We start from the raw sequence: 144179 nt of genomic DNA, 5'->3' as shown, positions 1-144179 counted from the left end.
ATTTTAATTGGCCATATACACCTGGGTTTATTTTTGGACTGTCTATTCTATTGCATTAATCTATGTGTTTTTATGGCAGTACCATGCTGTTTTGTTACTGTAGCTTTTTAGTATAGTTTGAAATCAGGGAGTGTGACACCTCTGGCTTTGTTTTTTCTCAAGACAGTTTTGGCTATTCAGGGTCTTTTATAGTTCCACTTAAATTTTAGAATTATTTGTTCTAGTTTTGTGGATAATGTCATTTTGATAGGAATTTTGATGAAAATTGCATTGAATCTGTAGATTACTTTGGGTAGTATTATGGACATTTTAACAATATTAGTTCTTCCAGTCTATGAGCATGGGCTATCTTTCCATTTATTTGTATCTTCTTAAATTTCTTTCATCAGTGTCTTAGAAATTTTGAGTGTACAGGTCTTTCAACTTGTGTAAATTTATTCTTTTAGATGCTGCTGAAAATGGGATTGTTTTTCTTGATTTCTCTTTCTAGTTCATTATTAGTGATATTTTTTGTATATTAATTTTGTATCTTGCAATTTCGTTTAATTCACTTATTAGTTTTTTGGTGGACTCCGTGGGGTTTTTTACATATAACATCATCTGTAAAAAGTGACAGCTTACTAATTTACTTCCCAATTTGTATGCTTCCCCCCCACCCTTTTTTTTGCCTAATTGCTGTGGCTACTACTTCCAATACTGTGTTGAATTAAAGGGGTAATAGTGGGCATCTTTTTGTTCTTAATAGAGAAAGGATTGAGCTTTTTCACCATTGAATATAATATTAGCTGGGGGTTTGTTGTATGTGGCCCTATTATGTTGAGGTTTTCTCTACATCTACTTTGTTGAGAATTTTTATTATAAATGAATGTTGAATTTTCTCAAATGCTTTTTGTGCATCTGTTGAGATAATAATTTTTGTCCTTCATTTTGTTAATGTAGTGTGTCACATTGATTTTTTGAATGTGGAGTCATCCTTGTATCAATGGAATAACTCCCATGTGATTATGCTGTATAATTCTTTTATATATTGTCAAGTTCAGTTTGCTAATATTTTGTTGAGGATTTTGCATCTTTGTTCATCAGGGATTGGCCAGTAATTTTATTGACTCATTGATTGATTGGTGCTGTCTTAGTCTAATTTTCCTTATCAGGGTAATGCTGGCCTCATGAAATGGGTTTGGAAGTGTTCCTTCCTCTTCTATATTTTAAAAGAGTTTGAGAAGAATAGGTATTAAATCTTCTTTGGTTGTTTGGTAGAATTTTCCAGCAAAGCCATCTGGTCCTGAACTTTTATTGTTCAGAGGCTTTTGATTACTGAATCAATGTCTTTACTAGTAATAGTAATCAGTCTATTCAGATTTTGTATTTATTAATGATTCAGTCTTGGAAGATTATGTTTATAGGAATTTATCCGTTTCTTCTAGGTTGTCCCATTTGTTGGTGTAAAATTGTTCATATCAGTGTCTTAGGATCCTTTGTATTTCTGTGGTATCATTTGGACTCTCCTTTTTTATTACTGATTTTTATTTGAGCCCTCTCATTTTTTTTTCTTGGTGAGTCTAGTTAAAAGTTGGTCAGTATTGTTTTCTTTTCAAAGAACTAACTCTTAGTTTCATTGATATTTATCATCATTTTATTCTCTATTACTGCTCTGATCTTTATTATTTTCTTCCTTTTAGTAACTTTTGGTTTAGTCTGCTTTTTTCCAATTTGTTTAGGTGTAAGATTATATTGTTTAAGATTTCTCTTGTTTCTTGAGATAGCATTCCATTGCTGTGAATTTCCTTCTTAGAACCACTTTTGTTGCATCTCAGATTTTGGCATGTTGTAATTGTTTTCATTTCTAGGTATTTTTTAATTTCTCTGATTTTCTCTGTGACTCATTAGTTTTTAGTAACATGTCATTTAATCTCCACATATTTGTAGTTTTTCCAGTTTCTTCTTCTAATTTCTTTTTCATCTTGTTATGATATCAGAAAATATATTTCACGTGATATTAATCTCTTGACTCTATTGAGACTTGTTTTATGGTCTAACCTGTTTGTAATCTATCCTGGAAAACTTTCATGTGCACTCGAGGTGAAGGTATTCTACTTTTGAATGGAATGTTCTGTATATGTCTGTTAAGTCCACGTGGTCTATACATTTTGTGTTAAGGTCATTGTTCACTTATGGATTTTCTGTCTGGATGTTTTCTTCATTCATAGAAGTGGGGTGTTGAAATCCTTTACTGTTATCATATTGCTGTCAGTTTCTTCCTTTAATACTGTTAATACTTGCTTTATGTAGCATTTAGTGAAGACCTAATACCCATCCTCCTTAAAGTTTTCCAAAAGTAGAAGAGGGAATACTTCCAAAGTCATTCTATGAGGCCAGCATCACTCTAATATCAAACCAGGCAAAGACACCAAAGAAAACTACAGACCAATATCCCTGATGAACACAGATGCAAGAATACTCAACAAAATATTAGCAAACCGAATTCAAAAATACATCAAAAAGATCATCCATTATGATCAATTAGCATTTATTCCAGTGATGCAAGACTGGTACAACATTCGAAAATCCATCAACATCATCCACCACATCAATAAAAAGGACAAAAAGCACATGATCATCTCCATAGATGCTGAAAAAGCATTTGACAAAATTCAACATCCATTCATGATAAAAGCTCTCAAAAAAATAGGTATAGAGGGCAAATACCTCAACATAATAAAGCCATATATGACAAACCCACAGCCAATATCATACTTAACAGCGAGAAGCTGAAAGCTTTTCCTTTAAGATCGGGAACAAGACAAGGATGCCCACTTTCCCCACTTCTATTCAACATAGTGCTGGAGTCCTAGCCATGGCAATCAGACAACACAAAGAATTAAAAGCCATCCAGATTGGCAAGGAAGAAGTTAAACTGTCCCTGTTTGCAGATGACATGATATTATTGTACATAAAAAACCCAAAAGAATCCACCCATAAACTACTAGATCTAATATCTGAATACAGCAGAGTTGCAGGATACAAAATTAATACACAGAAATCTGTGGCATTCCTATACACTAACAATGAACTAACAGAGAGAGAAATCAGGAAAACAATTCCATTCAGAATTGCATCAAAAAGAATAAAATACCTAGGAATAAACCTAACCAGGAAGTGAAAGACCTGTACCCTGAAAACTACAAGATACTCTTAAGAGAAATTAAAGAAGATACCAATAAATGGAAACACATCCCTTGCTCATGGATAGGAAGAATTAATATTGTCAAAATGGCCATCTTGCCTAAAGAATCTGTAGATTCAATGCAATTCCTATGAAAATCCCAACAGCATTCTTCAATGAACTAGAGAAAATCGTTTTAAAATTCATATGGAACCACAAAAGACCTTGGATAGCCAAAGCAATTCTGAGAAGGAAGAATAAAGCTGGGGGCATTATGCCCCCCAACTTCAAGCTCTACTACAAAGCCACAGTAATCAAGACAATTTGGTACTGGCACAAGAACAGACCCACAGACCAATGGAACAGACTAGAGAGCCCAGATATAAACCCAACCATATATGGTCAATTAATATACGATAAAGGAGCAATGGATATACAATGGGGAAATGACAGCCTCTTCAACAGCCCATGTTGGCAAAACTGGACAGCTACATGTAAGAGAATGAAACTGGATTATTGTCTATCCCCATACACAAAAGTAAACTCAAAATGTATCAAAGACCTGAATGTAAGCCATGAAACCATAAAACTCTTAGAAAAAAACATAGGCAAAAATCCCTTGGACATAAACATAAGCGACTTCTTCATGAACATATCTTCCTGTGCAATGGAAACAAAAGCAAGAATGAACAAGTGGGACTGTATCAAACTGAAAAGCTTCTGTACAGCAAAGGTCACCACCTGTAAATTGCTTTTGGCTTATGGCCATTTTGACAATATTTATTCTTTGTGTCCATGAGCATGGGATAGCTTTCCTTTTATTTGTGTCTTCCAATTTCCTTTATCAGTGTCATAGTTTTCAGAATACAGGTGTTTTACTTCCTTGGTTAGGTTTTCTTTTTTATTAATCTTTGTTTTAAAGTCTATTTTGTCTGATTTAAGTATAGCTACAACAGTTTTCATTTCTACTAGCATGAAACATCTTTTTCTGTCCTTTAGCTTTCTATATGTGTGTGTCCTTACTTCAGAAGTGAGTTTTTTGTAGGCAGTATATAAGTGTCTTGGTTTTCTTTTTAAATTTTTATTTTGGTATCATTAATCTACAATTACAGGAGGAACATTATGTTCACTAAACTCCCCCCATCAAGTTCCCCCCACATACCCCATTGCAGTCACTGTCCATCAGTGCAGTAAGATCCCGTAGAATCACTATTTGTCTTCTCTTGCGCCATCCAGCAGTGCGCGGGTTAGGACAAAAGGCAGGCTGGGACTGATAGTTTACTCAAGCTCTTTCTTTATTCAGCATTACAGCATAAGCAAGCAAGCTAGCTCTAATCTATCTCTAACTTTTCTCTGCCTCTACTTCTACCCTTCTCTCCCCTCTCGCCTCTTTTCATACCTTTCTTATACCCTCTAGTCTCTCCGGGGGCAAGATTCTACATCAAAGCCTAAGGAAGCTCTGTCAGGTGGATTCCAGGCACACTTGCACAACACAGGACTTTTCTGGGAATCGAGGAACGGCCTTGAGTGTGGTTGCAGCTGGTCAGAGATGACTCACTGCTCTGGCTGGTTGGGCACGGCTCCCAACATTCTCTGTGTTATACAGCCCTCCCTGTGCCCCCCCACATTATGCATGCTAATTGTAATGCCCCCTTTCTTCCCCCCAAACCCCCCTTATTACTCCCTTCCAACCCATCCTCCCCTGTCTCTTTCCCTTTGGTAACTGTTAATCAATTTTAGGGTTCTGTGAATCTGCTGCTGTTTTGCTCCTTCAGTTTTTTCTTTGTTCTTATACTCCACAGATGAGTGAAATCATTTGATACTTGTCTTTCTCTGCCTGGCTTATTTCAGTGAGCATAATACTCTCTAGCTCCATCCATGTTGTTGCAAATGGTAGGATTTGTTTTCTTCTTTTGGCTGAATGATATTCCATTGTGTTTATGTACCACTTCTTCTTTATCCATTCATCTACTGATGGACACTTAGGTTGCTTCCATTTCTTGGCTATTGTAAGTAGTGCTGCGATAAACATAGGTGTGCATCTGTCTTTTTCACACTGGGCTGCTGCATTCTTAGGGTAAATTCCTAGGAGTGGAATTCCTGGGTCAAATAGTATTTGAGGAATTTCCATACTGCTTTCCACAGTGGTTGAACTAATTTACATTCCCACCAGCAGTGTAGGAGGGTTCCCCTTTTCCACATCCTCGCCAACATTTGTTGTTGTTTGTCTTTTGGATGGTGGCGATCCTTACTGGTGTGAGGTGGTATCTCATTGTGGTTTTAATTTGCATTTCTCTGATGACAAGCGATGTGGAGCATCTTTTAATATGTCTGTTGGCCATCTGAATTTCTTTGGAGAACCATCTGTTCAGCTCCTCTGCCCATTTTTTAATTGGATTGTTTGCTTTTTGTTTGTTGAGGTGCATGAGCTCTTTTATTTTGGATGTCAACCCTTTATCGGATCTGTCATTTATGAATATATTCTCCCATACTGTAGGATATCTTTTTGTTCTATTGATGGTGTTTTTTGCTGTATAGAAGCTTTTCAGCTTGATATAGTCCCACTTGTTCATTTTTGCTTTTGTTTCCCTTGCCCGGGGAGATATGTTCATGAAGAAGTCACTCATGTTTATATCTAAGAGATTTTTGCCTGGTAAGAGTTTTATGGTTTCATGGCTTACATTCAGGTCTTTGATACATTTTGAGTTTACTTTTGTGTGTGGGGATAGACAATAATCCAGTTTCATTCTCTTGCATGTAGCTGTCCAGTTTTGCCAACATGGGCTATTGAAAAGGCTGTAATTTCCTGTTGTACGTCCATAGCTCCTTTATCATATATTAGTTGACCGTATATGTTTGGGTTAATATCTGGACTCTCTATTCTATTCCACTGGTCTGTGGGTCTGTTCCTTTGCCAGTACCAAATTGTTCTGATTACTGTGGCTTTGTAGTAGAGCTTGAAGTTGGGAGCGAGATCCCCTCTGCTTTATTCTTCCTTCTCAGGATTGCTTTTGCTATTCAGGGTCTTTGGTGTTTCCATATGAATTTTAAAACTATTTGTTCCAGTTAATTGAAGAATGCTGTTGGTATTTTGATAGGCATTGCATTGAATCTGTAGATTGCTTTAGGCAAGATGGCCATTTTGACAATATTAATTCTTCCTAGCCAAGAGCATGGGATGACTTTCCATTTGTTAGTGTCCTCTTTAATTTCTCTTAACAGTGTCTTGTAGTTTTCAGGGTATACATCTTTCATTTTGTTGGTTTGGTTTATTCCTAGGTATTTTATTTTTTTTGATGCAATTGTGAATGGAATTGTTTTCCTGATTTCTCTTTCTGTTAGCTCATCATTAGTGTATAGGAAAGCACAGATTTCTGTGTTTAATTTTGTATCCTGCAACTTTGCTGTATTCTGGTATCAGTTCTAGTAGTTTTGGAGTGGAGTCTTTAGGGATTTTTATGTACAATATCATGTCATCTGCAAATAGTGACAGCTTGACTTCTTTACCAGTCTGGATTCCTTGTATTTCTTTGTTTTGTCTAATTGCCGAGGCTAGGACCTCCAGTACTATGTTAAATAACAGTGGGGAGAGCGGGCATCCCTGTGTTGTTCCCGATCTCAGAGAAACAGCTTTCAGCTTCTCGCTGTTCAGTATGATGTTAGCTGAGGGTTTATCATATATGGCCTTTGTTATGTTGAGGTACTTGCCCTGTATACCCATTTTGTTGAGAGTTTTTATCATGAATGAATGTTGAATTTTGTTGAATGCCTTTTCAGCATCCATGGAAATGATCATGTGGTTTTTGTCCTTTTTGTTGATGTGATGGATGATGTTGATGGATTTTTTAATGTTGTACCATCCTTGCATCTCTGAGATGAATCCCACTTGATCATGGTGTATGATCCTATTGAAGTTTTTTGAATTTGGTTTGCTAATATTTTGAGTATTTTTGTATCTGTGTTCATCAAGGATATTGGTTTGTAATTTTCTTTTTTGGTGGGGTCTTTGCCTGGTTTTGGTGTTAGAGTGATGCTGGCTTCATAGAATGAGTTTTGAAGTATTCCCTCTTCTTCTATTTTTTGGAAAACTTTAAGGAGAATGGGTATTATGTCTTCTCTATATGTGTGATAAAATTCAGCAGTGAATCCTTATGGCCTTGGTTCTTGAGTAGTTTTTAATTACCAATTCAATTTCATTGCTGGTAATTGGTCTATTTAGATTTTCCTTTTCTTCCTTGGTCCATCTTGGAAGGTTGTATTTTTCTAGGAAGTGGTCTATTTCTTATAGGTTTTCCAGCTTGTTAGCATATAGATTCTCATAGTATTCTTTAATAATGCTTTGTATTTCTGTGGGGTCTGTCGTGATTTTTCCTTTTTCATTTCTGATTCTGTTGATGTGTGTAGATTCTCTTTTTCTCTTAATAAGTCTGGCTAGGGGCTTCTCTATTTTGTTTATTGTCTCAAAAAACCAGCTCTTGGTTTCACTGACTATTTATTCTTCTCAATTTTATTTATTTCTTCTCTGATCTTAATTATGTCCCTCCTTCTGCTGACTTTGGGCCTCATTTGTTCTTCCTTTTCCAGTTTCAATAATTGTGACTTTAGACTGTTCATTTGGGATTGTTCTTACTTCTTTAAATAGGTCTGGATTGCTATATACTTTCCTCTTAGGACTGCCTTTGCTGTGTCCCACAGAAGTTGGGGCTCTGTGCTGTTGTCATTTGTCTCCATACATTGCTTGATCTCTATTTTAATTTGCTCATTGAGCCATTGAATATGTAGGAGCATGTTGTTACACCTCCATGTGTTTGTCCGCCTTTTTGTTTTGTATAATTTATTTCTAGTTTTATACCTTTGTGTTCTGAGAAGTTGGTAGAATTTCAATCTTTGGAATTACTTTGGATGTTTTTGTGGCCTAGTATGTGCTCTATTCTGGAGATTGTTCCATGTGCACTTGAGAAGAATGTGCAGTCTGCTGCTTTTGGGTGTAGAGTTCTGTAGATGTCTGTTAGGTCCATCTGTTCTAGTGTGCCTCTGTGTCCTTACTTATTTTCTGTCTGGTGTATCTGTCCTTTGGAGTGAGTGGTGTGTTGAAGTGTCCTAGAACAAATGCATTGCATTGTATGTCCTCCTTTAATTCTGTTAGTATTTGTTTCACATATGTTGGTGCTCCTATATTGGGTGCATATATATTTACAATGGTTATATCCTCTTGTTGGACTGACCCCTTTACCATTATGTAATGTCCTTCTTTATCTCTTGTTACTTTCTTTGTTTTGAAGTCTATTTTGTCTGATACAAGTACTGCAACACCTGCTGTTTTCTCCCTATTGTTTGCATGAAATATCTTTTCCACCCCTTTACTTTTAGTCTGTATGTCTTTGGGTTTGAGGTGAGTCTCTTGTAAGCAGCATATAGATGGGTCTTGTTTTTTTATCCATTCTGTCACTCTATGTCTTTTGATTGGTGCATTCAGTCCATTTACATTTAGGGTGATTATTGAAAGATATGTACTTATTGCCATTGCAGGCTTTAGATTTGTGGTTACCAAAGGTTCAAGGGTAGCTTCTTTACTATCTAACCATCTAACTTCACTCTCTTACTAAGCTATTATAAACACAGTTCTGATGATTCTTTATTTCTCTCCATTCTTATTCCTTCTCCTCCATTCTTTATATGTTAGGCATTTTATTCTGTACTCTTTTGTGTTTCATTTGACTGCTTTTGTGAGTCATTGAATTTATTTTTTGCCTTTACTTAGTATTTGGTTGGTCTGCTTTCTTTGGTGTGATTTTATTTTCTCTGTTGACATCTATTTAGTCTTAGGAGTACTTCCATCTAGAGCAGTCCCTTTAAAATACCCTGTAGAGGTGGTTTGTGGGAGGCACATTCCCTCAACTTTTGCTTTTCTGGGAATTGTTTAATCCTTCCTTCATATTTAAATGATAATCGTGCTGCATACAGAATTCTTGGTTCAAGGCCCTTCTGTTCCATTGCATTAAATATATCATGCTATTCTCTTCTGGCCTTTAAGGTTTCTGTTGAGACGTCTGATGATAGCCTGATGGGTTTTCCTTTGTAGGTGACCTTTTCTCTCTCTTTGGCTGATTTTAATACTCTGTTGTTGTTTTTGATCTTTGCCATTTTAATTATTATATGTCTTGGTGTTGTCCTCCTTGAGTCTCTTGTGTTGGGAGTTCTGTTGGCTTCTGTGGTCTGAGAGACTATTTCCTCCCCCAGTTTGGGGAATTTTTCAGGAATTATTTTTTCAAAGATACTTTCTATCCATTTTTCTCTCTCTTCTTCTTCTGGTGCTCTTATAATGTGAATATTGTTCCATTTGGATTGGTCACACAGTTCTCTTAATGTTCTTTCATTCCTGGAGATCCTTTTTTCTCTCTCTGCCTCAGCTTCTCTCTATTCTTGTTTTCTGATTTCTATTCCATTAACGGCCTCTTGCACCTCATCCGGTCTGCTCTTAAGTCCTTCTAGAGATTGTTTTATTTCTGTATTCTCCCTCCCTACTTGCTCCTTTAGCTCTTGCATATTTCTCTGCAGGTCTATCAGCATGGTTATGACCTTTATTTTGTGTTCTTTTTCAGGAAGATTGGTTACATCTATCTCCCCAGGCCCTCTCTCGGGGGTTGTCTGGATAATTCTGGACTGAACCAAATTCTTCTACCTTTTCATGGCAATACTGGTAGCTGTAGGCAGGTAGCGCTTGTGTCAGCTGGGAGAAGAAAGTCCTTTCCTGTTTGCTGGTCACCTTCCCTTCTCCGCTGCCTATGTCGGTTAACTGCACTCCTGGAGCAGTGTCCAGATTAATTCCCTAAGCTGCTGTGGGCAGGGTCACCATCAGGATAGCCCAGAGCCCTGTGGGGAGTGGCAGGCGCGCCAGGTGTGCTCTCCTGCAAGAGCGGTGCCCCTTCGCTCCTTGTCCCGTTTTCCTCTGCCTGCACTGGGCAGCTGTACGCTGGCGGCGGCCTTTGAGTCTGGCCTGGGCGGCTGTGCTCCGGGAGGAGATTCTGGGTGGTGCTGCAGGGTGGGGGACGTGGCCGCTCCCTGGCAACTCCACTGCTGCAGTGGGCGTGTGTGTCCAGTCTGCAGCTACTGGGCCGCTGTGTCGGGGGCCGCAGTGGCTGGGGGCATGACTGGCAGGTTGCTTATCACTGTGAGGGGCTTCACGGCTGCGTTCCCACCCAGGGGGCTGGGGTGCGTGAATTTCCTCAGGATTCTCAGCCTGCTGGGCTGAGTGTGCTGGGATGCTTCCTTCCAGCTGTGAGGCCCTTGTCCCTTTAAGACTTTCAAAAAAGCACTTGCTTTTCTTTTGTCCCAGAGGAGCCGGTTGTGGGGACCTGCTTGCAGATTTTGCTTTTCCTTTTCTCTAATATCCAGCACATCATGCAATGTGTGTCTGCGCTTCTGGTGTGGATTACTAGAGCCAGTTGATTAGCTGTCCTGGGCTTCCACTCCCTCTCCGCTCCAACTGCATTTCTCCTGCTGGGCAGATGCGGTCTGGGGAGTGCTCGGGTCCTCCCGGGCTGTGGCTTGTATGTTACCCCTTTTGTGCTATGCTGAATTCTCGCAGATGTAGATGTGGCCTGGCTGTTGTATTGTATCTACTGGTCTCTCTTTTAGGAATAGTTGTATTTGTTGTATTTTCAAAAATGTATATGGTTTTGTGAGGAGATTTCCGCTGCCCTACTCATGCTGCCATCTTGGCTCCTCCTCTCGGTTTTTTTGTTTTTGTCCTTTCAGCCACTCTATATTTTTTGATTGGATAATTTATTCCATTTGAATTTAAAGTTATTATTGGTAGGAATGTAATTGTTCCCATTTTGTTAATTGTTTTCTCACTTTTTTTGCTCCTCTCTGTTACTTTCTTCTTCACTTGCTCTCTTTTCTCTTATGGTTTGCTTACTGTCTTTGTTGAGCTTGTTATGCTTTCAGTGTTATGCTTAGATTTCTTTCTCATTTTCTTTTGCATACTTTAAGTTTTTGCTTTGTGATAACCTTGAAGTTCACATGTATTCTCCTATGTTTATTACAATGTATTTTAAGTTGATGATTACTTAAATTTGGACATATTCCAAAACTACACTTTTTACTCCTTCCCCAAGTTTTATGTTTTTGATGTCACTTTTTACATCTTTTTGTTTTGTGTATCCATTAACTGGTTATTTTAATTATATTTATTTCTTACTAGTTTTTTCTTTTATCTTATTAGCTCTGTAACTGATTAATGCACTATGTTTACTATATATTTACCTTTGCCAGTGAGAATTAATACTTTCTTATTTTTCCTTGTTACTAATTAACACCTTTCTTTTTCAGCTTATGTAAGTCTCTATTATTTCTTATAAGGCTGGTGATGAACTCCTTTAAAGTTTTCTTGTCTAGATAACTCTTTCTCCTTCATATGTGAATGATATCATTGCCAGATAAGGGTATTCTTGGCTGGAAGTTTTTTCCTTTCAGCCATTTGAATATATCATGCCACTTGCTTCTGGCTTGCAAAGTTTCTGCTACAAAATCTGCTGTTAGACTTAACAGGCTTTCCTCTGCAGGTAACAATTTGTTTTTGTCTTTTTGCTTTTCAGATTCTTTGTTTTTAACTTGTGATGTTTTAAATATAACATACCTTGGTGCGGCTCTTATAAATTTGAATTCATGTTATTTGGAACTCTCTTAGCTTCTTGGACCTCACTGTTTTTTTCCTTCCCCAATTTCATGAAGTTTTCAACTGTTGTATCTGTACATAACTTTCTGCCTTTTTCTTTTTTCTCCTTCTGGGAATGTTATTCCACTTGATGTTGACTAAAGGTCCCTTAAGTTACTCCACCTTTTCATTCTTTTTTCTTTTTGTTTCTCTGGTATGTTCCATTGCTTTGTTTTTCAGCTCCACTGATCCTTTCTTCTGTCTCATCTAGTCTGCAGTTGAACCCCTCTTACTGTATTTTCAATTCAGTGTTGTTTAGCTCTGTGACTTCTGCTTGGCTCTCTTAGGTTTTCTATATGTTGAAATTCTCATTGTGTTCATCCATTTTTCTCTTTGCCTCAGTGAATAAATAAATAAAATAAAATAAAAGCACTATGATTTGAATAACATGCTCATTACACTATTTTCGCATTTGATGCCTTCAGAATTCTATAGATTTAGGGTTAAATGGTTAACCTAGAGTCCCAGATATCCTTTTCCCCTATACCAGCAACTTAAGTATTGCTTTGAAAAAGATTTCTTCAACAGTAAAAATCCTTGGAAACCTTTATTGACCTGTGTTTGTTTTGGGGGCCTGGAAGAAGTAGTATTCCCACATCCTTTTGCCCCCTGCCATGGGAGTTAGCATCCAGTTACTTGTAGTGGGAGGAAATGGGTTTCGAGTTCAGGAGATGGCAGAAGTGGGAGTCTTGTTTCATTGTAGGGGGAAGTGTAGGGCTCTGACAGGGTTTTCCTGGGGAAGAGAGAGAGAGTTTTTTCCATAGGAGTTTCTTTACCATAGTTCCTTTTCATTCTACTCATTCAGCACATTAGAGATGTTATGGACCAAATAATCTGTTGTGAACGTACAAGGATCAAACTACCAAAATATTATTTTACCCATTCATTTAACAAATATTTGTTTAGAATCTACTGTGTACCAGACATTTACTAGACTAGTGGGTAGCATAGCAGCAAAGGAGATAGACTGTGGAGCCTTTCAAAGAAAATTTTGTTTGGGCTTACTGTCAGACTTCTGGAAATAACCTTTTCTGAATTGAAGTGTACCTGTGCTTTGCTAAAAAAAAAAAAAGTAACATACAGAAAAAAGCAAGCTTTTTATGGATACATGAAGGTATTATTATTTTGAGAAAGATAATAAGGAATCAGGAAGGCAATTCTGAGTTTTAGTTTTAATACTTATTGAAAAGATAGTGATTGTGATACCGAGCAGTATATTTAGTAGGTATTTACTGTGTGCTTCCTAGGTAACGAGCATTGCTCTACCCCTGGGATATATCAGGAAACAGACCTTGTCCACATGAATGTCTTAGCAGGTTAATTTTATAATCCTTTTGTTTGGGGATATTATATGAAAATCGCAATGTTAACTAAAAAATTCCTATAGCTTTTTGAAAAAGATTTTCCAAAACCTAATTTTCATTCTTAGACTACTATTGTTGTGCTTTTCTTCCTTGGCCACAGTGCCACAAAATTAATATTCATTCAAATGATGTTTCTCAATTTTTAATTCCACATATAATTTTCAAATGCTAAAATTATGGAGTGGGAGTGGAGGAAAAATAAACAAAAAATTTTATGCCAAGATCTTTTAGTTTTCTACTTCATGATTCATCCTAAAGAAACTTGTTTTTAAAACTTACATTTCTTAAAACTCAGTATCATGTGTTAGTTTAAAAACAGTTTTAAACTTTGTCTTCAGTAGCATTGCAAATTAAAAAAACTATTTTAAGTGTGGCAATCTGGCTCCCCGACTTCAAGCTCTACTACAAAGCCACAGTAATCAAGACACTTTGGTACTGGCACAAGAACAGACCCATAGACCAATGGAACAGACCAGAGAGCCCAGATATAAACCCAAGCATATATGGTCAGTTAATATACAATAAAGGAGCCATGGATGTACAATAGGGAAATGACAGCCTCTTCAACAGCTGGTGTTGGCAAAACTGGACAGCTACATGCAAGAGAATGAAACTGGATCACTGTCTAACCCCATACACAACAGTAAACTTGAAATGAATCAAAGACCTGAATATGTCATGAAACTATAAAACTCTTAGAAGAAAACATAGGCAAAAATCTCTTTAATAGAAACATGAGCAACTTTTTCCTGAACGCATCTCCTCAGGCAAGGGAAACAAAAGCAAAAATGAACAAATGGGACTACATCAAACTAAAAAGCTTCTGTACAGCAAAGGACACCCATCAGCAGAACAAAAGGCATCCAACAGTATGGAAGAATATATTTTTAAACAACATATCTGACAAGGGTTAACATCCAAAATATAGAAAGAACTCACAAGCCTCAACAACCAAAAAGCAAATGACCCGATTAAAAAATGGGTGGAGGATATGAACAGACAATTCTCCAAAGAAGAAATTCAGATGGCCAACAGACACATGAAAAGATGCTCCACATTACTAATCATCAGGGAAATGCAAATTAAAACCACAGTGAGGTATCACCTCATACCAGTAAGGATGGCCAGCATCAAAAAAGACTAAGAACAATAAATGCTGGCGAGGTTGCAGAGAAAGGGGAACCCTCCTACACTGCCAGTGGGAATGTAAACTGGTCCAACCATTGTGCAAAGCAGTATGGAGGTTCCTCAAAAAACTCAAAATAGAAATACCTTTTGACCCAGGAATTCCACTCCTATGAATTTACCCTAAGAATGCAGGATCCCAGTTTCAAAAAGACATATGCATCCCTATGTTTATTGCAGCACTATTTACAATATCCAAGAAATGGAAGCAACCTAAGTGTCCATCAGTAGATGAATGTATAAAGAAGATGTGGTACATATACACAATGGAATATTATTCAGCCAAAAGAAGAAAACAAATCCTACCATTTGCAACAACATGGATGGAGCTAGAGGGCATTATGCTCAGTGAAATAAGCCAGATGGAGAAGGAGAAGTATCAGATGATTTCACTCATCTGTGGAGTATAAGAACAAAGAAAAAACTGAAGGAACAAAACAGCAGCAGAGTCACAGAACCCAAGAATGGATTAACAGTCACCAAAGGGAAAGGGACTGGGGAGCATGGGTGGGAAGGGAGGGATAAGGGGAAAAAGGGGCATTATGATTACCTGGGGGGGGCATGGGGAAGGCAGTATAACACAGAGAAGACAAGTAGTGTTTCTGTAGCATCTCACTATGCTGATGGACAGTGACTAATGGGGGGAGTCTACTAACCATAATGTTGTTCATGTAATTGTATATGAATGATACCAAAAAAAAAAAAAATAATTCCCCTGTTACAAAAAAAACACAAAAAACCTAAGCCTGGAAATTGATTGTCCTAATGGAAATAATTATTTATTATAATTACAGTAATAATAATATTCTTTAACAGTTTACACATTAAACAATTATTATAAGAAATATTTATTAAAATCATAGAAATAATTATTTATTATATAATGCCTTCAATTTGGAATTTAGTTATTTTTCAAGTACCAGAAGTTGATGTGCATGACTCATCTGTGGGATACCATTTATAGAAAGTATACATGTTGATCCTGGATTTTGGCACCAAAAAGAAAAAAAAGGAAATATATGATAGAAAACTGTAGAACTAATACAAAACTGTGATATAATTGACAGAAACATGAAAACAAAGCTGTTATCTACTATTACGTCAGAGTTTTGAAAAAGGAAGGATCATATAGAAATCTGAGCTGTTAACTGAAACAGAGAAAGTAGTATGGTTACTGGTAAGAGAAAACTAATCTCTAAGAATAATATCCAGTTTAAGTTACATAAATTTTATAGTTTTTAAAATAACCATTTGACTTAATCATCTATTGAAAGTTGATAAACGATTCTGAATTTTTAGACCTAGGCTAGATACACCTGTATTGCAGATTAAAACTTATATAACCCACAGTATAGATTAAAATGTAACATATTTTAGAATAAATGTGACATTATTTAAAAGTATAGCTAGGGTTATTTTCAATATTCTACACTCTATATTCTTTGTAAATAATTAATGGTTAAGAAAACATACCATTCTCTAAAAACAAAACATCAAAAGCAATTAATCTGAAACTAAAGATTGGCTTTCCATTTCTTGTCAGGATCCAGGTTACCAACTGTGGAAAGAAAATTAGAGAGTAAAAATTTAAGAACAAATAACCAATTTCACTGTATTTTAAGTTACCACATGGCTAGAAAAAGCATTCATTCCTAAAATATTTCTGTTGCTCAATATAAAGTTGGTATTTGTTTTTGTACATATAAAAGCATTCCTGAAGCTTCTTTGTAAAATTCAAGCTTTGAACCTTTTGATCTTCAGAATTAAATTCTATAAAGGTTATTAATTTGATGCATTAATGTAACACTAGTAAACAATTAAAGAAGTATTGCTTGAATATCTGTCAGTTTACCTTCAGTACTGCTAAAACTTATGGCTGTTCCAAAATCAACTACAATTGGCTGTTCTAAAATGCTTTATGGTCTTGTAGCTTGGGAGAAGAGAAGCTATCTTCCCAACACATATCTTTTATTGTCATTCTGATAGGTGAGGACTGGAAACCCTAAATGAGATTCTAATACCTGTGGCAGCTTTTGGTTCCAATTTGTGGTCAATTCACTGGCTCTTTGCTACTAAACCCTTCCTAGGGCTAATCTCTCTAATTTACAGTGACATTCAAGGGAAGACTCTGCTGGTCGTTATTTTTCCTAAAAGGGAACTAGTTTGTTTGTAAAAAAGAATTTTTAATGCTAGTAATAAATAATTAAAATTTGGAAATATACTTACATATTTTTCCTTCTTTTTCTAATTTTTCCAAATGAAGCAAGAGATTATGTTCAGCCATTTTATGTAAATGCTCAGGAATATCCTAAAAGAAAAATGAGAGTTAAAGAAAACTTTATGTTTTAAAAGTGTTAATCCTTTTGACACTTAGAGAAAAATGCAACACAAAAAGAAAATTTTAATTTAAATACATTTTAATATGGTACTAACCAAAACAATTTCACCTTGTACATGTCTTGCTTTTGGCCACTAGATTCTTATACATATTCTTATAGATAAAATAGAATATAAGTTCCATAAAGACATACAGCTGTATCTGTTTTGTTCACTACTGAATAACCAGTGCTCAGTATATAGGCACATAGTGGGAACTCAACTTTCTTACAAATGAATGAATAAATGTAAAAACTATTCTAAATAGTTTTGATGATGCTACAGACAGTTGGCCCTATGATTTATTTATTAGAATACATAATATCTGCCCACTTCCCTTTGTTATCTTTCTTATCATTTAGTTTTCACCTTGGATACTTTTCCTTGAACTTCTCTTAAACACTGATGTTTACAATGAGTTGTAACATTGACTCTCCCCTTTTTACTCAACCAACTTGCTACAGTAATGTCACGTTAGTGATTCCCAAATATAAATCTCCAACCCCAAACTCTCCCTTAAGCTTCAATACCGTATACTGTAGCCACCAATGTGATCTTTCACGTTGCATTTTGTGACTCTCCTGCCTAAGATCTGTAAGTGATCATTTCTGGGTTATTGGCTAAGGCCCAAAGTTTTTAGCATTGCAATCATGGCTTCCATGATCTGATTACGCCTGTCTTTCTGACCTCATTTCCTGGGACACCCTTCCTGCTCATCCACATATGCATTCTGTACTCCAGTCATATGTAGTTTCTTTGGGGGTTTTCAGACACACAAAATGCTCTTTTATTACCCCTAGCGTCCTGTAGTGTTTGAACACATCTTTCCTTCTGTCTAGAATGGCTTCCTTTCCCTTGTACTCTGGTCTGGGAAATGCTACTTCTTCAAGAACCAACTAAATAATTAAGTTTCTTGAGTTTTTGCAGACATACCTCATTATCCTGAATCTTCGTCAGGAAGAATTCATTCCTTTATCCCCTGATATATTGTGGATAGCCTTGGAGGAAGCTTGGTGTGAGAGACAAAACAAGATTTGTGTACCTGTCATCTCACATTTGAGTATGTAGTATCTGGTAGTTGTGTGCCCTTGGAGAAGTTACTTAGCTCACACTTTCTGAGTCAGTTTTAATAGTATCTTCATGTAGTGAAAATTCAAGGTATTTTAATTAAATACCTCAAATTACATTTGTAAACGTAAAGTAGTACAGTTTCCAGCACATAATACCATGATAAAAAAAGGGGAGCTTTTATGACAGAAAGCATTTTATGTGTTGAATGTATCTGTCTTCACTCAGTCATGAGTCCTTTGAGGGCAGGGATCTGTAGTCATCTTTGTATCTCTGCTCCAGTTCAGTGTGTGACAGATGAAAGGTACTCAGTAAATGTTTCCTGAATGAATACATCCCTTTATAATACCTAATTCCAATTGATAACGTACCAGATTCTTCACACTTACATACACTGAATATACCTCGATGCAGAATCAGTATATTTTAGGCACGGGCAGTTGCTTGATGACTTATCTGTGACAGTTACCAGAGAGCTCTGTTGTCTGTTCTTAGATTGGGAAAAAACCCACCAGTGTACCAGTGTATAGTCTAGAGTGGATATACTTGAGTATTATGAGGGAATGAACTCTTTCACAGAATTTAAATATTTATCATTTTGTCAATGGCACTTTTTATCTTCAGATATTTTAACCATTCATCCCTCCCTTTTAAAACAAAGCACATTGAATATGATATGACTTTTTGATAACTTAGGCCTATGAGACATTATGGTCATTAATTATAACTCAACATCAGGTACCTTTTCAAGTTCATATTTAGTTACAATTTCATGTATCTGACGGCTGTACAAGTTGTGGTAATGGGAACTTTTAAGCCTGTGTAATCTTATTCCAAAGCCTACATTCTTAATCTCTAAGTTGTACTGCCTACACAGAAGATACCTAATAAACATTTACTGAAAACCTGAATTATATCAATTGATTGCCACACAGTGCTATCTCACTGTGATGTGCTCAGAGACCGCTGAGGTGAGTGGTTCTTTTTCTATATACTAAATCACTCTACTCATGTTCTTTCACATGTACATTCTCCTTTTCCTCCATTGTTTGGCATCATTATTATTTCTTACTGCTATTATGCCATTATCTGTCTCTAGTAGATCATCCCTTCTCAACTGCTACATGGTTGGACACCAGATAATCAAGATGGCTAAACTAATACATAAATCATTACAAAACTTCACCACCAGGCCATTGGTAGTGATCTCTCCTACAGAATGAGGTATGTAAGTTTGACTGATGGCTCAGAATGGTTATTTTTGTTCTCTGGGCCAGTTTTTGTTCAGCTTCTGTGTTCTAGAATAGTTGAGATTGCTGGTCTCAAATCTATACTAAAGTGACGTTACTTAAAAAGTAACATTTATTTTGTTCTGTGGCATGAAAAGTTTGCCATATGTACAGTCTATCAAACATACTATCTAATAAAGTTGTAGCTATGTACAAATAACAATAAGATAAGTGAAACTTACCTTGTAAATAATTTTTACAAGCTCCATTACTGTAAATGACTTCTCAAAATTATCACGAAATATTGTAAGAACTTGCTGTTCTCGGATATTTCTGTGAGCAATGTATTGTAGAATTTTAGCTTCAGCATTATGGATTACTGGGCCATGTCCTAAATTAGAATGAATATAAAAATTATTTCAAACAGATAAAAAATATTAAGTCCAACTGAATTCATTCTATTTAAAAATAATCCATATGATGCATTGAAAAAAATACTAAATATATAACAAACATGAATTATTTGGAAAACTATACAGATATAAGATTTAAAAATTATGTACAATGTCAAACAACTGTATCAAATAAAATCACATACAATGTTATAGTGTACATTAAAAAAATTAATAAAAATATACTAATGAAAACATCAACCACAATAGTAATGCTAGGTAATATTTATAGAGTGCTCATTATTTGCCAGGCACTGCTCTAAATGCTTAATATATATTATTCATACAAGAATCCCACAAAGTAAATATCATTATTAATCCCTTTTTTATAGCTGAAACTGAGGCACAGAGAAGGTAAATAACCTGTCCACAGTTACACAGCTAAGAAGGAGTATAGCTGGGGTTCTGACTTTCCTGCTTTTAATCACTTTATGCTTTTAACCACTATGTGCTCCACTTACTTAAAAAAGATTGAAAAGGGGAATGTAAAAAGTAGCTTCAAGATGTGACTAGGATCTAAAAAATTTACAAGAACCACACAGAACTTCAAGAAATTCAGAAATGTTGACAACCCAGACTAAGTTATACTGAAATTTACTTGCTGTTTAAGACGGCAAATTAGTATATTACACAAGTCTGCAAAAGGGATGTTTAAAATATGTGAGAAAAAAATATCTAGAAGCAGACTAACCTATTATCATGTAAAGAGCATGGGCTTTGATTAAAATATCTACTATGATTTACTAGCTTGCGGCCATGAAAGTTTTCTGAATCTCTGAGGTTGTTTCTTCAGCCGTACAATGAGGACACCACTATCTACTTCATTGGGTTTTTGTGAGGACACCACCACAAGATCCCTGCATGGTACCTGATGGGTAGCAGGCTTTTAAAGGTAGCTATGGCTACAGAACAAAATTTACATATAAGCTCTTGCTGTGCTAATAAACCAATTCACTGGATTCACTAAAGCAAATGCTCTAAGAACCTTTGAGAGGGAGCGTCATTAGCTTTGCTTGAATGTGGGTGCATTAAATATCTACTCTCTTCTTTTTAAAAATAGCTGTCAGCTTCCACTCCTTTTATGTATAATATTAACCCAAATGCCCAGTTCCACTGTATGTTTCTACCCCCTCTGCAGTAGAAACTCATGAGAGAATATAAGGGTACTGAAGACACTGTATTTACAGAACTTTCCATGGCTTTTTGGTTAGGACCAAGTTAGAAGGACTTAAAAAATTAAATACCCTAGTCTCTTTTTCCTTCTTGGCCCTCATGGTGGGTACTGTATCTTTCTAAGCTTTTAGGAGAGAGGGGAGATTTATACTGTAGAGCAGTGCAGTGTAGTATGTCAGTGACAGCTGACATACTAATAACAGGTTTCTTTCTCTGGAGAATTAAAATAAATATACAGTTCTAGTTGATATGGAAGTTATTGATATCTCAATGTCTGAAGTTATAACAATAAAGTTCAGAGGTTAAATACTGCCGAAGATTACATGGCTAAAATGTGGTCCACAATAGGTATCAAGTTAGCAAAACTGAAAATAGCTTATGGAATGAAAACATTTTCTTGTTCCAGTGTAAATCTACTTCTTTTGTTTAACAGTTCTGTTAATGGCTGTGTAGATGTTAAAAAATTACCCTAATCTTTTTCTAAAAATTTATTAATATAACTCTTGGCCACCTTTCCAATTGGATGGCTAGAAAATACTTAAGGGTATAATTTAAAGAAGCAGCTTATGTATATTGCTTCAAGGCCAGAACACAAAGCACACACAGAAAAACCAAAATGAGCCTTCTTCATCATTTGACACAAATCATTAGGTAGACTTAAAAAATTAAAAAAAGAAAAAACAAAAAGCAAACAACAAAAAAAGATAAAAAACTTAAAAAATATTTAAAAACTACCTACCTGGATATATAACATTAGCTTTGATTTTCAATAACTTTTTTAGGGAGTTCATATAATTATAGAGGTCTTCAAATACAGTTGTTCCTTCACCTAGAATGCAATCTCCAGAAAAGAGAGCATTTTCCTCTTCTAAAAGTAGAGCCATATGATCATCAGTGTGGCCAGGTGTGTATATAACTCTGATTAAAGAAGAAAGTAATAGTAACAATTACAAACACTTAGAAGAAATTTTGAGGAGTCAATTCTCTATCTTTATCTTTGGATAAGACACAAATAAATGATGTGAATAAATTAAAATGTTCCTTTTCTTTTGTGGCTCACTGAAAATTACCAGAAAATTCTCTCCTTTAACTAAATAAGATTTCTCTGAAGTGCAAATTTAATAGTTTTCCCATGTTTTCTCTGCATTTTATAAGTAGTAAACACTGATTACAACAAATTTGGAAAATACAAAAGGAAAGAACTTGAAGTAAAAATCACTAATTATTCCACTATTGAAAGATAGTGCTTTTATTATTTAAGAACATAATTTTTTTTTTCAGTTTTCTTTGCATACATACTCACCCACCCACACACTTTATGGAAAGTAAATGAGAAAGCAGAGGTTCTATTCTTACTTAAAGGGCAAAAGAGACAAAATAAGCCTTGATTGGATCCTGAACCAATAAAAGAAATGAAAACAGGAATAAAAGATATGCTTAGGAAAAACTGGAATAATTTAAATATAGACTGTATATTGTTATATACTAAAGAACTTCATTTTCTTACATGTGATAATAGTAGTGTAAGTGTTGAGCACCCTCTTTCTTAGGAAATGCAAACTGAAGAATTTAGGGGTGAGATGTCATAATGTCTGCAATTTATTTTCCACAGCTGAATTAAAAAAAAAATTTTATGCAACTTATTTTTTTATGCTTTTTTTCCAGTTTCTTTGAGATACATTTGACACATAACACTGTACTAGTTTAAGGTGTACAACATGATTTGATATATGTCTATATTGTGAAGTGATTACCACAATAAGTTTCATTAACATCCATCACCTCACAGCTATAATTTTCTTCTTGTCATTAGAACTTTCAGGATTCACTCTTAGAAACTTTGAAATATACAATACAGTACTGCTAACTATAGCCACCATGCTGTATATTATATTGCCAGAACTTAGATAACTGGAAGTTTGTACCTTCTGACCACCTTCCCCCAGCCTGTACCTCTGGCCTCTAACAAACACAAATCTGTTCTCTGTTTATGAATTCAGTTTTTTAGATTCCACATAAAAGTGAGATCATACAGTACTTGTCTTACTCTGACTTACTTCATTTAGCATAATGCCCTCAAGGTCCACCAATGTCGGTATAAATGGCAGGATTTCCTTCTTTTTTATGGCTGAGTAATACTGCACTGTACACCACATTTTGTTTATTCATCTGTTGACATACATTTATGTTGTTTCCATGTCTTGGCTATTGTGAATAATGCTGCAGTGAACGCGAGGGTGCAGATACCCTTTTGAAATAGTGATTTCACTTCTTTGGATAAATACCTTGAGGTGGAATTGCTGAATCAAGTATTAAAATTAGAGGACAATCTAGGAGTTCTAACAAAATAATAGGCGTTTTGGTGAATGAAACAAAAGAGATGAGAGAAAATAATCAAGAAAAATTGTGACATTGGATAGGGATGGTGCCCATGGACAGAAGTGGAAAAGTTGATGCTAATTTTTTCAGTCAGAAATTAACAAATATCTAAAACGGGAAAGTCAAGCAAGAAATCAAACAGTCTTCCAAGATTTGTTAGTTACTGCTCCCACCCTCTTGAATTTTCTCTCCCTAAAGGCAACTACTTTTCACTTCTTTAGCTAATTATTTATGTCATTTGCGTGTATGTTTCTGCACAATAAACTCATATGATCAAAAGTAATTCTGTTTGTCTCTTTTCCTCAAGACCTTGATGAATTTAGCTAATAAAATCTAAATATGTTTTCAAGTGTAGTTTTTAGATTATGGAAGTCATAATAATAAGTGAACCTTCTTTTAACAAAGTAATCTGACTGTAGTGACTTAGATCACACAACATCTTTAGTCTGATTGTGTATTAAAAATTGAATCCATAACAAGAAGTACACAGAAATAAAATCACTTGCGTTAAGCTAAACTTACAGGACCATGTTATTAGTAAGCACCAATGAAGTTCCACTAAAAGGATGTGTAATTGTTCTTAGCAACTAAAGGCTCAGTATTTTCAGAGGATAACTCTACCAAAAATTTAGGTCAGATAATTTCACTACTACTTAACCTATCCCAGAGCATAGAAAGAGAAGGAAAGCTTATGAATCCCAAACCTGACAAAGGTTACAAAAAAAGAAAAACTACCACCAATCTCACCAATGAGTGTTGTTATAAAAATCTTAACTAAAATGTTAATAAATAGAATACAAAAGCATACTTAAAATTAATAATATGACCAAATAAAGTTTAATTAATAAAATGTAAAGGTGTTTCAATACTGTAAGATCCCTGAAAATAATAATAAAGCTATGGAGAAAACTAGTAAGACCATTTCACTAGATATTGCAAAGACATTAGACAAAATTCAACTCTTAAATAACAGTATTTAAGATGACTAAAATGACTATAACTTAGAAGAATTTCTCCTTTGGAAAAAAAATCAATCAAATCCTTAATATTAAATATTGAAACCGTGAAGCCTTTAAAAAAATCCACTAGAAGTTTAATATATGTAAGGTACAACAACATGAAATACTAGTATAATGGGAGCAATTATTTTTGAAAGGCATTAAGAACTGACATTAAGAACTATTATGCTTTTATGGTTTCCCAGTGTATAGTTTATATATTGTAAACAATTACTATATTATAGTTGCACCCATGGTGAGCTATTAAAGAGATGTTAGAAATCATCTCTTTTGCCTAATTATACCTGTTGCAACCTGTTAATGAAGGTATTCAATGTTACATGAAAATAATTCCAGGAGGTATATTTTCAGCAATTATAAAAATATGTGGGTGTGGGTGTGTATCATACCTTACGAACAATCTTAAGTATAATACACATAGAATACCTTTGCAAACAGAACCCCCAATTTTTTTAACCTACAGAAACTCCTTTAGAGAACCATTCTTTTCAGAGTCTGCAAGCTGTCTTATTGGTCAATGTGCTTGCCATGTCTCCTTTATTATTTCCTCCCATGCCAGAACTCAATAATGGCTTTCTTTGGTATTTTCTAGGCTAAAGGCATTAAGATTTCTTAAAGTAGAGGATCAGAAATTCTAATTCCAGTCACCTGGGTGGCTAATGCTTTAATTTGCATAAGAAGTATGTTAAAATTCACAGAGGCAGGAGTAGAAAAGGAAATGACATGGGGTGCTTTGCTAAAGATGAGAGGATTGCAGTTGTGACCTTCCCATTCATCAGGTAGACATTTATCTCATTCTGCCACTTCTGTGATAGAGCAGACTTTATGAGGATAGTTCTCAGAAAATTTAAAACAGTCAACAAAAGCTGTCACATTGAGTTTTCTTCGAGAAATTACACTTGGAGAAATTACACTTGATGCGCAGAAAATTCCTGAAGGTTACATCCAAAATCAAATCCTTACTGAAAAACCTGCTAACCTCTTTCTTTTTTATTCAAGGGTTCTTGCTGGGTGTTATCTTCTCTACTGTATTGTTTTTTGTTTTCAAAATAAGCAGACAAGCCTAGTTCGACAGCAGACACTTGGGGACTTAAGTAGGTTTTAACCTTCTGTTTATGGAATTTTCACTAAGTAAGTCTTAATATTTTAAATGATTGGGTTTTACTGACTTCATAAAAATGGAAATTGGAACCCAGGGTCATCAGTAAATTGAATGTTTTGTTCAGATTTTCACATAATTAGAATTTATATTTTCAGAAAAGACTATTTACTAAGTCATTTTAAAGGTATGCTTGCTTTCTGATTCTTTGGGTAATTTTTTTCCCCCAAATCTTCAAATAAATTCTCATACTTAATCAGAGTGCAATAAAATAAAAATTAAACATAATTCAATAATATTGAGATCCTTGGCATCAATTCATTCCATGAATCTAAGATAGTATTCAACTGAGTTGTGGGAGTAGTGCCAGGAAGCAAGCACGTGGGAGGCTTTGGGGCACTGATGTTGGTTGGAGTCCTGCTCATACAGTTAATTAGTTCAATTTGTACAGTTCACCATGTTGCACATTTCTGTTTGTATACTTTTCATAAAAAGCTTAAATATGAGGTCTGTTTGTGGCAGATGGGTGGTAGTTAACTTCCAAGTGCTGAATATTCTTCATCTGCAAATTACCTTAGGCATAGATCTGATTTCCATGATTCAGTGACAACTGATAAACCAGTACTGTGATTCCCAAACCTCTGAGACACAAGACTCAGGCAACACCTCCTGTCTCTACCCCTTTCATTAACTTTGTCTAGGGCTTGTGTGTGTTGGGGGAAATTCAGTATTGTCAAGAATACTTTTTGAGAAGTAGTAATGTAATGTTTTCCTTTAGTGTCATAAGCAAATTATATGAGCTACTAACACATTTTAAACAAGAGCATTTAAAGAAAATTGCCCCAAATTTAGTTGGCTTACAAATTAAATTTTGCAAATCCTTGGCATAATGCAAAAAAGGGAACACTGGTTTGAAAAGGGGCATGAGTATTCATTACTTCATTTTCTCTTTCTCATTCATGTGTTGACCTACTCACCTTTGCCGTTATTTACTACATGTACGATACATATTCAGTGCCTTCTATGTGCCAGGGTCTGAGGATATGAAGATGAGTCTGATATAGCTACCTGAATCAGAGAATGGCTAACTTATCATCAAACCTGTTTTTTCTTTTTCCTGGGCACTAAGTTAAACTATCGTTCTGAGCTTCCCCACAGTCAGAGAAGACATATGACTGAATTTACAGCCAATGCAACAGAAGGTCTGGTCCATGAAACCCCCCCTCCCCCCATGCAGGATCCCTTCCATCCACTAGAATAACTGAAGTGAGCATGGCAACCTAGAAAGCCAGTATGGAGGATAGTGGATTCACAAGACAGAAGGAGCCTGAAATGTTACCTGCAGGACAGCGACTCACTAATCATGAACTTCTGGGGACTTAATGAGACTGAGAAGTAAACTTATTTCATGTTTGAGCTTGTGGGTAAAATTGCAGTATTTTCAGAATCTCTCACCTGGCTTTCGTGCATCTCCCTTATCAACAGGCATTTCTAAGGAACCTAGAGAAATAGTTCATCTCCATATCAATGAGTAGTTAACCTGGGTGACCAAAGGCTTATCTGAACCTGAGAGGTTGGGAGAAGAATTTGATTGCCTCTGCTGCTTCAGTAGAGAGATAGACACTGGATGGCTTTTTTTTTTGGTAAGCAATAAACAGGTTTAAAACTTTACTTCTCCCTTTCCTCTGCTGCTTCAGTAGAGAGATAGACACTGGATGGCTTTTTTTTTTGGTAAGCAATAAACAGGTTTAAAACTTTATTTCTCCCTTTGACTGATCTTGGTTTCAGCTAGGTATTTTGTCCTGGGATTTCTTCTCCCTGGGGTTACATCCGTTGGTAGTCAGCAGGAACTCTGAACCCACAATCTGTCTGAATGGGTGTGACCTTTCAGCAGGCTGCTTCTCGAGATGATGGGGAGATGCCCTGTGGATAGTGGGGAGGCCCCAGTGGATGCAGCTGCAGAGGGTGCAGCTTCACTTGGGAGCCCCCCATCTGTGGGGCTTCCAATTTTGGAGCCCCTAGTGGGGAACTGGTCTAGGGTAAAGCACCTGCTAGAGGGGTTGGGCCTTCCCCAGAACTGGGGAAGAATGGAGACACCAGAAGCTGAAGAATTAGCCCTCCGTGAGATAGAAGACTGCTTAGAGGCTCTGAGTGGCCATGTAGCAGTGGGCATTATAAGGTCTCTTTTCCGCTCGATAGTGGAATAGTTATCAAGGAGAGACAGAGGGCTATCAAGGAGAAAGAGGGCTACTGAAGAGGGTTATCAAGGAGAGAGAGAGGGACTTTGGCAGGAGAAACACTTCAGCATCACTCAGAGAAGCTGGGCGATGACTTATGGGAGGCTCTTAAGAAGAGGGAAAATGGATTGAGCTCCTGGAAGATTCTTTAAGAGCAGTGATGGGGGAGGTGGCAGGAGAAGCTGCGTTCCAGGGGACTGTGGGAAGGGGGAGGAAAGAGTGGTGCCTTCAGCCCTGGACATGGTGGAGGAGCCGGGGGGAGTAGATGAGGATGTGGGGCCATGGGCCGATCTTCCCAGGCCACTGCCCCAGGTACCAGCCTCTACTGCATTAAAGGCCCACCTGGCTCTAATTAAAAAAATAAAAATGAAACAACCATGGGCTCGTCAGGGCAAGGAGCCACCCCTACCCCAGGTTGTGGAGCACTCCATGCTCTGCTCCTATGCCCAGGATGAGCTGGTGGACATAAGCGTCCGGTACAGGCAGAAGCCATCGGAATCTCTGCCTACATGGCTTTTACCTCTCTGGGATATGGGGGTGGAAAACATTGTTATGTCGGGTACTGAGATGAGTAGACTGGCTTCCCTGACGACTCACCTTTCCCTCTGGCAGTGGTTGAAAAGTGCCCGTCATGCCTCAGGGAATCAGGCACTTCTGGAATGGCTGTCAGCTGCAGTCAGGGCATTTAGGCCTAATCAAGGTGATATACCATATTTACCCATTAGCTGGAAAATGTATGTAGAGCTCCAACAGTTACTATAGGAATTGGGCATGAAAAAGATCATCTATAATATGGACCCCTAGAGCCCCAATGAGTTGTCGTTCACTGTAGGAATGATAAATCTGGTATTTCATACAGCTCCCACATCTGTCTTTAGGTCCCTAGTGACTACCCTTGGCCCCCACATAGGGCAACCCATAAGTGAGGCTACTTGTACTTTAGCAGATCTGGGGATGGTTGAACCAATAAGGGCATGAAAGGCATGGGCTATTGACAGAAAGGAGAGGTGCAAAGGCCCCGTGAAGGTCTTGAGGACCCAGATGTGGGTTGATTTGAAAAAGGCCGGGGTAGTGAAAGAAAAATCTTGATGGGCAGCCCAGTAGAATCTTGTTAGAACTGTGGCACCAATTAAAGCCAGAGCAGCAGTTCTAGCTGCTGAGGTCCAGGATATGGAAACTGGAGTCAAGGCCTCATGCCTGGCCTTTGTCCCTGCAAAACTTCTTGGCGGAAAGTACTCAGGATTTGCCTGAGTCCTCACCCCCACAGGAGAATGACTGGGCATTGCGGTTTGACAGGGGGCATCAAGGTCCCCACATTGGGGGATGTGGAGGGGCCCAGAGGCCACATATAGAATTAGCAATTCACTGGTCCCCTGTGAATGTACAATAGGTCCTGATGCTGGTGAACACAGGAGCTGAGTGTTCTCTGATTTATGTCAACCCTGAGTGTTTTCCCGGGACCTCTGCTATGATGGATGGCTATGAGGGTAAGGCAATTAGAGTGAAGAAAGCCCAAATCCCATTGGGGATAGGGTGTTTACCCCAAAGGACTATACTGTGTACATTTCTCCCATCCCTGAATATATTTTAGGGGTAGATATCCTGCAGGGCCTGTGGTCACAGACCACTGCAGGTGAGTTCAGACTGAGGGTACGTGTGGTAAAGGCAGTTCTGAGGGGACATGCTAAGCACCTACCTGTAGTTCTGCCTATACCTCGGCGGGTGACAAATACTAAGCAGTATAAATTGCTTCGGGGGCACAAGGAAAATAGAGGAACTACAGGAGTTGGAAGAGGTAGGCATCATAAAGACCATTTATAGTCCTTTTAATTTCCCAGTGTCGCCACTGAGAAAGCTAGACGGCTCCTGGCATATGACCACGGACTACAGGGAATTGAATAAAGTCATACCCCACCCCCCCTTTGCATGCTGCTGTCCCCTCTGTAGCAGCCACTCTGGACACACTGAGTCATAAGCTGGGCATGTACCATTATGGGCACGGACATTCACTGTCCTTCCACAGGGATACTTCCACAGTCCCACCATCTGTCATGGACTTGTAGCTGAGGACTTGGCCACATGGAAGAAACCACAAACTGTGCAGTTTTATCACTACATTAATGATATTATGCTCACGTCTGATTCTCTTTTAGATTTAGAAGGGGCAGTTCCTAGATTGCTGCAACATCTACAGGAGAAAGGATGGGCTGTGAACAGCACCAAGGTTCAGGGACCTGGTTTGTCTGTAAAGTTCCTGGGGGTTGTCTGGTTGGGTAAAACTAAATTTATTACTGAACAAGTCATAGACAAGGTCCAGGCTTTCCCTACCCCTACCATTTTGGCAATATTACAAGAGTTTTTGGGTCTTTTGGGCTACTGGAGAGTGTTTATCCCACACTGGGCACAAATTCTGAAGCCCTTATACTGGTTGGTACGAAAGGGCATCAGGTGGGACTGGGACGAGACGTGCAGTTGGTTTTACTGCTAAGTGAGCAATCAAGGCCGTGCAGGCCTTGAATGTAATGGACTCATCAAGGCCCTGTGAGCTAGGTGTTCATGTAACTGAAGATGGTTATGGATGGGGTGTTTGGCAGAGACTTGAACAGACACGCCAACCTATTGGATTCTGGTTACAACTATGGAAAGGAGCAGAGGTCCAGTACACCTTGATAGAGAAGCAACTGGCTGCTGTGTACCATGCCTTGCTGGTATGGAGCCCATCACCGGAACAACTCAGACCAAGGTAATAACCACCTATCCCATTGTGGGGTCGGTACGAGACTGGACCCAAAGTCCATGGAGTGGCATGGCACAGATGCCTACACTGGACAAAGGGGCACATGTTTACAGGAGCATAGTGCCCTCTCTGCTAGATCCTTAAGTGGAGAACTCCAATGCTTATTGGGCCAGTGACCTATACTGGAGGAAAGCAGGAAGAACTTGCTTTTGAGCCATTGGTAGCCAAGAGTCCTTTTCAGGAGGGAAAAGCCCCTATACCTGAAGATGCTTGGTACACAGACGGCTCCAGTCATGGGCAATGGCAAAGTGGAGGGTGGTGCCTTTCCATCCTAAGACTGAGACAATATGGATGGAGGATGGAGAGGGGCAGAGCAGCCAATGGGCTGAGTTGCAGGCAGTATGAGTTGTGATCATCAAGGAGCCTTCCCTTATAGTTGTCTGCACTGACTGCTGGGCCATCTATTGGGGATTGACCCTGTGGCTACCGACATGGTACCATGCCAACTGGATGGTTGGTCACTGGCCCTTTTGGGGGTAAGAGCTGTGGCAAGACCTATGGGCCTCTGGTCAGACTAAGACTTTTACCCTATATCATGTGACTGGGCATTTGCCTTTGGTATCCCTAGGGAATGATGAAGCAGACACATTGGCCCAGGTGTGCTGGCTAGAAGGAAAGCCTGCCTCTGATGTGGCCCAATGGTTACATCAGTGTTTGTTGCACGTGGGGCAAAGGACAATGTGGGCTGTAGCCCATCGGTGGAGCTTGTTAATTGACCTTTGAAGAAGTCAGCCAAGCCTGGAAGGAGTGTCTTGTGTGCTCTAACAGGGACTTAAACCGAGTCCCGCAGCAACATGGGACAATAGTAAAGGGGCTGATACCCCTTGTCAGGTGGCAGATAGACTCTATATTGGGCCTCTGCCCATATCAGAAGGATATCGGTATGCCATGAATTGTGTGGATATGGCTACTGGAATAATGGTTGCTTTTCCTGCACGTTGTGCAAATCAGCAAACCACAAAGAGGGACCTAGAGCATTACTTTGCAGCCTATGGCTGGCCACATGTGATTGAGAGTGATCAAGGCACCCAATTTCCTGGACATGCGTTACAAGGATGGGTGCAGCAATTAGGAATAAAGTGGAAATTTCATGTACCATATAACCCTACCAGGGCAGGCATGATAGAGACGTACAACGGTTTGTTGAAATCGGCCCTGAAGTTGGACACCAATACTCTACGGGGCTGGTCAGTTTGCTTATGGACAGTGCTATGGCATTTGAATGAGAAGCCCTGAAAAGGAGTCTTGAGCCCTGTTGATATGGTAATACACCTTGCTGCCTCTCCTATACAACTGTATGTGCAAACCAAAGAGGAGTTATTGAAGCCAGGATATGGTCAGCAGAGCAACATCCTGCTTCCAGCTCCTACTGCATTAAACCATGGAGACACTGGTAAGTGGATGTGGCACTGGACATTTTGACTCATGGAACAGCAATGGCTGGCCCTTCTGGCACCTTGGGGAAAAGGCCTGGAAGCTGGCCTTGTATGTATTCCTGGAGTAATAGCAGAGTGGCCCCCAAAGATCATGGTAGTATACCCAAAATGTTGAGGAGGTAAGAGCATCTTATGGGAAGTTTTGTTTTATCTTTATGGCCAGTGCATGTACCTCCCCTAGCTGTATATATTGACCCATATTGACCCACTTGTAACTCCCACCGGGAGAGAGGTGAATGTTTGGTATACTAGACCAGGATGAGATCTCATTCCACCCACTGTTCTATCATAGGACCACTCTCTTCATGTATCCATCTGATGGAGAAGATTTGCCTATGCTGGTGTCATTAAAACACGTATCTTATCATCCTTAAGGTTATTTTCTTCTATAGTCCTTGTGGCCTATATGTGCTCCCTGGCTGCAGCTGCTGAATGATGATTGTTCTGAACTCTACCTCTTCAGCTACTGCCTGACTGTGTAATGGGTGAGCTATGGACTTAATCTGCATAGGACTTTGAATCCTCTAGCTTGAGGATTATCATGATTTTATTACTGTTGCTATTGTATGTCATTAGTCTGGTTACAATGCTCCAGTTTTCTTGCTCAGGGACCACTGCTGAAGAGGGGGGATAAGTAGATAGTAAGGCGGGATTTCTGGAGGGGTGCCCTCTGGGTAAACTTGCAGTATTTCCAGAATCTCTTGCCTGGCTTTAGTGCATCTCTGTATCAACAGGTGTTTCTAAGGCAGGGAGAGAAGTAGTTTATCTCCATATCAATGGGTATTTATGGAGGGCTTCTCTGAATCTGAGAGGATCTGAGAGGTTGAGGGGAGGATTCTCTGGCTTCTGCCACTTCAGGAGAGAGACAGACACTGGATGGCTTTTTTTTTTTGTAAGCAATAAATGGGTTTTCAACTGTATTTCTCTCTTTGACTGATTTTGGTTTCAGCTAGGGTTCTGTCCTGGGATTTCATCTCCCCAGAGTTACAGAGCTATTTTACATTTGTGGGTTGGTTTGCTAAAGGCACGGGCATTAAGTAATAATGTGAACCCAAGGAGTTGACTAACTTTTAAGGAGATACCTATTTACAAACAAAAAGTTACAATATAATTTAATAAGTGTTACAGTAAAATGTTATATCAAAGTTAAAGAAGGGAACAGTTAACTCTGCCTCAAAAGGGTTCTTGAAATTAAGTCACATGTAAAGAGAAGTTTGAAGGATGAATAGATGAAGAATTTATCAGGAAGAAAAGGGATGATGCCTAGTAAAGGGGATGTATGAAGCAGCAGCATGAACACACTTACTGTACCCATGAATATTTGGTGGTTATTTGTATTTGTGAGGGGAATGGTAGAAGGTAAGACCAGAAAAGTAGGATGGGGTCAGATGTGACATGATAAGGAGAATAAACATTATCTTGTATGCAATGAGTCAAGGTTAAAAGTGACATGGGGTTAGAAGGGTAGATTGGAAAGGGGAGAGCTTGGAGACAGGAATATAAAGCAAGAGGTGGCAGTGGACATGAAGAAAAGACAGAATTGATAAGTATTTTTAAGGTAAAAGCTAATCTGGATAGATATGGTGGGTGGCAGGAGGGGGAGTGATAAAGCTGAAGGGGAGACAGCTTCTATCCTAAAATATTAAGTACTGAGAAAAGTAGATGTTCTGAAATCAGAAAGCAAGTATGGACTATTGGGGAGAGAGAGGTACTATAATTAGTTCAATTTTAAAATTACTTAATTTGAAACACTTTTCTGAATCCCTCAAATAGGTCACGGGGAATTATGGGTCTGGCCTACAGTATATTTACTTTAGTGTATGGGTCATCTTTTGCAAGTGAGGGTATGAGAAAGCCCTGAATTTAACTCATGAGTAGATCCCTAAACCACCCTAGCAGGAAATGCTAATCTATTTTTTAAACTTAAATTTTATTTATAAAGAAAAGGTAATCATATAACTCCAACAAATAATTTTAAAAGTGTAGATAAAGTCTTTTCTCCTCTTTCTCAAGCAACTCATTTCTCTTCGAGAGTAATCAATGTTATCAGATTTTTTTATATTCTTGGTATAGTCTTTACTCATACAAGCAAATATGCAGGAATCTTCCTTTCCCGCCTTATCATAACGTGTATATATATATAGACCGCTCTCCCCCCACAATCCCTGCCTTCCCTGGATCAAGGCCATTTACTTACCTTAGAGTGGCACCCTCAGTCTTAATTACATCTCCATCTTTCAGATAAACATATTGTTGCTCTCCATCTCCTATAATTTCTTCTCTCTGAGGATTCCGTGGAAGTTTTTTAATGCAATATGTAGTGTCTAGTCACAAAACATGTAAAAATATATTAAGTCACTCTTTAAATGACAATTCAGCCTTTTAAGAGATCAACTTTCATAGAGCTAACACTTGTGAATGGCTGCAAAAATACTAACATTAAGAGACAATATAAAATGGGATGAATTGTAGCAGCGTATCTTTGGGATGGTAACTATTTCTTCTATCTCAACAAAAAGCTCATCCCCATTAGGTCTACATAAAAGCCTTTGTGTTTTTCTAGTCACTCTTATTTTAGACAAATATTTGAAAGTAGTTTTTTATAATCTCAACTAGCTTTGATATTAAGATGGGTTCTGAAGAGGCAGTAATAAAGAACCTGGCAACTTTTCTCTATGTAGGTGCCTAACACAAAGTAAAAGAAGCCATGGCATCACGGCATCATGGAAGTAGTTATTAAAAGGATGATAGCATAAAGTTCTTTCTGTGAGTGCTGAAAGGAACCCCCAGATCTGGAGCTAAGATATTAAACCATTAAAATAAATTTAATGCATACTACCCCTCATTGACACAAAGAAAATCAATCAACTAACCAATCCATAGCTTCGTGCCAATTTTCTAACCAGTATACCATGTGTAGTGAATACAAGCACCATGACACCAAAGTGCTTAAAAAATCTGCCAGAGTTGGGGAAACAAAACTGACAAACAGGAAATAAAGAACTATACTCAGTACCATTTACAAATACTAAATGAACAATTCTGCTAATAAAAGCAAACAGGAGTTTAGAGACAGGAAAAACAATTAGCAAAGGATTCATAAATGTGATAGACATTGAGGCTGACTAATAGGAAGAATAGGGTGGGAAAAGGTATAGAGACAGACTTGTAGGTAAGGGGAACAGCATTAGTATAGGCATAGAAACAAGAATAAGCATGGCTTATGAGCAATAATGTAATGCTACCTGTTTGTCCAATACAAAGTACTGGCTAGGAAGATAAAGTGGGTTAAGTAAGATGAGCTCAGATCGCAGAGGGCCTTAAATTGCCTTTCACAGACTAGAGGAATTTAAACTTTTCTGATATGGCCACTGTATGCTCCTTAGTTAAGAAACTAAATAGGGTTAACAGGTTGATCAAGATAGCAATGGTAGGTGCAGAGACTGGAGGAGGAGAGAGAAAAAAAAACAAGAGGGGATGATTATAATAACCCAGCAGGAAGGAAATGAATATTACAGCCAGGATGGTGGCAATGGAAATATGGAGGGAGAAAAAGACATTCACAGAAAAATTGACAAGGCAGAGAAATATGGCCAGTATAGAAGATAAAGGAGATAGAACTATTGCCAATGTAATAGACCTTCTTTCTCTAGCCCCAAATTCCATTATTTTGTAATTTAGAGGCTGAAGCAAAAAATAACATTCTGTTCTGGGAACTGACATTATATAATAAGGTTGTCTTCATTATATAGTGAGATGGTGAGTTTTTTTGTTTTATATTTTTAATCTGTGTAATTTGCTTTTTAGTGTAATATGTTTTTAGTAATGAAACTTTTGACAATCTTCCTAAAATACTTAAAATTATCTCAAAATTACAATGTAAACGTCATACTATAAAACAACTGTGTCAGCTTAAAAAATTACGTGCAAATATGAAAACATCATATTCACAGTAACAGTCTATATAGGCAGGATGGAGAAGGGCAGGCTGAAAGCAATCATATAATAATAGTTATTTTTAATAAAAGCTTATTGATATATAATTCACATACTATGAAATTCACTCTTTAAAAGTAGAGAATTCAGTGGTTTTGTAGTACATTCAAAGAACTCTACAATCATCACCACTATGTACTTTTTAGAACATTTTTGAAACCCCTCAAAGAAACCTGTACCAATGGTAGTCACTCCCAATTTTCTACTTCTCCCAGCCCCTGGAAACACTTACCTACTTTCTGTCTCTATCATATGATCATTTTAACAAGAGGAAACCCTCAATCATTTGTTAAGGTTTGAATAGTGGGTTGTAATATCACTGAAAGTGCTAATTATTAAAGCTGATATAAACATATGGTATTGTTTATATATAATACTTTCTAACAAAAACACATTGAAATTGAGTAACATAGAAATAAACATTTGACTCCTAGGACTTGGATGTGTAATACATGGCAAAGACCCAAATTCAACTGCAAAATAATAATCAGATAATAAAATATGTACTATACTACAAGATTTACTCAAAATAAACCAAACCAAAACATTCAAGCAGGCTGGGCCTACATAGTCCTCATGTTTAGTAAAATTCTGTCTGTCTCCCTGTAAGCCTCTACCAATTCCCTAATTGTACACTGATTGTATTTTAAAATTCTGTAAACAAAACTTATCTTCCATAGAACTCTTATAAACGGCACTCATACTTTTGCTGTGGCCTATAAAAACACAGGTTGTTAGCACTGTAGTTGAAAATTTTCTGACATACTAATAATTAAAACAAAATAGTAAGATAATATGGAATAAGGAAAACAATAATAGAATGAAATGGAACGAGAAAGCAGGTGATTAAAGGTTTGGAGAATGAAGAAATACATGGAATTTTTTTGAGAGATTATGGAAGGTACCTTTGTATAATTCCAGTGTTGAACTACTCAAGGTCTGTGTATGCAGCTGGTCTAGCTGCAATAAAGTACATCACAGAAGATAACAAGCCACTTCTCAGGTAAAGTATTGAAATTTTAGTGGCTGTAAAGGAGTGTCAAAATTTTCCTTGATTTTCTTTAAATCGATCTAACAGGTAATCTATTATACAAATACTCATTACTTTGTATGGAACTCAAAACTATTTTGAATTTTAAAAAAGTGGGTCAACTATCCATTAAGAGGTGAATGGATAAACAAATCATGGTATATTCTTACCATGGATTACCACTTAAGAAGGAACAAATTACTGATACTTGAAACATGGGTGAATCTCAGAAACATGATGCTGTGTGAGTGAAGCCAAGTAGAAAGCAATTCATGTACTTTCTATGTGAAATTTTAGAACAGGCAAGACTAATCTATAGTGCAATAAAGCCTATCAATGGTTGCTGGATATGGAGGGGAGTCACTATAGAGGGGCAAGAGGAGATCTCTTTTTGGGGTGGTGGGAGTGTTCTTAATCTTGGTTGGAGTGGTCACATGTTTACCAAACTATACACTTAAAATGAGCACATTTTATGTATGTAAATTCAAGCTCAATAAAATGGGTTGGGCTGTAAACATTAAAAATTTTCAAACTGACCCTAATGCTAAGAGTTGACTAAAGCTAATTAAGGACACTCAACATGTTTTTTAATTCACAAAATTTAATAGCCAGATAGACAAGTGAAATAAGGGTGAGGAAAAGACAGACTGACCAAGAGTGACATCCTGTGGCATTCAGTCCCCTTGGATTGGAAGCAAGTAGGTTAAAGGGTAAGAATGTGAAGCTAGACAGCTTTTTATAATGGGCAGCCTGGTGGTACTGGGTGCTGTAGCTGAGAATATCTTTGTGTCCCAACTGTAGTCTTAAGGCCTAAAAAGAAGACACTTAAAAAAAATGTAGAAATATTAGTTGAATGTATATGCACATTCATTCTGTGAATCTATGTTTTTGACCTTGTTCTTCCTGTGCCTTAAACATGCCGGGTACACCCCCATTCCTGGAGTATCTCTGGTCCTGCAATGTCCTCTGCCTGGTATGCCCTTATCTGATATCTGTATAGTTTATTCTTTATCACTGTCCACCTTGATATAATAGCCACTGCCATCTTTATTTTCTCTCCCCTTTTTCTTTGCTTAGCTTTTTCTTCATAGCACCTGTTACCAGCTGGCCTATTATTTATTTACCATTTACCTTCCCTACAAGAATGAAAGCTCTATGAGAGTAGTCTCTTTGTTTTATTTGCTGCTATATCCCTGTGCCAAGAACAGTGCCTACAGATAGCAGTCACTTGAATTATTTGTAAAAACAAAGAATAAATCTGTGAGTGGTGATGAGGGAATAGGAGAGAGATGGTAAAGTTTCAGAACTAAATAAAAATAGAAAAACAGGGCTTTTCCTTTCCTCTCTTCAAATTGGGGGCCATATTCAAGTTACATTAATTTCTAGAAATACCATTTAGATATGTATGGTATTCAGTAAGTGGCTTACTAGCTTGCCTAGCTCTGTAACTAAAATAAATTATTTTGAAACACAAGTGTTCCTCAATGGGCTTAAAGAATGTTTTCTGTTTACCATTGCTGATGCTTTTACAAATATCTCCTATGCCTCCAGTATGATCACGGTGCCAATGGGTCACTATGATTTCCTGGATTGCTGTGTTAAATTCAGTCAGAGCTTGCTTTAAACAGCTGATATATTCTGGAACTGCCGGTTCTCCAGTGTCAATGAGGATTCTCCTGAAAATTAGATGGGAGATAATCACACACTGGAACTTAGAGTTAATACTAGCACATTTGTCATACAGATAATTCACATTACTTAATTTAAGAAACTACATAAATTGCTTGTTTTCAACATGCTTGAAAACTAGATGTTACTTTAGCTTAACTATAGTATTCTCACCTTAAGAAAGTTCTTTGAAAAAACTTTTAGCTAAATGAAAGTCTGAACAATAGCAATAATGAGCATCACATAGCATTTAAATATGGCACTATTCCAAGGACTTTACATGTTTAAATGATTGTTTTCCTCATGACAACTGTTTAAGGTAGGTATTTCATTATTATATGCAGAAATTAAGCAACTTGTCCAAAGTTACTCTGAATAAAGCAGAACCAGAATTCAAACCCAGGGTTCTGGTATCAGAATATGTGCTTTTATTCACTCTTCCTTCAAGATCCTTTACGACATCCTCAAATGTCTTATAGATATGAAAGAATTTAATTCAATGGTATCCTTAAAGAAATCTAGTCTTCTGCACTGCATATTCAACTTATGGCTGAAGTTTTACATTGGCTTCCTGAAACATGCAAAGGAAGGTAGCAGGGAAGTCCCGGGGAAATGCCTGAGCTGTTTTATTTCTTTACTTAGACTATCTTATCTTACTTGGCTCGTGGTTGTCGACCTTCCTTATACTTTGTCCTTCCTCACTGTTTTATGGGATGAGTCTTTCTCTATGAAGTTTTTCTGAACTAAAGAAATAAGGGTGACATTTTCCTCCTTAAGAACCAATTCACAAACTTCTTGATTCATGCTGTTTCACAGTAATACCTCCCTAATTCAGGAAGGGGGAGAAAAGATTAGTCTCTCTGAGAGACTTTTTCTGAGTCATTCATTCATTAATTCATCACTAACTGTTTCCCAGTTACATACTGTGGGCCACACCTTTTTTGCAAGACAAAAAGCCCTAAGAAACATTTGGAGCTTTCATATTTCTCTCTTTGATCCTCAGATCAACTGTAGGGAGGTTTTATTACTTTATTTTACAGAAGAGGAAACTGGTCTTCAGAAAGGCTAAGTGATTTGCTCCAGGCCCCCCAGCAAGTAGTGCTGGGAAAGATGAGATATTCAGACACAAGGTCCAGTGACTTCTCCATTCAAGACAGTGCCACTCTGGTGGAAGGCGACTGCTGAAGCAAGCACCAAGAATCATTCTTCATGTGGCATAAATAAAACTTTAGCTGTAAACTAGAAAAAAAAGTTCTCAATTTCCTCCTTAGCAAATATCAATGTCTGTGAATAGTTACTGCAGAGGATTAGATGGTGTCACCTCTGTGTGGGCATGCTGATTTTGTTCTTCATGGCCACAGACAATGCCCCATGTCAGGAGGTCATTTTGCAAATCCGAGTTCGTATAATTAAGGGGAAAAGAGAAAAGTTCAGAAGAATCTGTACAGGTCTGTGACCAATTTTCAAGTGGCTGTGGTTCACTCAAGTGGAGACTGAAGAAAGCCATTGGCTGCACTAGTCTGAAGATCAAATTTGGATTTTGTCTTAACTGGAGCTATAAATTTGGGAGTTATTAATAGGTAACAAGGAATCCAAGGAGGTAGACAAAATCACTTAAAGAGAGAATACAGCACAAGAAGAGAAGACTAGGACTGCACCTTGAGGAACTCACACACTTAACAGATCTGGTAAAGAGGATGATTCTGTAAAGGAGACTGCAAAAAAGCAGCTGAAGAGGTAAGAGGAGACCTGAACACATGGTGTTAGCAAATCTAAGAGGGAGTCAACAGTATCAAAAGATACTTTAGTTCAAATAACACTGTAATGGACAAATGGGTTTCATGATATATACCTACCTGTGATTTTAGAACTGTTGTGCAGGAACATGTGGATGCTAATATCAGAACCTCTTGCTGGGACCCAATTAATAATCATTTCTAGCAACTTGACTAGTATTTTATACAGCAGAAATGTATCATCTTTATGTTAACTTACTCAAGCTCAAATATGTGGACTCATCATCTCTCCCTCATATGGGTGATTTCACTGGCCATTCCACTCCTTGAGTTTATGTGAGCAGTGGTGTAAGATGAGAGACCATGAGTCTGTTCTTTTCTCAGTTTCAGGTTCAAGTCTCTTTTAGCACAAGCACTTTGCTACGCTGACTGTGACTGTAGTGTTTAAAGATACACGTATGTATTTTTCATACAACATGGCCTTTAAATGTAAGTCAATTTTTTCATCTGGTTTTCAAACTGAACCAGCCATCTGATTCATCACTGGGAGAAGAGCAGGCTGTGTTGAACTTACTGAGACGGTACATTGATCTCCAACATAGTGTTCTCCTAAAAGATTGTCTAGGGTAATTTTGACTATACGCGATTTTCATCTTAGGTGCTGACTGTAAAACTAATCTAAGAAAACACACTGTAGAGAGTAGGGAAATCCCATGAACTTCCTGGGGTGAAGAAGTCCCAGCCAAGACATTCTACCCTAGATATCAAGTATTTTTTTCTGCTTAATTCTGTTTTCCTAGATTTTGGAGGCAGTACAAAGCTCTTATACCCACCTGACCCTGCCTTGTTTGTTCTGGACTTAACTTGCTTGCCTCCCTGACTTGCAATACTTACAGTTCCTCCATTCTGCTGCTTCTCAATTTCTGATTTACTGGAAAAACGCAAAAACAGCAGATACTTCAAATGGAACTTGACCAACTATACTTATTAAACTGTTTTTACTCATCAACTTTATTAATTGTAACATCTGAGCTGCACAGTTAAATTCTATGTTTAATGGGAACTATATTTTATTTTTATTTAGTATTACCTAGGGTATACTAAAGACTATACAAAACTTGATGTACTTATTGGGCAGTAAACAGTATCTCCCCATTTCTGCATAATTCCTCTAAAACAATGCAGCTGAAGAAAAAAAGTCTTAGAAATACAGGTAGGTTATTCCATTTACAAGATAAATAAGGCCACACAGAAGTGACAAAAAACAAAATTAGCTCCTCTTCCCCAAGGGCTAGGGTGATTGTCTCTTTCAGGTTTCACAGAATTGAGCCATTTGGGAGCAATGAAATCCTGCCCTCTGCTGCAGAGTTAAGGAAAAGGCCTTAGCACAATTAACCACTTTTCTGAAGGGAGGTTATACTATGGGCAAAACAGGGAAAAAAGGTGAGCCAAGGGCTTGCCTGGATTCTTAACAACCGTAGGCGAGCCGAATTTCTCAGCAGCTTAAACAACGCTTACCCTGGATTCGACATTAAGCAAAGTAAACAAGGTTTCAAAAACAGTAAGCACCCCGGCGCCTTAACCCCCACCGTTCACCCTTATTAGCGGTTGTTAAGTTAGAATACGCGGGGTAGTCGTGATTTAGAGGAGGCCCTAAGCGGAGTGTCTGAGAACGGTCCCGGTTAAGACTGCTCGGGTGCGGGCAGGATGACTTGCTACCGGCTGCGGGCGCACTGCCTCTCCAACCGCGGCGCGCAGTCGTCGCAGCCCCAGCTCGCTGAGTCGCGCGGGGCCGTGTGTTAAGTTGCGGGGATAGAGGGACGTTTACCTGGGGCCGATCCCAACCAAATAGGTGTTGGTGCCCTGCAGGGTCATGGGACCTGGATTACAGCCCAGGACGCGTACCACCCGCCCGGACAACTGCTCGATGAGCCGCAGAGTAGCAGCCATCTCTGCGTCAGCTCCCAACAGTCTCCTCCCGTATCCGGTGACCAACAGCGGAACTCAGCAACTAGGCCCGGGGAGGGGCGGGGCAGCAGTCACGTGACACCACGCCAGCGGAGCGGGGGAGGAATGGTGCCTCCCGGGGCCGGGGCACAGATCACGTGATGCCGCGCGGGCTTCGCCCTCGGTAGTAGGGAGGGAGATCTCGAGCGCGTGGCGTGAGACGGCTGAGGCGAGGCTGGATTTCTGCCTGCGCGGCGCTACCGCCTGTCGCAGAGGCTGGTACCTTCACAAGAGTTTGTATCCAAGCAGGCGAGTTTACCCAGGTGGAAGAGAACCTGTGTCGTCTTGTACTGAAGTAAAGGTTAGGTTTAGGGTTAGTCACTGCTAAGCCCCGGGAAGGATTGCCCCTCAGACTTGTGGGCAGTGGGCGGGGTATGTGTGTGGGGTAATCTGTTTATCTTTACAATAAATTGTGGTAAACAATGTTTACTTAGCACTGATATGCTAATTGCTTTTGGTAAACATCTCATTTCATCTTCACAACAATATTAAGAGGAAAGGCATTTTTATGTCTAGTTTGCAAATGAAAAGTGGAAGTTTGCGGAGGCAGTAGAGTTGTATGAACCCAGCTCAAAGTCTGAAACCCCGTTTCTAGAGGCCTTGCCACCAACTGGGCAGACTCTAGGAGCTTGCCCATCCGTCATGCTACTCACCTGCCCAGAGGACAATGTCTGTGAGGAATTTTGTGCCTGAGATACACAGGATTTATTTTATTAGAGGGAGTCCTTTTCTCATTTGCTAACCATTAACTACCCCAGTATTAATTACTGTTCCTTGTTAAAAAACAATCGAGTTACAATTTACCTAAAAAAAAAAAAAGCACTGATCCTATAATCAGTTTCATCAAGTTAAGACCATTGCATATAACCACTACCACAGAAGAGACACATCAGAGTATATCCACTATCCCAGCCCACCCCTTTTCAAAACAAGGAAGAAATTGACACATTAGATAATTGTGTGCTTGTTTTTAAATTTAGAATATACCTTTCTAGCATTCTTTTTTTTGCAGGTTGTTTTTTACACAGTTTTACTTTTTAAAATTTTTTATTGAGGTATTATTGGTATACACTCTTATGAAGGTTTCACATGAAAAAAACAATGTGGTTACTATATTTTACCCATATTATCAAGTCCTCACACTTACCCCATTGCAGTCACTGTCCATCAGTGTAGTAAGATGCCACAGATTGACTATGTGCCTTCTCTGTGCTATACTGTCTTCCCCAGGACCCATCACACCATGTGTACTAAACACAATACCCCCTCATCCTCTTCTCCCTCTCTCCCAACCCACACTCCCCTTTGGTAACCACGAGTCACTTCTTGAAGACTGTGAGTTGGCTGCTGTTTTGTTCCTTCAGTTTTGCTTTGTTGTTATACTCCACAAATGAGGGAAATCATTTGGTACTTGTCTTTCTCTGCCTGGCTTATTCCACTGAGCATAATATCCTCCAGCTCCATCCATGTTGTTGCAAATGGTAGGATTTGTTTCATTCTTATGGCGGAATAATATTCCATTGTGTATATGTACCACATCTTCTTTATCCATTCATCTACTGATGGACACTTAGGTTGCTTCCCTTTCTTGGCTATTGTAAATAGTGCTGCAATAAACATAGGGGTGCATATGTTTTTTTGAAACTGAGAAGTTTTATGCTTTGGGTAAATTCCAAGGAGTGGGATTCCCGGGTCAAATGGTATTTCTATTTGTAGTTTTTTGAGGAACCTCCATATTGCTTTCCACAATGGTTGAACTAGCTTACATTCCCACCAGCAGTGTAAGGAGGGTTCCCCTTTCTCCACATCCTTGCCAGCATTTGTTGTTCTTTTTTTGATGCTGGCCATCCTTACTGGTGTGAGGTGATATCTCATTGTGGTTTTAATTTGCATTTCCTTGATGATTAGCGATGTAGAGCATCTTTTCATGTGTCTATTGGCCATCTGAATTTCTTCTTTGGAGAATTGTCTCTTCATATACTCTGCCCATTTTTTAATTGTGTTATTTGCTTTTTGGTTGATGAGGCATGTGAGTTCGTTATATATTTTGGATGTGAACCTGTTGTCGGATATGTCATTTACAAATATATTCTCCAATACTCTAAGATGCCTTTTTGTTCTGTTGATGGTGTCCTTTGCCACACAGAAGCTTTTTAGTTTGATGTAGTAGCATGTATTCATTTTTGCTATTTTTCCCTTGCTAGAGGAGATGCGTTCAGGAAGAAGTTGCTCATGTTTATATTCAGGAGATTTTTGCCTATGTTTTCTTCTAAGAGTTTTATGGTTTCATGACTTACATTCAGGTCTTTGATCCATTTCGAGTTTACTTTTGTGTATGGGGTTTAACAATAATCCAGTTTCATTTGCTTACATGTAGCTGTCCAGTTTTGTCAACACCAGTTGTTGAAGAGGCTGTCATTTCCCCCATTGTATGCCCATAGCTCCTTTATTGTATATTAATTGACCATATATGGTTGGGTTTATATCTGGGCTCTCTAGTCTGGTCCATTAGTCTAATATTCTGTGCTTGTGCCAGTACCAAATTGTCTTGATTACTGTGGCTTTGTAGTAGAGCTTGAAGTCGGGGAGCATAATCCCCTCAGTTTTATTCTTCCTTCTCATGATTGCTTTGGCTATTCAGAGTCTTCTCTGGTTCCATATGAATTTTAGAATGATTTACTCTAGTTCATTGAAGAATGCTGTTGGTATTTTGATAGGAATTGCACTGAATCTGTAGATTGCTTTAGGCAGGATGGCCATTTTAACAATATTAATTCTTCCTATCCATGAGCATGGGACATGTTTCCATTTATTGGTATCTTCTTTAATTTCTCTCATGAGTGTCTTGTAGTTTTCAGAGTATATGTCTTTCACTTCCTTGGTTAGGTTTATTCCTAGGTATTTTATTCTTTTTGATGCAATTGTGAATGGAATTGTTTTTCTAATTTCTCCCTCTGCTAGTTCATTGTTAGTGTATAGGAATGCAACAGATTTCTGTGTATTAATTTTGTATCCTGCAACTTTGCTGAATTCAGATATTAGTTCTAGTAGTTTTGGAGTGGATTCTTTACAGTTTTTTATGTACAATATCATGTCATCTGCAACAGTGACAGTTTAACTTGTTCCTTACCAATCTGGATGCCCTTTATTTCTTTGTGTTGTCTAATTGCTGCGGTGATGATCTCCAGAACTATGTTGAATAAAAGTGGAGAGAGTGGGCATCCTTGTTTTGTTCTCGATCTTAAAGGAAAGGGTTTCAGCTTCTCGCTGTTAAGTATCATGTTGGCTATGGGTTTGTCATATATGGCTTTATGTATTTGCCCTCTATATCCATTTTGTTGAGAGTTTTTATCATGAATGGATGTTGAATTTTTTCAAATGCTTTTTCGGCATCTATGGAGATGATCATGTGGTTTTTGTCCTTCTTTTTGTTGATGTGGTGGATGATGTTGATGGATTTTCTAGTATTGTACCATCCTTGCATCCCTGGAATAAATCCTACTTGACCATGATGGATGATCTTTTTGATGTATTTTTGAATTTGGTTTGCTAATATTTTGTTGAGTATTTTTGCATCTATGTTAATCAGGGATATTGGTCTGTAATTTTCTTTTTTTTGTGGTGTCTTTGCCTGGTTTTGGTATTAGAGAGATGCTAGCCTCATAGAATGAGTTTGGAAGTATTTCCTTCTCTTCTGCTTCTTAGAAAACTCTAAAGAGGATAGGTATTAAGTCTCCACTAAATGTTTCATAAAATTCAGCAGTGAAGCCATCTGGTCCAGGCATTTTGTTGTCAGGTAGTTTTTTGATTACCAATTCAATTTCATTGCTGATAATTGGTCTGTTCAGATTTCCTATTTCTTTCTGGGTAAGACTTGGAGAGTTGTATTTTTCTAGAAAGTTGTCCATTTCTTCTAGGTTATCTAGTTTGTTTGCATATAATTTTTCATAGTATTCTCTAATAATTCTTTGTATTTATATGGTGCCTGTAGTGATTTTTTCTTTCTATTTTCTGATTCTGGTTATTTGTGTAGACTCTCTTTTTTTCTTGTACAGCTGGCTAGGGGTTTATCTATTTTGTTTATTTTCTCAAAGAACCAGCTCCTGCTTTCATTGATTCTTTCTATTGCTTTATTCTTCTCGATTTTATTTATTTCTGCTCTAATCTTTATTATGTCCCTCCTTCTACTGACTTTGGGCCTCATTTATTCTTCTTGTAATTTTGTTAATTGTGAGTTTATACTGTTCATATGGGATTGTTGTTGTTTCCTGAGGTAGGCCTATATTGCAATATACTTTCCTCTTTGCACCGCCTTTGCTGCGTCCCACAGATTTTGTGGTGTTGAATTATTGTTGTCATTTGTCTCCATATATTGCTTGGTCTCTGTTTTTATTTGTTCATTGATCCATTGGTTATTTAGGAGCATGTTGTGAAGCCTCCATGTGTTTGTGGGATATTTCATTTTCTTTGCACACTTTAGTTCTAGTTTCATACCTTTGTGGTCTGAAAAACTGGTTCGTACAATTTCAATCTTTTTGAATTTGCCAAGGCTCTTTTTGTGGCCTACTGTATGATCTATTCTTGAAAATGTTCTGTGTGCTCTTGAGAAGAATGTGTATTCTGCTGCTTTTGGGTGTAGAGTTCTGTAGATGTCTTTTAGAGCCATCTGTTCTAATGTGTTTTTCAGTGCCTCTGTCTCTTTGCTTATTTTGTCTCTGATCTGTCCTTTGGAGTGAGTGGAGTGTTGAAGTCTCTTAGAATGAATACATTGCATTCTATTTCCCCTTTTAATTCTGTTAGTATTTGTTTCACATATGTAGGTGCTCCTGTGTTGGGTGCATAGATATTTATAATGGTTATATCTTCTTGTTGTGTTGTCCCCTTTATCATTATGTAATGTCCTTTATCTCTTGTGACTTCCTTGTTTTGAAGTCTATCTTGTCTGATACAAGTACTGCAACTCCTGCTTTTCTTCTCTCTATTAGTTGCATGAAATATCTTTTTCCATCCCTTCACTGTAGTCTGTGTATGTCTTTGGTTTTAAAGTGGGTCTCTTATAGGCAGCATATAGCTGGGTCTTGTTTTTTTATCCATTCAGTGACTCTATGTCTTTTGATTGGTGCATTCAGTCCATTTACATTTAGGGTGATTATCAATAGGTATGTACTTATTGCCATTGCAGGCTTTAGATTCATGATTACCAAGTGTTCAAGGTTAACTTCCTAACTATCTGAGAGCCTAACTTAACTCACTTAGTATGCTAATACAAACACTATCTAAAGATTCTTTTTTTCTCCTCCTTTTTCTTCCTCCTCTATTCTTTATATATTAGGTGTCATATTCTGTACTCTTTGTCTATCCCTTGATTGACTTTGGGGATAGTTGATTTAGTTTTCCATTTGCTTAGTAATTAACTGTTTTACTTCCTTTATTGTGGTTTTATTACCTCTGGTTACAGTTATTAAACCTTAGGAGCACTTCCATCTATAGCAGTCCCTCCAAAATACACTATAGAGTTCATTGGTGGAGGTAATTTCTCTCAGCTTTTTGCTTATCTGGAAATTGCTTTATCCCTCCTTCAAATTTAAATGATAATCTTGCCAGATAAAGTAATCTTGGTTCCAGGCCCTTCTGCTTCATTGCATTAAATATATCATACCACTCCCTTCTGACCTGTAAGGTTTCTGCTGAGAAGTCTAATGATAGCCTGATGGGCTTTCTTTTGTATATGATCTTATTTCTCTCTCTGGCTGCTTTTAATAATCTGTCCTTATTCTTGATCTTTGACATTTTAATTATTATATGTCTTGGTGTTGCCTTCCTTGGGTCATATCTGCACCTCCATAGCCTGAGAGACTATCTCCTTCCCCAAATTGGGGAAGTTTTCAGCAATTACATCCTCCAAGACACATTGTATCCCTGTTTCTCTCTGTTCTTTTTCTGGTATCCCTAAAATACTAATATTGTTTCATTTGGATTGGTCACACAGTTCTCTCAATATTCTTTAATTATTAGAGATCCTTTTTTTTCTCTGTGCCTCAGCTTCTTTGTATTCCTCTTCTCTAACTTCTGTTTCATTTATTGTCTCCTCCACCATATCTAATATGCTCTTAAAACCTTCCGTTGTATGTTTCATTTCTGATACTGTGTTCCATAATGATTGGATCTCCAACTGGAATTCATTCCTGAATTCTGGAATATATTTCTGTACCTCCATGAGCATGTTTATGATTTTTATTTTGCAGTCTCTTTCAGGAAGATTCTTGAGGTCTATTTCATTTAACTCTCTCTCTGGTGTATTTATAATTTTGCTTCCAACCAGGTTCTTTGACATTTCATATTTGTATGTGGTGTCCTCCACTGCCCAGTAGCTCTACTTTCTGGAGCTGCTCAGCCCCTGGAGCAATGTTGGGGTTGCAGTGCAGCAGTGCGGGTGCCTGGAGGGAGGACAGAGCTGTTTCCTGCTTTCTGGCTGCTATGCCTGTCTCCTCTGCCAGAACCAGTGGGCTGAACACACAGGTATAAGCCTCTATGCTTTGCATTTGTAGCTGCTGTAGGTGGGGTTTCCTCTGGCTGGCTGAACACCAGGAGAGGGTTTGCTGGTTTGCGATTCAGGTGCAGGCTGTCCATAAGGAAGGTGCAACAGACTGCATATCATGGAGGGGGGCCTTGGAACTGTGTAGCCAGCCAGGGGGCTGGAGCACCTGAAGATCATGCAAGTTCCCAACCTGCTGGGCAGAGTGCATGTGGACAATTTTGTGTACCTGTCCATTCTCCTGAGCAGTAAGCTCTGTGCAATCCTTGCCCCTTTAGCAGCCCTCTTGCTAAGGGCTTACTTGTTAGGAAATCTCTCAGACTGCCTGCCTTTCTTTTGTCCCAGAACAGCTGGATATGGATCACTGTTTTCCACAGCAGCTGGAATCTTAGTCTCTCCAGGTGTTCTGCCTGTCTTAGCTTTCCAAACCCCTTATCATGAGAGCACCATGAAATATAGGTTTGTTCTCCCAGAGCAGATCTCTAGAGCTAGGTATTCAGCAGTCCCAGACCTCCACTCACTCCCCTCTCCATTTCTCTTCCTCCCGCTGGTGAGCTGGGGTTGGGGAAGGGCTTGGGTCCTGCTGCGCCATGGTTTTTGCATGTTATCCTGTTCCATGAGATTTATTCTTTTCTCCAGGTGTATGAAGTCTGGCGCAGCCCTCTTTCCTGTTGCTCTTTCAGGATTTGTATTTTTGTATTATATGTGGTCTTAGGAGGAAGCCTCTCTCTTACCTCTCATGCCACCATCTTTAACCCCCCCACTCCTTTTTAGCTGGTATTTATGAAGAAAAGGCTTGTCTATTAGCTTATACAAAATCTTTTTTACAAATGATCAGCTTAATATTCCAGGTTTCTTGAAGGACACATATTTTATGTGTATGTGTAGGGAAGTTGCAGTTCCTATGGCCAGGATCCTCACTGAACTTAAACCACCTGATGATTTAATTGGCCTCCTGCTCCTAGGCTACAGCTCTCACACCTTTAGGTAATAAGGTATTATTGCACTATATAGAGCGCTCATCCCAGTACTCTGGGCAGAGGCAGAGACGCTAGTGCTCGACCTACTGCCCAGAGAACAAGCTGGGTAATAAACCCTTTCACCCCAAAGAACGTTTTGCTGTCAATTTCTTTGGTCTCATTGAATCCAGAGCAAACTTTCCCATGACTGAGACCCATTGGCAAGACAATTGGTGAAGAATGGCTGCTCTTATGGGAGGGATGCTTCAGCAGACTGCAGCTGTGAGTGGGGAGACAGTGAATCATCCCCCAGTGGGTATGTGGTCCGAGGTGGCTTGCCTCCTAGAGGACTGGGCCCCACTCCAGGACTGGAGGTAAGTGGAGGTGATAACTGAGGCAGTAGGGGTGGCCCTTGGTATAGTAAGTAGGTCTTTTGAGAGACAGAGTGCCCGTGAGGCTGCAGGGACTGTAGGTTGGCTGCTTCTCACAGTATTAAAAAAGTCTACCGAAGAGGAGGAACTGTTCCTGAAAATGACCCTAGAAATGGAGGCACAAGAGCAGGAGCTGCAAATCTCTGTGGATTTGCTGAAGATGGAAATGGCATTGATGCTAGAGGAGGCAGCACGAGAACACCAGCAGCAAGGTGCCATTGAAGAGGTAAAATATTCCTTGCAGAAGGAGATGGCAGTCCTGCCAGGTTCTCTTAAGGAGGAAAAGGCCATCAATGAACTGGATGAACTCCTGAGGGAAGCACAGGCAGAGGTGGCATGAGAACACCAGCTGTGAAGCATTGAGGTGAAGGTAAGAGAGCTGCTGAAGAATGAGCTAGCATTGCTGTGAGGCACAGCAGAAAAGGTAAACTTTGTAGCCAAGGATCACTCACGGGAGGGGAGAAAAAGTGCCATCAACCCCTGAAATGGACGACCTGGGGAAAGATGAAGGGGTGGTGCTGGAGGCACAGAACCCTCTTGTACTGAAAGGACACCAAGTAGTTGTAAATTAAATAAAGACCCAGGAGCTGAAAGTTCCCCAAAGAGAGGAGCAGCCTCCTCCCCAGGTCATGGAGCACTCTATGGTTCACCCCTATACTCAGACTGAGCTGGTGGATTTGGGCTCCTGGTTTAGGCAGAAGCCCTCAGAGTCAATATCAGCTTGGCTCCTGCGTCTGTGGGACTTAGGGGTGAATGGAATTGTTCTGTCAGGATGAGAGATGGGAAAGCTGGCTTCCCTGACAGTGCAGCCTGCCTTGAGGCAGTGATTACAAAATGCACATCAGACCCCAGGGAATCACTTGCTCCTCAATTGGCTTATGGGTGCACTTCATGCTGTGTGGTCCAATTCGGGTGATCTGTGATCCTCCCTGTTAGATGGCAGATGTATGCTGAGCTCCAACAGGTGTTACGAGAGCTAGGCATAAGAAATGTCATTGATAGTCCAGAGAATTATGGCCCAGATGAAGATATTTTCCAAACTGGGGTGAGAAATATTGTGCTTCAAATGGCTCCCACATCCCTCCTTGGGTGTCTAGTGGCCATTCTTTAACCTTACTTAAGGCATCCCATAAGCAAAGTGACATGTACAGTAGCGGACTTAGAAGAGACTGAAGCAATGGGCTTCCGGAGAGAAATGAGGTCTGCTACTCACAAGAAGAATTTAAAGGGCCCCATGAAGGTTACGCAGACCCAGATGTGGGTTGACTTAATATGGGCAGGAGAAGATGGAAGGAAATTAGATGGAAAGTCAAAATGGATTTTACCAGAGCTATGGCAACAACTGAAACCCGAGCATCAGTTCCAGCCATTATGATCAAAGAGGCAGAGATCAGAGACAGGCACACAAATCTTGCCTGTGTGTTTGCAAGACTTCCTGCTGGAGAGTGAGCTAACCTCATTGGATCCCATAGAGGAAGATGACTGAGAAACACGATTTGACTGAGGGGAAGGTTAAGATATCTGCCGTGAGGGAACGGGGAGAACAGAGGCCACGTGTTGAAATAGCTGTCCATTAGCCCCCAGTGAACGTACAATGTTTCCTGGGCTTGGTGGACACAGGGGCTGAATGTTCACTGATTCAAGGTAAACCTGAGCGGTTCCCTGGGACCCCCACTATCATAGATGGATACGGGCATAAGGATGTCAGAGTGAAACAAGCTCAAATCCCTTTGGGAATAGTGCATCTACCCACAAAAGAGTATACTGTGTATATATCTCCTATCCCTGAGAAAATTTTGGGGATTGATATCCTGCAGGGTCTATGGTTGCAGACCACTGCAGGTGAGTTCAGACTGAGAGTACGTGTGGTGAAGACAGTTCTGAGGGGACATGCTAGGCACTCAGCCATAGCTTTGCCTGTGCCTCGGCAGGTGATTAATACAAACAATACAAACTGCCTGGATGGCATAAGGAGATTGGAGAAACTCAAGGAGCTGGAAAAGGTGGGTATTATAAAGCCCACCCATAGTCCTTTCAAGTCCCCAGTGTGGCCAGTAAAAAAGCCAGGTGGCTCCTGGTGTATGACTGGATTACAGAGAAATGAATAAAGTCAGACCCCCTATGCATTCTCCTGTCCCCTCTATTGCAGGCCTGATGGATACCGTCAGCCATGAATTAAGAACATACCATTACACGGTAGATTTTGCTAATGCCTTCTTTTCCATTGCTGGTTTGGGCAGAATTGTGGGCCACGTGGTTTGTGATCAGCCAGGAGCCCTCCCGTATAGTTGTCTGCACTGACAGCTGGGCTGCCTTTCAGGGCTGGACCCTATGGCTACCAACCTGGTACCATGCTAACTGGCTCACCGACCCCTTTGGGGGCAAGAATTGTAGCAAGACTTATGGGCCTGTGGTCAGACTAAAATAATTACAGTATACCCTGTGACAGGTCATTTGACACAGGCATTCTCAGGAAATGATGAAGCAGATAAATTCGTCCAGATACGGTGGTAAGAAGGAAAGCCTGCCTCTGATGTAGCCCAATGGTTCCATCAGTGTTTGTTGCATGCAGGACAAAAGACAATGTGGGCTGTAGTCTGTTGGTGGGGCTTGCCTTTCACCTTTGAAGAAGTTAGTAGAGCCCAGCAGGTGTGTGTCATGTGCTCCAAAAGGGACTTACACCGAGTTCCACAGCAACATGGGACAATAGCTAAGGGGCCTATACCCCTCGTCAGGTGTCAGATAAACTATATTGGGCCTCTACCTGTGTCAGAAGGATATCAGTATGCTATGAGTTGTGTGGACACAGATACTGGTCTTCTGGTTGCTTTCCTACCTGTTGTGCTGACCAGCAGATGACCAAAAGAGGCCTGGAGAATCTCTTTGCTGCCTATGGTCAACGACAGGTAATTGAGACTGATCAGGGCACCCATTTTACTGGTCATACACTGCAAGAATAGGTGCGACAGCTCGGAATCAAATGGAAGTTTCATGTGCCATACAATCCTACCACAGCAGGCACAATAGAGAGGCACAATGGCTTGTTAAAATCTGGACTAAAGTCAGATATCAGTAGTCTGCGAGGATGGTCAGTCCGCTTATGGACCGTGCTATGGAGTTTGAATGAGAGACCTCGAAAGGGAGCCCTGAGCCCTGTAAGCATGTTAATACATATGGCTGCCTCCCCTGTATGACTGCAAGTACAAACCAAGGAAGAATCACTGAAGCCAAGGTTCGGCCACCAGAATAATATCTTGCTGCCAGCACCAACTGCACTGAACCCCGGGGACTCCACTGAGTGGACGTGGCCTTGGAACTTTTGACACATGGATTAATGATGACTGGCTCTCCTGGCACCTTGGGGACAAGGCCTGGAAGCTGGCCTCCTGTGTAGTCCTGGAATAACAGCAGACCAGCCCCCAAAGGTCACAGTAGTATATCTTGAACAGCCAGAAGGTAGGAGCATCTTATTGGCAAGTTTGTTTTACCATTATGGCCAGTGCATGCACCTCCAATAGCACTATATATAGACCCTTCAGTAACCCCCACGGGGAAAGGAGGAAAAGTGTGGTATACTAGACCTGGAAGGGACCCGCCTTCCTGCTACAATCCTATCACAGTACCACTCTCTTGCATGTATCCCATCTGATGGAAAAGATTTGCCTATGTTGGTGTCATTAAAACATGTGTCTTTTCACCCCTAAGGTCTTTGTGGACTGGGAACTTCCTCTGGCTTGAGGATTATTATAATTTTTGTTATTAGCAACTTCCTTTGGCTTGAGGATTATTATAATTTTTGTTACCTATATCAAAATCTTGTATCTTAATTGTTGTTATTATCTCTAAGTTGTTATCCACTGTTGTTGTTTAGGAATCTGTTCATGGTGCTCCATCTTTCTCGCACAAGGACCATTCTGGAAGATTGGAAGCATGTAGATTGTAAGGCAAGAATCCTGGAGGGGTGGAGTGTTGGGAAGTTGGGGTTCCTATGGCCAGGATCCTCACTGAACTTAAACCACCTGGTGATGTAACTGGCCTGTTGCTAGGCTACCACTCCACACCTTTAGGCAATAAGCTATTATTGCGCTATATAGAGAGCTTGGCCCAGTGCTCTGGGCGGAGGCAGAGACACTAGTGTTCGACCTACCACTGGGTGAACGAGCTGGGTAATAAACCCTTTCACCCCAAAGAATGTTTTGCTGTCAATTTCTTTGGTAACATTGAATCCATAGCGAACTTGGCTGGGGCTGAAACCCATTGGCAAGACAGTGTGACAAATGTCTTTGCTTTTGTCTCAAAGTGGTACTTCTAATTGAAAACTTGTTTTTAAAACCTTTGCTTAAATAATCATGTAGCTTATCCCCTTTGCAACGGGATGGCAAGCAATATACCCTTTAAAAAAATGCTTGGAGTAAGTATCAAAATTCCCAATGTCAAAAGTTTTCAACTCACCAGTATTATTAGTGGCCATTAATTAATGCCTTTCCAAGCAGGAATCTACCTTCATTTTCCTTTTTAAAAATTCTCTACTGGAAACAGTGAACCTGTGAGAAGAGGGTTGAACAGTAATTTATGGGACTTGTGTACAACTCCCACTCCCAGAGACTGTTATCCTTTAGCTTTGCCTTTTGAATTAGAATTTCCCTTGTGCCTTCCATCTCAATTTCATTTAATCCATTGCCAAGCTATTCATTTAGTAAATGAAGGAATGGGACCAACGAAAACCAAATGGGCCCACCTAAAATTTAAGTGGCTTGAGTGGGGTCATACAGTGAGACATGAAACACTAGAAGAGCAGTAATAGAGGGTGGGTAGTGAACTTGGTTTAGATTAGTTGAAATTGAGGTAATTGTGGGATATTTTGATAAAGTAATCTATAGACAGCTGGATATATGGATTGAGCTCAAAAGAGAGAGCCAGGATACAGATGCAAAATTGAGTCCTTGTGAATATGTTTTAGCATGCAACTTGAAGTTTAAATTCTTCTCCTAGAAGTAAGACCAAAGATTTTTACATTCTGTTCAGTTACATTTACAACCATTTATCATCTACCTACAACATGCAAAGTATTGTTGCAGACATGTGAGGGGGGGGTGTTAAAAATGATAGTTGGCTTTCTAGAGGCTTATAACCAGCAAGGAGACCTTCACGATCTTAATTTAAAGCACATGTGGTAAATCCTGGACGAGAAGTACAGCTAAAGTGATGGGATTGCAAGGAGGAACGGGGTAATCAAATTGATTGGAACTGTATGGGAAAGGATATAGGTGGTGGGTTTTGAGTTGATTTCTTAAAGGGTTGATAGAACTTCATTGGGTAGATGTAGGTAGAAGGGCATTCTAGACAGTAAATAACCTCAGCAAAGGCTTGGAAATGAAGAAATATAGTATTTATATTGGGAACAGAAACCCAACAATCATATGTTCTTGGGGCATGGTTTTTAGAAGGTATACAGTTTGAAAGAGTAGGTAGGGCTCAGTTAATGATACTTTGTAAATATTTTGTATCAGAGTATTTAGAATTCAGGAATACCCCCTTTCAAACATGATGTTGCCCACTTGAATACGCTGTGATGTGAATTGTATTTCTTAACAATTTAATTGATAATTACAGTAGAAACTTATAACCCACCCTGTCTATGAAAGGAGCCTTCTTCCAATGTGATAGTTACAAAAGAATGTACTACAGTCACAATTATATAGACTGTGTAATCAGTAGGTTAGAAAATACCTCATATGACTAACAGGTGATTTCAGTTTCATATTAGTATTCGATCTTAAAGGTTTACACGCCCTTTAACTATACTTGCTTTGAGTGAAGAAGAAATAAAAGATTCCCGGGATGGAGATTTTCCAGAAGGGACTTTGAGTCAAATAAGGCTTTTTGTATATGACAGGTAAGTCTGTATTTTATGTTTGTTAAATTTGTTGACAAGTGAAAGTTTGCTAGATTTTACTTCAAATGTCTGCAAATAGATCATGTACAGTGGGCAAAGGTTATGTATTTTGGCTGGCAGCCAGGTAGCCACAATGCAGGGTTGACCTCTGAACAAATTGGATTAAAACTGTCCTATTAGGTAGGTGGCACAAATTCTCTATGAAGCCAAATTTTGTAGGCATCATTGTTTCTCCTAAGGTGGAGAAATAATGGATCACTGTTGGAACAGTGATGACTCTAGGATAGAGGTAAACTATCCTTCACAGATGTTTTACAACGACGTGGTTACTGAAAGAGCTGCAGGCCTTCTTTATGAGAATAGCTATATATATTACCTTGCTGTGTAGTTTTCTTTCTTGTTGGCATTGTGTTCTGCCTGATTAAATTATGAATACAGTTGACATATGAGATTACTCTATTGAGCCTGATGTTCTGCCAATAATGCAGTTTCTAAGTTTCTTAGGAATTGTTTTTCTCATTTTGTAAAACCTGACCCAAAACTGCTACTGTTTTCCTTATCCACTCCAGGTAAAGGAGGCTCTCTTTGTGAGGAGAGCAATTAAGAAATGCACGCACAGAGTGTGGTTAGATATTAGAGTAATTTTAAGGACATTATCTACATTAAAATCAGTTTTCTCACTAGAGATACCTTATACAGCCAACATCTCTAAGCTTCAGTTTTCTGATATGTAAGTTTGGCCAATAATACCCTTCTCATAGGGATCTGTGAGGATTTAATGAAATAATGTATATAAAACACTAGACACACAGTACACACAATAGCAGCTATTATTACTATCTATTCTTCCAGTATATATACAGTTTTTTCTCCTTAGATATTAAAGCTTAAGAAATTACATTTTTTTTGAATGATATTAGAATAGGACCTGGATATACATTAAACACATCCAATATAATCATGCTAGGAATCTCCCAATATTTGTGAAACTTTTGTTTCTGGAGAACATACTTAAAACATAGTACATTAGACTTTCAAACTAGCTCTTCCTTCCATCTGGAAAGCTTTTTGATAGGATATCCACGTGGCTAATTTTGTACTTAAATGCCACCTTCTCAGGCCTGCCCTGTTTAATTAAAATTTTAGCCCCTGATGTGTCTGCGTCTACTCCAAATCCTCATCTCCCTTAATGTGCTTTGTTTTCCCCACAGCACTATCACCTTCTAATATAAAGTTAATTTGCTTATTACTTTATTGGTAATTGACTGTCTCTGCTCGGATGTTTCACAAGGGCGGAGATTTTTGCCTCTTTTATCATTTAATATATCCCAAGAGCCTAAAACAACAGATGGTAGGTTCTAAATAAATATTTAATTAGTTCAACTGAACAGAACCTTCTGATTAAACCTCATCCTCTTGAACTCCATGCTTATGTTGTACATGATATCTTCCATTTTAAGCTTAGAAGCTTACTGCAGGGAAATTCATGGCCTGTTAGGTTGGAAGTTTCAGATTTAAAATTACTTTTTCGATCATGTTGCCTGCAACATTCTTGGCAGGAAAAGTATTTATAATGAATTTTTTCTCTTTTTGTTTGTTTTTTTTTTAAAAGAGCAAAATACGTTCTAATATTCTGAAGTCTTTTAAACAAAATACTTGTAAGTGGTAAAATGATTAAGAACACTAGAAGTATTAGTTTGTGTGTGATTTTAGTAACACTTTCCCTTCATGGTTTTTAAAGTAATAGATGCTCCTTATAGAACATATAGGGTGTTAGTTAGTCTACTGGGGTCACCATAACAGAATACAACAGACTGGGTGGCTTGAACAACAGAAGTCCATTTTCTCACAGTTCTGGAGATGGGAAGTTCAATATCAAGGTGCCAACAGGGTTGGTTTCTGGTGAGTCATCTCTTTGGGCTGCAGATGGCTGCTTTCTCACTGTATCCTCACATAGATTTTCCTTTGTGTGTGGGGGGATTGGATGTCAGGGAGACAGATCTCCGGTGTCTCTTCCTCTCATAAGGACACCAGTCCTATGGGATTAGGGCCCAACCTTATGACTTCTTTGGCCTTAATTGCCTCTTTAAAGGCCTATCTCTAAATACAGTTACATTATGAATAAGTACTTTAGCATTTGAATTTGGGGTTGGGGAACAATTCAGTTCATACATATAGAAAAGATACAAGAAGGAAAAAAATTCATTTGTAATGCTATTAATTCCCTATATGAAGTCACTATTAAAATTTTTGTATTTCTTCAGTCACATTTCCTTTGAATTTTCAAAGCATTAAGATGATACTATAGTATTTTTTCACTTAATATTCTTTAAACAAAAGTCAAAGATTGCAAACTCAGATGCTTACAGGGATCAGGCAGCCAGGCAAGGTTAAATAATGATAACTAATATTTATTGACCCCAGTGTGCCAAGTATTTTATTCTAGAGGTTTATATATATTATATATATTATCTTTTTGACCTTCACAGCAACCCTATGAGGTATATTCCATTATTATCTCCATGTTTCAGGTGAATAAAATAAGTCATAGGTAGGTAAAAGAACATACGTAAAGATGTCTTGCCAATGGGTTACAGCCTGGGCAAGTTCACTATGGATTCAATGTGACCAAAGAAATTGACAGCAAAGCATTCTTTGGGGTGAAAGGGTTTATTACCCAGCTCATTCACCCAGTGGTAGGTCGAACACTAGTGTCTCTGCCTCCACCCAGAGCACTGGGCCAAGCTCTCTATATAGTGCAATAATAGCTTATTGCCTAAAGGTGTGGAGTGGTAGCCTGGCAACAAGCCAGTTACATCATCAGGTGGTTTAAGTTCAGTGAGGATCCTGGCCATAGGAACCCCAACTTCTCAACACTCCACCCCTCCAGGATTCTTGCCTTACAATCTACATGCTTCCAATCTTCTGTGATGGTCCCCATGTGAAAAAGCTGGAGTATCATAAACAGATTCCTAAACAACAACAGTGGATAACAACTTAGAGAGAATAACAACAATTAAGATACAACAAGATTTTGATATAGGTAACAAAAATTATTGTAATCCTAAAGCCAAAGGAGGTTGCTAATAACAAAAATTATAATAATCCTCAAGCCAGAGAAAGTTCTCAGTCCACAAAGACCTTAGGGGTGAAAAGACACATGTTTTAGTGACACCAAGATAGGCAAATCTTCTCCATCAGATAGGATACATGCAAGAGAGTGATACTGTGATAGGACTGTAGCAGGAAGGGGGGGTCCCTTCCAGGTCTAGTATACCACACTTTTCCTCCTTTCCCCGTGGGGGTTACTGAAGGGTCTATATATAGTGCTATTGGAGGTGCATGCACTGGCCATAATGGTAAAACAAACTTGCCGATAAGATGCTCCTACCTTCTGGCCGTTCAAGATATACTACTGTGAACTTTGGGGGCTGGTCTGCTGTTATTCCAGGACTACACAGGAGGCCAGCTTCCAGGCCTTGTCCCCAAGGTGCCAGGAGAGCCAGTCATCATTAATCCATGTGTCAAAAGTTCCAAGGCCACATCCACTCAGTGGAGTCCCCGGGGTTCAGCGCAGTTGGTGCTGGCAGCAAGATATTATTCTGGTGGCCGAACCTCGGCTTCAGTGATTCTTCCTTGGTTTGTACTTGCACTTGTACAGGGGAGGCAGCCATATGTGTTAACATGTTTACAGGGCTCAGGGCTCCCTTTCAAGGTCTCTCATTTAAACTGCATAGCACAGTCCATAAGCAGGCTGACCATCCTCGCAGACTATTGGTTCTGACTTTAGTCCAGATTTTAACAAGCCATTGTGCCTCTCTATTGTGCCTGCTGTGGTAGGATTGTATGGCACATGAAACTTCCATTTGGTTCCGAGCTGTCGCACCTACTCTTGCAGTGTATGACCAGTAAAATGGGTGCCCTGATCAGTCTCAATTACCTGTCGTTGACCATAGGCAGCAAAGAGATTCTCCAGGCCTCTTTTGATCATCTGCTGGTCTGCACAACAGGTAGGAAAGCAACCAGAAGACCAGTATCTGTGTCCACACAACTCATAGCATACTGATATCCTTCTGACACAGGTAGAGGCCCAATGTAGTTTATCTGACACCTGATGAGGGGTATAGGCCCCTTAGGTATTGTCCCATGTTGCTGTGGAACTCGGTGTAAGTCCCTTTTGGAGCACACGACACACTCCTGCCGGGCTCTACTAACTTTTTCAAAGGTCAAAGGCAAGCCCCACTGACAGACTATAGCCCACATTGTCTTTTGCCCCACATGCAACAAATGCTGATGTAACCATTGGGCTACATCAAAGGCAGGCTTTCTTCTTACCACCGTATCTGGGCCAATTTATCTGCTACATCATTTCCTGGGGATGCCAGTGTCAAATGACCTGTCACAGGGTATACTGTAATTATTTTAGTCTGACCACAGGTCCATAAGTCTTATGACAATTCTTGTCCCCGAAGGGGTTGGTGAGCCAGTTGGCATGGTACTTGATTGGTAGCCATAGGGTCCAGCCCTGAAAGGCACCTAGCTGTCAGTGCAGACAAGTATAGGGGAGGTCTCCTGGCTGATCACAAGCCATATGGCCCACAACTCTGCCCATTGGCTGCTCTTCCCCTCACCATCTTCCATTCAGATTGTCTCAGTCTTAGGATGGAAAGGTATGGCCCTCCATTTTGGGGGCTGGCCACAACTGGAGTCACCTGTGTACCGTGCATTTTTGTGTATAGGGGCTCTTTCCTCCCATTAGGGACTCTCCTCTACTAATGGTTAATAGGCAAGTTCTTCCTGCTTTTCACTAGTATATGTCACCAGCCCCAATAAGCACTGCAGTTCTTCAATCAAGGGGCTAAAAGAGAGGGCACTGCTCTGCTGTAGGTAAGCACCCCACTTGGCTAGTGTGGATGTTTGTGCCACACCACCCCTTGGCTTTTGGGTCCAGTCTTGTACCCACCCCAAGATGGGATAGGTGGTTATTACCTTATTGGGGCCATTTCAGTGATGCGTTCTGTAGCCTGGAAGGCGTGATACACAGCAGCCAGTTGTTTTTCTATCAAAGTGTATCATGCTTCTACCCCTTTCCAGAGCTGTGACCAGAATCCAATAGGCTGGCGAGTTTGTTCAAGTCGCTGCCAGAGACCCCGGCCATAACTGTGTTCAGTCACATGAACATCCAGCATACAGGGCTTGCACAGCCTTGACTGCCGTTTTGCTGTCTCATTCCAGTCCCACCTGACACCCTTTTGTACCAACCGGTATAAGGGCTTCAGAATTTCTGCCAAGTATGGGATAAACACTGTCCAGTAGCCTAGAAGACCCAGAAACTCTTGTAGCAATGCTACAGTTGTAGGGGTAGGATAGGCCTGGACTTTATCTATAACTGCTTCTGGTATAACTTTGGTTTTACCCAACAATATGACCTCCAATAATTTGACAGATGCAGCAGGTCCCTGAACCTTGGTACTGTTCACAGCCCATCCTTTCCCCTATAAACGTTGCAGCAGTCTGCGTGCTGCACCATCTAACTCTGAAAGAGAATCAAACGAGAATGACATCGTCAATATAATGGTACAGTGCACCAGTGGCGGTTTCTCCCGTATAGCCAAGCCCTTGGGCTGAAGTCCATGACGGATGGTGGGGCTGTGGACGTATCCCTGTGGGAGGACGGTGAAAGCCCATTTGCCATCCTTTCCACATGAAGGCAAACTGTTCCTGACTTTCCTGCTCAATGTCAATGGAAAAGAAGCCATTAGCAAGATCTACCATGTAACGGTATGTTCCTAGTTCATGGCTGACAGTATCCATCAGGCCTGCAATACAGGGGACAGCAGCATGAATAGGGGGTATGACTTTATTCATTTCTCTGTAATCCAGTCATACGCCAGAAGCCATGTGGCTTTTTTACTGGCCACACTGGGGACTTGAAAGGACTATGGGTGGGCTTTATAATACCCACCTTTTCCAGCTCCTTGAGTTTCTGCAATCTCCTTATGCCATCCAGGCAGTTTGTATTGTTTGTATTAGTCACCTGCCGAGGCACAGGCAAAGCTATGGCTGAGTGCCTAGCATGTCCCCTCAGAACTGTCTTCACCACACGTACTCTCAGTCTGAACTCACCTGCAGTGGTCTGCAACCATAGATCCTGCAGGATATCAATCCCCAAAATATACTCAGGGATAGGAGATATATACACAGTATACTCTTTTGTGGGTAGATGCACTATTCCCAAAGGGATTTGGGCTTGTTTCACTTCGATAGCCTTACGCCCATATCCATCTATGATAGTGGGGGTCCCAGGGAACTGCTCAGCGTTACCTTGAATCAGTGAACATTCAGCCTCTGTGTCCACCAAGCCCAGGACATGTTGTATGTTCACTGGGGACCAATGGACAGCTATTTCAACATGTGGCCTCCAGTTCCCCCCTAGTCCCTCAGGGCAGATACCTTGACTTTCTCCTCAGTCAAACCATGTTTCCCAGTCATCTTCCTGTGTGGGTTCAAGTGAGATTGGCTTGCTCTTCAGCAGGAAGTCTTGCAAACACACAGACCAGACTTGTGGCTCTGTCTCTGACCTCTCCCTCTTTGGTCTTAATGGCTGAAACTGCTGCTCTGGTTTCAGCTGTTGCCATAGCTCTAGTGAGATCTTATTTGACTTCCCATCTAATTTCCTTCCATCTTCTTCTGCCTGTATTAAATCAAACCACATTGGGGTCCTCATAACTTTCATGGGGCCCTTTAAATTCTTCTTGTGAGTAGCAGATCTTATTTTTTCTGAGTTCTCATTACTTCAGCCTTTCCTAAGTCTGCTACTGTATGTGTCACCTCACTTATGGGATGCCCTAGGTGAGGGTAAAGAATGGCCACTAGACACCCAAAGAGGAATGTGGGAGCTATTTGAAGCACAATATTTCTCATCCTAGTATTGAAAATATCTTCATCTGTGCCATAATTCTCTGGACTATAGATGGCATTTCTTATGCCTAGCTCTCGTAACACCTGTTGGAGCTCAGCATATGTCTGCTATCTAACAGGAGAGGATGGTAGATCACCTGGATTGGGTCATCCAGTGCAAAGTGCAGCCATAAGGCAATCGAGGAGGGAGTAACTCCTTGGGGTCTGATGTGCATTTTGTAAATGCTGCCTCAAAGTGGGCTGCACTGTCAGGGAAGCCAGCTTTCCCATCTGTGATCCCAGCAGAACAATTTCATCCTCTCTTAAGTCCCACAGATGCAGGAGCCACGCTGATATTGACTCCAAGGGCTTCTGCCTAAACCAGGAGCCCAAATCCACCAGCTCAGTCTGAGTATAGAGGCAGAGCATAGAGTACTCCACGACCTGGGGAGGGGGCTGCTCCTCTCCTTGGGGAATTTTCAGCTGCTGTGTCTTCATTTTCTTTACAACCACCGGGCATGCTTTCAATACAGCAGGGGCCAGTGCCTCCTGCACTACCCCTTTATCCTTCTGCAGCTCCTCCATTTCTGGGGCTGTTGGCTTCTTTCTCTCCCCTTCCCCAAGTGCCTCCTCTGCAGCAACCTTTACCTTTTCCAGTTTGCCTCACAGCAATGGTAGCTCAGTCTTCTGAAGCTCTCTTACCTTCATCTCAATGCTTCACAGCTGGAGTACTCATGCCACCTCCACCTGTGCTTCCCTCAGGAGTTTGCCTTTTTCCTTGATGGCCTTTTCCTCTTTCAGAGTACCTGGCAGCGCTGCCCTCTCATTCTGTAAGGAATATTTTATGTCTTCAGTGGCACCTTGCTGCAAGTGTTCTCGTGCTGCCTCCTCTTCATCAATGCCATTTCCTTTCAGGGAATCCACAGAAGTTTGCAGCTCACATTCTCATGCTGCCATTTCTTGTGTCTTTTTCAGGAGCATGTCCTTCTCTTCTGTAGACTTTTTTAATACTGTGAGACCCGCCAACCCACAGTCCCCACTACCTCACGGGCACTCTGTCTCTCAAAAGACCTACTTTCTATACCAAGGGCTATCCCTTCTGCCTCAGGTGTCACCTCCACTTGCCTCCAGTCTTGGGGTGGGGCCTAGTCCTCTAGGAGGCAAGCCACCTCAGACCATATACCCATTGGGGGATGATCCATTGTCTCCCATTCACAGGGACAGCCTGCTGAAGGACCCCTCCCATAAGGGCAGCCTGTCTTTTTCCTTGGTCAACAATGATCCTGGCTCGGTGTGCCAATTGTCTTGCCAATGGGTTTTAGCCCCTGGCAAGTTCACTATGGATTCAATGTGACCAAAGAAATCGACAGCAAAACGTTCTTTGGGGTGAAAGGGTTTATTACCTGGCTTGTTCTCCCAGTGGTAGGTCGAGCACTAGCGTCTCTGCCTCCACCCAGAGCACTGGGCTGAGCTCGCTATATAGCGCAATAATAGCTTATTGCCTAAAGGTGTGGAAGCGGTAGCCTAGCAACAGGCTAGTTACATCATCAGGTGGTTTGAGTTCAGTGAGGATCCTGGCCATAGGAACCCCAACTTCCCCACAAAGGATTTGCAGCTAGTAAGTAGCTCCATTGACACTGAGGTCCATCTTTTGAAATGAGTCAGTGGAGTGGCTGACTACTGTGGTAAACCTGAAAGGCATGCCCCATCTAGAGGGAATATGCTGCTCATGAAGGAGTGATAGTCAAGTGTAGCATATCTTTCGGTTTTTTGATAACAGTGAAAAATCTGGATTTTTATATGAGATGTTTGCAATTAGGAAAATTAAAAAAAACTGTTGAATCAGACAAATCTTGTCTGAATATTGCATTCAGCCACATTTATAAAATAGGGATGATAATAGTATATAATGTAAGTTTGATATAAGAATTAACTGGGAGCCTTTTATATATAACATGTAGTTCAATGTCTGTCATGTAGTGTTAAGTAAATGCCAGCTATCATTAGTAGCATAAAATTTTTTTCCAGTCATTGCAATTCTCTGTATGATTTACTATTTCATTTATTTATTTATCATTTTGAAATCATTAATATACAATCACATGAGCAACATTGTGGTTACTAGATTCCCCCCTTTATCAAGTCCCCACCATATACCCCATTACAGTCACTGTTCATCAGCATAGGATTTACTATTATTTTTATTTTCAGAAATTATGTATTGAATGAATACAGGTCTGATATAAAAAACAACATAAAAGCATGTTTAATTAAAGGATTGAAGTTGCATTTGCCTCTTACTATCAACCCCCTTCCCTTCTCCATAATTAAAAAACATAAATGCTATATTTATCCTTCTAGCACCTGCTTTTTTCCCTGAACATGTCTTGGTGATGTTCCAAAGTCAGTTTATACAAAGCTACACCATTCTCTTTAAAAATTGCAGTATGTATTCTTTAGTATTGATGTACCATAATTTATTGAACTAGGTCTCTTAATTGTCATTTAGGTAGTTTTCAGTTTTTTGCTGTTATAAGAAAGGTTCTGCAAAGAGCATATATCTGTGTATATGTGTATTTGTGAATGTTGCCTTAGGCTTGATTCTTAGATGGAATTACTGAATTAAAAACATATTAAAAATTTTCACAGCTATTGCCCTTTTTTAAACTATATTTTTTGTATCTTTGTAACATTCCTTTTTATGAATCTATCATTATTTGCCAATTATATATATTCATGCATTTAGACTGTTTCCAGTTTTTTGCCATTATAAATGGGCCTGTGATAAATATCTTTCTGAGTAGCGTGTATTTTTTAAGAGGTACAAAATAGTCTCAGAGGACGTTGTCAGTAGTAAATCTATTTGAGACTTTATTTTCTTAAAACTATTATAAGAACTATATTTAGTGGTAATATATTATGTTTAGAAAAAATGGAGCTTTGGTAAAGTCATAGCCTAGCTTTTTAAATATTATACTCAAGATTTTTAGAATCCTTTATGTATGTTTTATTTTAGGTGTTGTCATCTTTAATGAAGATCGTTGTGAAATAGAAGATTGAATAAAACCTTTTAACATAGGGCCAGGATTAGACATTAAGAAAAGAAAGTTAAAATTAGTTACTTAGGTTTTAGTGTTCCATTTTCCTAATATTATTCTTTCTCAAAATAAATTTAGGGAGTAAAAATTAAAATTTAGTGCTATACTAAAGTATAGCACTAATATTTGTCCTAGTTACTTTTTTTCTTTTTGTAGGAGAGAAGGTAGATAACCAAAGTCTATAGTGATTCATAATGAAATATAGTAAGTTGAATTTTATGATGTCAGTTCTTGGCATTATAATCTATATAACTGATTTAATTGTGGACATCTGGGTATCTGTCAGGTTTTTCCATGAGGGACAGTACGTTTTTGGTGTTTTAACAGTAAGCTTTATGCTCTTTGGAACGCTTGTGGTCCAGTGTTTTAGTTATTCTTGGTTTAAGGCTGATTTAAAGAAAGCAGGCCAAGAAAGTCAGCATTGTTTCCTTCTACTTCATTGCTTGCAAGGAGGAGTTTTTACCAGGTGAGCATACATTTTTTATCATTAACACTGTTTTTCTTTAATCCAAACAGAAAGTACCTTTCTGAATCTGGGTAGTCAAATGTACAAAGGTCCTCTTATTTTTCACATAGAGCAAAGGTTACTCTCCTCTCACTATCAGTGCTTACATGAGTCATTGCTGTACTGTCAGAATTTTCTAGGCTTTATAATAGAATGCTTTAATTTATCAAATTAAGTTACTTTTCCTGATATGTACTCTTTGTGGGTGGAAAAAGACTCACTTCTTTGTCTTCTGACTCTTATTTCCTATTTTATATTTGAAGCCTGATTATGTAAATGTAGTCCATCACTTGTATCAGAGCACTTGTTTAAGTTACTTATAGCACTTATTTAATGGTATTTATAGTCAAATTTATAAATTTGAAAATAAAATCATTTATAAATCAAATTTTTGCTGCAATAATGCAGTAGCCATGTGGTTGCTAAGTACAGAACTAAAAACAACCTTAAGAATCATGCTGTTTAAAACCTTATTTTATAGTTAAAAGAACTAGGATCTAACTAGGCCCTGAGAATTCTATGATTCTCCATATACCTGATTTCATATGATCTTTTCATTATTACCTTAAGTGATTTAATTCTATGAAAAACTATATATATATTAGAAGTAAAGAGAAAAGTTAAAGACAAATATTAAGAGTGTAGCATACCATTTTGTTGGATTTTGAATTTGGGCTCTTTCAGCAGCCATCTTTCTTGAGAGATATTTTAATGGCTATAGAATTCTAGATGAGTGGTTATTTTCTCTTTGCATGTTACATTCTTTCATCTTTTGTTCCACTGATGCTCTTGAAGAGTTAGATGCCAGTTTTACTGCTCTTTTAAAGGTATTTTGTCTTTTTTCCTTCTTGTGGCTCTTACGGTTTTTCTCCTTATCTTTGTGTTTCTATAGTTTGTAATGTATCTAGGTGTAGATTTATTTTTATTTCTCTTGCTTGGGGTTTGCTGGTCCTCTTAATTCTGTGACTATCTTCAAACAGTTCTGCACAATTCTCAGCCATTGTCTTTTCTAATATTTTCTTTACCCCATTTCTGGGACTCCAAGCAAATGTAAGTTAGATCTTCTCATTGTATCTAGCATGAAATGTTAATGTGTTAGATATTTAAAGTTTTTATTTTTTGACTCTCTGTGGTACATTTGGTGTAATTTTTTCACAAGTCCTTATTTCACTAGTACTTTCTTTTGCCGTGGCCAAAATGTTATTACATCCAACCACTGAGTTTAAAAAATTTTGACTATTAATCCTTTTATTTTTAGAAGCTCTATTTGGTTCTTTTCATGTCTGGTATGTCACTTTTTACAGTTTCTTATTTACTGCAGGTAGCTTCAAATTGCCATTTATATCTTTAATCATAGTAAGTAGAGTTGTCTTGTTTGTAATTCCAGTATCTGAAGCCTTTTCAGGTTTCTTCTAACTGGCTATGCTTCTCCTATTGAGTACTCATATGCCTTGTTTTCCTGTTTGCCTGGTACCCGTGATTATGTTCTGGTCATTGCCCTTGTAAAAATTATCAGTGAGAACTTCACCAAGCCCTTTCTAGAGACTTTCTTTTATTCCTAGAAGATGTATAGAGGTTCTTTCAGGTGGAGTCTATACTTAAATTCATGGCTTGAGGTTACCTGGCCTACATAGGTTATGCATATCTGGGATGTAACTCTGTTCAAGGGAAGTCTGTGTCAACAATATACCAATTTTAAACAAATTAACTTAGAGATATAATTTTACATGAAATAAAATGCACATATTTTAAGTATACCATACTAAATGGCATCTTGATCATTTTGAGTCACTGAGTCTTTCAATTCATGAACAGGTTTTTCTATTTATTTAGACTTCCTTTAATTTCCTTCAGCAATGTTTTGTAGTTTTCAATGCATGTGTATTTTTATTTTTATTTTTTATTTTTTATTACTTTTTATTTTGTTATCATTAATCTAATATTACATGAGCAACATTATGGTTACTAGACTCCTCCCATCACCAAGTCCCCACCATGTGTGTGTATTTTTAATTTCAATTTCTAATTTTCATTTCTGGTATATAGAATTATAGTTGGTTTTTCGTTTATCCTATGATTTTACTAGGCTCACTTATTCTAGGAGCTTTTTTTGTAGACTCCTTAGGGTTTTTTACATAGATAATTACATCATTTGCAGATAAAGAAACCATAATGTCTGTAGCACGAAGACAATTAATGACTCTGTAGCGTCTTACTGTGCTGATAGACAGTGACCACAATAGAGGGGGTGAGGACTTGACAATATGGGTGAGTGTTGAAACCACTGTGTTGTTTATGTGAAACCATCAGAGGATTGTATATCAGTGATACTTTAATTAAAAAAAAGGAAAGAAACCATACTGTCTTGATTACTATAGCTTTATAATACTTCATAAAGTCAAGTATGTTTTCCCCATTTAACATAAATTTCATTTTGAGAACAGTTCCAGTTTTACAGCAAAATTGAGCATCAAGTACAGAGCTCTCACAGAGTGAGGTGTTTATCAGGTGTTTTGCCCAAAAATCCTCTGGGCTTTATCTATTCATCCCTCTTGATTACTATAGCTTTATAATACTTCATGAAGTCAAGTATGTTTTCCCCATTTAATGTAAATTTCATTTTTAGAGCAGTTCCAGTTTTACAGAAAAATTGAGCATTAAGTACAGACCTCTCACATATCACCAAGTCCCCATTCCCACACCCTGCCCTTCTAGTACTTTCCTAATCAGAATGGTGCATTTATTACAGTTGATGAACTTAACATTGACACATCATCATCACCCAAAGTCCATAGTTTATATTAGAGTTAACTCTTGGTGGTGTACATTCTGTGAGTTTTGACAAATGTTTCATGACATGTATCCACCATAAAGTGTCATTTAGAATAGTTTCACTGCCCTAAAAATCCTCTGGGCTTTATCTATTCATCCCTCTCTCCTACTTAACTCCTGGCAACCGCTAATCTTTTTACTATCTCCAAAGTCTAGCCTTTCCCAGAATGTTATATAGTTGAAATCATAGAGTATTTAGCCTTTTCAGATTGACCTCTTTCACATAGTAATATACATTTAAGCTTCTTCTATCTTTTCATGGTAATGATAATTTATTTTAGCACTAAATAATATTCCATTGTCTGGATGTGCTACAGGTTATCCTTTTATCTACTGAAAGACATCTTGATAGTGTCCAAGTTTTGGCAGTTATGAATAAAGCCACTGTAAATATCCATGTGTAGATTTTTGTGTAGACCTAAGTCTTCACTCATTTGCATAAATAACAAAAAGTGTATTGTCTGGATCATAAGGTAAGACTATATCTAATTTGTAAGAAAATTCCAAACTGTTTTCCAAAGTTGCCATACCATTTTGCACTCTCACCAGCAGTGATTGAGGGTTCCTATTTCTCTGCATTCCTGTCACAATTTGATATGTCAGTATGCTGGATTTTGGTCATTCTACTAGGTGCATGTAGTATCTTTGTTTTAATTTGCATTTCCCTAATGACATATAATGTGGAGCATCTTTTCATATGCTTGCATGTTAATCCACATATCTTCTTTGGTGAGGTATTTATCAGGTGTTTTGCCCATTTTTTCATTGGATTGTTAATTTTTTTATTATTGAATTTTAAGAGTTCTTATATATTTTGAATAACAGTCTTTATCAGATATATCTTTTATAAGTATTTTCTCCCAATCTGTAGCTTGTCTTCTCATTATGTTAACATATCTTTACTTTTAATCTCTATGTGTCTTTATATTTAAACTGGATTTCTCCTAGACAATATATAGTTGGGTCTTATTTTTTTAATTGAAATGTAGTTGATATACATTTTACAATATTACATTGGTTTCAGGTTTACAACATAACAATTCAACAATTATGCACATTACCAAACACTTAGCACAATAAGTGTAGTCACCGTCTATCAACAGAGATGTTACAGTATTATTCACTATATTCCCCATGCTGTACTTTCAACCCTGTGGTTAATTTATTTTCTAATTGGAAATTTGCACCTCTTTATCCCCTTCACCTACTTTTTCCATCCACCTGCCCACCTCCCCTGTGGAAGCTACTAATTTGTTCTCTGTGGTTATGAGTCTATTTCTATTTTGCTTGTTATATTTCTTAGATTCCACATATAAGTGAAATCATACATTTTTTGTCTTTGTCTGACTTATTTCCCTTAGCGTAAAGCCAAGTAGGTCCATCCATGTTGCTGCAAATGGCAAGATTTCATTCTTTCTTATAGCTGAGTAATATACTATTGTATATATGTTCCACATCTTCTTTAACCATTCATTTACTGATAGACACTTAGTTTGCTTCCATATTTTGACTATAGTAAATAATGCTATGATAGCATAGGGGTGCATATATCTTTTTGAATTAGTGATTTTGTTTTCTTCAGGTAAATTCCCAGAAGTTGAATTATTAGGTTGTATGGTATTTCTATTTTTAATTTATTGAAAAACTTCCATAGTGCTTTCCATGGTGAGTGTAACAATTTACATTCCCACTAACAGCATATGAGGGTTCTCTTTTCTACACACCCTAATAAACAGTTGTTATTTCCTGGGTTGTTTTTTGTTTTATTTTGTTTTTTTGATATTAGCCCTTCTTACTGGTGTGACCTGATGAGTCATTGTGGTTTTGATTTGCATTTCCCTGAAGATTAGTGATGTTGAGCATCTTTTCATATTTGTATTGGCCAGCTGTCTATTCACTTTGGAGAATATCTATTCAGGTCCTCTGCCCATTTTTAATCAGATTATTTGTTTTTTTTTTTTTTTTTTTTTTTGAGTTTCTGCTTAAGTTCTTTTTTTTTTTTTTTTTTTTTTTTTTTTTTTTAGATAATTATTTTTTATTGAAGGGTAGTTGACACACAGTATTACATTACATTAGTTTCAGGTGTACAACACAGTGATTCAACATTTATATACATGATAATTCTAAGTACCAGCTATCACCATACCAAGTTGTTACAATATTTTGACTATATTCCTTATGCTATACATTACATCCCGGTTGCTTATTTATTTTACAATTGGAAGTGTGTACTTTTTCTTGGTTGTTGTTGTTAGGGCATCTCTCATTTTTATTGATCAAATGGTTGTTAACAACAATAAAATTCTGTATAGGGGAGTCAATGCTCAATGCACAATCATTAATCCACCCCAAGCCTAATTTTCGTCAGTCTCCAATCTTCTGAAGCATAACGAACAAGTTCTTACATGGAGAACAAATTCTTACATAGTGAATAAGTTACATGGTGAACAGTACAAGGGCAGTCATCACAGAAACTTTTGGTTTTGCTCATGCATTATGAACTATAAACAGTCAGTTCAAATATGAATACACATTTGATTTTTATACTTGATTTATATGTGGATACCACATTTCTCTCTTTATTATTTTTAATAAGATGCTGAAGTGGTAGGTAGATACAACATAAAGGTAGAAAACATAGTTTAGTGTTGTAAGAGAGCAAATGTATATGATCAGGTGTGTGCCTGTAGACTATGTGTTAATCCAAGCTAGACAAGGGCAATAAAACATCCACATATGCAGAAGATTTCTCTCAGAACAGGGGGGGTGAGGTTCTAAGCCTCACCTCTGTTGATCCCCAATTTCTCACCTGATGACCCCCCAGCGACTGTGCCTGTCTTAGGTTGTTCCTCCCTTGAGGAATCTTACCCATCTCTGGCTAACCAGTCATCTTCCGGGGCCACACAGGGAAATGTTAAGTGGGTAAGTGAGAGAGAAGCCTTATTGTTTGAAATGGTTAGCTTTTTATTTCTTTGCATATTTATGCCCTGTGGCTTCTATGCCCAGCATTTGTCTTGAGGTATCTTTACCACTTGGAGGAGTTATGATACTCGGTAAATTTGATATGAGGCACGAATTCTATTTAAGAATTCGTTGTAATTAGGAAGGAAGAAGAAAAGCTATAGAAGTAGCAGGCGGGAGAAAACATGGGAAGATTGATTATTTCTTTGACATATCTTCTTGTAGAGTAACTTCAGCATGTATATATTTTAAGCTACTACTTAAATTGCGCACACACATTAACATAATAGGAGTATAGTTACATAACCAAAGCATACCTGTAATTACCAGCCATCTCCAGTGAAACCAAGAAAACCAGTTAGGCACCCTAGGCATTTGTGAAAACTTATCAATGATATGATGGTTATTATCTAACTGAATTTGAATAGTTTGAGAAAAATCAGACAAATTAAAACAACCCATTCCTGGGCACTGTTCACATCCCATATGTTCTTTTAACAGTAAATAGTCTGTAGTTGTAAGATTTTGGAGCGCTACAATTTGCACTTCTCCTAATTCTTGGTTGAGTTCCAACAGTATAGATCCAGTCAAATTTGTTGTTTTACTGTATGCACAGGCCAGCTTAGATATCTCCTTCATTCCCATGGCAAGTCCAGGAGCTGGTGGGATGAGTGCATCTACAGCTGTAGCAGTGCGTGGATCTTTGTTGGGGTTTTTTGATGATCATCTTCTGGCATGAGTCTTCCCGAGAGTGCTGATGTTGGAAGTTCTCTTTCATATCGTTTCTTAGTTCATTTTCGGGGTAGCCAAATTAGGCTTTGATCCTCTGTATAAACACAAACAGACCCTTTGCCTACACTTTTATATGTCCTTTATATTATTGTGTAGAACTCATTAGAGGTCACCACATAGGAACTGCATTTTTTTTTTTTTTTTAATCATTAATCTACACTTACATGACGAATACTTACGAATACTTTGTTTACTAGGCTCTCCCCTATACCAGGTCCCCCCTATATACTCCTTTACAGTCACTGTCCATCAGCGTAGCAACCTGTTGTAGAATCACTACTTGTCTTCTCTGTGTTGTACAGCCCTCCCCTTTCTCCCACCCCGCTATGGATGCTAATCTTAATACCCCCCTACTTCTCCCCCCCTTATCCCTCCCTACCCACCCATCCTCCCCAGTCCCTTTCCCTTTGGTACCTGTTAGTCCATTCTTGAGTTCTGTGATTCTGCTGCTGTTTTGTTCCTTCAGTTTTTCCTTTGTTCTTATATTCCACAGATGAGTGAAATCATTTGGTATTTCTCTTTCTCTGCTTGGCTTGTTTCACTGAGCAAAATACCCTCCAGCTCCATCCATGTTGCTGCAAATGGTTGGATTTGCCCTTTTCTTATGGCTGAGTAGTATTCCATTGTGTATATGTACCACATCTTCTTTATCCATTCATCTATCGATGGACATTTAGGTTGCTTCCAATTCTTGGCTATTGTAAATAGTGCTGCGATAAACATAGGGGTGCACTGATCTTTCTCATACTTGATTGCTGCATTCTTAGGGTAAATTCCTAGGAGTGCAATTCCTGGGTCAAATGGTAAATCTGTTTTGAGCATTTTGATGTACCTCCATACTGCTTTCCACAATGGTTGAACAAGTTTACATTCCCACCAGCAGTGTAGGAGGGTTCCCCTTTCTCCACAGCCTCGCCAACATTTGTTGTTGTTTGTCTTTTGGATGGCAGCCATCCTTACTGGTGTGAGGTGATACCTCATTGTAGTTTTAATTTGCATTTCTCTGATAATTAGCGATGTGGAGCATCTTTTCATGTGTCTGTTGGCCATCTGTATTTCTTTTTTGGAGAACCGTCTGTTCAGTTCCTTTGCCCATTTTTTAATTGGGTTATTTGTTTTTTGTTTGTTGAGGCGTGTGAGCTCTTTATATATTCTGGACGTCAAGCCTTTATCGGATGTGTCATTTTCAAAGATATTCTCCCATACTGTAGGGTTTCTTTTTGTTCTATTGATGGTGTCTTTTGCTGTACAGAAGCTTTTCAGCTTAATATAGTCCCACTTGTTCATTTTTGCTGTTGTTTTCCTTGCCCGGGGAGATATGTTCAAGAAGAGGTCACTCATGTTTATGTCTAAGAGGTTTGTGCCTATGTTTTCTTCCAAGAGTTTAATGGTTTCATGACTTACATTCAGGTCTTTGATCCATTTTGAGTTTACTTTTGTATATGGGGTTAGACGATGGTCCAGTTTCATTCTCCTACATGTAGCTGTCCAGTTTTGCCAGCACCATCTGTTGAAGAGACTGTCATTTCGCCATTGTATGTCCATGGCTCCTTTATCAAATATTAATTGACCATATATGTCTGAGTTAATGTCTGGATTCTCTAGTCTGTTCCATTGGTCTGTGGCTCTGTTCTTGTGCCAGTACCAAATTGTCTTGATTACTATGGCTTTATAATAGAGCTTGAAGTTGGGGAGTGAGATCCCCCCTACTTTATTCTTCTTTCTCAGGATTGCTTTGGCTATTCGGGGTCTTTGGTGGTTCCATATGAATTTTTGAATTATTTGATCCAGTTCATTGAAGAATGTTGCTGGTAGTTTCATAGGGATTGCATCAAATCTGTATATTGCTTTGGGCAGGATGGCCATTTTGACGATATTAATTCTTCCTAGCCATGAGCATGGGATGCGTTTCCATCTGTTAGTGTCCCCTTTAATTTCTTTTAAGAGTGACTTGTAGTTTTCAGAATATAAGTCTTTCACTTCTTTGGTTAGGTTTATTCCTAGGTATTTTATTTTTTTTGATGCAATTGTGAATGGAGTTGTTTTCCTGATTTCTCTTTCTGTTGGTTCATTGTTGGTATATAGGAAAGCCACAGATTTCTGTGTGTTGATTTTGTATCCTGCAACTTTGCTGTATTCCGATATCAGTTCTAGTAGTTCTGGGGTGGAGTCTTTAGGGTTTTTTATGTACAGTATCATGTCATCTGCAAATAGTGACAGTTTGACTTCTTCTTTGCCAATCTGGATTCCTTGTATTTTTTTGTTTTGTCTGATTGCCGTGGCTAGGACCTCTAGTACAATGTTAAATAACAGTGGGGAGAGTGGGCATCCCTGTCTAGTTCCCGATCTCAGCGGAAATGCTTTCAGCTTCTCGCTATTCAATAAAATGTTGGCTGTGGGTTTTTCATAGATGGCCTTTATTATGTTGAGGTACTTGCCCTCTATTCCCATTTTGCTGAGAGTTTTTATCATGAATGGATGTTGAACTTTGTCAAATGCTTTTTCAGCATCTATGGAGATGATCATGTGGTTTTTGTCTTTCTTTTTGTTGATGTGGTGGATGATATTGATGGACTTTCGAATGTTGTGCCATCCTTGCATCCCTGGGATGAATCCCACTTGGTCATGGTGTACGAAGGTTTTGATGTATTTTTGAATTCGGTTTGCTAAAATTTTGTTGAGTATTTTTGCGTCTACGTTCATCAGGGATATTGGTCTATAGTTTTCTTTTTTGGTGGTGTCTTTGCCTGGTTTTGGTATTAGGGTGATGTTAGCTTCATAGAATGAGTTTGGGAGTATCCCCTCCTCTTCTATTTCTTGGAAAACTTTAAGGAGAATGGGTATTATGTCTTCCCTGTATGTCTGATAAAATTCCGAGGTAAATCCATCTGGCCCGGGGGTTTTGTTCTTTGGTAGTTTTTTGATTACCGCTTCAATTTCGTTGCTGGTAATTGGTCTGTTTAGATTTTCTGTTTCTTTTTGGGTCAGTCTTGGAAGGTTGTATTTTTCTAGGAAGTTGTCCATTTCTCCTAGGTTTCCCAGCTTGTTAGCATATAGGTTTTCATAGTAGTCTCTAATAATTCTTTGTATTTCTGCGGGATCTGTTGTGATTTTTCCTTTCTCATTTCTGATACTGTTGATTTGTGTTGACTCTCTTTTCCTCTTAATAAGTCTGGCTAGAGGCTTATCTATTTTGTTTATTTTCTCGAAGAACCAGCTCTTGGTTTCATTGATTTTTGCTATTGTTTTATTCTTCTCAATTTTATTTATTTCTTCTCTGATCTTTATTATGTCCCTCCTTCTGCTGACCTTAGGCCTCATTTGTTCTTCTTTTTCCAATTTTGATAGTTGTGACATTAGACCGTTCATTTGGGATTGCTCTTCCTTTTTTAAATATGCTTGGAGTGCTATATACTTTCCTCTTAAGACTGCTTTTGCTGCGTCCCACAAAAGTTGGGGCTTAGTGTTGTTGTTGTCATTTGTTTCCATATATTGCTGGATCTCCATTTTGATTTGGTCATTGATCCATTGATTATTTAGGAGCGTGTTGTTTAGCCTCCATGTGTTTGTGAGCCTTTTTGCTTTCTTTGAACAGTTTATTTCTAGTTTAATGCCTTTGTGGTCTGAAAAGTTGGTTGGTAGGATTTCAATCTTTTGGAATTTACTGAGGCTCTTTTTGTGTCCTAGTATGTGGTCTATTCTGGAGAATGTTCCATGTGCACTTGAGAAGAACGTGTATCCTGTTGCTTTTGGATGTAGAGTTCTGTAGATGTCTATTAGGTCCATCTGTTCTAGTGTGTTGTTCAGTGCCTCTGTGTCCTTACTTATTTTCTGTCTGGTGGATCTGTCCTTTGGAGTGAGTGGTGTGTTGAAGTCTCCTAGAATGAATGCATTGCATTCTATTTCCTCCTTTAGTTCTGTTAATATTTGTTTCAGGTATGTTGGTGCTCCTGTATTGGGTGCATATATATTTATAATGGTTATATCCTCTTGATGGACTGAGCCCTTTATCATTATGTAATGTCCTTCTTTGTCTTTTTTTACTTTCTTTATTTTGAAGTCTGTTTTGTCTGATACCAGAATTGCAACACCTGCTTTCTTCTCTCTGTTGTTTGCTTGAAATATCTTTTTCCATCCCTTGACTTTAAGTCTGTGCGCATCTTTGGGTTTGAGGTGAGTCTCTTGTAAGCAGCATATGGATGGATCTTGCTTTTTTATCCATTCTATTACTCTGTGTCTTTTGATTGGTGCATTCAGTCCATTTACATTTAGGGTGATTATTGAAAGGTATGAATTTATTGCCATTGCAGGCTTTAAGTTTGTGGTTACTTACCAAAGGTTTAGGGTTAGCTTCTTTACTGTCTTACTGTCTAACTTAACTCGCTTGTTGAGCTATTATAAACACAATCTGATGATTCTTTATTTCTCTCCCTTCTTATTCCTCCTCCTCCCTTCTTCATATGTTGGGTGTTTTGTTGTGTGCTCTTTTTAGGAGTGCTCCCATCTAGAGCAGTCCCTGTAGGATGCCCTGTAGAGGTGGTTTGTGGGAGGCAAATTCCCTCAACTTTTGCTTGTCTGGGAATTGTTTAATCCCTCCTTCATATTTAAATGATATTCGTGCTGGATACAGTAGTCTTGGTTCGAGGCCCTTCTGTTTCATTGCATTAAGTATATCATGCCATTCTCTTCTGGCCTGTAGGGTTTCTGTTGAGAAGTCTGATGATAGCCTGATGGGTTTTCCTTTGTAGGTAACCTTTTTTTTCTCTCTGGCTGCTTGTAATACTTTGTCCTTGTCTTTGATCTTTGCCATTTTAATTATTATGTGTCTTGGTGTTGCCCTCCTTGGATCCCTTGTCATGGGAGTTCTGTGTACCTCTGTGGTCTGAGAGGCCATTTCTTCCCCTAGTTTGGGGAAATTTTCAGCAATTATTTCTTCAAAGACATTTTCTATCCCCTTTTCTCTCTCTACTTCTTCTGGAATGCCTATGATTCTTAAATTATTTCTTTTATATTGATCACTCAGCTCTCTTAAAATTCTTTCATTCCTGGAGATCCTTTTATCTCTCTCTGCATCAGCTTCTCTGCGTTCCTGTTCTCTGTTTTCTAGTCCATTAATGGTCTCTTGCATCTCGTCCATTCTGTTTTGAAGTCCTTCCAGAGCTTGTTTTATTTCTGAATTCTCCTTCCTTAGTTCTTGCATATTTCTCTGCAAGTCCATCAGCATGGTTATGACTTTTGTTTTGAATTCTTTTTCAGGTAGACTGGCTAAATCTATCTCCCCAGATTCCTTCTCAGGGGAAGATGTAGCAGATGCCGAAGCTGTCTGGGTTAGTCTTGTCTGAATCATATTTTTTTGCCTTTTCATGTTGACAGGTGCTATTGACTGTCAGCTGGGAGGGCCAAAATTTTCACTTACTACTGGCCTTTCTTTACTGGGGCAACTGTGACCCCTAGTGGCTTGTGTTGGGTAATTGCGTGTAGAGTGGGTCTTTGTGTCTTGCCTGGCCGGAAGGGAGAAATTTCCCTTTCTGTGGGCGGAATTTGTCTCAGGCTGCTTCTCTGCTTTCGCAGCGCCCGGTGGGGTGATGGATGGGGGGGCTGCTTGACTGTTTGCCTCTGTGAGGGGTCTCAGAGCTGTTGCCCAGGGGGTTAGTGCACCCGGTTTTCCCTGTAATTTCCAGCTGCTGTACTGTGACCTGGGTTGTTTCCGTCAAGCTGTTAAGTCCCTGTCCCTTTAAGACTTTCAAAAAAGCCCCCGCTTTTCTTTGTCACAGGGGCATCAGCTTCAGCACCCGCTCTGAGGTCTACCCCCTGTTCTCCCAGTATCCAGGGCCCCCTGGGCATATACTGTGTCTGCGCTCTGGCCCGGATGGCTGGGGCTGGGTGTTCGGCAGTCCTGGGCTCCGTCTCCCTCCCGCTCTGCCTATTGTTCTCCCGCCGGGAGCTGGGGGGAGGGGCGCTTGCGTCCCGCAGGGCCGGGGCTTGTATCTTACCCCTTTCACTAGTCGCTGGGTTCTCGCTGGTGTAGCTGCAGTCTGGCCACTGTCCTGCGTCTTCTGGTCTCTCTTTTAGGGCTAGTTGTGTTTGTTGTATTTTCAAAAGTATATATGTTTTTGGGAGGAGATTCCCACTGTCCTACTCACGCCGCCATGTTGGCTCCGCCTCTCTCAGATTATTTGTTTTTTTGATGTAGTTATTTTCGTATGTTTTGAATGTTGGTATATATCATTTGCATATATCTTCTTTTGTTCAGTAGATTGTCTTTTTGTTTTGTTGATGGTTCCCTTTGCTGTGTAGAAGCTTTTTAGTTTGATGTCATCCCACTTGTTTATTTTTGCTTTTGTTTCCGTTGTTTGGGAAGACATACCCAGAGAAAGATTGTTAGTGCTGATGTTGAAGAGTTTACCGCTTATGTTTTCTTTTTATTTATTTATTAAAAAAATTTTTGATATAATTAATCTACAATTACATGAAGAACATTATGTTTAATAGGCTCCCCCCTTCGCCAAGTCTGCTTATGTTTTCTTGTAAGAGTTTTATGTTTTCAGGTCTTATATTTTGGTCTTAAATCCATTTTAAATTTATTTTTGTGTATGGTGTAAGATAGCAATCTAGTTTCATTCTTTTGTATGTAGCTGTCCAGTTTTCCCAGCACCGTTTATTGAAGAGACTGTCTTTTCTCCACTGTATATTCTTACCTCATTTATCATATATTAATTGACTATATAACCTTTTTTTTCTGGGCTCTCTGTTCTGTTCCATTGAGTTATGTGTGGATTTTTGTACCAGTACCATACTCTTTTGATTATTGTATCTTTGTACTATAGTTTAAAGTCAGACCATGATAACTCCAATTTTGTTCTTCTTTCTCAAGATTGCTTTGGTTATTTGGGTCTTTATTGGTTCCATACAGATTTTATCATTATTTGCTTTAATTCTGTAAAAAATGCCATTGGTATTTAAATAGAGATTGCAGATTGTTTTGGGTAGTTGGCCATTTTAACAATATTAATTCTTATCCATGAGCATGGAATATCTTTCCATTTATTTGTGTCATCAGTTTCTTTCATCATTGTCATTGTTTTCAGAGTACAGGTCTTCTACCTCTTTGGTTAGGCATTTTATAATATTTGGTGCAATTGTAAAAGGATTTTTTCTTAATTTTTTTGCTGGCTTATTATTTATATATAGAAAAACAGATTTCTGTATATTGATTTTGTATCCTGTGACTTTACTGAATTTATTTATTCGAATTGTTTTTTGGTGAAGTCTTTAGGGTTTCCTATATGTAGTATCATGTCTGTAAATAGTGAAAATTTTACTTCTTCCTTACTGTTTTGGATGCCTTTTATGTCTTTTTTCTTGTCTGATTGCTGTGACTAGGACTTCTAGTACTATGTTGAATAAAAATGGTGAGAATGGGAACCCTTGTTTTGTTCCTGATCTTACAAGAAAAGCTTTCAGCTTTTCAGCATTGAGTATGTGAACTATGGGTTTGTCATATATGGTCTTTGTTATGTTTAGATTTGTTCCCTCTTTGTCCACTTTGTTGAGAGTTTTTATCATGACTGAATGTTGATTATTGTCAAATGCTTTTTCAGCATCTATTGAGGTGACTATATAGTTTTTAAATCCTCCTTTTGTTAATGTGGTGCATTACATTGATTAATTTGTGTATATTAAACCATTGTTGCATTCTTGGAATATATCCAATTGGTTGTGGTTAATGATCCAGTTTCCTAATATTTTGTTGAAGATTCTTACATCTGTGTTTACTAGACATATTGGTATGTAATTTTGCTTTTTTTTGTAGCATCTTTGTCTGGCTTTGATGTCTAGGTGATGTGGCCTCCTAGAATGAATTCAGAAGCTTCCCTACCTCTTCAATTTTTAAGAATAGTTTGAGAAAGTTATGCATTAACTCTTTTGTAAATGTTTGATAGAATTCACCTGTGAAGCCATCAGGTTATGGACTTTTGTTTACTGGAAGCTTTTGATTACTGATTCAACTCTTTTACTAGTAATTACTCTTCAAATTTACTATTTTTTTGGTGTTAACTTTCAGAAGATTGCATGTTTATAAGATTTTATCCATTTCTTCTAGGTTGTCCAATTTGTTCACAGATAATTTTTCATAGAATCTCTTAAAATTTTATTTCTGTGGTGTCAGTTGTAACTTCTTTCATTTCTGATCTTGAGTCTCTTTTTATTGATGAGTATAGCTAAAGGTTTATCAATTTTGTTTATCTTTTCAAAGAACCAGATCTTAGTTTCATTAATTTTTTGGATCATTTTTTTAGTCTCTATTCATTTATTTTCACTCTGGTCTTTATTATTTCCTTCCATGTACTAACTTTGGGCTTTGTATGTTCTTTTTCTAGTTCCTTTAGGTGTAGGGTTAGATTTTCTCATTGAGATTTTCCTCACTTCTTGAGGTAGGCCTGTATGGCTGTAAATTTCACTCTAGAACTGCTTTTGCTGCATTCCAACTATTGGGTTTCTATTTTATTATTCTCCAAGTATTTTTTTATTTCCTCTTTGATTTCTTCTTTGACCCATTGGTTGTTTAGTAGCATGCTGTTTAGCCTCCATGTGTTTATGTTTTTTCCAGTTTTTTTCTTTTAACTGATTTCAGTTTCATTCTATAGTGGTCAGATAAGATGCTTGGTATGATTTAAATCTTCTTAAATTCATGGAAGCTTAACATATGATCTGTCCTGGAAAATGTTCCATGTGAACTTGAAAAGGATGTGTAATGTGCTGGCTTTGGATGAAATGTTCTATATATGTCTATTAAGGCTGTTTGGTTTAATGTGTTGTTCAAAGCCACAGTTTTCTTACTGATTTTCTGTCTGGATGATGTATGTAAGACCCTTAGTGTTATTGTGTTATTGTCAGTTTCTCCCTTTTTGTCTGTTAATACTTGCTCAATTAGATGCTCCTCTGTTAGGCACATAGATATTTACAATTGTTCTCTCTTGTTGTTGGACTGAGACTTTAATCACTGTATAATGTCTTCCTTTACTCTTGTTACAGTCTTTGTTTGAAAGTCTGTTTTATCTGATATAAGTACTGCTACTCCAACTTTTTTCATTCTATTTGCATAGACTATCTTTTTTTCCATTTCTTCAGTTTCAGTCTGTGTGTCTTTATGTCTGAAGTCAGTCTTTGTAGGCACCATATAGCTGGGTCTTGTTTTTTCATCCATTCAATCATCATACATCTTTTGATTGGAGCATTTAGTTCATTTACATTTAAAGTAATTTTTGAAAAGTATGTACTTACTGCCATTTTATAAAATATCTTCTGTTTGTTTTTGTCATTCTTCTCTGATCCTTTATTTTTCTCTTGCTCTCTTCCCTTGTGCATGATGTCTTCCTTTAGTGTTATACTTAGGTTTCTTTCTCTTCTTGTGTATATCTATTATAGAGTTTTGGTTTGTGGTTACCGTGGTGTTCATGTATGATATCTTACATATGTAGTAGTCTGTGTTAAGTTGATGGTCACTTAAGTTTGAACACATTCCAACAGCACTATATATTTTACTCTCTCAAGTCCATGCTTTATGTATATAATGTCTTCTTTTTTTAAATTGTAGTTGATATACAATCTTATATTGGTTTCAAGTGTACAACACAGTGGTTCAACAGTCACCCGTACTATTAAATCCTCACCCCAACTAGTGTAGTTACTATCTGTCAACATAGAAAGATGTTACAGAATCATTGTCTATATTAACCATGCTGTACTGCCATCCCTATGACCAATTTATATTATGATTGAGAATTTTTGTGCCTCTTTATCCTCCTCATCCTTCACCCATCTAAGCACTCCCCCATAGTAACCACCAGTCATTTCTCAGTGTCTATGAGTCTACAGCTATTTTGTTCATTTTGTTCTTTTTTGTTTTAGTGTTCCACAAATAAGTGAAATTGTGGTATTTGTCTTCCTTTGCCTGGCTTGTTTTGGCTACCATAATATGCTGTAGGTCCATCATGTTGCAAATGGCAGGATTTCTTTCTTTTATATGGCTGAATAATATGCCATTGTGTATATGTACCACATTTTCTTCACCCATTCATCTATGGATGAATACTTTGGTTGCTTCCAAATCTTGGCTATTGTAAATAATGCAGTAATAAACATAGGGGTGCATTAATCTTTTTAAATCCGGGATTTCATTTTCTTAAGATAAATTCCTAGGAGTGGTATTACTGGATTGAGTCCTATTTCTATTTTTAGATTTTTTGAGGCACCTCCTTACTGCTCTCTATAGTGGCTGCACCAATTGACATTCCCACCAACAGTGTAGGAGAGTTCCCTTTTCTCCACATCCTTATCAACACTTGTTATTTCTTGTCTTTTGGATAGTGGCCATTCTAACTGGTGTGAGGTAATTTCTCATTGTGGTTTGATTTGCATTTCCCTGATGATTAGTGACGTGGAGCATCTTTTCATGTGCCTGTTGGCAATCTGTATGTCTTCTTTGGAAAACTGTTCTGGTCCTCCACCCATTTTTTAATTGGGTTATTATTATTATTTTTTGGTGTGACATATGAGTTCTTTATATATTTTGGATGTTAGCCCCTTATCAGATGAATTGGTTATGAATATATTCTCCCATATTTAGGTTACATTTTGTCTGCTCATGGTATCCTTTGCTGTACAGAAGATTTTTAGTTAGATGTAGTCCCATTTGTTCATTGTTTATTTTGTTACCCTTACCTGAGGAGATGTGTCCAGGAAAAAATTGCTCATACTTATGTTTAAGAGATCTTTGCCTGTTTTCTTCTAAAAGTTTGATGGTTTCATTACTTAAATTCAGGTCTTTGATCCATTTTGAGTTTACTTTTGTGTATGGAGTTAGACAGTAATCCAGTTTCATTCTCTTACATGTAGCTGTCCAGTTTTGCCAACACCAGCTATTAAAGAGGCTGTTGTTTCCTCATTATATATCCATGGCTCCTATATTGTATATTACTTGGCCATATATGTGTGGGTTTCTATCTGGGCTCTTTGTTCTGTACCATTGATCTATGGATGTGTTCTTGTGCCAGTACCAAATTGTTTTGATTACTGTGGCTTTGTAGTAGAGCTTGAAGTTAGGGAGTGTAATACCCCTAGCTTTATTCTTCTTTCTCAGGATTTCTTTCTCATAAAAGGTTTGGGGTCTTTTGTGGTTCCATATGAATTTTAGAACTATTTGTTCTAGTTCATTGAAAAGTTCCATTGGCTAATTTAGGGATAGGGATTGCATTGAATCTGTAAATTTCTTTGGACTGGATAGCCATTTTGACAATATTAATTATTCCTATCCATAAACATGGAATAGATTTCCATTTATTTGTATCTTCTTTAACTTCTCTCCTGAGTGTCTTACAGGTTCAGAGTACACATCATTCAACTCCTTGGTTAGGTTTATTCCTAGACATTTTATTCTTTTTGATGCAGTTATAAATGGAATTGTTTTTCTGATTTCTTCTGTTAGTTCATTGTTAGTATATAGGAATGCCACAGATTTCTGGGTATTAATTTTGTATCCTGCAACTTTGTTGAATCCAGTTATTAGTTTAATAATTTTTTGGTGGAATCTTTAGGGTTTTCTATGTATAATATCATGTCATCTGCAAATAGTGAGAGTTTAACTTCTTCCTTACTAATTTGGATGCCATTTATATCTGTGTTGTCTGATTGCCATGGCTAGGACTTCCAGTACTATGTTGAGTAAAAGTGGTGAGAGTGGACATCCTTGTCTTGTTCCTGATCTTAGAGGAAAAACTTTCAGCTTCTTGTCATGAAGTATTATGTCAGTATATGAATTTGTCACATATGGTCCTTATTATGTTGGGGTAAATACCCTCTATACCAATATTGTTGAGAGTTTTTTTCTTGAATAGATGTTGAATTTCTTCAAATGCTTTTTCAGTATCTATTGAGATGATCATGTGGCTTTTATTCTTTTTGTTAATGTGGTGTTTCATATTGATTAATGAATATTATAATATCCTTGGGTCCCTGGAATAAATCCCACTTGGTCATGATAGATGATCCTTTGATGTATTTTTGAATTCAGTTTGCTGATGTTTTGTTGAGGATTTTTGCATCTATGTTCATCAGGGATATTTGTCTAAAATTTTCTTTTTTTGTGGTGTCTTTATCTTATTTTGGTATTATAGTGATGCTGGCCTCATAGAATGAGTTCAGAAATATTCCCTCTTTTACTTTATATAATATTTTAAGAAGGATAGGTATTAGCTCTTTAAATGTTTGGTAGAATTCAACTGTAAAGCCATTTGGTTCTGGACATTTGTTTGGGAGTTTTTGATTACCAGTTTAATTTCATTGTTGGTAATTGGTCTGTTCAGATTTTCTGCTTCTTCTTGGGTCAGTTTTGGAAGTTTGTACTTTTATTAGAATTTGTCTATTTCTTCTAGGTTGTCCAATTTATTGACATAGAATTTTTCATCTGATTCTCTAATAATTCTTTGTATTTCTGTGGTGTCAATTGTGACTATTCCTTTTTCATTTCTGATTTTATTTGTATACTCTTTTTTTCTTTTAAGTTTGGCTATGGGTTTATCTATTTTATTTATCTTCTCACAAAACCAGTTTTTGTTTTCATTGATTTTTTCCTATTGTTTTATTCTTGTCTATTTTATTTATTTCTGTTCTGATCTCCGTTATTTCTACCTTCTACCAACTGTGTGCTTAATTTGTTCTTCTTTTTCTAGTTTCTTTAGTTGTGAGTTTAGACTGTTTATTTGGAATTGTTCTTGTTTCTTGAGGAGGCCTATATTGGTATGTGCTTCCCTCCTAGAACTGCTTTTGTGGTATCCCAGATTCTGAACTGTTGTATTTTTATTTTCATTTGTCTACATGTATTGCTTGATTTCTACTTTGATTTGTTCATCAATCCATTGATTACTTAGAAACATGTTTGGCTTCCATGTGTTTGTTTGTTTTTTTCATGTATATTATTTTTAGTTTCATGCCATTGTGGTCTGAGAAGTTGCTTAATACAATTTCAGTCTTAAATTTATTGAGCCTCTTTTTGGGTTCTAATATGTGATCTCTTCTGGAGAACATTCCATGTGCATTTGAGATAATTTGTATCCTGCTGCTTTTTTGGGTGGAATGTTCTGTAGAAATCTGTTAAATCCATCTAATCTAAGGTATTGTTCAGTGCCTCTGTTTCCTTACTTATTTTCTGTCTTCTTGATCTGTTCATTCATGTAGGTGGTGTGTTAAAGTCCCCTAATATGATTTTAGTTGCAGCCTATTTCTCCCCTTAGTTCTGTTACTATTTGTTTTACATATTTAGGTGCTCATATGTTGGGTGCACAGATGTTTATAATTGTTATATCCCCTTGTTGGACTGACCCCTTTATCATTATGTAATGTCCTTTGTCTGTTGTTACTTTCTTTGTTTTGAAGCCTATTTTATGAGCAATAACTGCTATTCCTGCTTTTCTCACCCTATTATTTGCAGGAAGTATCTTTTTTCATCTCTTCACTTTCCATCTATGTATATTTTTAGGTCTGAAATGAGTCTTTTGTAGGTGGCATATAGATGCAACTTGTTTTTTTATCCATTTTGCTACCCTGTCTTTTGATTGGTACATTCAGTACATTTAATTTAAGGTAGTTATTGATTGTTATGTACTTTTATATTGCCATTTAATTGGTTGTTTTTATATTTACTCTCTGTTCCTTCTGCCTCTCTCAGTCTTTTGTTATTTGATGGTTTTCTTTAGTGTTGTGATTGGATTTCTTTTTAAAATTTTTATTTGTCTATTATAGGCCTTAGATTTTTTATTTTGTTTTATATTTTTGATATATATATATAATTTTGGTATCATTAATCTACAATTACATGAAGGACATTATGTTTACTAGGCTCCCCCCTTCACCAAGTCCCCTCCACGTACCCCTTCACAGTCACTGTTCATCAGCATAGTAAGATGGTGTAAAATCACTACTTTTCTTCTCTGTGTTGCACAGCCCTCCCCGTGCCCCCACCACACTATATATGCTAATCATAATGCCCCCTTTCTTTTTCCCCGCCCTTATCCCTCCCTTCTCACCCATCCTCCCCAGTCCCTTTCCCTTTGGTAACTGTTAGTCCATTCTTGGGTTCTGTGATTCTGCTGCTGTTTTGTTCCTTCATTTTTCCTTTGTTCTTTCTTTTTTTTTTTTTTGTAGATAATTATTTTTTATTGAAGGGTAGTGGACACACAGTATTATATTACATTAGTTTCAGGTGTACAACACAGTGATCCAACATTTATATACATGATAATTCTAGGTACCAGCTATCACCATACCAAGTTGTTACCATATTTTGACTATATTCCTTATGCTATACATTACATCCTGGTTACTTATTTATTTTACAATTGGAAGTGTGTACTTTTTTTTTTTTTGTTGTTGTGAGGGCATCTCTCATATTTATTGATCAAATGGTTGTTAACAACAATAAAATTCTGTATAGGGGAGTCAATGCTCAATGCACAATCATTAATCCACCCCAAGCCTAATTTTCGTCAGTCTTCAATCTTCTGAAGCATAATGAACAAGTTCTTACATGGAGAACAAATTCTTACATATTGAATAAGTTACATGGTGAGCAGTACAAGGACAGTCATCACAGAAACTTTTGGTTTTGCTCATGCATTATGAACTATAAACAGTCAGTTTAAATATGAACACTCATTTGATTTTTATACTTGATTTATATGTGAATACCACATTTCTCTCTTTATTATTATTATTTTTAATAAAATGCTGAAGTGGTAGGTAGATACGAGATAAAGGTAGAAAACATAGTTTAGTGTTGTAAGAGAGCAAATGTAGATGATCAGCTGTGTGCCTGTAGACTATGTGTTAATCCAAGCTAGACAAGGGCAATAAAACATCCATGTATGCAGAAGATTTCTCTCAGAACAGGGGGGGTGAGGTTCTAAGCCTCACCTCTGTTGATCCCCAATTTCTCACCTGATGGCCCCCCTGCGAATGTGCCTGTCTTAGGTTGTTCCTCCCTTGAGGAATCTTACCCGTCTCTGGCTAACCAGTCATCTTCCGGGGCCATACAGGGAAATGTAAAGTTGGTAAGTGAGAGAGAAGCCTTATTGTTTGAAAAGGTTAGCTTTTTACTTCTTTGCATATTTATGCCCTGTGGCTTCTATGCCCAGCATTTGTCTTGAGGTATCTTTACCACTTGGAAGAATTATGATACTCGGTAAATTTGATATGAGGCACGAATTCTATTTAAGGGTTGTAATTAGGAAGGAAGAAGAAAAGCTATAGAAGTAGCAGGCGGCAGAAAACATGGGAAGATTGATTATTTCTTTGACATATCTTCTTGTAGAGTAACTTCAGCATGTATAGGTTTTAAACTACTAATTAAATTGCGCACACACATTAACATAATAGGAGTATAGTTACATAACCAAAGCACACCTGTAATTACCAGCCATCTCCAGTGAAACCAAGAGAACCAGTTAGGCACCTTAGGCATTTGTGAAAACTTATCTATGATATGGTGGATATTGTCCAACTGAACTTGAACAGTCTGAGAGAAATCAGACAAATTAAAACAACCCATTCCTGGGGACTGTTCACATCCCATATGTTCTTTTAACAGTAGATAGTCTGTAGTTGTAAGATTTCGGAGCGCTACAATTTGCACTTCTCCTAATTCTTGGTTGAGTTCCAACAGTATAGATCCAGTCAAATTTGTTGTTTTACTGTATGCACAGGCCAGCTTAGATATCTCCTTCTTCATTCCAATGGCAAGTCCAGGAACTGGTGGGATGAGTGCATCTACACCTGTAGCAGTGCGTGGATCTTTGTTGGGGTTTTTTGATGATCATCTTCTGGCATGAGTCTTCCCGAGAGTGCTGGTGTTGGAAGTTCTTTTTCATATCGTATCTTAGTTCATTTTTGGGGTAGCCCAATTAGGCTTTGATCCTCTGTATAAACACAAACAGACCCTTTGCCTACACTTTTATATGCCCTTTATACACTTGTGTTGAACTCATTGGAGGTCTCCACACAGGAACTGCCTTTTTTTTTTTTTTTGGTGTCTTTAATCTACACTTACATGATGAATATTATGTTTACTAGGCTCTCCCCTATACCAGGTCCCCCCTATAAACCCCTTTACAGTCATTGTCCATCAGCATAGCAAATGTTGTAGAGTCACTACTTGCCTTCTCTGTGTTGTACAGCCTTCCCCTTTCTCCCACCCCCCATGCATGCTAATCTTAATAACCCCCTTCTTCTCCCCCCCCCTTATCCCTCCCTACCCACCCATCCTCCCCAGTCCCTTTCCCTTTGGTACCTGTTAGTCCATTCTTGAGTTCTGTGATTCTGCTGCTGTTTTGTTCCTTCAGTTTTTCCTTTGGTCTTATATTCCACAGATGAGTGAAATCATTTGGTATTTCTTTTTCTCCACTTGGCTTGTTTCACTGAGCATAATACCCTCCAGCTCCATCCATGTTGCTGCAAATGGTAGGATTTGCCCTTTTCTTATGGCTGAGTAGTATTCCATTGTGTATATGTACCACATCTTCTTTATCCATTCATCTATTGATGGACGTTTAGGTTGCTTCCAATTCTTGACAATTGTAAATAGTGCTGCGATAAACATAGGGGTGCACTGATCTTTCTCATACTTGATTGCTGCATTCTTAGGGTAAATTCCTAGGAGTGCAATTCCTGGGTCAAATGGTAAGTCTGTTTTGAGCATTTTGATGTACCTCCATACTGCTTTCCACAATGCTTGAACTAATTTACACTCCCACCAGCAGTGTAGGAGGGTTCCCCTTTCTCCACAGCCTTGCCAACATTTGTTGTTGTTTGTCTTTTGGATGGCAGCCATCCTTACTGGTGTGAGGTGATACTTCATTGTAGTTTCAATTTGCATTTCTCTGATAATTAGCGATGTGGAGCATCTTTTCATGTGTCTGTTGGCCATCTGTATTTCTGTTTTGGAGAACTGTCTGTTCAGTTCCTCTGCCCATTTTTTAATTGGGTTATTTGTTTTTTGTTTGTTGAGGTGTGTGAGCTCTTTATATATTCTGGATGTCAAGCCTTTATCGGATGTGTCATTTTCAAATATATTCTCCCATACTGTAGGGTTCCTTTTTGTTCTATTGATGGTGTTTTTTGCTGTACAGAAGCTTTTCAGCTTAATATAGTCCCACTTGTTCATTTTTGCTGTTGTTTTCCTTGCCCGTGGAGATATGTTCAAGAAGAGGTCACTCATGTTTATGTCTAAGAGGTTTTTGCCTATGTTTTCTTCCAAGAGTTTAATGGTTTCATGACTTACATACAGGTCTTTGATCCATTTTGAGTTTTCTTTTGTATATGGGGTTAGACAATGGTCCAGTTTCATTCTCCTACATGTAGCTGTCCAGTTTTGCCAGCACCATCTGTTGAAGAGACTGTCATTTTGCCATTGTATATCAATGGCTCCTTTATCAAATATTAATTGACCATATATGTCTGGGTTAATGTCTGGGTTCTCTAGTTTGTTCCATTGGACTGTAGCTCTGTTCTTGTGCCAGTACCAAATTGTCTTGATTACTTTGGCTTTATAGTAGAGCTTGAAGTTGGGGATTGAGATCCCCCCTACTTTATTCTTCTTTCTCAGGATTGTTTTGGCTATTCGGGGTCTTTGGTGTTTCCATATGAATTTTTGAATTATTTGTTCCAGTTCATTGAAGAATGTTGCTGGTAGTTTCATAGGGATTGCATCAAATCTGTATATTGCTTTGGGCAGTATGGCCATTTTGACGATATTAATTCTTCCTAGCCACGAGCATGGGATGAATTTCCATCTGTTAGTGTCCCCTTTAATTTCTCTTAAGAGTGACTTGTAGTTTTCAGAGTACAAGTCTTTCACTTCTTTGGTTAGGTTTATTCCTAGGTATTTTATTTTTTTTGATGCAATTGTGAATGGAGTTGTTTTCCTGATTTCTCTTTCTGTTGGTTCATTGTTAGTGTATACGAAAGCCACAGATTTCTGTGTGTTGATTTTGTATCCTGCAACTTTGCTGTATTCCGATATCAGTTCTAGTAGTTTTGGAGTGGAGTCTTTAGGGTTTTTTATGTACAGTATCATGTCATCTGCAAATAGTGACAGTTTAACTTCTTCTTTACCAATCTGGATTCCTTGTATTTCTTTGTTTTGTCTGATTGCCGTGGCTAGGACCTCCAGTACTATGTTAAATAACAGTGGGGAGAGTGGGCATCCCTGTCTAGTTCCCGATCTCAGAGGAAAAGCTTTCAGCTTTTCGCTGTTCAATAAAATATTGGCTGTGGGTTTATCATAGATGGCCGTTATTATGTTGAGGTACTTGCCCTCTATTCCCATTTTGCTGAGAGTTTTTATCATGAATGGATGTTGAACTTTGTCAAATGCTTTTTCAGCATCTATGGAGATGATCATGTGGTTTTTGTCTTTCTTTTTGTTGATGTGGTGGATGATGTTGATGGACTTTCGAATGTTGTAGCATCCTTGCATCCCTGGGATGAATCCCACTTGGTCATGGTGTATGATCCTTTTGATGTATTTTTGAATTCAGTTTGCTAAAATTTCATTGAGTATTTTTGCGTCTACGTTCATCAGGGATATTGGTCTGTAGTTTTCTTTTTTGGTGGCATCTTTGCCTGGTTTTGGTATTAGCGTGATGTTAGCTTCATAGAATGAGTTTGGGAGTATGCCCTCCTCCTCTATTTTTTGAAAATCTTTAAGGAGAATGGGTATTATGTCTTCCCTGTATGTCTGATAAAATTCCTGGGTCAAATGGTAAGTCTATTTTCAGCTTTCTGAGAAACCTCCATACTGCTTTCCACAATGGTTGAACTAATTTACATTCCCACCATTAGTGTAGGAGGGTTCCCCTTTCTCCACAACCTTGCCAACATTTGTTGTTGTTTGTCTTTTGGATGTTAACCATCGTTAATGGTGTGAGGTGATATCTCATTGTGGTTTTAATTTGCATTTCTCTGACAACTAGTGATGTGGAGCATCTTTTCATCTGTCTGTTGGCCATCTGAATTTCTTTTTTGGAGAACTGTCTGTTCAGCTCCTCTACCCAGGTAAATCCATCTGGCCCGGGGGTTTTGTTCTTTGGTAGTTTTTTGATTACCGCTTCAATTTCGTTGCCGTTAATTGGTCTGTTTAGATTTTCTCTTTCTTTCTGGGTCAGTCTTGGAAGGTTGTATTTTTCTAGGAAGTTGTCCATTTCTCCTAGGTTTCCCAGCTTGTTAGCATATAGGTTTTCATAGTATTCTCTAATAATTCTTTGTATTTCTGTGGGGTCCATCGTGATTTTTCTTTCTTGTTTCTGATAATGTTGATTTGTGTTGACTCTCTTTTCTTTTTAATAAGTCTGGCTAGAGGCTTATCTATTTTGTTTATTTTCTTGAAGAACCAGCTCTTGGTTTCATTGATTTTTGCTATTGTTTTATTCTTCTCAATTTTATTTATTTCTTCTCTGATCTTTTTTATGTCCCTCCTTCTGCTGACCTTAGGCCTCATCTGTTCTTCTTTTTCCAATTTCGATAATTGTGACGTTAGACCATTCATTTGGGATTGTTCTTCCTTTTTTAAATATGCTTGGATTGCTATATACTTTCCTCTTAAGACTGCTTTTGCTGTGTTCCACAGATGTTGGGGCTTAGTGTTGTTGTTGTCATTTGTTTCCATATATTGCTGGATCTCCATTTTGATTTGGTCATTGATCCATTGATTATTTAGGAGCGTGTCGTTAAGCCTCCATGTGTTTGTGAGCCTTTTTGCTTTCTTTGTACAGTTTATTTCTAGTTTTATGCCTTTGTGGTCTGAAAAGTTGGTTGGTAGGATTTCAATCTTTTGGAATTTACTGAGGCTCTTTTTGTGGCCTAGTATGTGGTCTATTCTGGAGAATGTTCCATGTGCACTTGAGAAGAATGTATATTCTGTTGCTTTTGGATGTATAGTTCTATAGATGTCTATTAGGTCCATCTGCTCTACTGTGTTGTTCAGTGCTTCTGTGTCCTTACTTATTTTCTGCCTGGTGGATCTATCCTTTGGGGTGAGTGGTGTGTTGAAGTCTCCTCGAATGAATGCATTGCAGTCTATTTCCCCCTTTAGTTCTGTTAGTATTTGTTTCACATATGCTGGTGCTCCTGTGTTGGGTGCATATATATTTAGAATGGTTATATCCTCTTGTTGGACTGAGCCCTTTATCATTATGTAGTGTCCTTCCTTATCTATTGTTACTTTCTTTGTTCTGAAGTCTATTTTGTCTGATATTAGTGCTGCAACCCCTGCTTTCTTCTCGCTGTTGTTTGCCTGAAATATGTTTTTCCATCCCTTGACTTTTAGTCTGTACATGTCTTTGGGTTTGAGGTGAGTTTCTTGTAAGCAGCATATAGATGGGTCTTGCTTTTTTATCCATTCTATTACAGTGTGTCTTTTGATTGGTGCATTCAGTCCATTAGCATTTAGGGTGACTATTGAAAGATATGTACTTATTGCCATTGTAGGCTTTAAATTCATGGTTACCAAAGGTTCAAGGTTAGCCTCTTTAGTATCTTACTGCCTAACTTAGCTCACTTATTGAGCTGTTAGATACACTGTCTGGAGATTCTTTTCTTCTCTCCCTTCTTATTCCTCCTCCTCGATTCTTCATATGTTGGGTGTTTTGTTCTGTGCTCTTTCTAGGAGTGCTCCCATCTAGAGCAGTCCCTGTAAGATTTCCTGTAGAGGTGGTTTGTGGGAAGCAAATTCCCTCAGCTTTTGTTCATCTAGGAATTGTTTAATCCCACCATCATATTTGAATGATAGTCGTGCTGGATACAGTATTCTTGGTTCAAGGCCCTTCTGTTTCATTGCATTTAATATATCATGCCATTCTCTTCTGGCCTGTAAGGTTTCTGTCGAGAAGTCTGATGTTAGCCTGATGGGTTTTCCTTTATAGGTGACCTTTTTATCTCTAGCTGCCTTTAAAACTCTTTCCTTGTCCTTGATCTTTGCCATTTTAATTATTATGTGTCTTGTTGTTGTCCTCCTTGGATCCTTTCTGTTGGGGTTTCTGTGTATTTCCGTGGTCTGTTTGATTATTTCCTCCCCCAGTTTGGGGAAGTTTTCAGCAATTATTTCTTCCAAGATACTTTCCATCCCTTTTCTTCTCTCTTCTTCTTCTGGTACCCCTATAATACGGATATTGTTCCTTTTCGATTGGTCACACAGTTGTCTTAATATTGTTTCATTCCTGTAGATCCTTTTATCTCTCTCTATGTCAGCTTCTATGCGTTCCTGTTCTCTGGTTTCAGTTCCATCAATGGCCTCTTGCATCCTATCCATTCTGCTTATAAACCCTTCCAGAGTTTGTTTCATTTCTGTAATCTCCTTTCTGGCATCTGTGATCTCCCTCTGGACTTCATCCCATATCTCTTGTGTATTTCTCTGCATCTCTGTCAGCATGTTTATGATTTTTATTTTGAATTCTTTGTCAGGAAGACTGGTTAGGTCTGTCTCCTTCTCTGGTGTTGTCTCTGTGATCTTTGTCTGCTTATAGTTTTGCCTTTTCACGGTGATAGGAATAGTTTGCAGAGTTGGGACGAGTGACGGCTGGAAGAACTTCCCTTCTTGTTGGTTTTTGGCCCTCCTCTCCTGGGAGAACAGCGACCTCTAGTGTCTTGTGCTGGGCAGCTGTGCGCAGACAGGGCTTCTGCTTCCTGCCCGGCTGCTATGGAGTTTATCTCCGCTGTTGCTGTGGGCGTGGCCTCGCTCCGGCTGCTGCTCCAAAATTGTGGATTCCCATTGGAGGGGGAGCGGCCTGGAGGCTATTTATCTCCATAAGGGGCCTCCGAGCTTCCTGCAGCCCCGGGGATGATGGTACCCAGAGATCCCCGGATTCTCTACCTCTGGATTAAGTGTCCCGCCTTGCCCCTTTAAGACTTCCAAAAAGCACCCACCAAAACAAAACGACCACAAAAAAAAGAAAAAAATATTTGTAGAATTAAAAAAATGAGAAAATAAACAATAAAAAATGGCCGCTCGTTTTTCTTTATTCTCTGGTGCCAGCGTCAGGCATCTGCTCACTGGTCTTGCTGCCCTGTTTCCCTATTATTGGGGTCCCTATCCCTTTAAGACTTCCAAAAGGTGCTCGCCAAAACAAAACAAAACAAAAAAAAAATGGCCACTCGCTTTTCTTATGTCCTTCGGCGCCAGGACTCTGGTACTCACTCACTGTTCTCGCTGCCCTGTTTTCCTAGTATCCAGGGCCCCCCGTGCATGCACTGTGTCTGCGCTCAGGCCCGGTTGGCTGGGGCTGGGTGTTCAGCAGTCCTGGGCTCCGTCTCCCTCCCGCTCTGCCTACTCTTCTCCCGCTGGGAGCTGGGGGTAGGGGCGCTCGGGTCCCGCGGGGCTGGGGCTTGTATCTTACCCCCTTTACGAGGCATTGGGTTCTCGCAGGTGAGGATGTGGTCTGGATGGTGTCCTGTGTCTTCTGGTCTTTATTTCTAGGAAGGGTTGTCTTTGTTATATTTTCATAGATATATGTGGTTTTGGGAGGAGATTTCTGCTGCTCTACTTACGCCGCCATCTTGGCTGTTCAGGTCTCCTTTGTTCGTATACTCCACATATGAGTGAAATCATTTGGTACTTGTCTTTCTTCGCCCGGCATATTTCACTGAGCATAATACCCTCTAACTCCATCCATGTTGTTGCAAATGGTAGGATCTGTTTTTTTCTTATGGCTGAGTAATATTCTATTGTGTATATATACCACATCTTCTTTATCCATTCATCTACTGATGGACATTTAGGTTGCTTCCATATCTTGGCTATTGTAAATAGTGCAGCGATAAACATAGGGGTGCATCTGTCTTTTTCAAACTTGAGTGCTGCATTCTTAGGGTAAATTCCTAGAAGTGGGATTCCTGGGTCAAATGGTATTTCTATTTTGAGCATTTTGAGGAACCTCCATACTGCTTTCCACAATGGTTGAACTAATTTACATTCCCACCAGCATTGTAGGAGGGTTCCCCTTTCTCCACAACCTCACCAACATTTGTTGTTGTTTGTCTTTTGGATGGTAGCCATCCTTACTGGTGTGAGGTGATATGTCATTGTGGTTTTAATTTGCATTTCTCTGATGACTAGCGATGTGGAACATCTTTTCATTTGTCTGTTGGCCATCCGAATTTCTTCTTTGGAGAACTGTCTGTTCAGCTCCTCTGCCCATTTTTTAATTGGATTGTTCACTTTTTTTTTGTTGAGATGCTTGCGCTCTTTATATATTTTGGATGTCAACCCTTTATCGGATCTGTCATTTATGAATACATTCTCCCATACTGTAGGATACCTTTTTGTTCTGTTGATGGTATCCTTTGCTGTACAGAAGCTTTTCAGCTTGATATAGTCCCAGTTGTTCATTTTTGCTTTTGTTTCCCTTGCCTGGGGAGATATGTTCAAGAAGAAGTCACTCATGTTTATGTCTAAGAGAATTTTGCCTGTGTTTTTTTCTAAGCGTTTCATGGTTTCTTGACTTATGTTCAAGTCTTTGATCCATTTCTAATTTACTTTTGTGTATGGGGTTAGGCAGTGATGCAGTTTCATTCTCTTACATGTAGCTGTCCTGTTTTGCCAGTACCATCTGTTGAAGAGACTGTCATTTCCCGATTGTATGTCCATGGCTCCTTTATCGAATATTAATTGACCATATATGTTTGGGTTAATGTTTGGAGTCTCTTCTGTTCCATTGTTCTGTGGGTCTGTTCTTGTGCCGGTACCAAATTGTCTTGATTAGTGTGGCTTTGTAGTAGAGCTTGAAGTTGGGGAATGAGATCCCCCCCACTTTATTCTTCCTTCTCAGGATTGCTTTAGCTATTCGGAGTCTTTGGTGTTTCAATATGAATTTTTGAACTATTTGTTCTAGTTCATAGAAGAACGTTGCTGGTAATTTGATAGTGATTGCATTGAATCTGTATATTGTTTTGGGCAGGATGGTATAGGCCTTAGATTTGTGGTTACTGTAAGGTTCATAGTTTCCTAAATCTGTTATAGTCTATATTACCTTGATGGTTGCTCTATTTCAAGCACAATCTAAAAGTACTTCTCTTTTATTCTTTCTCCTCCACACTTTATATCATGATCTGCATTTTTTTATTATGATATCATAATCTGCATTTTTGTGTATCCCTTGACCAATTTTGAGTATAGTTGTTTTTACTACTTTTTTCTTCATACATACTTAGTAAGTAATTGACCTACTACCTTTACTGTCAGTTTATTTTCACTGCTGATAACTATTTAGGCTTCAGAACATTTCCATCTACAGAAGTCCCTTTATTATAACCTATAAGGCCCCTTTAGTGGTGGTGAATTCCCCAGCTTTCATTTATCTGGGAAATTTTAAATCTCTTCTCAATTTTGAGTGATAACGTTGCTGTGTAGAAGATTCTTGGTTGAAGGTCCTTTTGTTTTAATATATTAAATATTCAATGCCACTCCCTTCTGTCCTGTAAAATTTTGCTGAGAAGTCTGCTGATGGCCTAATAGGGTTTCCCTTATAAGAAATTTTTAGCATCTCTCTAGGTGCTTTCAATACCCTCTCTTTATCCCTAGTATTATCATTTCAATTATTATATGTCTTGGTGCTGTCTTCCTGGGGTTCCTTTTTTAGGGACTCTCTGTGTCTGTAGGACCTGAGTGTTTATTTCCTTCCCTAGATTGGGGAATTTTTCAGCAATTATTTCTTCAAAGATACTTTCTACTCCTTTGTCTCTCTCTTCTCCTCTGGTACCCGTTAGGTGAATATTGTTTAGTTTAGAGTCATCTCACAAGCCTCTTAGCATCCTCCTGTTTTTAGAGGTTCTTTTTTCTCTCTGTTCCTCAGCTTCATTGTTCTCCTCTTCTCTAATATCCATCTCATTGATTGTCACCTCTACTTGCAGCAATCTATTATTCATTCCCTGTATTGTATTTTTCATTTCAGATACTATATTGCTCAGCTTTGAGTGTCTCTGTTTTAACTGTTCTGTCTCTTTGTTGAAGACCTCCCTGAGATTTTTACTACTTTCTGCAGATCAGTTAGCATATTTATGACTGTTATTTGGAATCTTTTATCAAGAAGATTGGTGATCCCATTTCATTTAGTCCTCTTTCAGGTGTTTATCTGGTACTTTTGTTAGGAATATATTCCTCTGCCACCTCATTTTCTCAGTGTTCCTGTTTCTTCCTTTGTATTAGGTAATTCTGCTATGCCTCTTGATCTAGAGGACATGAAGATATGTCTATGAAGACATCTGTCATGCCCTGAAGCTCAAGATTTTACTCACAAGTGATTGTTTTTCCTTTGGGGTGGAGCTCCAGTTGCTCTTGGTGGGCTATGGGCAGGGCTGCCTTTCTGTCTGTCTGCCAGCAGTGGCTGATCTTTGTCAGCAGAGAGTGGCATCTCTGCAGACAGGCTTTTGTGAGCCAACAGTGGTGCTTGTTCTGGGATGTTGTTGGAGGGGCTGCCCTCTGCCTGCTCTGCAGTAATGGTGGTGTTGCTGGGATGTCTGGATGGGCAGGGTCGTGCCAAGGGAGCACCTTACAGCTGGCTCACCAGTGAGGAGGAAGGAAAGCTCTGAACTAGCTCCCATAGCTGCCTCCCTAGTTGGGCTGAGAGAGGACTGAGAAAGCTGGGAAAGTCTCCCTTTACCTGCCAGGCAATAAAGTCTGACTGGTGCTGGGCCTAACGGGCTGAAGTGGGACAGGCATGTGGGTGGGTGTGCAGGGAAATGCCCTGGGGCTGCGTAGCCAGTGAGGGGGATGTAGTGTTTGAGACTCTCATGAGCTCCCAACCAGTTGGCCTGAGGGAGGACTGGAGAAGTGTCCACTTGCCTTTTCTCCTGCAGAGTGAGCTCTGTCTAACCCTTGCCCCTCTGTCACCCTTCCCACTGCTGGTAAATCTTTTAAATTGCCTCCTCTGTATTAGGTCTCAGAAGGGCTAACAGAGCATGCCTGTCTTGACTAGTAACAGGAGTCTTGGCCTCCCAGAGTGCTCTGACTCTCCCTAGTGTCCAGCCCTGTTAATCACCAAAGCCCAATACAGTGTGGACTCATGTCCTCACAGCAGACCTCCAGAGCTAGATGTGCAGAGTTTCTGAGTAGAGTTCCCACCCTGCCCCATTCCTCTCCCTCCTGCTTATAGGCTGGGATAGGGGAAGGGTTTGAGTCCCAATTGATAGTGGCTCTGCCACTTCACAGTTTTATGTGTGGGCTCTTCTTCTTCATGTGTAGGTGGTCTGTTCTGCAGTCTTCAGGTCCTTTACAGAGTTAGTTGTATTTGCTGTAGTTGCTTCCTTGCTGTTTGTGTAAGAGGACGTTTCTACCTTGCCTTCCTACTCCATCATCTTTTTTCCGCCTCAACTCCAATATGTTTCTATTCACTGATTTTCCTCTTTACTCTAAGTTATATTTTCCTGTTTATTGGCATGTCAAATAATTTTTTATTATGTAGTGGACGTTATGATTGATACCTTGTAGAGACTCTGGTTTCTGTTATCTTCTATTGAAGAGAAAGCAGGCAGGTAAATTATTGGTTAGTAACCTTGATGTCTTACACATGGTTATTTTAGGCTTTGTTAAAGAAGGTCTATTTCACTTTTGTCCTTAGTCCTAGGAAAAATCTCTTAGACCTGAAATATGATCTTTACTCCTAAAGTACAGCCCTTTTGGAGATTCAGAGTATGCCTGAAGTATTTATGAAGACCCTCCAATTTGGTGTAACTCCAACTCCAAACTCTTCTCTGTAATAGCTGCTGAGTTCTCTGCTATTTCCTTCTAGATATTTTTCCTCCATTCCTTGGCATGTCACCTAACATATGTAATAAGTAAGGGGTCAGTTATAGATTTGAAGAGAGTATTTGCAGATTTTGGGGTTCTCTACTCTGTGTTTTCCTCTTTTCTGGGGTCCCTCTAACTTACAACCATTCTGGCAGATTTAAACTCAGTCCTCTGATTCTCTGGGCCAGTAATATTTTGACTGTCTGCTTGAGCTATGTCTGGTTTGTGCCATTTAGATTGTGGGATGCTTTCAGAGGAAAATCTAGACAAATGTGCATCTCATGCAGTATGGTTCCCTTCCTTCAAGAGTTTAATGCCCTCATGTTTCTTACTGCTTTTGGTTGCTCTTCTGTTCCTTATTTTCTTCTATATTTTGTTTAGAATTTATCTTTGTCAGTAGGAGGGTTAGTCTGATAGAAGATAATCCATCAATACTGGAAGCTGGCACCTTTGATCTCAAATGAAAAAATATGTTGTAGTGAAATATGATAAGGAACCTCTCTCTGTTTCTTTTTCTTTGGCTTTATCATTTGTCCCATGCAACTTAATTAATACCCTATTGATTAAAAAATTATGTTCACACCCCTGTTTCCCTTGCAGCTATTCTCATATAAACAGACCTTTGTATATGTTTTTCCATTGCCACAGAATTGGAAAATATTTCCCCAAAAGTCATTGGAAATGCTCATGTACATATCTGTAAACAGCCTTGTTTTTTGGTTTATTTGTTTAACAGGCACCTTTAGAGCACTTAACATGTGCCATGTACTGGCCTGAGCATTTTACAGGTATTAACTCCGTTAGTCCTACTTCAACCCAGTGATGTAGGTATCATAATTATCCCCATTTTTTAGGTGAGGGAACTGAGGCACAAAGAGATTAAGCTAGGCAGTGGTAGAGCCAGAATCTGAACCCAGGCATTAGGGCTTTATTAGAATCCATGTTCTTAACCACAGTGCTCTGCTACCTCTCCTACTTTATGCTGTCTGTACTCATTATACTCTGGGTATGTGCTTGTAAATATTTGTGAATTTTTAAAGTTTTTTAATTAGTGGTTTTTCAATTAGTGGTATCTATTGTATTTTAAGAAGAGGTATCTATTTTAAGAACAGGAACCACATACTGTATTATATAATAGTATTATATGATATACATACAGGAAGCTGTACTGTGCCATACAGAAAAGACTCAAATACAACTTCCCCTATAAATTTCACCTATAAGTCCTAGGGAGTGTTAATCACATTATTTCATCTGTACTTTCACAATGCAGAGTGTTGTGGTTATCAGTTTCTATTGAATGGTTATTTCTTCAACCTTGTATTGCAGCTAGAAGGCTTGACTTTCCTGTTAGATTATAAGGTCATTGAAAATAGAGATCATGCCTTCATCATTTTTGTAGACATTCTGCCCTGGCATCTAGTGACCATTGAATATAATGGACCATGTGATGGTGAAAATGTAATTCTATTTGCCAATGAGGAATCTTTGCATATCCATCTTGTTTCACATCTTATTTACAATAGGAATATTTTATACTTGTGTTTTGCTTTGAACTTTTCAAAGCCCTTTCATATCAACTACTTTTTTTTAAGGTTCTTTCATTTTTTTTTTTTACTTTTATTTTGGTATCATTAATATACAATTACACGAGCAACATTGTGGTTACTAGATTCCCCTCATTATCAAGTCCCCCCCACATACCCCTTTACAGTCACTGTCCATCAGCATAGTAAGATGCTATAGAATCACTACTTTCAACTACTACTTTATGGAAAAAAAATGAGCTTTGATTTGTTCAGTAAATATATTCTGAGAACCTACTCTGTGTCAGGTACTATAATAGTTGCTTAGGATATAGAAATGAACAAAACAGAATCCCTGCTTTCATGTAGATTTCATTCTTGTGAGAAGGTAAAGATGAATATAAATAATGTGTTAAGTGGTGATAAATAAAAATAACACAGGATAAAATGATAAAACATGATGGAACATACTACTTTAGATAGTGTGATCTGGAAAGAGTTGTACGAGGAAGTAGCATTTGAGTAGAGACCTGAATAAAGTTAAGGAGTAAACTTGTAACATTTCTGGGGTTTAGAAGAGTTCTGATCAGAGGGAATAGCACAGAGAGAGGCTTTTAAATTGGGAAAAACAACAAGAATGTTATTCTGGAAGTGTGGGAGAAATGAGGTGGAAAGGTAAAGGTGGTAGTGTGTGCAGGAGGCAGATTATGGAGGGCCTTGTAATCTATGAGAAAACTTTGGGGTTTTATTCTAAGTTTGATGGAGATCACTAGAACATTTTGACCAGAGGCATGACATCTGTATTATATTTAGTAAGTTCAGTCTAGTTGCTGTATAGAACATAGGATGCAGAGGGAGCAGGAGTAGAATTAAAGACTAATTATGAGGCTGTTGAAGTAATCCAGGCAAGAAATGTTTGTCTAAATTAGGCTGGAGGCAGTGGAAGTGATAAGATGTATTTAGATTTGGATGTATTTGCAATTAGAATCCAGAACCAAGAGAACCCGATGAGAAATTTTTTTAGGATATAAGAAAAAGAAAGGAGTTGGAAATTATTCCCACATTTTTGGTCTGAGCAAGATGGTGAATGCCAGTACCATTTACTGAAATGGGAAATGTGATAGAAGGAACATGTTGAAACAAGATATGTATCATTGCCTTTACTTTCTTTTTGAGGAAACTGAGGTATATATAATGAGTTTTGATAAACTTTGGACTAGAATCCTGGTTGCCTTATTGCTAACCTCAGATTTCTTCTAAATAAGTGCCTCAATACTTCTTGTTTCTTGTTTTTAATTTTACTTGCATGATGATTACTTCACTTTATTCTTTCAAAGGAAGAGCCTGAGCAAGGATGTTTTAAGAGTATTCGAGATTTTATATATTTTCTAGGATTGTAGTAGTCAAAGAGCCTAGTGCCTTGTAGGTATTGAGCAATTGTTTGCTAGATTAAATCGAAAGAAGATTCAGTCTCATCTTCAACCTTGACATTATTATAAGGGCATGTATCTGTCTCATAGTTAAGATAGATTTCATGAGTTGAAAATTGCAGTTTGTCTTTCAGAAAGTAGTCGCTAAATAGAAATCATAAGATCTAGGTTTGGAGTCTAGGACTGTCCCTTACTGTGTGTAACTTTCAACAAATCAGTCTATTGTTCTCAGCCTTAGTTTTCCCATCTGTGAAACTGAAATAATACCAACTCATCACACATAATTATTGTGAAGATGAAATGAGATCATGTATGCTTAACACTACTAGCACCCAATTAGCGTATCAAACATAGAATAAAAGTTTATGCGGATGAATCTCAATAAAGTCACCATGAGATGTTTACAAGGTTGAAAGAAATTTGTCATAGAGATAGTTTGTGGGAAAATTCTGTACTTAAACATATGTTGCTTTTTTTTCAAAATTAATATATACATTAACATACATATTTTAAGGAACATATTACTGAAGATTAATGTTCATGCTTACTTTACAGGTATTGGTATGCCTTGAAAAATGGTTATCATGTGGCTTTCAAATATAACAGCAACACTGATAACTTCATGGAGAAACAAATTGATCCACATAAAGAAGTTATAGATAGAGTGACTGATTTGAGCATGCTCAGGCTATTTGAGACCTACCTGGAAGGCTGCCCACAACTTGTTCTTCAGCTCTACATCCTTCTGGAACATAGTCAAGCAAATTTCAGTCAGTGTAAGTCTCTCTTAATACCCTGTGTTAGATTGATGCCACTGAGATCTTATGTCAACTACATAATTCATTTTGGCAGGTTTTAGAATTTCTCTTAATCATTTTTCTTTTTAGAATTATTTTCTTTAAAAGAAGTACATGATACAAATGTCAAAAAAAAAATAAAGATATATTGTCTCCCTCTTCCTCCTCATTTCTTCCTTCATATGCCCAGAAATGAAACTATTATTGTCAATTTTTGATGATTTTTTTAGGAAAAAAATTGAAAAGCCTATATTCTTTTTTTCCCCCCTCTTTTTTCTTTCTTTTCAGCTGGTAATACAAAAACTGTCTTTGCCTGTTTTTTTTTTTTTTTTTTACTTAGCAGTACATCTTGGAGATCTATCCATATCACCACAGAAAGAGCACCCTCATTCATTTTTATTATCTTCATAGCGTTACAAATTATGGATGTACCGTGATAAATAACAAACCCCCATTTATGTTAATTTAGGTTGTTTCAAATACTTTACTACTTAAAAAAAGGCTGCAATGAAAAGTCTTATGCATGTATATTTTGTATGTGTGAAATATATACATAGGGTAAATTCCTAGAATTTGAATCATTGTGTGAAAATACAAACGCTACAAAACTAACGAAAGTTTTGCAAGCTGGCCAATGTGTTGCTTTGATAGCAGATTTTCTCATGAGAGTAAAATGTTTATTTTTAAAGGACAATTTGGTATTTCCATTAAAAAATCTTTTAATAGGTATTTAATTTGAAATATTAAAAAAACTATTTGCTAAATAATGGTCCTGGTTAGGGTTTCATGCAGACTTGGATTCATCTCAGAGAAGCAGATTGTCATTTTCCCTCCAGTTCCTGTCTGCTTGATTTCACCTGTAAGATTAGTTCATTCCCCAAAATACCCTTCCTATTCCCAATTTCCCATAAACCTCTAGTCTGCAGCTCCTTCTAATAATCTTACCTTTACTTTGATTGTTAGTAAGACACTGAAATGAGACCTCTTTTTCCTTCTGATGCAAATGATGCAATGAGACCTCTTTTTCCTTCTGATGCAAAGGATTTGTGGGTTGGGATTTAAAATTTCTGTATCATATAGTTCCTGAAGCTAGTTCAGAATATTATGGTAGATCTGCTGATGATGCCAAGTAGTACATAGCATCTGGGCCAGCAATGGAATCCAATGACAGCTATCTTTGTTATAGTCCTGTTCTCATCCTTCAGGTAAGAAGTTGAGGTGTTAAGTTAAAAATAGCAAGAAGTAAGAAATAATCTAATTGTCTAACAATAGAAGTTATGGTAAATAAGTTATTATAGATAGTATACAAAATAGAGCCACTAGAGATATTGTTTAAAGATAACTTTTAATGACAAAGGAAAGTAATTCTGAACTAAAATTTAGGCAAAAAACAAGTTATAAAATTTTCTATCAGTATACTCTGAAGGATACAAAGAAATGATTATATGAAAAAATTCTGTAATAAAATATACAAAAATGTTGACTGTGGTTGCTTCATTGTAGTAGGATTATGAATGATTTTGTTTCATCTTTATACTTTTCTGAATTTCCAAATTTTTCACAGTAATCATGTATTGTTTTGACCATGAGGCTCAAAATGTTAAAAAAAAATCAGGTTATTTATAGAAGTACTTCAGAAGATTGAACATATTATCTTTGCTCCTTCCTGAAATCACAGTAAAAAGGAGAGTGAAGGAGTAAAAGCAATACAAGCCCATAAAGGCAAAGAGAATGCAGAGTAGAATAGCAGATTAAAAATATCAGCAATTGTTTAGAATATGGAAGCAGATGGAAAACTTAGGTTATCAGGTCAACTCTGCCACTGAAAGTCTAAATTATTTGACTCAACCCTCTCTCTGAAAATCTCTAAAACAATTGGATAAATATTTTTTAAAGTTTTCATAAAAGTGTAAAACAATCTGACGCAACAGGCCAAAATATGCATGAAAGTGGGAACATAGCTTGGTTAAGAAGGACTCTGAAGGCATTTATTACCAAACCTTATAACAGCAGATTCAGTTTTGATGGCTTCCCAGAATGTGGAAGACTGAGGACAAAACTCAGGCTTCTTACAAGGGAAAGACATCTAGCAGAAAATCCATAAGGTCAGTACTCCCAAAAGCACCCTCCTCAGGGTAAAAGTGATGTTACTTACCTCATTCTTCACTTCCACGAGACTGCAAGGAATACTGCCTTGCTGCTAAGTAGAGCAGGCAAACACATCCTTGAGAAGTTATAACAATATGATTTGCAACCAAAATTCACATCTTTGGCTAGTCCAAAAGAAAAAAAATCCCAAAACTAATGAAAACCAAGTTATGAATATAGTTAAAATGGTTCCAGACTAATGGTCCCCCTAAGTGTCTGGCAGAAACAAGTATTATTTCTCCCTGGAGGATAGGCCTCAAATAACTTTCACAAATAGTTTTCCAGAAAAATGAATGGTTTACAGTAGTTTATAGCACCAAAAGAAATAAGGCTCCTTGAGTAAGATTCAGCAGAAATAAAAAACTCATTAAGACTTCATATATTAGATATCACCAGATGCTAAGTATAAAATATTCATCCTATTATATGAAAGAAGTAAATGATCAACTTGAAAATATGAAATTATAAAAAAATGAGTTGTGTACTTGAAAAAGAAAAATACTTAAAATTAATGAGAATTGAAAAATTTAAGAATTGAAATAAAAAACTAATAAGCTTAGACACAATTAAGTGGACAATTAGTGAGTTGATGTTATTTCAGAAGAAATTATCCAGATTATAACAACAAGGATATGGAAAATGTGAAAGAGATATTAAAAGACATGGACTATTGGATGAGAAAGTTTAATATACATCTGAGCAGAGTCCTGGAGGACAGGAGAGAAACAGTGGAGGAGAGGCAATATTTGAAAAGTTTATGGCTGAAAAAATATCAGAATTAAAGAGAATCACCTAATGTTAATGGCTGAAAAAATATCAGAATTGAAGAGAATCACCTACCCATGCATTTAAGAAGTGCATTATCTCACAAGCAACTAAGTAGAAAGAGTTCCTTACCACAGTATGTCATTAGTAAACGAAATTCCAGAGAATGTACATCAGACAGACATGTCTGAGATGCAAGAAGGAATAAAGAACAAAGAAAGTAGTAAATATGTGGATAAATATAGATGAAAATTAGTGTATATAAAATAAAAATAATATGTGAGGTTAATAAAAACAGAGTGAAAGTACAAGAGAGTAATACCATGTAAGTCGGGTGGAACGTAAATGGAGTTTGAGTGTTTTAAACTTCTTGTATAGTTCAGAAGAAAGGTAGAACAGGTGGAACTTTTTTTGAGGTGTAAAACTAAAATATTTAGATAAAACCTATTTAAGAAAAATAATATAATATTGTGAAAGCAAAATTAGATATTGTGTTAGTTTGCTTGGGCTGCCATAACAGAATACTATAGACTGGGCAGTTTAACTAACAGAATTATATTTTCTTACAGTTCTGGAGACTGCCATTTCCAGATCAAGGTTACAGCAGGGTTGGATTCTGGTGAGGATCTTTTTGGGTTGCAGACGTCACCTTAGTCTGTGTGGAGAGAGAGATTTCTGGTGTCTCTTCCTCTTCTTGTAAGGACTCTAGTCCTATCAGATTTGGGCCCCATTTTTATGACCTCTTTAGCCTTAATTACCTCTATTAAAGGCCTTACCTCAGAATACAGTCACATTAGGTGTTATGGCTTCAACATAGGAATTTTGGAGGAACACAATTCAGGTCATAAAAGGTACGAAAGTAAGCATTTTTTTACAATAAGAAAATATATCAAATTACAAGAAAGCTGTAAGTACCACAAATTTCACAAGAGGAAAAAATATATTCTTATTATTTTAATATTCTTTTCTTTTAAGCTTTTTTGCTGTATACTCTGGCTTTGATTTGATAGTTTTATAATGCAATTTATATAGAGTAGAAAAACTTATTCTGTTTTCTAGCAACTAGTGTTGATTGAAATTTTTAAGTTATTTTTAATTAAGAAAAGTTTCAATTTCAAAGATTACTGATAATATCGTATAATTTTTAGGTTGTCATAGTTGGGAAAAACTCTACCAATCTTTTCAATAATGTGCTATAAGAGCAGAGCATGTCAAGATCTTTTTTTGATGAAGTAACTAATTTTTTTGATGAATTGATAATACTAGTTTATTGTTGACATCTTACTGAATATTGGGAGTCTTATGTTACCTTCTCTGATGTTAGTAATGTCAAATCAAAGAATTTAATAACAGTGAGGATAGACCATCATGCCTTAACAGAAAGGAATCAGAGGCCTGTTGATGGCAATATAGTGAAGTGTTAAGATCAGGCAAACTTCCTGAGAATCCTAGCTCTGTCACTTACTAATCTTAATTATTCAAGCAAATCTTGTAAACATATCCTGCTAAACCTAAAGTACATGTATTCTCAACTCAGTTTCCCTTTAGCCAGGTCCCCAAAATGACCACAGTTGCTTCAATACACCAGCAAAAATGTGAGAGAGTAAATTGGACTAGAGACAGGGAATTTATCAAGTACAATTTAAATGCCTTATTTTTCCAAATTTTATAAAAATATATCACAAAATAAACGCATTGCTAGTGTTTTGCCTGGGCTTGGAAGGAGCCCAGGCTAGTGTGGGTCTCTGAAATTTAAGCTTCCTTCAAATTTATCACTACCTTTCTGATAAATCTATCTCTGAGGTAACTATTGATTCATGGTGCAACTGTTGATACACAGTACAGCTTTTCTCAGGAATGTCTGGAGAACACTTGATCAAAACATGAGAGTAAAACTAGAAAGAAATATGAAGATAGGAAACAGGAAGTCAACACTGAAGAAAGGTGAAGGGAAGTTCTGGGGAGAGGAAGCAAACCTTGGGAAGGATCATATTCTTAAAAAAAAAACTGATAGATAAATATAGGGGAATTTATTAATTTCAAGAATTTGCTAACAAGTACTGGTAGGATCAGAAAAACCCAGTAAGGAAACCCTGAAAAGTTTTAAAAGAAAAGAAATATAATAAGAGTGTAGTACTTGGCTAGCAGTGAAAAAAAAAAGGCTATACTTACATAGTTATAATAAGGTAAACACTGAATATTGATTTTATGACAAATTGTGATATTACTCTTTTGAGTAGCTGGAGAGGAAAATGTAAGCAGGGAGGGTACATATGTATTTGTGTACCTGCTAAATTTTCCTCTTCCCCAAAAGGAAATAAAAAAGGAGTGTCTAAAGCAGATGAATTAAGAAAAAGAACAATTTGTGTTTCATATAGAAATAAATGTCAGAAGAACAGCTAGAAGAGTTGGTAGTGATTTATTTTGGGATTTGTGACAGAGGTGAGGATGGATTGAGCATGGTACTGCTGTTTTTCTTGTAAGTTCTGCTATACTTACTGACTTTTAAAAGATATATGTGTTTAGTAGAAATTAAGACATTATAGAAAAGACATAACAGGACAATTTAGGGGAAAGCAACAAACAAATTAAAATATTTTTGAATTGAAGAGAGGAAAATAAATCAACTAATTGTGGTATATGCTAAAACCAGGAGAGTGGACAAATGCTTCTATAATCCTCATAATCCTCTTCTATAGGAAAATCTGTTTTAAGTCTGCCTTTCTATCCTAGTATATAGACCTCCAATGAGGCTAAATGGGAATCACTAGCATTCTGTATTATGCTTTAAATTATTTTTCTAATTTTCTAATATTTTTGCTTTCAGTTGCATGAAAGTCCCCAGATTTTGTAGTGGGACTAATGAACTGCCTGTCCAAAATAGTAATGAAGTTACTCTTCTGTTACATGCTGCCAAATAATGGGTTGGGGAGTAAAGATGTTAAGCCTATAGAAATGCATATTTAGAGTTATTTATACATTTGATCCATCATCTTAAAGATACAGGAAATTGAGTTTGTTGATGCTTCATACTTCTGTTAAATTTTCTGTTTAATCTCTCTTCCCTCTCCTCTACTTCCTGCCCCACCCACCATGATGCTGTCTCTCAATGAATTAGGTATATACCCAAGATCAAAGCCAAAATGACTGGAAAGCTGGTACTATGACTATGGTCTCTAAGAGGAATTTCAGAGCACACAGTTTCCACTATACCAGTTGCTCAGTATAATTTGTCCAGTAAATTTATTCAAAATCTTATAAAGTAGTCTACTGTAGTGGTTAAGTATACCAACCTTGAAATCAGGCAGGTTGAGGTTCAGATCTCAGCTTTCTGCAACTTGTGAGCTTTGTGACTTGGGTCAAGTAACATATATATTCCTCAAGCACCAGTTACCTCATATGTAATATGGAAATATTAATATCTATTTCAAAGGATTAGATGAAATGGGTATATAAAGTGCCTGGCATTGTTTGTGGGTGTGTACATGCAGATAAAGCATGAACATACAGATAAATCATGTATGATGTATAGTAATTTAATACTATTATTATTATTCCTGTAACAATATATCTTTTTTTATTTTTTATTTTGTAGATGCAGCCATCATGATCTCTTGCTCTGCTATTTCTTGGTCAACTGTTGATTATCAAATAGCTTTAAGAAAATCCTTGCCTGATAAAAAAATCCTTAATGGACCCTGTCCCAAACTCACATATCTCTTTTACAAGTTGTTTACATTATTGTCTTGGATGCTGAGTGTTGTACTTCTTTTATTCTTAAGTGTTATTAGTGCTTTATTTCTGTTGTTATTTCTTTGGTTTTTAGGTATACTGTGGGCATTTAAAGAGCAAACTCAGTTTTGTGCTTCCATAAGTATGGAATTCTTATACAGAATTGTTGTTGGATTCATTCTTATCTTTACATTTTTTAATATTAAGGGACAGAATACCAAATATCCAATGTCTTGTTACTATATTGCAAGGGTATTGGCCACAGTTGGGATATTGATTGTATTCTGGGTTTGCCCACTCTCTGTTTTTAGTTCAGACTATTTTATACCTATCAGTATCACTATAGCTCTTACCCTTCTCCTTGGAATTATTTTCCTTATTGTTTATTATGGGACTTTACACCCAAACAGAAGTAAAGAAATGGTGCCTGATGAAATTGATGGAAAACCAGTTCAAAGAGACTGTAGAATGAAGTATTTCCTAATGCAATAAGCTGTTCATTTATAAGTTATGTTTTCTTATTTTTTGTTTCATTGGTTAGTAAAGAAAATGTTTTACGTGTGTATGCGTTGTTTCTTATTTTTACCTTCTTTAATTTGAGATCAGTTCTGGTACATTAATTAGGAATGTGAGAGAGCATAATAATATTTTTTTTATTTAAATTAATTTCTTATATGGTTTTGAAAATCTTGGGTACTCAGATATACGTGACTGTTGCCATCTTGAGTGTGAATGGGAAGAAATAGTCTGATTGCCATAATTAAAAGTCTGGAATTGAGCTTCCCTCCAACTTCTGTCCTTTCCCTTTTAACTTCCTGCTCCTGAAGTATAATTGATTTTTGCTGTGGAGAACTGCAAGGGGAGGAGAAAATCAGAACTCTCACTCTTCTTTCCTTATTTTTGATTTAGTGTATATATTTTGAGTTGGGGATAGACTGAGTAGAGGAAAAGGAAAAGGAGAGAAAGGAAGAAAACAAAACATCAAATTTACCATATTAAGAATTTTTAAGTGCATAGTTCAGTAATGTTAAGTATATTCACTTCACTTTGCATTTCTATAACTTTTTCATATTGCAACACTGAGACTCTATTCCCACTGAACAATTCCCCATTTCCCTCTCCAACCTGTGGCAACTACAGTTCTATTTTCTATTTCTATGAAATTTGACTCATACAAGTGAAATCATATAGTATTTATCTTTTTGTGACTGGCTTATTTCACTTAGTATAATGTCCTTAGGTTCATCCATGTTAGCATGGACAGGATTTACTTTTTTAAGGCTGCATAATATCCATTGTGTTTGTGTGTGTGTGTGTGTGTGTAATATATGCCACATTTTCTCTATTTTTCCATCATTGGGTTGCCTCTACCTCTTGGCTATTGTGAATAATGCTGTAATGAACATGGGTTTGTAAATATCTCTCCAAGATCCTACTTTCAACTCTTTTGGATATAGGACCAAAAGTGGAATTGCTGAATCACATGATAATTGTTTTTCATCTTTTGAGGAACTTTCATAGTGGATATAGTGGATGCACCATTTTACAATCTTACCAACAGTGCACAAGGGTTTCAGTGTGTCTTGCCGATGAGTTTCATCCCCGGGCAAGTTCGCTATGGATTCAGTGTGACCAAGGAAATTGACAGCAAAATGTTCTTTGGGGTGAAAGGGTTTATTACCCGGTTTGTTCTCCCGGCAGTAGGTCTCCACCTCCACCCACAGCACTGGGCCGAGCTCTCTATATAGCACAATAATAGCTTATTGCCTAAAGGTGTGGAAGCGGTAGCCTAGCAACAGGCCAGTTATATCATCAGGTGATTTGAGTTCAGTGAGGATCCTGGCCATAGAAACCCCAGCTTCCCCACACAATGTCTCCACATTTACTAACACTTGCTATTTTCTGTTTCTTTTTTGATAGTGACTATCCTAATGTGAGGATATGAAGTGGTATCTCACTGTAGTTTTGATTTGCATTTCTCCAATTATTAGTGAAATTGAGCATCTTTTCATATTCATGTTAGCAATTTGTATATCTTTGGGAAAATGTCTGTATCTGATAAGGGGTTAATACCCAGAATTTAGGAAGAACTACAACTCAACAATAAAAAACCCAAATAATTTAATAAAAAATAGGAAAAGGACTTGAAGTAACAAAATCATATTTTAGTAGTTTTCTGCATTATTCCTTCCAGTAAGAAGTAAATTTTAGTTACTTTTCCCATCAAATTCCCTTTCTAAGTTCCTTATGTGGGAAAAATGGAAGTTCCTGTGGACTAGATCCTCACTTGAACCTAAACTACTTGATGATATAATTGGCCTACTGCTAGGCTACTGCTTCCTCACCCATAGCCAATAAGCGATATTGACTGAGTCACTATATAAAGAGCTCTGACTAGTGCTCTGGGCAGTGGCAGAGAGAAGGAGGATTATGGACTGTTGGATGCAGACATGATTCTAGTGCTCTACCTGCCACTGAGAGAATAAAGCCAGGTAATAACATCCTTTTATCCCAATAATGTTCCATCATCATTTCTCGGTCTCACTGAATCCATAGTGAACTTGGTGGGGGCCAAACCTTCAGGCAAGACACCTTGCTTTTCCTTGGGTCAGGTCTTGATGAGTAAGTCCTCAAAAAGAAGCCTTTTCTATTATCAAGAAAAAAATTGCCATTTCCACATTTAATATTATAACAATATAAAACTGCTATGTAGTTTTTGGAAAGAAAGGTGAATTTATTGGATACAACACATTTCAACTATCAAAGCTGTTCAAAAACAGTAAGTGTTAAGTGCTAACTGTGCTCAGCACTCTGTTAGATACTATTGTGGACACAAAAAACAAGTGCAACATAGAATTCTGCTGCTTGAAAAGGTTACATACTGAAGCATTTACAGAAACTGACAAGTTGTATTTCAGAATGTGGTATATTTATCTACTTACACAGAGTATGTAAAACTCAGTAAGATGTCCCCTGTGCCATTCTTTGAGAAAGATGATGTAAAAGAATGATTTATTCTTGCAGGAGCTGTTGGATCTACAGTTTACTTTTGGCATATGATCCTTTTACCCCACTTATTGCATGCCTCCCTATCTCTGTATGTTTGGTGTGTTATTTACATATGTATGTTTGATAGAATGAAGGTGGGAAAAGAAGTTAGCAACACTTGAGTCAGAATTTTTGAGTCATAAAGGCCTGTCTTGCCAATGGGTTCAGCCCTGGGCAAGTTCACTATGGATTCATTGAGACCAAAGAATGACAATGGAACATTCTTGGGGTGAAAGGGTTATACCCAACTTTATTCCCACGATGGTGGGTCAGTCACTAGAATCCTGTCCACTCAGAGTGAGTCTGCATGCAGCAATCCAGTCTCTGCCTCTGGGCCTCTCTACCCCCACAGCCATCTCAGTCTCTGTCTTCGGTGCTGCCACCACTCCAGTCTCTGCTCTCCTAAGCCATGCCACCATGTTGCACAGAGCACTGGATGGAGCTCTTTATATAGAGTCAATAACAATGTGTTGCCCACATGTGTGTAGTGAGCTTGCCAATCAGGGCCAGGTGAGAATCCTGGCCATAGGAAACCACTATATCCACAAGAACCAAAAGACTTTTAGTCATAAAATGGAAGTGCTCTTCATTCCTTCCTAAATATTAAATTCCCATGTATTATTTCTCTTCAACTGGAGAACTTCTCTTAGTGTTTTCTGTAGTTTAAATTTGTTGATGATAGATTATTTTTCTCCCTCTTTATCAGAACATGTATTTATTTCTCTTTCATTTTTACAGGATATTTTTGCTGGATATTGAGTTCTGTGTTGACAGTTTTTTTTCCTTTAAGCATTTTAAAGATTATCCCACTAATTTCTGGCCTCCGTTGTTTCTGGGAGAAGTTGTTGATCTCCATTTTTTCCTTATATGTAATTTGTTTTTCTCAAGCTGTTTTGACATTTTACCTTTCATTTTTGGTTTGCAGTAGTTTGACTACTGTGTTCACTGTTGTAGTTTTTCTTTGTATTTATCCTACTTGGGGTTCTCTGAACTTCATAAACATGTAAATTTTAATCTTTCACTACATTTAGAAAGCTTCTGGACATTATTCTTCACATATTCTTTTTATTGCTTTATCTCTCAGACTCCACTAACACGTTAGAACTATTGATATCATCCCACTAGGGCTCTGTTCATTCTTTTTCCGATTTGTTTTCTCTGCCCTTCATATTGGATTTGTCTTCAAGTTCATTGTCTTTTTCATTCATCTTCAATCTGCTGTTAAACTCATCCAATGGATTAAATTTTTTTTTCAGATGCTGCATGTTTATGTTCTGGACTTTTCATTTGTTTATTTTTTTATGTTTTCATTCTCTCTGCTAAGAATTCATACCTTTTATTCATTTTGAGCTAATTTTCCTTTATATCCTTGGTAATTAGAATAATGTTTTAAAATGCTTGTCTGCTAATTCTAGTATCTGGATCATCTCAGAATTGGTGTCCATTGATTGCCTTTTCTCATGAATATGGGTCACATTTTCCTGTTTCCTCATATGTCTACTAATTTTGAATTATGTCCTGGATGTTATTAATGATGCATTTTAAACCCACTTTATCCTATTTGTTCTTCAGAGGAATATGTATTTTTTTCTTGTAGCATTTCAAGTTAACTTGAACTTATTTTAAACTTTTAACTCTAAACAATCTTTATTTGTTTAGCTTTCAGTGTGCTTCCTGGAGCCTGTGCCTTGTATGTATAATTCAGGGTCAGTCAGAGATTTGGGAAGAGTTAATATATGGAGTGAGGCTTACTCTCTGTTGACTGTTCTTTCTAGGATTTTCCCTTAAACTTTTCAGCTGCTGTGGTCATTCCATACTCTGTTCTCTGGACCTTAAAACACTAAGGTTATAGGTTTTCAATCTGTATTTATGTACTCAGTGTGCTGACTGGGGTCTATCCTCACTCAGTGCCATTCCTTTCCAAATGTTTACCACTCTCCAATGTTGGCCTGCTTTTTTTCTATCAGTGCTTTCAGGTGGTGGTTTTTATATTTCGTCCAGAGCTTATAGTGGTTGTTTGTGAGATGGTTTGTGCAAGTAAGAGCTACACCTCTCTTTTTATTAATAACAACTTCAGTAATCTTTTTGTAATATTTGCCATTCCTTCTGATATTTACCTTAAAACAATGTGTAAAAACTTTTATTTAACATTTAATCTTCTCATCCTTACTTGTTTGATTCTCACAACAATGAACAGTATAGATATTATTACCATCATTACCCTTTTGCTAGGGAAACCAAATCTCCTAGAGTTTAAGAAAACTGCCAATATTCATATAGATCAAATCTCATACTTTTTTACTTCAAGTTTAGTTTACTTTCTGTGGAACCATGTTGTATTTATCTGATGAATAGATTAAGTAACCATCAGCAGTCTAGAACTGGCACTAAGTTATACATGATTTTAAAATCATTAAATTATTTGCACACAATACAATTAAAAAAATCTGGCACAAGTTTTTTTTGTCTTTAGTTCAGAATGGGGCTGAGATTGTGTCACTGATAACTTGAGAAATTCAATGAACAACATATGTAAAGGCAAGTAGCAATTTATGTAATGGAAAAAATGGGTAGAAAATAATATAAATCTACTTAAGAGCTTAAACATTAATAAATGCCTGTCTTGCCAATAGGTTTCAGCTCCAGGCAAGTTCACTACGGATTTTATGTGACCAAAGAAATTGACAGCAACACATTCTTTGGGGTGAAAGGGTTTATTACCTGGCTTGTTCTCCCGGTGGTAGGTCAAGCACTAGCGTCTCTGCCTCCGACAAGAGCACTGGGCTGAGCTCTCTGTATAGTGCAATAATAGGTTATTGCCTAAAGGTGTGGAAGCAGTAGCCTAGCAACAGGCCAGTTACATCATCAGGTGGTTTGAGTTCAGTGAGGATCCTGGCCATTGGAACCCCAACTTCCCGATACTCCACCCCTCCAGGATTCTTGCCTTACAATGTACATGCTTTCAATCTTCTGCAATGGTCCCTGTGCAAGAAAGCTGAAGCAATTAAGATACAACAAGATTTTGATACAGGTAACAAAAATTATAATAATCCTCAAGCCAGAGAAAGTTTCCAATCCAGAAAGACTTTAGGGGTGATAAGACACATGTTTAAATGACACCAACATAGGCAAATCTCCATCAGGTAGGATGCATGCAAGAGAGTGGTCCTGTAATAGGGCTGTAGCAGGAAGGAGGGTCCCTTCCAGGTCTAGTATACCACAGTTTTACTCCTTTCCCCATGGGGGTTACTGTAGGGTCTCTACATAGTGCTATTGGAGGTGCATGCACTCACCATAATGATAAAACAAAACTCGCCAGTAAGATGCCCCTACCTTCTGGCTGTTCAGGATATACTACTGTGACCTTTGGGGGCTAGTCTGCTGTTATTCCAGGAACACACAGGAGGCCAGCTTCCAGGACTTGTTCCCAGGGTGCCCAAAGAGCCAGCCATCATTGGTCCATGTTTCAAAAGTTCCAAGACCATGTCCCCTCAATGGAGTCTCTGGGGTTCAGCGCAGTTGGTGCTGGCAGCAAGATATTATTCTGGTGGCCGAACCTTGGCTTCAGTGATTCTTCCTTGGTTTGTACTTGCAGTTGTACAGGGGAGGCAGCCATATGTGTTAACATGTTTACAGGGCTCAGGGCTCCCTTTCAAGTCTCTCATTTAAACTGCATAGCACAGTCCATAAGCGGACTGACCATCCTCACAGACTATTGGTTCTGACTTTAGTCCAGATTTTAACAAGCCATTGTGCCTCTCTATTGTGCCTGCTGTGGTAGGATTGTATGGCACATGAAACTTCCATTTGATTCCGAGCTGTCGCACCTACTCTTGCAGTGTATGACCAGTAAAATGGGTGCCCTGATCAGTCTCAATTACCTGTCGTTGACCGTAGGCAGCAAAGAGATACTCCAGGCCTCTTTTGGTCATCTGCTGGTCTGCACAACTGGTAGGAAAGCAACCAGAAGACCACTATCTGTGTCCACACAACTCATAGCATACTGATATCCTTCTGACACAGGTAGAGGCCCAATATAGTCTATATGACACCTGATGAGGGGTATAGGCCCCTTAGGTATTGTCCCATGTTGCTGTGGAATTTGGTGTAAGTTCCTTTTGGAGCACATGACACACTCCTGCTGGGCTCTACTAACTTCTTTGAAGGTCAAAGGCAAGCCACACCAACGGGCTACAGCCCACATTGTCTTTTGCCTCGCATGCAAGAAATGCTGATATAACCATTGGGCTACATCAGAGGCCGACTTTCCTTCTAACCAACATATCTGGGCCAATTTATCTGCTTCATCATTTCCTGGGGATGCCAGTGTCAAATGACCTGTCACAGGGTATACTGTAATTACTTAAGTCTGACCACAGGCCCATAAGTCTTGCCACAATTCTTGCCCCCAAAGGGGTTGATGACCAACCAGCCAGTTGGCATGGTAGCAGGTTGGTAGGCCACAAGGTCAAGCCTTCATAGAACTGGCACTATATGTACCACACTATGGAACCACAGACAAATTGGATGTACTGTGCAATTATAAGGGAGGGCTCCTGGCTGATCACAAGCCACACAGCCCACACCTCTGCCCATTGGCTGCTCTTCCTGTCACCATCTTCCATCCATATTGTCTCAGTCTTAGGACGGAAAGCTATGGCCCTCCATTTTGGGGGCTACCCATGGCTGGAGCCATCTGTGTACCATGCATCTTCAAGTATAGGGGCTCTTCCTTTCTGATAGGGACTCTATGCTATTGTTTCAAAAGCAAGTCCTTCCTGCTTTTCACTAGTACATGTCACTAGCCCCAATAAGCACTGTAGTTCTTCAGTCAAGGGGCTAATAGGGAGGGCACTACACTGCTGTAGATAAGCACCCCACTTAGCTAGTGTGGGTGTTTGTGCCACACCACTCCTTGGCTTTTGTGTCCTGTCTCGTACACATCCCAAGATGGAATAGGTGGTTATTACCTTTATCAGGGCCATTCCAGTGATACCTTCCTTCGCAAGAAAGGCGTGATACATGTCAGCCTGTTGTTTTTCTCTCAAAGTGTATCGTATGTATGCCCCTTTCCAGAGTTGTGACCAGAATCCAACAGGTTGGCGAGTTCGTTCAAGCTGCTGCCAGAGACCCCAGCCATAACCGTCATCAGTGACATGAACATCCAGCTCACAGGGCCGTGATGGGTCTATCACACTCAAGGCCTGCATGGCCTTGACTGCCCATTTTGCTGGAGTAAAGGCAGATGCACATGTCTCATCCCAGTCCCACCTGACGCCCTTTCATACCATCCGGTATAAGGGCTTCGGAATTTGTGACATGTGCGGGATAAAAACTGTCCAGTAGCCTAGAAGACCCAGAAACTCCTATAGCAAAGCTACAGTTGTAGGGGTGGGAGAGGCTTGGACTTTATAACTGCTTCTGGTATAACTTTGGTCTTACCTGACCAGACGACCCCCAGGAATTCGACAGACACACCACATCCCTGAACCTTGGTACTGTTCACAGGCCATCCTTTCTCCTGTAGATGTTGCTGCAGTCTAGGAACTGTTCCTTCAAAATCTGAAAGAGAATCATATTTGAGCATGACATCACCAATATAATTACAGCTGCACCTTTGGTGGTTTCTCCCATGTAGCCAAGTCCTGGGCTACAAGTCCATGACAGATGGTGGGGCTGTGGAGGTATCCCTGTGGAGGGATGATGAAAGTCCATTGCTGTCCTTTCCACGTGAAGGCAAACTGTTCCTGACTATCCTGCTCACACAGTTTGACTGAGGGACCAGGGGTGTACTGGAGGCCACAGGTTGAAATAACTATCCATTGGTCCCCAGTGAACATACAACATATCCTAACTCTGGTGGACACAGGAGCTGAATGTTCACTGATTCATGGTAATCCTGAGTGGTTCCCCAGAACCCCCACTATTATAGATGGATACCCTCAGCCAAGAACAAGGAACATACCATTATGTGGTAGATCTTGCTAATGCCTTCTTTTCCATTGACATTGAGCAGGAAGTCTTGCAAACACACAGGCTGAACTCCTGGCTCTGTCTCTGACCTCTCCCTCTTTCATCTTAATGGCTAGAACTGCTGCTCTGGTTTCAGGTGTTGCCATAGCTCTAGTAAGATCTTATTTGACTTCCCATCTAATTTCCTTCCATCTGCTCCTGCCCATATTAAATCAACCCACATCTGGGTCCTCGTAACCTTCATGGGGCCCTGTAGATTCTTGTAACAGATCTTATTTCTTTCCAGGTTCTCACTGCTTCAGCCTCTCCTACATCTGCTACTGTATGTGTCATCTTACAGGATGCCTTATGTGAGGGTAAAGAATGGCCACTAGACACCCAAGGAGGGATGTGGAAGCTGTTTGAAGTATAATATTTCTCATCCCAGTAGTGAAAATGTCTTCATCTGGGCCATAATTCTCTGGACTATAGATGGCATTTCTTATTCCTAGCCTTCGTAATGTTGGATTTCAGCATATGTCTGCCATCTAACAGAAGAGGATGGTAGATCACCCAGATTGGGTCACACAGCATGAAGTGCAGCCATAAGCCAATTGAGGAGAGAGTGACTCCCTGGGGTCTGATGTGCATTTTTTAATCACTGCCTCAAGGTAGGCTGCACTGTTGGGATGCCAGCTTTACCATCTCTGATCCCAACATAACAATTCCATCCACCCCTAAGTCCCACAGATGCAGGAGCCAAGATGATATTCACTCCAAGGACTTCTGCCTAAACCAGGAGCCCAAATCAACCAGCTCAGTCTGAGTATAGGGGCAGAGCACAGAGTGCTCCACAACCTGGGGAGGGGGCTGCTCATCTTCTTGGAGAACTTTCAGCTGCTGGGTCTTTATTTTCTTGACAACCACTGGGCATGCTTTCAATACAGGAGGGGTTAGTGCCTCCAGCACCATCCCTTCATCCTTCTCCAGCTCCTCCATTTCTGGGGCTGATGGCACCTTTCTCTCCCCTCCCTGAATGCCTCCTCTGCTACAACCTTTACCTTTTCTACTGTGCCTCACAGCAATGGTAGCTCAGTCTTCAGAAGCTCTCTTACCTTCACCTCAGTGCTTTGCAGGTGATGTTCTCATGCCACCTCTGCCTGTGCTTCCCTCAGGAGTTCATCTTTTTCCTGATGGCCTCTTCCTCCTTCAGAACACCTGGCAGCATTGCCAGCTTGTTCTGTAAGGAACTTTTTTTACCTCTTCAATGGCACCTTGCTGCCTGCGTTCTTGTGCTGCCTCCTCTTGCATCAATGCCTTTTCCTTCTTCAGGGAATCCACAGAAGTTTGCAGCTCACGTTCTCGTGCCACCGTTTATTGGTTCTCTTCTGTAGACCTTTTCAATACTGTGAGAAGCAGCCAATCCACAGTCCCCACTGCCTCACAGGCACTCTGTCTCACAAAAGACCTACTTACTATACCAAGGGCCACCCCTACAGCCTCAGGTGTCACCTCCACTGGTGGGTCCCAGTCCTCTAGGAGGCAAGCCACCTCAGACCACATACCCATTGGGGGGACAATCCACTGTCTCCCCATTCACAGGGGAAGCCCGCTGAAGCACCCCTCCCATTCGGGCAGCCTATCTTTTTCCTTGGTCAACAATGAACCCTGCCAACTTTTGCCAATTGTCTTGCCAATGGGTTTCCGCCCTGGGCAAGTTCGTTATGGATTCAATGTGACCAAAGAAGTTGACAGCAGAACGTTCTTTGGGGTGAAAGGGTTTATTACCTGGTTGTTCTACCGGTGGTAGGTCCAGCTTTAGCATCTCTGCCTCCACCCAGAGCACTGGGGCCAAGCTCTCTATATAGCACAATAATAGCTTATTGCCTAAAGGTGTGGAAGTGGTAGCCTAGCAACAGGCCAGTTACATCATCAGGTGGTTTAAGTTCAGTGAGGATCCTGGCCATAGGAACCCCAACTTCCTCACAATGCCCTTCTCAAACCTGTACTGAATATTCATTTTATTCAACAAACATTTTCCTGTTGATTTTATAGACAAGGAACAAATTGGTAGATCTTGGTCAAATGTTTTGGCTAGTTAGCAAGCTCTTAAAATGAACTTTTAATTCAATGAATTTATGTTTTTTTCATTTTATCTTATTGCTTTCTATGTCACTCAGTCGCGTGTTTATAGCACTTTTAAATATCCCGAGCTAAGTGTATGCTTTTTTTATATTATTCTGCACATATAAAAGGCCTTGGTAGAAAAAGCATAGGAATAATTATGAACAATAATTTCACAAAAGAACACTCATATACATTGTACTAAGCAGGTTCTCCAGGCAAACAGAACCAATGGATATATATAGAATAATGTATACTTATAAGAAGAGATGTATTATAGAAATTGGTGTACATGGTCATGGAGGCTGAGAAGTCCGGCAGTCTGCTGTCTCCAAGCTGGAGGACCACAAAAGCCAGTAAATTAGTGTATGTTAGTCCAAATCTGAAGGTCTGGATATTGTGGGTCTAGTGGAATAAGTACTGATCTGAGTCTAAAAGCTTGGGAACCAGAAATGCTTGTGTTTGATGGCAGGAGAAGATGTATGTCTTAGCTCAAGCATAAAGGTCTAATTTGCCCTTCCTCTGCCTTTTTGTTCTATTTAGGCCCTCAACAGATTGGATGACACTCACCTACATTGGGGAGGGCATTTGCTTTACTTAGTTTACCAATTCAAATGTTAATCCTAGCAAGAAACACCCTTTCAGAGACACCCAGAAATAATATTTTACCAGCTCTCTGGACCATAGTGGTTCTCAAATGTTACTGTGCATCAGAATTACTTGGAGGGTCCATTGAAACAAATTTCTGGGCACCATCCACCATTTATTTTTGGTAGATCCTAAGTGGGGTTTGATATTTGTAAGTCTATGAAGTTCCCAGCTGTTGCCCATGCTACTACTGGTCTGCCCATCCTGCTTTGAAAATCCTTTCTGACTCTTGAAGGCTAATTATCACTGTTAATAATTAGTTTCAAAACAGCCACTAGAGGGCAATGGAACCACAGATAAATTGGATGTACTGTTAAATAGGTTCCCTGGTTTATGCTATCAGCTAAAGTATTGCTATAAGCCATAAGAATACCAAGGCCAAACATTAATTTCCTGTATAATATCTTTAGGCTCATTCTCAGTTGGAGTATAGATCAAAGCTTGTTTTATGATTGTGAGGGTCAGAGATATATAATGCAGCTCTAACTTTGGCTGAAGCCCATTTTGTGATCAAAATACATTAAAAGTTGGACTTTTCTAAGTAAGCATTTGCACATACCTAGTAGTCTTTGGGTTAACAGGAACCATTTTGGCATCCCAAGAGACTACATTTTGATAATAGGTTTAGTTTGTTATGGAGATAATTCTACTTTCAAGTGGTATTTATTGTTTTAAGACATGTACCTTTTATTTTGTGAAAGAGAAACCTAAGTACTTTTAAAAAATATTAAACTTAGTATATATACTAAAGCTCAGTTCACAGACTATAAAGACCCATAGAAGGGAGGGAATTTGTAATTCCTTTCTCCTATGTGTATTGGTTTGGTGATAGAAAAGGACTACAGAAAAATTAAAAGATGTAATTTGCAGGGTTGTTGTATTTTCTTTCTGCCTAACCTTGTGTAGATCTTGAAAGCCATCTTTACTGCTGTTATTTCTGTTTAAAAATTTCCTTTTGATAGATAATAACTGTAGTCATACACATCTTTTTGAGTAGTTCTATTTCTTGGCTTGAACCAGCTTGAACTGGCTTTTCATTGTATTACAGAAATTTTGATTTGAAAGTTCAAAGACATGAGTTTGATTCCTTGCCTTGACAGTATTAACAAGATGACCTTGATGAGTCACTTAATCTCTTTAAATCTCAGTTTCTATGTAGGTAGAGTAAAAATATTTAATCATGACAACAACTATCTCCCTGGGCTATTGTGAAAAATCGTTGAGATACTATATGTAATAGTGTTTTTAGATTATAACTATCCCTGAAATTTTCCATTTTTGACATTCTTTCACTGGTATGCAGCATATGTTAAACTTGGCATTCATGTCATTATGCCTTTGTAAAATTGCTTCTGCATGTACTAAAATAGTAATATATGAAAATTTTGGAATTATTATGGCAAAATAACTTCAATCATTTTTCATATTACATCTTTGTTTTTCATTAGTTTTTTCCTTGTGTGATGTGTATTGTTCCTAATATAGACAATATCTGCAGAAGCTGCTAAAATATAGCTAGTTAGTAATGTGATCAGGATTAAGTCTTAAATTGCAAATAGTTTTCTGACCTTTAGGAGTATGCATGAATGTGTGTATGCGGTATGTGTCATGTGTGCATGCACTTAAATGAGTGGTAGGATTTCATCAAATATTTGTGGTAAATATTACTATTTCTTTCTTTGGACCACAGAGTCCTTTAGCTATAGTTACTTTAAAGTTAAACTCTAGTTTTACTTACAGTTTTTGTTTTGTGTCTAGTAGTATGTCTTGCTAACTATACTATAAGCTTACAGAGGCCAGGGATGATATTTCTGTGTCCCTCAGAGGACTTTGCATAGAGTTTCCAGGGGTTTCCAATAGCAGCATAGTACTGTTCACTTTTTCTGAATCCCTGGAAAGTGAATATAGTATAGTTTATCCATAGACCATTACAAAAATCATCTCATTCCTCTTTGGGGCAATTAAGTAATCCATCAGCATGTGTTTCTGAAGGCTGTTTATGTGTTCAGCGCTGAGATAAAGCTTAGTAAATACCTGTGCTTAACTGATTGATTAGCACTCCAGAGAGTGATTGGTTTCCTGGTAGTCTATGAATGAAAAAGTACTTTAAAAAAAATTATATGTATAACTTTGTGTATGCTATAAGGATATGAAGATTACTGCAGAAGCCAATTCTTTTTTTTAAATAAAAAATAGCTTTATTGAGATATAATTCACATACAACTCATCTATTTAAAGTGTACAATCCATTGTTTTTTTAGTGTATTCACAGACATGTTCAACCATCAGCACAGTCAATTTTAGAGCATTCTCATCACTTCAAAAAGAAACGCCATCTATCTATCACTCCTGTGATAGTTAATGTATGTGTTGAATTGGCTGGGCCACAGTGCCGAGATATGTGGTCAAACATTATTCTGGATGTTTCTGTGGAAGTGTTTTTGGATGAAACATTTCAATAGGTGTACTGTGAGTCAAGCAGAATTGTCCCCCATAATATGAGCCTCATTCAATTAGTTGAAGGCCTGAATACAGCAAAAGACTAACCTCCCCTAACCAACTTGAACTACAGAATGATCTCTTCCTGGGTCTCCAGACTGTTAAAAAATCTGCCCTGCAGATTTTGGACTAACCTGCCTCCATAATTGCATGAATAAATTCCTTAGAATAAATCTCTTTCTATACATACATCCTATAAGTCCTGTTTCTCTGGAGAACACTAACACAAGCCCCACCCACTGACTCCTCACCTGCATCATCCCTCCCACTACTCCCAGCCCTAGCCAACCTCTAAACTACTTTCCACCTCTGTAGAATTTCCCTATTCTGGACTTTCATAGGAATGGAATCATATAGTATATGGCCTTTCGTGATTGCTTCTTTAACTTAGCATAATTTTTTCAAGGTTCATTTATGTTGTAGTTGTAATGTATCAGTACTTTTATTTATGCAGAATAATATTCCACTGTACAAATATATCACATTTTATTTATCTGGTTGTCTTAGTAAGTATCTAGGTTGTTTCTTCTGTTTAGCCATTATGAATAATGCTGCTATAAACATTGGTGCAAGTTTCTGTGTCATATATGTTTTCATTTCTCTTGGGTATATACCTAATTGTGGAATTGCTGGGTATATGGTAACTCTATGTTTAATCTTTTAAAGAATTGCCGGACTGTTTTCTGGCTGCACCATTTCCAGCTGTTATTCCTGTCTGTAATGTATGAGGATTCCAGTTCTTCCACATCTTTTTCAACACTTGTTATTTGACTTTTTCATCCACTCTAATGGGTAAGAAATGGTAACTCATTGTGGTTTTGATTCGTATTTCTCTGATGACTAATGGTGGCAGGCATCGTTTCACAAACGTATTGTTGGAAATTTGTATATCTTCTTTGGGGAAATGTTTATTCAGATCCTTTGCTCATTTTTAAATTGGGTCATCTGTCTTTTTATTACTGACTTGTACAGATTCTTTATATATTCTAGATTCAAGTTTCTTATCAAATATATGATTTGCAGAATTTTCCCCCATTCCATGGGGTGTTTTTCCACTTCCTTGATGGTATCATTTGAAACAGAAGTTTCTAATTTTGATGAAATGCAATTTATCAATTTTTCCTTTTGCTATTCATACTTTTGATGTCATACCTACAAATCTTTTGTCAAATCTAAGGTCATGAATATTTGCACCTATATTTTCTCCTAAGACTTTCATAGTTTTTTTTCCTTACATTTAGGACTTTATCAATTTTGAATTAATTTTTGTATATGGTGTGAAGTAAGAATCCAACTTCATTGTTTTTTTTAAAATTAAGGATTCATTAATACACAATCTTGCAAAGGTTTCACATGAGCAGCATTGTAGTTTCAACATGCACCCATGTTGTAAAGTACCCCTCCAACCCCATTGCAATCACTGCCCAAAGCGTAGTAAGATGCTATAGAGTCATTACTTGTCTTCATGCTATTACTGCCTTCCCTGTGGCATACCTAAATTGTGAGTGCTAATTATAATGCTCCTTGATCTCCTTCTCCCTGCCTCCACATCCACCTTCCCCTATGCCTTCCCTTTGGTAAATTGCCAGTCCTTTCTTGGAGTCTGAGTCTGGTGCTATTTTGTTCCTTCAGCTTTGCGTTGTTATACTCCACAAATGAGTGAAATCATTTGGTACCTGTCTTTCTCTGCTTGTTTCACTGAGCATAATACCCTCTAGCTCTATCCATGTTATGGTTGCAAATGGTAGGATTTGTTTTCTTTTGGCTGAAAAATATTCCACCGTGTATATGTACCACCTCTTCTTTATCCGTTCATCTACTGATGGACACTTAGGTTGTTCCATATCTTGGCTATTGTAAATAGCGCTGTGATAAACATAGGGGTGCATATGTCTTTTTGAATCAGGGATCTTGTTGTCCTCAGGTAAATTCCTAGGAATTCCTGGGTCAAATAGTATTTCTACTTTTGGTTTTTCGAGTAACCTCCATATTGCTTTCCACAATGGTTGAATTAATTTACATTCCCACCAAGAGTGTAGGAGGGTTCCCCTATTTCCACATCCTCACCAGCATTTGTTGTTTCTTGTCTTTTGTATGTTGGTAATCCTAACTGGTGTGAAGTGATATCTCATTGTGGTCTTAATTTGCCTTTCTCTGATGACTAGCTATGTGGAACATCTTCTCATTTGCCTATTGGCCATTCAGATTTCTTCTTTAGAGAAGTGTCTGTTCACATACGGTGCCCATTTTTTAATTGGGTTATTTGTTTTTTGGGTGTTGAGGCATGTGAGCTCTTTATATATATTGGATGATGAACTATCACATAAGTTGTTTATGAATATATTCTCCCATATTGTAGGATGCTTTTTTGTTTTGTTGATGGTGTCCTTTGCTGTACAGAAGCTTTTTTAGTTCATTGTTGTTCCATTTGTTCATTTTTGCTTATGTTTCCGTTGCTGGAGAAGATGTGTTCAGGAAGAAGTTGCTCATACTTATGTTTAAGAGATCTTTGCCTAAATTTTCTTCTGACAGTTTTATGGTTTCATGACTTACATTCAGGTCTTTGATCCATTTCAAGTTTACTTTTGTGTATGGAGTTACAGAATAATCCAGTTTCAATCTCTTACATGTAGCTGTAGCTGTGCAGTTTTGTCAACACCAGTTGTTGAAGAGGCTGTCATTTTTGCATTGTATATCCATGGCTTCTTTATGATATATTTTTTTCTTTTCTTTGTTTAAAATTTTTTATTAAGGTATTATTGATATGCACTCTTATGAAAGTTTCACATGAAAAACAATGTGGTTACTGCATTTACCATATCATCAAGTCCCCACCCATACCCCAATGCAGTCACTGTCCATCAGTGTAGTAAGAGGCCACAGATTCACTGTTTGCCTTCTCTGTGCTACACTGTTTTCCCCGTGACCCCTCCATACCATGTGTACTAAACAAAGTACCCCTCAATCCCCATCTTCCTCCCTCTCGACCTGTCCTCCCACACCCCTCCACTTTGGTAACCACTAGTCCCATCTTGGAGTCTGTGAATCTGCTGCTATTTTGTTACTTCAGTTTTGCTTCATTGTTATACTCCACAAATGAGGGAAATCATTTGGCACTTGTCTTTCTCTGCCTGGCTTATTTCACTGAGCATAATATCCTCCAGCTCCATCCGTGTTGTTGCAAATGGTAGGGTTTGTTTCTTTCTTATAGCTGAGTAGTATTCCCTTGTGTATATGTACCACACCTTCTTTATCCATTCATCTACTGATGGACACTTAGGATGCTTCTGTATCTTGGCTATTGTAAATAGTGCTGCAATAAACATAGGGGTGCATATGTCTTTTTGAGTCTGAGAAGTTGTATTCTTTGGATAAATTCCAAGGAGTGGAATTCCCGGGTCAAATAATATTTCTATTTTTAGTTTTTTGAGGGACCTCCATACTGCTTTCCACAATGGTTGAACTAGTTTACATTCCCACCAGCAGTGTAGGAGAGTTCCCCTTTCTCTGCATCCTTGCCAGGATTTGTTGTTCTTAGTCTTTTTGATGCTGGCCATCCTAACTGGTGTGAGGTGATATCTCATTGTGGTTTTAATTTGTATTTCCCAAATGATTATTGATGTGGAGCATCTTTTCATGTGTCTTTTGGCCATCTGAATTTCTTCTTTGGAGAATTGTCTCTTCATATCCTCCACCCATTTTTTAATTGGGTTATTTGCTTTTTGCTTGTTGAGGTTTGTGAGTTCTTTACATTTTTTGGTTGTTAACCCCTTGTCAGATAGGTCATTTACAAATATATTCTCCCATACTGTAGATTGCCTTTTTTTCCTGTTGATTGTGTTCTTTGCTGTACAGGAGCTTTTCAGTATAATGTAGTCCCATGTGTGCATTTTTGCTTTGTTTCCCTCACTCAACGAGATATGTTCATTAAGAAGTTGCTCATGTTTATATTCGGGAGATTTTTTGCCTATGTTGTCTTATAGTAGTTTTATCGTTTTATGACTTATATTCAGGTCGTTGATCCATTTTGAGTTTACTTTTGTGTGTGGTGTTAAACAATAATCCAGTTTCATTCTCTTACATGTAGCTGCCAGTTTTATCAACACCATCTGTTGAAGAAGCTGTCATTTCCCCATTGTATATCCATGGCTTCTTTATCATATATTAATTGACCATGTATGCTTGGGTTAATATCTCGACTCTCTATTCTGTTCCATTGGTCTGTGGGTCTGTTCTTGTGCCAGTACCAAATTGTCTTGATTATTATGGCTTTGTAGTAGTTCTTGAAGTTGGGAAGTGAGATGCCCCCTGCTTTATTCTTCCTTCTCAGGATTGCTTTGGCTATTTGGGTCCTTTTGTGGTTCCATATGAATTTTAGAATGATTTGCTCTAGTTCATTGAAGAATGCTGTTTGTATTTTTATAGGGATTGCACTGAATCTGTAGATTGCTTTAGGCAGGATGGCCATTTTAATAATATTAGTTCTTCCTATCCATGAGCATGGGATGTGTTTCCATTTATTGGTAGCTTCTTTTAATTTCTCTCATGAGTGTCTTGTAGTTTTCAGGGTATAGGTCTTTCACTTACTTGGTTAGGTTTATTCCTAGGTATTTTATTCTTTTTGATGCAATTATGAATGGAATTGTTTATATGACTTCTGTTTCTGCTAGTTCATTGTTAGTGTATAGGAAGGCTACAGATTTCTGTATTTTAGTTTTGTACCCTGCAACTTTGCTGAATTCAGATATTAGTTCTAGTAGTTTTGGAGGGTATTCCTTAGGGCTTTTATGTATAATATCATGTCATCTGCAAACAGTGACAGTTTAACTTCTTCCTTACCTATCTGGATGCCCTTTATTTCTTTGTATTGTCTGATTGCTGCGGTGAGGGCCTCCAGAACTGTGTTGAATAAAAGTGGGGAGAGTGGGCTTCCTTTTCTTGTTCCCAATCTTAAAGGGAAGGCTTTCAGCTTCTTTCTGTTAAGTATGATGTTGGCTGTGGGCTTGTCATATTTGGCCTTTATTATGTTGAGGTACTTGCCCTCTATACCCGTGTCATTGAGAGCTTTTATCATGAATGGATGTTGAGTTTTGTCAAATGGTTTTTGGACATCTAGGGAGAGCATGTGGTTTTTGTCCTTTTTGTTGATGTGGTGGATGAGGTTGATGGATTTTCTAATATTGTACCATCCTTGCATCCCTGAAATAAATCCTACTTGATCATGATGGATGATCTTTTTGATATATTTTTGAATTTGGTTTGCTAATATTTTGTTGAGTATTTTTGCATCTATGTTCATCAGGGATATTGGTCTTTAATTTTCTTTTTTTGTGGTTTGGTTGCCTGGTATTGGTATTAGAGTGATGCTGGCCTCATAGAATGAGTTTGGAAGTATTACCTCTTCTTCTACTCTTTGAAAAACTTTATGAAGGATGGGTATTAGGTCTTCACTAAATGTTTGATAAAAGTCAGTGGTGAAGCCATCTGATATGAACATTTTATTCTCAGGTAGTTTTTTGATTACCAGTTCAATTACATTGCTGGTAATTGGTGTGTTCAGATTTTCTATTTTTTTCTGGGTCAGTCTTGGGAGGTTGCATTTTTCTAAAAAGTTGTCTATTCTAGGTTATCCAATTTGTTAGCATATACTTTTTCATAGTATTCTCTAATAATTCTTTGTATTTCTGTGGTGTCTGTAGGGATTTTTCCTTTCTCATTTCTGATTCTGTTTATGAGTATAAACTCTCTTTTTTTCTTGGTAAGTCTGGCTGGCGGTGTATATATTTTGTTTATTTTCTCAAAGTACCAGGTCTTTCTTTCATTGATTCTTTCTATTGTTTTGTTCTTCTCGATTTTTAAAATTTCTGCTCTAATTTTTATTATGTCTATACTTCTATTGACTTTGGGCCTCATTTGTTCTTCCTTTTCTAGTTTTGTTAATTGTGAGTTAGGCTGTCCATATCAGATTGTTCTTCTTTCCTGAGGTAGGCCTGTATTGCAATATACTTTCCTCTTAGCACAGCCTTCACTGCATCCCACACATTTTGTGGTGATGAATTATTGTTATCATTTGTCTCCATATATTGCTTGGTCTCTGTTTTTATTTGGTTGTTGTTCCATTGGTTATTTAGGAGCATGTTGTGAAGCCTCCATGTGTTTGTGGGATTTTTCATTTTCTTTGCATAATTTCTAGTTTCATACTTTTATGGTCTGAGAACCTGCTTGGCACAATTTCAATCTTTTTGAATTTACTGCGGCTCTTTTTGGACCTTGTATATGATGTGCTCTTGAAAATGTTCCATGTGCACTTGAGAAGAATGTGTTTTCTGTTGATTTTGGGTGTAGAGTTCTGTAGATGTCTTCTAGGTCCATCTTTTCTAATGTGTTGTTCAGTGCCTCTGTCTCCTACTTATTTTCTCTCTGGTTGATCTGTTCTTGGAGTAAGTGGAGTGTTGAAGTCTCCTAGAATGAATGCATTGCATTCTATTTCCCCTTTTAATTCTGTTAGTATTTGTTTCACATATGTTGGTGCTCCTGTGTTTGGTGCATAGATATTTATAATGGTTGTGTATTCTTGTTAGATTCACCCTTTTATCATTATGTAATGTCCTTCTTTGTCCTTTGTGACTTTCTTTGTTTTGAAGTCTATTTTGTCTGGTACAAGTACTGCAATTCCTGCTTCCTATCTGCTTTGCAAGAATCAGTGGGCCAAGCACACAGGTATAAGCCTCTATGCTTTGCATTTGTATTTGCTGTAGGTGGGGCTTCCCTCTGGCTGGCCTAATGCCAGGGCATGTTTTGTTAATTTGAGAGCCAGGTGTGAGTGACCAGGAGGGAGGCGCAGAGGCTGCATATCATGAAGTGGGGCCATGGAGTTGTGTAGCCTGCCAGGGGGCTGGAGCACCTGAAGATGGTTAAAGTTCCCAACCTGCCAAGCAGAGTGCACCCGGACAATTTTGTCTACCTGTCCTTTCTCCTGATCTGTAAGCTCTGTGTAATCCTTGCCCCTTTAGCAGCCCTCTTGCTGTTAGAAAGTCTCTCAGACTGCCTGTCTTTCTTTTGTCCCAGAGCAGCCTGATATGGATCTCTGTTTCCACAAGTGGCTGGAATCTCAGTCTCTCCAGGTATGCTGCCTGTCTTAGCTTTCCAACACCCCTAATCACCAGAGCACCATGCAATGTAGGTTTGTTCTCCCAGAGCAGATCTCCCTAGCTAGATGTTCAGCAGTCCCTGGCCTCCATCCCTTCCCCACTCCATTTCTATCCCTCCTGCTGGTAAGCTGGGATTGGGGAAGGGCTTGGGTCCTGCTGGGCCATGGCTTTGGTATGTTAACCTTTTCTGTGAGGTCTGTTTCTTTCTCCAGGTCTGTACAGTGTGGCACAACCCTCTTTCCTGTCACTCTTTCTGGATTAGTTGTATTAATTACACTTTCATATTATATGCAGTTTAAGAGGAGGCCTCTGTCTCACCTCTCATGCTGTCATCTTTAATCTCTCCTGTTAGGTGTCATATTCTGTACTCTTTGTGTATCCCTTGACTGACTTTGTGGGTAGCTAATTTAATTTTGCATTTGCCCAATATTTAGTTCTACCTCATTGCTGGGGCTTTATTTTCTCTGGTGACAGCTATTTGTTCTTAGGCACACTTCCATCTAAAGCAGTCCTTTTAATATACACTGTAGGGATGGTTTGTAGGAGGTAAATTCCCTCAACATTTGCTTATCTTAGAATTGTTTATTTATATGATAAATTTTCTGGGTAGAGTATTCTTGATTCTAGGCCATTCTGTTTCATTGCATTGAATATATCATGCCACTCCCTTCTGGCCTGTAAGGTTTCTGCTGAGAAGTCTGATGATAGCCTGATGGGTTTTCCTTTATATGTGATCTTTTTTTTTTAATCTCTCTGACTGCTTTTAATACTCTCTCCTTGTTGTTGATCTTTGCCATTTTAATTATTATATGTCTTGGTGTTGTCCTCCTTGTGTCACTTGTGTTTGGAGATCTGTGGACTTCCATGGCCTGAGAGAGTATTTCCTTCCCCAGCTTGGGGAAGTTTCCAGCAATTATTTCTTCAAAGACACTTTCTATTCCTTTTTCTCTCTCTTCTTCTTCTGATACCCCTGTAATGCAAATATTGTTCCCTTTGGATTGGTCACACAGTTCTCTTAATATTATTTCATTCCTAGAGATTCTTTTTTCTCTATCTGCCTCAGCTTCTCTGTATTCCTGTTTTCTGATTTCTGTTCCATTCACTGTCTCCTCTACCTCACCTTGTTTGCTTTTAAATCCCTCCATTATTTGTTTCATTTCAGTTATCTCCCTCCTGAATTCATCCCATAGCTCTTGAATATTTTTCTGTAGCTCCATTAGCATGTTTATGACTTTTATTTTGAATTCTTTTTCAGAAAGATTGGTGATTTCAGTCTCACCAATCCTTCTTTCTGGTGTCTGAGGGATTTTGGTTTGAACAAGATTCTTCTGACTCTTCATAGTCCTGGAGTGATGGGAGTGTTTGCTGGTGAGAGGAGTGGGTATCAGCTGGGAGGAAAAAGTCCCTTCTTGCTTGCTGGTCACTGTGCCTGTCTCTGCTGTCTGTGCATGCTAACCATGCATAGGGTGTGGCCTCTGGGTTAATCCCCCTAAACTGCCATGGGCGTGGCAGCCCTCAGGATGGCCTAGGGTGATGGCAGGGGTCACAGGTGTTTGGCATGGGATCTGCCATGATAACAAAGTCCCTTTGTGGCTCCCGTTCTCACCTCCTGTCTCTGGTATTCATACCAGTCAACTATGCACAGGGAGCATCCTCTGGGTCTGGGCTGATTAGCCGTGCACAGAGAAAAGTCTCTGCATTAAGCTGTGTAATTGCTGTAGGTGGGGGTACCCTCCGGCTGGTCTGCAGCAATGGTGGGGACATACAGTTTGCACATAGATGCCAGCAGGGCAGAAGGAGCAGCAGGCTGGTTATCACAGTGGCAGGCCTTGGGGCTTCACTGCCAACCAGAGGGATAGGGTGTCTGAAGCTCCTGAACGTTTCCTGCCTGCTGGGCTGAGTGTGCCAGGACGATTTTGTCCACCTGTTCCTGCTCCCATGCCCTTGCCCCTCTAGCAGCCCTCTGACTGTTGAGAGGTCCCTTAAATTGCCTGCTTTTCTTTTGTCCCAGGGCAGCTGTTTTTGGAAACCTGCTTGCAGTCTTAGTCTCAGACTCTGTGTTTCAGCCCCTCCGATTTCCAGAGCACCATGCAATGTGAGTCTGTGCTCCCAGGATAGATTTCTAGGGCTGGGTATTTAGCAGTCCTATGCTTCCACCTCCCCACTCTGATTCTTTTTCTCCCATCAGTGAGCTGGGATGGGGAAGTGCTTGGGTTCCACTGGGTCACAGCTTTTTACCTAACCCTTTTCCATGAGATGTTGACTTCTCCCAGATAGAGACTGGCTGGTGTACTGTTACTTCTGGTCACTCTTTTAGGAATAGTTGCATTTGCTGTATTTTCAAAGTGTATGTGGTTTATTGGAGGAGATTTCTACCACACTACTCACACTGCCATCTTTTTCTATGGTGTCCATCTTCATGTTTTTATTATCAGCAATAGCCACACCAGCAGGTTTGGTCAGCACAGCAATAGCATAACAGCTGAGCCCTGCATGCATGGCCTTACCCTACTGACACTTCATGTGGAGCTGCCTGGCTTGGCTAGAGGCAAATCTCTGATGTGTGCACCTGTGTTACTTGCAACTGTTTGGGATGAATCATGCAGAGGACTGTTCAGCAATCTGTGGCAGGCAGACATCCTTCATTTCTTACTGCTAAATAGTGATGTGTCAACAAAAGGTCAAAAGCCCCTTTTAGCTGTATTGTACAGGAAAGCATAAAATTTCTATTTCCATCAGAGAATATACTCAGTATCTTAAATTATATGTATCATTCTTTCTCTAAAGGAAGAGATACTTTGCCTACATAGAAAGCAAAACTGAGTCAGTAAAGGACTTATAATACAGAAAGATTCAAAATAGAGATAATGACAACAAATATGGCAATATTGATGAGACAGAATACTTAGGTTTTATGTATCATGCTATGGGATTTAGACAAAATGTCAAGAGAATTTCCTATTCTTGATTATAATATGCAAATTCTTGCTTTTATTCAATATCTCATTCTCCTTCCTTTCATGTTTGGTACATTTGGGCTATATAAGCATTTCTAAAAGTCTTTACAGTTAAGTCTTTACAATTTTCAGGGTTTGTTGTTTTGCCACAATTGCCTTGCCCACTGTTTTCTTTTTGGTAATGAAGAATACAAGCTTTTATCATGGAATTTTTCATATAACTCAGGTTCATAGAATATACAGCTGAATGTGTGCTGGCCCAGGTATACTAGGCATAATGAATAGGACTCACTTCCTCAGGAAATAACAACTATTTAAGAAAGGAAGTGAAGGGAAAGGAAGGGAAGGAAAGGAAGGCAAAAAAGAAAAAGGAATAACTTCTAAGCCGAAGTTCAGTTATGGAATATATGCATAGGAGATTTTTTCCCCTTTTTATTGTGAAGAGTGTTTGAAAATTACATCCGATGGATCATGTATCATTCTTGACATTGTCATAGAAGTAAATAGAAAATGAATGTTATTTTATTTTCCTCTTAATATATGGTCTTGACATCTTGCAAAAACATTTTCAGTAAGTTAAATTAAAGACAATAAGCTATTTCTTCATCTATTTTGATTATTGTCATTACATAGGAAACGGACAGCATTCCATGGAGTTGTTTCAAGTCTTTATCAGTATGCAACATGACATCTGGTGGCATTGGTGAGCTCACCTGATGGACCACAAAGAACCCTGATTTATGAACCTGTAATTGGGTTTCCAATAAACATTTGTCAAAATAATGTATTAGTTCAAACCAAAGCCTTCTTTACTTACTCATATAAAAGAGCACTTAACTTTCAACAAAGAGTTGCCTATCATCAAAAACACTCTATAAATGAATCAAATTTATGAAGACATGGTTCTAGAGGGTGACCGCTCAAAGACTATAGTTTATTTTAACTCTTTAGAGGACTTAGTGTTCTAACTTGCTTATTTTCAACATATTCTTTCATAGTTTTACTTTCAAATAATGTATGTTTTAATATTCACTTGTTAAGGTACTTATTAAAGAATGAATCTAGTGACTTTAAAAATGTTTAATTATGAAACTAGCCTATTATTTAAATATGAAATTGGCAGGTATCATTCTATAGCTATTTCAAATTCTTTTATGACAGTATATTTTTATCCATTCTTATTCAGTTTACTTCTAAGTGAGAACAAAACATATATCACCCTCAAGCTAGTTTGAAAAATGGTAAGGCTTTTGATAAGGATGTTATCATTGATCTTTATTTTAAATATTTAAGCTGTTTTAATTGTTTACTCATCAATGGATTAGTCTTTGTTTCTGGTTGAAGTTCACATCAACAACTAAAATGTGTAATTCTTACTGCATGTCTTTCTTGGAACCTTCACTTTGTAGAGTTGCTTATGAAGCATTTTTTAAATATTTAAGAGCCACTACCTTCTTTTTAGTATTTAAATTTTTCTTTTTAGTATTTTGACCAATTTTAAATATACAATTCACTGTTTTAACCAATTTTAAGTATACAGTTCAGTGACATTAAATACATTCACAATGTTGTATAACCATCACTACTATCTATTTCCAGAACTGACTCTCCATCTCAGACAGAAACTCTGCACTCATTAAACAACAACTCTCCATTTTTCCTTTCCCCCAGGTCCTGGTAACCTCTATTTTGGTTTCTTTATGAATTTGACTACTCTAAGTACCTCATATGTTTGAATTATATTATTTGTTCTTTTTTGTCTGGTTTATTTAATTTATAATGTTTTTAAGGTACACCCATATTGTAGCAGATATTAGAATTTCATTCCTTTTTATAGCCAAATAATATCCTATTGTATGTATATACCATATTTTGTTTATTCAATTATGTGTCCATTGGGATGTTTGGATTGTTTCCACCTTTTGGTATTGTGAATAATGCTGCTAAGAATATTCATGTACAAGTATCGGTTTGAGTCCCTGTTTCCAGTTCTTTCAGTGTAATTACTGGATCGTATGATGATTCAATGTTTAACTTTTTGAGGACCCTTACTATCTCCTTTACAGATTTATTAGAAGTGTCATTCTTTCTGTTAAGTATTGGGGTCATCCTAAGTCATGGTATTTTCTGAAAATCTTAATATGTAAACAGGTTAAGCTGTTTACACCAATAAACATCGAAAGAGCACTGACCTTGTTCCAAGTGGAATGCTAGCCACTGAAGTCACAAAGATAAATAAAATAAGGTCCCTGATTTTAAGGGACTCTTATAGTCCCCAAGTCTCAGAAAAATTCATTTAATGGTAATATTCTCAAGTCTGCTGTAAAACTTGGTGAGCTTTATTTGAATTAAGAAGCAGAAATAAGTTTTTCATACTTTTGTTATCCATTTAACAAAAATTTGAAACTATTAAAATTATGAACTACATTTTTGTTAAAGAAAGGTTGATCCTGAGTAATCTTGTGATCAGATCCTGAATAATTTTGTGAGTGGAGGTTGTAAAAAAATCTTGTGATCAGATCCTGAATAATTTTGTGAGTGGAGGTTGCATTCCACTTGGAACAAGGTCAGTGCTCTTTCACGGTTTAATTATATAGTAATTCCTATCTTTCACATAGTCTGAATAAGAAGGAATCTCAGCCTAGGGTCTGTGAGAAAGAAGTTAGAGAAGGGAAATTGAGGGCTTTAAGGTAAACTGAGGGATTCCCACTGGTATATTTTCAGCCCAGAATCTGAATGAAAGCTTAATACAGGGAGGAGTGGGAGAAGGTTCACTACTACTTCAGAAGAATAGTGATTAATTTTGAGAAATGTCCTAAGGCAATGGTCTTACTTAGTGTACTTGTTCATGGGACCTCTGGGCCTTCGAAGGATGGAGGAAGGGTTGTCCATCTAAAGCTCCCTAAGGTTATCTTTCAGTTTGGATTCTGATGTTTTTTGGTATTTCTAAAGATTTGGGTTTGCGATAAGAATCTCCCTGTAGGCTTCACCTGAAATAGAATTTGAGAATTTATTGTTGTCTGTTCTGGCTCTCGGGAGGTCTCAGTAATGTTTTTCTATTTTTAATACACAATTTTAATGCATATATATTCAATCTATAGGTATGAACAATGCATGTGTTCAATTTATTGGCATTTGAACTTCTTAGCCTAAATGGCTAAGATTTAAAAAGCATATCTAGAGCTCATTTTTGGAGAAAAAAATAAATTATTTTTCCCGTCATCTTATAGTACAGGTAAGGCTAGTGAGCTGCTCCCTATTTGAAACAAAAATGCAAACTATGGAGTTATTCCTCTTTAAATTAATGTTCAAGTGTATTGGGGCCTGGGCACTTACACCCTGGTCCTGTGCTGGGCCTTGAGTATATACACTGGCTGATATCTGGTGATCTGGACTGAGTTTATTTGATCACATGCCCTCTTCCACTTCCCCCTATAAGTAATTGTACTAGGCCTTGGGTTTATAATATGGGTCTTTTACTTACCACAGTCTATCTTCAAGTAACATTATGCCATTTTGTAGGTAATATAAGAACCTTACAATAGTGTAATTCCATTTCTCCTCTCCCATCATTTGTGTTATTGTTGCCATTCATTTTATTTGGATATGATGTAAACCCTGCAATAAATTACTTTTTTGGCTCTAAACAATTATCTTTTTAAAAACTTAAATAAGAAAAATTTTGTATTTACTCCACTATTTACCATTTCCAGTGGTCTTCTTTCTTTTCTGTTTATCTATGTTTTCATCTATTATCGTTTTCCTTATGTTTGAAGAACTTCCCTTAAAAAAACCTTGGAGTGCAAGTCATTCTCATCTTTTGCTGTCACTTAAAAAAAAAATTTATTGAGGCAAAATTGACATACAACAAACTACCCATATTTGAAGTGTATAATTTGTTATATTTTGACATAGGTATACACATGTGAAACCATTATCAAAAATGAGGTAGTGAACATATCCATCCAAAACGTTTTCCCTGTGCCCTTATGTAATCTCTTTCCAAATTCTCCCTACCTTCTGTTACAAGTAACTGGTGAGTTGTTTTCACTACAGATTAATTTGCATTTTCTAGAATTTTATTTACATGAAATTATATAATATGCACTTTTAAATTACATTCACTTTTATTATCGAGTCCTCCCCTCATACCCCATTTCAGTCACTGTCCATCAGTGTAGTAAGATGCCACAGAGTCCCTATTTGTCTTCTCTGAGCTATACTGTCTTCCCCGTGACCCTTCCACACCACGTGTACTAATCATAATACCCTTCAATCCCCTTCTCCCTCCCTCCCCACCCACCATCCCCCATCCCTCCCCTTTGGCAACCATTAGTCCCTTCTTGGAGTCTGTGAGTCTGCTGCTATTTTGTTCAGTTTTGCTTCGTTGTTATACTCCACAGATGAGGGAAATCATTTGGTATTTGTCTTTCTCTGCCTGACTTATTTCACCAAGCATAATACCCTCTAGCTCCATCCATGTTGTTGCAAATATGCACTCTTTAAAAAAACTTCCAGCTTCTTTCACTCAGCATAATTATTTGAGATTTATCTGTAGTTCACCAATAGTAATGCTGAGTAGTATTTTATCATACCACAATTATTTATTCATTCATACATGGATGGACATTTGATTGTGCCTAGTTTTTGGTTATTATAAATGGAACTGCTTTGAACACTTGTGTACAAGTCTTTATATGGACATAAAATTCCTTTTCTTTTGAGTAAATACCTATGAGTGGAACAACTGGATCCTATAGTGGTTGTATGTTTAATATTCTAAGAACTGACAAAATGTTTTCCAAAAAATGATCTTATTGTTTTACATTCTTACCAGCGGTTCATGAGATTTCCAGTTGTTTCATATCTTTGCCAACACTTGGTGTGGTCAGTCTTTTTAATGTTAGACATTCTAATTGATGTACAATGATCTCTCATAGTGAATTTAATTTGGAAGTAATTAATCTATAATATAATGATATATTAAAAGGAAAATATCAAGGAAAGAATTGAATAAACTTCTGTAAATGCCTTCTAAGTGATAAGTATACATAATTACAATCATATAAATTCGAATTAATAGCAATATTTGGTAGCACCTATCTATGTGAAAGACATTTTCAAAGATAAAAATCTATAAAATCTCTTACAGGTCAATATTAACATATATATTTGCAATTTTTAAAGTTTCGTTTTTATACTGATATATAATTCATAAATCATAAGATTCATCATTTTAAAGCATTAAATTCTGAAGTTTTAAGAATTTTCACAAGGTTGTATAATTATCTAATTCCAAAACGTTAACATTAGCAATAGAGAAACCCCATAACCATTTGCAAAAACTCTGGCCATTCAGTGGGTTGCCTTTTCACATGGATGATGGTTTCATTATGCAGAAGCTTTTTAGTTTGATCTAATCTCATTTGTTTATTTTTACTTTTGATCAATTGTGTTTGAAGTCAGACCCACAAAAATATCACTCAGACCAATGTCAAGGAGCTTGTTACCTACATTTTTCTCTAGGAATTTTATGGTTTCAGGCCTTACAATTGAGTCTTTTTTAGTTAATATTTTGTATGATATAAAATAGTGGTCTAGTTTCATTCTTCTATATGTAACTGTCCAGTTTTCCCAGCACCAATTATTGAAGAGATAGTCCTTTCTCCTATTATATATTGTTGATTCCTTTGTCATAAATTAATCAATCATACATGTGTGGGTTTAATTCTGAACTCTCAAATCTGCTCCATTAATGTGCATGTTTTTTTTATACCAATACCATACTGTTCTGATTATTATAGATTTGTAGTATAGTTTAAGATCAGGAAATGTGATACACCGATTTGGTTCTTCTGTCTCAAAATTGCTTTGTTTATTTGGGATCTTTTGTGGTTCTGTACAAATTTCAGAATTATTTGTTCTAGTTCTGTGAAAAATGCCTTTGGAATTTTGATAAGGATTGTAATCTGTAGACTGTTTTGGGTAGTATGGCCATTTTAGCAATATTAATTCTTCCTATGTATGAGCATGGAATATCTTTTCAATTATTTGTGTCCTCTTCAATATCTTCCATCAGTGCCTTACAGCTTTCAATGTACAGGTCTTTTGCCTTCTTGGTCAAGTTTATTCCTATGTATTTTATTCTGTTTGATGCAATTGTAAATGGGATTTCTTTCTTAATTTCTCTTTTTGATAATTCATTATTAGTGTATAGAAATGCCACAGATTTCTGTATGTTGACTTCGTATTCTTCTACTTTACTGAATTCATTTATTAGTTCTAACAGTTTTTGGAGTCTTTTGGGTTACCTATATAGAGTATTATGTCCTCTACAAATAATAATAGTTTTACTTTTTCCTTTCTCATCTGGATGCCTTTTATTTCTTTTCCTTGCCTCAATGCTATGGCTAAGATTTATATTATTGTGTTGAATAAAAGTGGGAATAGTGAGCATCTTTATCTTTTTCCTGATCTTAGAGAAAAAGCTTTTGTATTTTCACCTTACAATATGATGTTAGTTGTGGGTTTGTCCTGTGTGGCCTTTGTTATGTTTAGGTTTGTTCCCTCTATACCCACATAGTTGAAAGTTTTTATCAGGAACAGATGATGAATTTTATGTAATGCTTTATCTGCACCTGTTGAGATGATCATATGATCTTTATCCTTCATTTTGTTAATGTGGTGGATTACATTTATGGTGTGTGATCCTTTTAATGTATTGTTGAATTCAGGTTGGTAATATTTGACTGAGAATTTTTGTATCCATCTTCATCAGTGATATTGGCCTGTAATTTTTTATATTTTTGGTGGTATCCTTTTCTGGCTTTGGCATCAGGGTTATGCTTGAGTTTGGGAATATTCCTTCTTCAATTTTTGGGGGGAGTTTGAGAAGTAAGGTACTAAATCTTTGAGTGTTTGATAGAATTTACCAGTCATCCCTGTCTGGTTCTGGAATTTGTTTTATTGTGAGGTTTTTGATTATTGATTCAATCTCCTTCCTTGTAATTAATCTACCCAGACTTTCTTTTTCTTCATGATTCAGTCTTCAAAGATTGTATATTCCTAGGAATTACTCATTTCTTCTAGGTTGTTAAATTTGTTGGATTATAATTATTTGTAGTAGGCTCTTATGATTCTTTGTATTTCTGTGGTGTCAGTTGTAACTTCTCTTAATTTCTGTTTTGTTTATTAGAGCCGTCTCTCTTTTTTTCTTTGTGTCTAGCTATGGGTTTGTCAATATTATCTTTTCAAAGAACCAGCTCTTAGTTTCATTGATCTTTTGTATTGTTTTTTTAGTTCCTGTTTCATGTGTTTGTGCTCTGCTCTTTAATATTTCGTTCCTTTTACTAACTTTGAGCTTTGTTCTTTTTCTGGCTCCTTTAGGTGTCAAGTTAGATTGTTTGTTTGATATTTTTCTTGTTTCTTGAGGTATTCTGTATTGCTGTGATCCCTCCTAGAACCACTTTAGCTGTATCCCAAAGGTTTTGGTATGTCATATGCTGTTTTCATTTGTCTCTAGGTGTTTTATAATTTCTTCTTTGATTCCTTTGATGACTTATTGATTTTCTGTAGCATGTTATTTAAGCTCACATTTTAATGTTTTTTTCTAGGTTTTTTTTTGTACTTGATTTCTAGTTCTCCATTGTAGTTGGAGAAGATGCTTGATATGATTTCAATCTTCTTGAACTTACTGAGACTGATTTTCTGGCCTAACATGTGATCTATTTTGGAGAATGTTTCATGAGCCCTTGAGAAGAATATGTATTCTGTAGCTTTGGGATGGAATGTTCTCTCTCTCTCTCTCTCTCTCTCTACATATATATATGTTAAGTTCATCTGGTCTAGTGTGTGATTTAAGGCTGATGTTTCCTTTTTAATTTTCTGTCTGGATGATTTATCCATTGGTGTAAGTGGGGTGTTAAAATTCCTTAGTATTATTGCATTAATGTCAACTTCCCCCTTATGTCTGTTAATATTTGCTATATTATATATCTTGATTCTCCTATCTTGGGTGCATATGTATTTATGTTATGTCTTTTTGGATTGACACCTTTATTGTTATGAAATTTCCCCTTTGTCTATTGTTACAGTCCTTTTTTTTTAAGTCCATTTTTTTCCTGTTATGAGTATAGCTATACCAGTTTTCTTTTCCTTTTTTGGAATATCTTTCTCTATCACTTTATTTTAAGTCTTTTTGTGACCTCCTATCTGAAATTAGTCTCTTGTAGGCAACATAGAAGACTTTGTTTTTTGGTCCAATTAGCAACTCTATGTCTTTTGATTGGAGAGTTTAGACCATTTACATTTAATGAAATTTTTGATAGGTATGTACTTTTTGCCATTTTGTTAATTGTTTTCTGGTTTTTTTCTAGTTTTTCTTTATTCCTTTATTCTCTTTTTCTTGTGGTTTGAAGGCATTCTTTGGTGATATCTTTAGATTCCTTTTTTGATTTTCTTCTATGTATTTACTGCAAGTTTTTGCTTTGTGGTTACACTGAGGTTCATATATAACTTCCATTTATAATGGTCTGTTATGATTGATAGCAACTCAGTTCTGAACACATTCCAAAATGTTACATACACACCATGTTTTATATTTTTTATGTCACATTTTAAAATCTTTTTTATGCATCCCTTAACTAATTAATGTAGTTTTAGTTAATTTTATTATTTTTGTCTTTTAACCTTCATATTTGCTTTATATGTGCTTGATCCACTACTTTTTCTATGCCTTTACCTTTTCCAGTGATATTTTTACTTTTGTTTGTTTTCTTGTTAGTAATTCATGTCATTTATTTTCAGTTTAGAGAAGTCCTTTAAATTTCTTGTAAGGCCAGGTTAGGGGTGATGAACTTTAGTTTTTGCATATCTGGAAAACTCTTAACCTTTCCTTCAATTCTGAGTGATAACCTTTCCAGGTAGAATATTCTTGATTGGATTTTTCATGCCACTCTCTTCTGGCTTACACAATTTCTGCTAAAAAAATCTGCTGATAGCTTTATGGGGCTTTCCTTGTATGTAATATGTCATTTTTCTCTTGGCTGCTTTTTAAAGATTCTCTCTTTAACTTTTTACCATTTTAACTATAATGTGTCTTGAAATGTAGCTTTTCATGTTGATGTTATTTGGCTGGGCTTCCTATATCTGTATGTCTGTTTCCTTCCACAGATTAGAGCATTCTCAGCCATTATTTCTTGAAATATTTTTTTTTTTTTTGCTCTCTAGCTTTATCTTCTCTTTTTGGGACCCATACAATGTGAATGTTATTTTGCTTGATGTTGTTCCAGAGGCCCCTTAAGTTATTTACATTTTAAAAAATCATTTTTTTCTTTATACTGCTCTGGGTAGATTCTATTTCTTTGTCTTCCAGCTCACTGATCTGATCTTTGGCTTTAACCAGTCTGCTTTTGAACCCCTCCAGTGTATTTCTCAGTGCAGTGATTGTATTCAATTCTATAACTTCTGTTTGGAACTATCTTATATTTTATGTCTCTAGTTAATGGTTTCACTGTGTTTATCTGTTCTTC

The 144179-nt window shown here is 37.9% G+C and overlaps 2 protein-coding genes across 4 annotated transcripts; one reads left to right on the top strand and one right to left on the bottom strand.

Moving 5' to 3' along the window:
- Positions 1 to 12410: 12410 nt before the first annotated feature.
- LACTB2 (lactamase beta 2) lies at positions 12411 to 42131 on the bottom strand. 3 transcript variants are annotated; one of them, XM_036886264.2, is made up of 8 exons: positions 41955 to 42131; positions 38235 to 38398; positions 33894 to 34020; positions 21469 to 21647; positions 19347 to 19495; positions 16658 to 16739; positions 15905 to 15989; positions 12411 to 12615 (listed from the first exon to the last, which is right to left on the bottom strand). In XM_036886264.2, exons 1-7 carry the CDS (start codon positions 42074 to 42076, stop codon positions 15946 to 15948), a joined length of 867 nt encoding a protein of 288 aa, XP_036742159.2. In that variant the 5' UTR covers positions 42077 to 42131; the 3' UTR covers positions 12411 to 12615; positions 15905 to 15945. The 3 variants fall into 3 exon arrangements, with proteins under 3 accessions (XP_036742159.2, XP_036742158.2, XP_036742157.2); XM_036886263.2 differs by lacking the exon at positions 12411 to 12615 and adding an exon at positions 15264 to 15413; XM_036886262.2 differs by lacking the exon at positions 12411 to 12615 and having other exon boundaries at positions 15264 to 15989.
- A 13658-nt stretch (positions 42132 to 55789) lies between these two features.
- On the top strand, positions 55790 to 110833 carry XKR9 (XK related 9). The gene is made up of 4 exons (XM_036886259.2): positions 55790 to 55954; positions 65871 to 66418; positions 103384 to 103604; positions 110134 to 110833. Exons 2-4 carry the CDS (start codon positions 66147 to 66149, stop codon positions 110760 to 110762), a joined length of 1122 nt encoding a protein of 373 aa, XP_036742154.1. The 5' UTR covers positions 55790 to 55954; positions 65871 to 66146; the 3' UTR covers positions 110763 to 110833.
- Positions 110834 to 144179: the final 33346 nt, after the last annotated feature.

Source organism: Manis pentadactyla, chromosome 3 (assembly GCF_030020395.1).
Source record: "Manis pentadactyla isolate mManPen7 chromosome 3, mManPen7.hap1, whole genome shotgun sequence".
In the NCBI taxonomy this organism is placed as follows: domain Eukaryota; kingdom Metazoa; phylum Chordata; class Mammalia; order Pholidota; family Manidae; genus Manis; species Manis pentadactyla.
Note: the sequence above shows the minus strand (reverse complement) of the source record. Positions and strands in the feature narration are given on the sequence as shown.

Coding starts and splice junctions, on each gene's coding strand:
- LACTB2 (XM_036886264.2), bottom strand. CDS start 42,076: ATGGCTGCTACTCTGCGGCTCATCGAGCAGTTGTCCGGGCGGGTGGTA. Junction 16,740..19,346: donor TTGTAAAAATTATTTACAAG/GTAAGTTTCACT, acceptor TTTTTCTTTTAG/GATATTCCTGAGCATTTACA. Junction 15,990..16,657: donor AGAAAAAGAAGGAAAAATAT/GTAAGTATATTT, acceptor TTCTTTCCACAG/TTGGTAACCTGGATCCTGAC.
- XKR9 (XM_036886259.2), top strand. CDS start 66,147: ATGAAATATAGTAAGTTGAATTTTATGATGTCAGTTCTTGGCATTATA. Junction 66,419..103,383: donor CAAGGAGGAGTTTTTACCAG/GTGAGCATACAT, acceptor CTTACTTTACAG/GTATTGGTATGCCTTGAAAA. Junction 103,605..110,133: donor TCAAGCAAATTTCAGTCAGT/GTAAGTCTCTCT, acceptor TTTATTTTGTAG/ATGCAGCCATCATGATCTCT.